Source organism: Lipophrys pholis (genome assembly GCF_963383615.2).
Source record: "Lipophrys pholis genome assembly, chromosome: 1".
NCBI lineage: Eukaryota > Metazoa > Chordata > Actinopteri > Blenniiformes > Blenniidae > Lipophrys > Lipophrys pholis.
This window is the reverse complement of record NC_137635.1, coordinates 48,699,908-48,819,024: the sequence shown is the minus strand read 5'-3', so window position 1 is coordinate 48,819,024 and position 119,117 is coordinate 48,699,908. Positions and strand designations below refer to the sequence as shown.

Here is a 119,117-nt window from a genome sequence, read left to right as displayed (position 1 = left end):
GTGTCCAAACCTTAATTACACACACATCTGCATACAGACACACACACACACACACACACACACACACACACACACACACGTACGTTGAAATACCTGCACAGAATATCACAACCGAATCACATTCCCAAACAGACATGTCTATCGCTCACACACACACACACACACACACACACACACACACACACACACACACACACACACACACACACACACACACACACACACACACACACACACACACACACACACACACACTTGTTGACATACCTGCACAGAATATCACAACCGAATCACATTCCCAAACAGACATGTCTATCGCACACACACACACACACACACACACACACACACACACACACACACACACACACACACACACACACACACACACACACACACACACACACACACACACACACACCCAGCACCTTATACAGTAGTGAAAAACACTGCATACACCAAGTAAGGATGAGAAGAAGTTTCAGTGCTAGACTGAACTGAGGTCGGAGACAGTTCATAAAGACGTGTCATGTTATTTATTACACACACTGCAAAATAGGATCACCTAAACAATTCAGTCTTTTATGGTCTTGTAATTTTGTATTTTGTGGGTAAAGTCTGTTACGAAGTGAGATTACTTCATTTTCTCCAAGACTTCTCCAAGGGCATTTTTGGTTGTTGTATTGTTTTTTTTTTGTGTGTTTTTTTTTTTCTTCTCCCTTTTAAGACAGTGATCTGCCAGTTTAATGTTATGATCATTTTGTTTTAGTTTTTTGTGTGTGCGTGTGTGTGTGTGCTGGGAAACACGTGGTGGAAAACAAAAAACAGGGGATGGCATAGCTCAAGACGACATGACTTGATTGTTTAAGGCGAGCCGTTCTGCAGTGGAGTGGCCATGTTTTATCTACGACTGCAAAAGACGTTAATCATGTTACCGCCAATAATCGAGAACCTGGCTGATGCTCTTTTCAGAGATTGTTTACACTCAAATAAAGACATGATGATGTACAAACCGGATGATATGTTTCTTGTGTTGCATTCATTATTTTTAATAACTTGATAAAGAATATCCACACAAAGAGATTAACGCTATGTAGTGAGTGTCGGACAAACCTGCAAAGGACACTGTTTATTTCTCACCTTTTCAATTCGCGCTGTGGAGAAAACTGATGATCTGAAGTAGAGAACGCTGAGAGATCAGCTGTGGTCTGGAGGTATGTCTTTCAAAGGCAGCCTGGAGAACTAATACACCTTACAAGTGGAGACTTATGATGCCACACCAACTGTGAGATAACAATTCAGGCGGCGTAGTTATTCTATTAGGTTTCTATTAGCCTCGATATTGTTATATATAGATATGCCTGTTTGTTGTGGCTATTTCTCTTTGTACATGTTGCATCTTATCTGCAGTTGTTGTGTCTGACTCCTCCGAAAGGAAAAGAGAAATATGCGGTTCTGGGCAAGGGAGAGCTGTCACCAACCCCGTTACTGTAAAACGTATTGGCTCGCTCGCAGCTATTGAACAGGCAGGCTGGAGAAAATAATCTAGGGAATAAAAAAAATAAAATAAAAAAAAAAGGGAGTAGGATCTAATAATATCGAGAATAGGACAATTCCCCCACAGATCGACTCCCAATCTCACAGACTAAAATGAACTAATATATTGTTTCATTGAAATGGCTCACAATTACTGTTGGAATGTTTGCTTTGTCTTTATAAAGGTGGTGGATTTATAGCAAACACGGATTTGTGGGATGAGCAGAAGAGCTGAGGTTGTGGCTTCCAGTCTTCCAGTCCCAACCGAACAGAATCAGACTCGGAGGTGGAGATTTTCTCCTGTTCTGGTTGGAGGTCAAGAGGATAGAAGAGGATAGAGCAGAGAGCAACAAGTAAACAAACCTAAATCCACTGGCTGCCGACGTGAAGAGGCTGGAGACTCAGACCACAAACTTCCAGTTTCACTAAATGTTAGTGACGTGCTGAAACATGGTGAGTGAGAAAACAAAGCAGCTCAGTGTCGGTCTTTAAACCGACAGCAGCTTCACTAGAAAATTGTCCAGGGTGGCCGGAAACCAGCGCGAACAGCTTTATTCAATTGAACATATTTAAATCCAACATTGACCCATTTCACCCTAAAGTGAAAATTCTGTGGAATATACCACAGACCAAGTGGACTATATGGAACACATTTCTGATGTTTTTAAATTCAATAATGCCTGTAAATGTCAAAGACCTCTGACGTTACATATAAGTTGGGCATTTATGGTAAATTTATTCCTCATTTGAAAATTACACATCTACTCAATAACACAGATTTACCTTTTTAGTTTCATTTTCACCGCATATGTCAAAATTAGGACTTTGATCATTTAGTTTGTCAATAAAATATATTTCAGATTTGCTTTATGCCACAAAATCGGTAAACTAATAAGTTAAATCTTAACTTAATGAGTTAAGGGAAAGCATAAAGCTGTATAAGGAACATTCGAGGGCATTTAAAGTGTGGGTTATGCTCATGTCACCATTGTTTTTTATGGGTTAAAAGCAGAGACCGTGCCAGATTCTCTCTCTGAAACTGGGAGAATGAAGTTTCTTGAGTCGTCTACAAAAACAGAAAATTCTCAAATTGACAACAATTTACAGTTAAAATGACCCTGAACTGGGAATCTTGCATGAAATTCACCAGACTGAATGCAGATTTCTGGCACCAGCCATATATATATATATATATATATATGTAAAACCCACATGTTAAGCTCTGCTGCTCATCCCACTAATGCACGCCTGTTATGAATTTGAAAAGGGAAGATAAGCATGGCACAGAAGCATTTGTACAACAAAGAAACAAACTCATTGACTTTAGATTATCCTTGGGTCACTAATTGCACCAGCTCCGAGGTATTTCTGAACGTAAGCCGCCCACTCTCACACAGACTTCAGGTACGCGTTGAGCAAACGGCTGCCTCCGAGAATAGGATCACAGATAATACTTGTAACCGAAGCCTGTGATTAAAACTGTCATCCTTTCTTATAATTATTGAGATAATTCCCACTAATGAAATTTTTCAAATCAAACCTTTTCACTGAAGCTGAAGGACTCTAATTTTAGTCGCCCCCCCATGTAAAGCTTTGCGTTGTTCTCTTTAGAGAAAAAGAAAAAGACAAGTTTGTTTTATCTTCTTTTCAAGAGATGGCTTTCTCTTTTAATTCCTTTCTAAACACTGGAAAGAGGCTCATCTTTTTTCTCACACGACTTGGCCCCTGTCGGCCTCTTGAGTTTCACGCGGATATATTTTTTGCCTGGACACAAAGAGATGGAGGGATTAAGGACACTGAGAAACCTTTCAGAAACCACAGCTCCCCGGAGAGGCGCACGAAGCAGGGAGGCTGAGGAGACCAGAGGAGGAGTGGGGGGGAGGGGGGTGCGGGGGACAGCAAAGAAGACAATTGGTCCCCATAACCTTTTGTTTTAAAGTGAGAGGGCATTAGCCTGCTTTCACCGTGTAACGCAACAACTCGGCCGCTTTCGCACATGAATGCGCACTCCCACTCAGAGCGCCTCAGGGCCATTTTCATTGTAATTTTATTGACTTAATTTTTCATTCATGAAATTATACTTCTCCCCCTCCTCGGGGACCGCCGCCATCCCCGCTCTGCACTTTTGTTCTCTCGTTGCCATCTTGATAGTTTTCCCCCGTGAGATACTTTCTGCCGCAATCTCACTGATGTGGGACTCGTAAAATGGAATAAGGCAGAAAGGAGGAGGGGAAATCTCGTGTGGTGTAAATCGTTGTTCCAGTCTGGGATTATGAAGGTCGCCACTGCTTTCAGTTTGCATTGTACGGCAGCCAAAGACCGTCCTGTAGAGCAATATGAATTTTTTATTACTGCAGACGGTCCTTTCTGCACACCACTTCGCAGCTACTTGGTAAATCTGTTATTTTACTCCCCCCCAAAAAAAGAAATGCTTATTCAAACCTTCCCTTACGGGCATTAGGCAATCCTCTTAAAATGTAGAAATATCTGTATTTGAATGTGACAGCTTTTTTTTTTCTTTTTTCGGCATCATCTCTCTTTTAGCCTCCATATTGCTCACATGTCAAACAAATACCGTACGTATGGAGATATATATGAATATTGCATGAAGGATATTTGACAAAGCTTATCCTATACGCCGTAAGAGCAACTGTGACATTTCACTTAAGGTAGAAGCAGAATCACACGGTGGAAATGCACCATTGCGAAGGAAGCACTCCAATAAAAATGTCAGTAAAGAGCAAGGAATCCTCGTCGCTAATGTACTTAAAGTGTAAAGTCTTAAATTGCACTTTACACAGCCGAATGGCCCCTGGCACGTGAAAACATATCGAGAAAGATCAAGCGGATTTGTACAGCAAAGCTTCGCTCACGTCTTTATCAGACAGCAAATCGCGGCAATTAGACCCCAAATTAACCCTGCTTGGATTATTTACATTGAGGAACGGTTTGAATGCAATCGGGCTGAGTCATATGACGTGTGTTCCATTTCTCCTGAAGCAATCTGAGCGTGTTGCAACCGAGGGTGGCGTATAAGTATTACTGTATGGTACACATACAGACTGGTTAGACGCTATTGCCATCGGATGAGCGTTTAATGAAAAAAAAAAATTGGTTTTAATCGATTTATCCATCAACATATCAGAAAATATCTGTTGCCCTTGAACTCAGAAGCTGGTATTGTTCACAATTTGTATTTGTAGTTTTTCTTCAATCCCTTTTCTTCATGCAAAATTCCACAAGTTAAAAGACGCCTCTACTCGCATATAAATCCTACTTTGAAGTGTGATTGAAATCTGGGATGTCTTTTTCTTAAGTAAACATCTCATAATCCCTCCTTTCTGATCTTTTAAAGAGTTCTTTGATGGATTTGTTTGTGTCCTTGGGATTACGATCCCCTTCAGATGTCCACTTTTGGTCTAACTTTCAGATAGAGGTCCCCTCGTCCTCTCTGTTCTTCTTTTTTGATGATTTGTTGAAATATTTCAAACCGAATAATCGACTGCATGTTGTTCAGTATGAGCTTCTTCTCCTGCCATTTGGTTTTACTGGAGCTAAATAACCTTGTGTTTCATCCGTCTGTCGAGGCCGCAGTAATTCAAATACTTGCTTTTTCGATGTACACTCAACGGCAAACCATGTTTTTTTTTTCTTGAACTTATTACACATGTACAATCCGTAGGCGATACTTCAGGCTTTTTTGCATCAAACGCGATGATCTGAGGCCAAATTCACAGTTGTAGAGAAGTCTGCTTAAAGCTTGTGCAACTTGCAGATAATTACTTACATAATTGATTTCAAATCAATCGGGGATCTTTTTCTTTTTTTTTTTTTTTTTTTTTAAATCTTTCGCCTGAGTCGTAGACGTCTACAACCTTTCCTCCGAAAGCCTCAGAGAGCTCTTCAGATCGTGCCGTGACGACAGTGCACACCTCATTATCAAGGAGAGGAGCAGAGCTGAAATGTCAGTGGTTTTTAATAGGACAGGGCCGACCTGTCACCCGCTAACGGCTTCTAATCAGTGGCACCGACACTGAACACCCTTTGTGCAAGTTTCAGAAACTTTTACGATGCGATAAAAGGTGAATGTGTTGTTTACACGTTGCTGGTAACCCGTATCTCTTTTATACGTTCAAAATCATCAACACGACCCCAAAAAAATGTGTGAAATGACACTTTAGTTGTTTCACAAAGTAACAGATGGTTAATATTTGAGCGGAAGTGTTTATTGGGGTGCACACGCAACAGCCTGAATGCACCGCAACTCCATGCTACAGTGGAGTTATAAGTAAAGTTACAGACGCACCAGGAACTACAGTAAGGCCCCAATTACACGACAGCGTTTCAAGTGAAAATGCATCATTTTTGTTTTTGTTTCAGAGAAGTTTTCTATTTACACGGCAACCTTTTGAAAATGGCAGAAACTCTGAAAACGATGTAGTTTTCACGTGGGGCCACCAATGGGTGCTGTTGTTACCTTCGCCAACAAAAGTTGGGCGACCAACGGAGTTGGCCGAGAAGGTAATGTTTTTGTCGGCAAGTATTTAGTTACCTGTATTTATTGGTTTGTTTGTATTCTAACAACTTCTTGCAGAAATTGCATGAAATCTTCAGGGATGATTTGTCATCATCCAAAAACCAACTGATTCGATTTTGGAATGTTAACGGCGATCCATTTCTGAATAAATTTCAAAAAACTGCGACAAACAAAGCGGATGAGAGAGGCAGCTCATGGAGGAGATCTGAGGAGATCAGTGTCTGTTGCCATGGAGATGCTCGGTGTTTCACGTGGTGATGTAGCTCCCCGACCTACCTGGTAAGCATCGATACGAGCTAACGTATATCGATGTTGGCGTGTTGGCGAAGGTCTGCTTCTCTGCCGAGGGCCCATTTTAGTTTGTCGTTGTGATGAAACAACACCGAGAACAATACACTAGAAACATTAATGATGGGAGTGCAGATGAAATATTCATTATGGCCGTGGTGTGCATGCGCAGCAGCAGTGACACTCTACCTGTTCCCTTCTCCCTCTTTGCCAAGTTGCTGGGACCATAATGCACTTTACATGAGCACTCTATATGAATATTTATTGTATTTATGATATTCATTATGTGGTTTGTGTGCACTTTTTCTATGCTATGTTTTTTTAAGTTCTTATGTCTGTGCTATGTCTGACTACTCAGCGTGGGCTGTTTTGAAGTACCCCTATATGGGATAAGTAAAGTATTTTGAATCTTGAATCTTATTAGGTGACCGGCCTGACACATATATATATATACAGGTATATATATATATATATATATTCGTGCACAAGCAGACGGGGTCTTTGTACCCTGCTTCCACTTAATAGTATACAACTGAAGACATATAATCCACCCAGGACCTGAAACAAAAGCTGCTCCATGCTGAGAGAGAAAATAAATAAAATAGTCTCAGACGGACAGGAATAATATGATTTTTATCCTGGAGGGGAAACAAGAGAGGAAACCCTGTTACAAGCTCTTTATCTGCTGATTCGTTCATCTCACCTGCACAATCTGTCATTTTCTTGCCCTGCTTACCTCTCTTAGATTTATTATGTGTAACTCAGCTCAACCAAATCAGACTAAGTGGTTTGAAGTTATTCCACACACACACACACACACACACACACACACACACACACACACACACACACACACACACACACACACACACACACACACACACACACACACACACACACACACACACACACACACACACACACTCTGCATACACCCGGGGAGCCCCTCTTGCACACTGTCAGTGAATATTGCAGCAGTAAGAAAACAGAAAAAGAAGCCGCGACTTGCTAAAGCCTTGATCCCTCTTACTTCTAACAGGATTTGACCCTTAAGACTCGGAGCATGACCCTCATCTGCTGCAATACCATCATCCTGTTTAACATACACTCTCGCTATTGTCCTCCCGTCAGATCACACACACACACACACACACACACACACACACACATACACACACACACACACACACACACACACACACACACACACACACACACACACACACACACACACACACACACACACACACACACACACACACACATTTCAGGGCCCCCGAACCATCGCCGCGCTCCCTCCCCGTCCTCCCACTCACACACATGCACGCACCCTGTGTGACTGTATGATGCAACGCCGCTTCATTTTACACGAAACGCGCAACCTGATGAATCCACTTAAACGTAAGTCGTGAACAACTGCTCCCGGCGCGGCGGAGAGAAGGAGGGGAGGGATGAAGGAGATGACATGCTGGCGATGGTGGGATGGAGAGGAGAGGATGACGGAGGGGAGGGGGGGGGGGGGGTTTAACTCGCTGTGAGAGGATGATACGATTGAATGAGTGAGGAAGACGGAGACGAGAGAGGATGAGGGGATGCGGGCAGATGAAGGAGAGGAGAGATTGAGCAGGCAGCTAAGCAGCAGATTAAACTCCGAGGTCATCAGCTGTAAAACAAACAGTCCTTTTAGCAGGGGATCAAATCCAGACTTAACCCCCCGTCCCCCCCCCCTCCCAAAACCCCACCACACAGCGATCTCTACCACTCCTCTCCATCCCTCATCCCCCTCATCCCCCTCATCCCCCTCATCCTCTCTCCACACACTTCGGCGCAGAGCAGATAATGACACTCGGTGAAGTAGAGAGGGAAAAAATAAAGAGGATGACAATCTTGGTGGAAAGCAAATTCCCGTCTCAGGGCCCGTTTTTGTGTGATGCTACCTAAATTGCCCCTCGGGGAATGTGAAGTCCTATTACACTCAGGCACAAGTCCTTCATTATATTTGTTCTTTTTATTTTCATCCGCCTTTCCTGCACAGCTTCTTTTGGTGATAAACTGGGCTAATATCATCGCACAGTCGCACTGGAAAGTAAGTAAAGCAAAGGAGATGGTTTTTTTTGCTCTCAGAGTTCTGTGTTTATATTACATCTTTACTGTAATATTCCCCCGACAACACCGCTTGCCTCAATATTCAGCCCGTTTGTTTAAATCTCTCTTTCTGTCATCTGGTTTCGGGATGCTGCCTGGGCGGCTCCATCAGTCCGAAGGCTCAATTTCCAAACTGTCAGCTTTTATACTTGCTGTGAGGCCTCTTCTTTTGTTGTGTGTGTGCATGTGCGTGTGTGTACAAATATATATCCGTTTAAATCCACAAGCGGCAGCAGCAACAGTGTTTTCCCTCTTTGTTCTTCCATCTTTGTTGGGGCCCATCTGAGTTCTCTGGTGGCTGAGAAAATGTTTGAAAAGTGAGGATATTTTTTTTTGTGGGGGTGGAGGGGGGGGGGGGGGGGGGGGCATCAATGGGTTGTTCAGGGTTTAAACACTTTAAAAATAGTTGGGGGAAAAAAATAACAACAACAAAAATCTCAGTTTCTGTGTTCAGGAGTATTCAGCAGTTTCACTCCATCTTTATCACCAGAGGAAAGTTTGCTATTGAACTGCAGAAAAATCACTCATTTTATCCAGTCTGGCCTGAATGTGGAGCTCGGAGAGGAACTAGGTTCACGACTTGGTGACTAATTATGAAGCTGAACGAGCAGAACAAGGAACGAGACGACAGTTTCCATCAGAAATTTCAATCGTGCTCTAAATGGTTCTTAGCTCTTCATATTGACTCAGTCGCTTAAAGGCACCAAATCTCCAATGGTGAGATGCAACAACTTTTGCTCTGATGACCAAAGTGTTTTTTTGGAAATGGGCAACAATTATTCTTGTAAGCCCTAATAAACACATTCCTTTATATATATTTTTTTAAAGAAATACAATAAGGAAAGATACAATAGAACTTTATTCCTTTACAGGGAAATGCTTTGTTTTCAACAGCTAAAAACACACTGACCTGGTCTGATGCTGGTTTATTTGGTCTCGGTGCTGGTTTAGATGGCATGTTGGTAACATAGATCATCATACAACTGATCAACATCGACCACTAAAGAAATTATGCTGCTCATGATTCTGTTCTTTTGTTTTTCTTTCAGTAGAAGCGTATAAGGCAATCATGGCGATTATGTACTGATCGTTAAGTTCTGGAGTCATGGACACAGTTTCTTTCTAGTTTTTAAAAACAGAACAAAACAGATTACCAGGTCACAGAAACAGTAAAATAACCCTTTGTTGTGCTTGAATTATTACCCCACAGTTCATATATGTGTTCACAACTCCCGGTTGCCCGGCAACACCTCTGCCAACATTTGGGAACTCGGTACACCAGACGACTGGTTGCTAAGAAACATTTACGGCCCATAACCAAATTGTCGTTTTCTTTCATTGGAGTCTGTGTTAATTAGTGAGGTTTTGGAGGTGTTGCTGGGAGTGTTAATGAACTGTGAAGAAAGCCACATTAGCTCCATGTATATCACATATAAGTTGCGTTTTATTGACTCTTATTCCAAGAAGAATGTATATAATTGAAGTACCCAAAACTAACTCCGACATGGTGTTTGTAACTTTAATGTCTCCAGGGTGAGGGTTAGAAATCACAACATCTTACTAAAGTTAGGTGCTTTATTGCAGCAAAAGTTTTCATTTTCAATAAAGTAATAAAATTCCATATTTATGAGCTGCGTGCGTTTCTGTCTGCAGGATTTCGGTTTATTGTCTTCTAACGAGGAAGCCTCTTTTTCAGCAGTAGAGCCTGTGTCTATGCACCACAGAGGACTTGTAATTTGACACCAGCCTCATCTTCTCACATTGATGAATTGGAGGAAATTACCCAGTGAAGAAAACCATTAGGCATTCCTGTCAGTGTAACTAGTGCTAAAAACCTCGTTATTTATTTATCTTTTTTAAATATATGTATTATAAGTAGGTTTACTCAATATTAGAACACATTATAGAAATCAATCAATCATGACCCAGGCAGCATTGAAACAAAGTTTATTATGTGTCGTGAATCGCTGAGGTTATGTTCCTTTAAGGCATAGGCTAAGCCTCGGGATAACAAACACATGACATCAGGGAAGGTCCTCACAAAAATATATTTATGTTCATGTGTGTCTCTGTGTGTGTGTGTGTATGTATGTGTTTGGTTTCAGGCTCTTTGCATGTGACCCATAGTCCCTGGGCTGCTAAAAGCACAACATTCAACTCAATTAGTGGCATGCATAATTGATAGCTGTCTGGGAGAGTATTTGTATTTACACTGGAATTAAAAGCCTCCGGTGTCAGCTATCACTTCTGAGGGACGATAAGTGTGTGTGTGTGTGTGTGCGTGTGTGTGTGTGTCTGTGTGTGTTTCTACGGGGGAATGTATAGGGATGCACGTATATGATAAGCCAAAGTGAATTGCTGCAGGGAGCTTCTTCTAATGTCTCCTTGCTGCTGCAGGGAGAACTAAATCGCAGCTAATCCACCTCCAAACACAACACTTTGTTTGGGTTAAGAACTGCGAGATTAACTCGTAAACCACTTCTCCACTCCGTAAAAGTTTTATTTGTGTACATACAAGTATACTTTTTTAGATTTTTCCGATATGTTGTGCATTTCTTCCTCGACAAACATCACAAATACCTATACATTAACATAATTATCCTATTACCGTGCTTGGTTTTATCTATACATCACTGAGTTGTTGCCGGGCAACAGACTGGAGAAGTCACATCCAGTTGGCCAAGGCCTGTAATCTACTGCATAATTTCCTCTAAAACCACAGCTTGTTTTTATTGTGTGTTTGCAGTAATTTGACAAATGTACCTTCCAAACATTGTTAATGTAAAGTATTTTTGGGTGAATCATCATATTTCAATATAGGAGACTGATACCTCTGTGGAAATAATAAGTAAATAAATAGACAAGCAGACTCAGAGTTAAGCTTCATAACAGGGGAAATAGCCATAATCCATAAAAACACTGACTATCTCCTTTGTTTTTTAACTGTGGGCCATCTGCATTGAATACACAATGTACAATATTTATTCTGTGCACATGTTGTATATTTTATGTTTTACTGAAATTTTGTTGCATTATTGTTTTTTTCTTTTCTTTTCTTTTCTTTTCTTTTCTTTTCTTTTCTTTTCTTTTCTTTTCTTTTCGCCTCATCTCATCTCATCTCATCTTGTCTCATCTCATCGTATCTTCATTTAAGTTGTAGGGCAGGTCACCATACATTCTATGGGCAATTAACAGTCAACGATTAACCTCATGCATGTTTTTGTACTGTGGGAGGAAACCTCGCTACCTGGAGGAAACCTTCACACACAGGAAGAGAACATGTAAACTCCATGCTGAAAGGACCAGCCGGTGTTTGAACCACTGCTCCACTGTGCGGCCCACCGCTCTCTCATAATTCCCAATCTTTCCCAGAAATATAAGAACAAGTTGTTAATGTGAAGCGGTCTAATTCTAAATGACTATAAACTACAATCCTGCTAATGAGCCTGCAGTGGTTTGATTCATTATTCTTTGTATTGAGCTGAATCGCCTAATGAAGCGGCAGGTGAGTATTTAGAGGACGACCACTACAAAAGGAGTGGAACAAATAATTACAATCATCAATTTGCTGTTTGGATTGAAGTGAGACAATAGCTTGAAGTGCATCAGCTGGAGGAAGTCATGTGGCCTCCTCCAGCGGCGCGCTGAACAGCCTGTTGACCTTGGCTAAAGTCCCTCCTGTCAGGTGAAAAGCAGCAGTGTGGTGGAGTAAAGTGTGGCTCTCGTATTGAGTTCATCACCAATTTGATTCAGCCGGGAGAAAAACCTGCAGTCACCTTCACATGGCTCAATCATATCTCTTCCTCTAATACGCTTCGGTCCTGACGTGGGAGGAAGGTGGGGGTGGGTGGGGGAGGCACCTTCAGCTTATTTCCTCTTCCCTTGTGCTCCTTTTAAAGCTCTGACCCTTTACACTCTCCCTGGTAATGACTGTCATTTAAGCTTATTTCACCATTGGCCTTTATCACTCTGAGAAGCAGCAGCTCACCTCTGAGTGCAACGCACAGAAGTTGCAGATGAATATCCTTGAGTGGTTTCTGTCAATTTTTTGTTTGACCTGGACAAATATCAGACAATTAAAACCTTTACTTGTCAATGTACTCACAATCTGAGACTGTGATTTAAGGATAATTTAAAGAATAAGAACTCTTATGTGCCATTTATATCAAATAGAATTTGTCCAAAAAAAAGAAAAAAAAGCATTGAACTTCCAATATCAACACATAATTCACTATTTATTGTGAAACATTTTGACTGGATGACTGTAAAGGATTGACTGCAGTCTATCCAACTAATGTACATGATGTATATTTGGCCAAGAAAGTACAACTGAAATATAACATTTTTGTATGAGAAAAGTTCACTCGCACAGTTTTCATATGCTCAAGCAGCACTGACCTCAAAGTTCAGCATAAATATCAAACCACTTCCATGAAAACAAAAAAGAAAATGAGAAGAAATATCAATCACATCTTGAACAGAGTCCTATTTGAAGCATTTTACCAGAAATACATTATCAAACAGAATCACACATTTGTTTAATGAAGCATTCAGCTTTTGGACAATATGCTATTTATCTCATTAATCCCTCCTGTAGGTGAGCATGCGACCTCTTGGCCTTGTTTACACAGGTGACAGTTTTTTTTAAGTGAAAATGCATAATTTTTACATTTTCATTCATCACAGAAACAATAGAGAGGCTTAAGTCATGTTTTGAATTTCCTTGGTGAAAGTTGGTTGGATAAAGCTGCAGACTTCAGTCTGAGTGGTTGTTAGAAATGCCAATCGAATCTGGAACACATCCCATTTGTTTCACTAGAAATGCATAAATAAACAAAATCATACATATAGTTAATGTTTCAAGGAGTTCTGGATCATGTTATCGGTTACTAAAGCGAAACGATTAAATATTTCATCATGTTTCCCATGACTTTCATCAATTTACAATAAATAATTTAGAAGAATCAGAAGAAATACCTTATTAACGGGTTCAAGCGCTCTCTTTGCCTGTTGAACAGTTTTTTGCAAATTTATTGATTTATCACATTATAGATTACATTCTCAGTTGCCTTTTACTCTGTTGATTACATAAAATTGATAAGATGTTTTAGTAATATATATTCATTTCAGCGTTTATCGGGGATGTCGAGACTAGTGAATGAATAACGATCAGTTTCCCCCCCTAGTCCAGAGATGTATAGTTGTTGTTAATTGGTGTGTGTGTGCGTGCGTGCGTGCGTGCGTGCGTGCGTGCGTGCGTGCGTGCGTGCGTGCGTGCGTGCGTGTGCGTGTGTGTGCGCGCATGTCTCTTTTTTCATCCTGTGGACTGGTGACCTTCAGTCAGCTGCTATCGGCTCCAGCACCCTTCGACCCTGAGTTGGATAAAGCAGAATAGAAGATGAATGAATGGATAACACACAATTAAATAGTTGATTCACACACTGAGACTGTGGTAGGTTAAAAAGGTTTCCCCGAGAATTTTCTGAAAATCATTATAACCAGTAACACTTTTTTGCTTTAAACTTTTCATAATCGCACGGACGCGGTTGAGTTTTGGCCTCTTGCTTCACCAATTACATCTTATGTGCTTTATTGTGGAAAATATTAACAAAATAGCTTATCAATCTATTTTTAACAATGCAGACGTCAACCAGGTACGTATTTTCCAAGCAAAACATTAAATTGTTGAGTTGGTGGATGGTGTGAAACTATATTGTCTTCTTCAATTTGTCAGATTAACCTCAGTTATAAAGGCCTAAAAAGTCACCAAAGTGAAGAAAAACTTAATCGTGCGTCCATAAAACCCGAGGTTTAACATTTTCTTTTTCAGTAAGCACCCTGTTCCAGATGTGGGGATTTGCTTCACTTTCTTGTCATGAAAAACAAGTAAATCGAATAATTTTTTTCTTTTTAGACCGCTGCCATGTCAAAACAAGTAATTTAGAGACTCTACTCTGCTTTTTTATCAACACGGCACTGACAGATTTCTAGTTGGAAAATAACTGTCCGTTGCACTTAAGCGAGCACATTATCAATTAAAATTCAAATCTCTCATAGTCTCGGCAAATCAGCCAGTGTTGTTTGTCTTGCGCGAATGTGGTTTGGTCTCTTGGTTTTGACTCGGTCCTCCTAATTCCGGGGTGTGTGAGGGAGGGAGGGAGGGAGGGAGGGAGGGAGAATTGTGGTGGGAGAGACAGAGGGGGAGGAGGTGGGAGTGTGGTTAGAGGGGTGAGATGAGATAGGGGGTTTAAGATCCATCCATCCATCCATCCGTCCCTCAGTCCTCTCAGATCTGAAGTGGGCCGGACGGACAAAGTTTTCCACTCCTGCTTCCCATCAAGGTAACACCACCCACTCAATTATTCCTATTACACTGGAAATAACATGATTATATGTGAATTATTAGACAAATTATACCGGGAAGTCACTGTTTCAAAAGAAGAAAAGAAAAAAAAAAAGCCTCTCTTTGCTGACATTTTACGTCTGAATGACATGATCATTTTAATGTGTTCTTGGGCTAGATCTGCACGTTTGGGCACTTATCCAGGAAAACAAGCTTTAATTTGTGGTTAACCACCAATATACAAGGAGGCAAAAACACCAGAGTCAAACTTTGCATAAAATTGCAGAGGAAAATAAATTGTATTAACTCCGTTTTGTCTGCAGAACGCTTTAGTTATTTTAATTTGCAGTTTTTAGGGTTTTTTTTTTATCTCTGTTTTGGAGCAAAGTGTCTTTGTCTGAGCCCTTAATAGAGTCCTGATAACGTCCCTGTGACCCTGTCGTGATCATGTGAGAAGGGAAAAGAGAATAAAAAAAGTGCTGAAGGCGGATGTAGTTTCTTTTTTTTTTTCCGCTCCAAGATAAGAGGATATTATATCTTGCGGAGGACTTATAGGAGAGGAGACATCATTCAGGAGGGGAGAAGGGTTATGTGAAGCACTTCTTGAAGAGATGAGTTTGGAGCCTTCCAGGGAGGATGGTGGGTGTTTTCTGCTGCTGTGAATCGCCTGGGAAGGTCATTGTGTTTGTGGGTGGACGATGTGTGTTTACAGGACGAAATTATAGGGGAATATAGACACCGCCAAACAGTCTCTGCAAGCAAACGCTTCAGAGCCGCAGCTCAAGTCTGATCTGCTCTAATCACAAAGCAGCTACTGAGTTCAAGTCATTTCAAGCATGATTATGATTAGTAAGCAATACCCCCCCCCCCCCCCCCCCCCCAAAAAAAACCCCTTTAATTCATTCGTAATTATATTGATATTGATATAATAGATACAGAAAAAGACCGGCTTTGTTCTGGTTCAGATCCCCTCATCAAATTAAAACGTGCGAAGATGATTCAATTTTTCAAGTGACACTGAAAGCAGAAGTTGTTGTAATCAGTTACGTCTGCGCCTTGTTGTGATGGCTAATTCAACACCACATGACAGATAATTAATACTTATTTTAAGCTGCTTTTCCCCTCTTTTCTCCTCATCCCGCCTCTGTGCGATGATGACGACGACGACGGCGGCGGGGATGCGGAGGCTGAATCTGTTTGTGTTTTTTTGGCAGATGCAGTGCAGCTGCAGCCCCCCAGTCGGACACCTTCCGTCACCTTACTGGAGCAGAAGTAAGGGTGTGTGTGTGTGTGTGTGTGTGTGTGTGTGTGTGTGTGTGTGTGTGTGTGTGTGTGTGTGTGTGTGTGTGTGTGTGTGTGTGTGTGTGTGTGTGTGTGTGTGTGTGTGTGACTGTGTAAGATCATCTCAGTTATTCTCGCGAGTGTGGGTTGCAAATTGTGTAGGACAGCATTCATTGGCTATTTATGTAAGAGTTATTATGTATTCATCCTCTGCAGAGTTGCAGTGTATAAATAGACAAAACTGTGAAACAGTGAAGCAATAAAGCACATCCCACAGGAATGATGAGCGGATAACTTTAGGACACAACACAGTAGTTTTAGTGGTGAACACTGACCTCATGGTGGAAATGTCCGTCAGGAGTCCTTCCTCCAAGTACTCTGATAACTGAAGCCCCAAAACATGCAATACTTTGTGACTCTGAAATACATTTAGGTGTGAGTGTGTGAGTGTGATCGTCCTGTGATGGTCAGGCAACCTGTCCAGAGCGAACACTGCCTTTGCTCATAGTCAGCTGAGATCGGCGCCAGAAAGCTGTTACTCCACATTGGACAAAATACTGCAGAAACAAAAATGTTTGCATTTACACGCTAATGTTTGAGAACGACCCCCGTTTACACGAAAACAATGTTGTTGTTTTTTATGTTGGGCCACTAGTGGGTGCTGTTGTCTCTTTGTGTAATGAAACTCGACAGACGACCAAGTTTTATTGTCATTACAGTGACTGTCAACTATAAAACTACCAAGTCTCAGGAGAATATGGGCTGGGAGTCATGACATTCTGGAGGAAACATTATCATTGTCCATCTACTGAGCATGTGCAGCAGAACTATTCACAACGGTTGAGTGCGCACGTGCCAAAGCAGATATTTGTGCAGTGGTTGTCCGGCCTTTCTGTTTGCATGTTCTTCCTGTCGCTGCTTGATTTCCTCTGGGTACTGGAGGTTACAGTGTCTATAGAAGGAGTTTATGTAAGTTTTTGTCCTGTGGCGGGCAGGCGACCTGCCTTCGCTCGTAGTCAGCTGGGATGTCCCCTGCAAACCTGAACTGGATAAAGCAGCACAGGAAGTAAATGAATGGAAGGAGAAAGAAAGAAAGGATAGACGTTTACTTTTGGATTTACAGATGACTTGAACACCAGTTTACACAGGAAAGATCGTGACCTTAATCCCATCCTCCAGAAGCTACAGTTCATACAGTCTTACTTTGATTTCTTTTGTTTGCTCACAGTTTCCTGGAGGCCACACTATCTGGAGAGGGCCGGGCCGGTAGAATAGTGCCGTTCTATCTTTTAAAGTTAAACTTTAAAGTTTTTTGTTGTTGTTGTTGTCGTGTCACAGAGTATATGTGATGAAAGTCTTGATGTTTTCACAAAACTAAACAATTACTACTGACAATGACTACAATCTCAACATTAACACCAATTTTAATGAAACCTTCTGCACAAATTGCAGTGAAATGTCCCAAAAAAAACCAACTTCTCCTAAAGCTGTTGCATTGTGGGTGTTTTTACAAACTCAAGGCTAATGCTTTATTTCACGACAGCATCAGTGATATCTCAGCTCTGGTCTCAGTGCTGTGGACGCAATACGAAATGTGTTTTCTCTGAATTATTTTCGCCACTTTCTTGGTGTTTCGGTCAGATTGTGAGCCTCTCACAGGCCCACGGGCCTTATGTTTGAACGCCCCTGATTCAGATCATGCTCTGAAAAACATTCCCCGTTCACTGCCCCACACCTCTTTGCTTCATATTCTTCTCAACATTAACAACAATGTTTTCTTCGCGGTGGCAACTCAGTTTTTTATGATTAGTTTGTTTACAGATCCGACGGAGATTCATGGTGATGATAAAAGCTAAATGCAGACACTATTTCTAAAGATTAACAAAATGTAATCAAACTGTAACGTCGATTAGCATTTTTGTTTCACGAGCGGCACTAAAGCGGCAGTATCCGAGGCACCATGACACCGTAAGACTTGTAAAGCCCCATTTTTTAAAGAACAATTTACGGACAGCTATTGTGCCGCGAGAAGCCATTGTGACAAATAATCACGGAGTGAATTCAGCATAATGAGCTGAGGTTGAATAAGCTTGAAATTGTTTTCTCGCGAGGGCGGAGAGATTAGTTTGTGCCCATACAAACAATCAGTGTAGAATAAAGAGGGAGAAATCCCTCCACATCAGCCCGTTTGATCTGATATAATTACAAGCAGCACAAACACGGTTCCGTCGGAAGGGTTTTCTTTTTTTCCAAGGTGCAGTAACTCAGTAGCTATTGTTTCAACAGACAGCCGATATCCTCCTCGGAGCAAACTTTACAGACGCTTTAAGAGATCTGCTCGCCGCTGGTTGTGTTGAGCAAAGCAATCATAGTTTATCTGCACATCAATACAAGGTCACTAGAACAAGAAAAAACAAAGTGTGTTACTCTAGAATTGTGAGGCTTAGATTACACCAGTTTCATCCACAATGGGGGATGATGCACATTAAAAACACTTTTGGTTCCAAAAGAGTTTCATGGGCTGTAATACTTCGCATTTCTGTTGGGTTTCACAAATATTTACAAAAAGTGCTGTAAGTGAATAACGGCCTATCTGAAATAGATTGGAGATGTCACACAGAAAACAAAGAAACAAAGAGCGGAGCGACTGTTTGAATTCTCATAACTACTATCAATATGTTTGCTTCATGATCAGTGAATGAACATAATCCAGTTTCAACTTTACGTCATACCGTCCCATAACTTCCCAAACTATCAAATGATTTCCTGAAAGTATAACAACCAACCTGTTTACTCCCCTAATATCACGTGGGGAAAATGTGTGTTGGAGTCATTAAAGTTAGCAGGAGTGAAAGTTAGTGTGAAAGTTAGGTAAAGTTAGGAGTAGAATTTGTGTGAGTTAATGTGCAATAAGTAAAGTCAGAGTTGATGTGAAGTAGTTGGAGTTGAATTCAGAGTTAGGGTTAGAGTCGGAGTTAGAAATAGAGTTTGTGTGAGTTGAATAGAGTTAAGGTTCATATAGATTAGAGTTACAGTTAAAGTTGGAGTTAGAGTTAGATTGAGTCAGAGTCAGAGTAAGTTAGGGCGAGTTAGAATTATCATGAGTTAGTTAGAGTTAGAGTGAGTTAGTTAAAGTTAGAGTGAGTTAGAGTATTTGTGGGTTAGAGTTACACTGAGTTAGTTAGGGTTGGAGTGAGTTAGAGTTAGAGTTAGTTAGGGTTGAATGAATTAGAGTTAGAGTTAGTTAGTTAGACTGAGGTGGATTTAGAGTGAGTTAGTTAGAGTTAGAGTGAGTTAGCTTTAGAGTTAGAGTGAGTTAGATTTAGAGTTAGAGTGAGTTAGATTTAGAGTCAGTTAGTTACGGTTGAATGAATTAGAGTTAGAGTTAGTTAGTTGGACTGAGGTACATTTAGAGTGAGTTAGAGTTAGAGTGAGTTAGTTAGTTAGACTGAGTTAGATTTAGAGTGAGTTAGTTAGAGTTAGAATTAGTGAGTGAGTGAGTGAGTGAGTGAGTGAGTGAGTGAGTGAGTGAGTGAGTGAGTGAGTGTAATTTGTAGCTTTAATAACTCGCGGGTGGCCTGGCGCCTTTAAATTGACATGTCTCTGTCCCCTGCAGCGGTGCTGTTCCCGGACTGGGCCTACAAGCCGGCCTGGTCGCCCGGATCCAGGCAGGTGCAGCTGTGGCACTTCCTGCTGGAGCTGCTGGGCCGAGGGGAAGGCGGCGCCATCGGCTGGGGGGGCGAGTGGGGCGAGTTTGTCATCAGGGACCCCGAGAGGCTGGCCCGGCTGTGGGGGGAAAGGAAAGGAAAACCGCACATGAACTACGACAAGCTCAGTCGGGCGCTCAGGTAATGCAAAATGCACGAGTGTAGACGTAGCGCTGGAAGCGAAGGCTGCACACGCACACTGCTATACATCAGCACTTTAACTGTGACTGTGAGTAATCTTCCCTCCACTGTGCGGCGGCCGCTGCCGCCGCCGCCTCGGGCGGACGCTGTAAATAAGCCGTGCCTCTCGACGACATGTGTTGTCAAATGAAATTTTCAAAACGTGAAAATGCCCACAGATGCAAGCACATGTCGCCTGGGAGGCCCGACATGTCTGAGGCGGCCCGAACAGGAAGTCGAGCGCGTTACCGTGGGCCGCTGTAGCATGACACAGAAAACCATTTTATTTGCAGATACTACTACAACAAACGCATCCTGCACAAGACCAAAGGGAAAAGGTTCACCTACAAGTTCAACTTCAGCAAACTCATCCTGGTCAACTATCCGGGATGCCCTCCGCCGCCCGGCCATCAGGTCATCACCACCGCTCGGCTTAAAGGACGCCACCGCGAGGGAAACTGGATCAGTGCTCACATTAAAGATGCAGCATGTACCGTTTAAATTATTCCACTTTTGCGAATAAGGTGGCAGTAGTGTGTCATCGCAGTGAGATAGTGGAGCCCTCTGGCCCAATCCAGCCGACACACAGGGGAAAAAAAAACTAACTCGAAAAAGAAGTACGGGAACCTGCCTTAAAATCAAGCTGATGACTCAGTTCAGATTTTTTTATTTAATTTCAGACATGTGAAAACACATCCAAAATACAAATACAGACGTAAAATATGCTATATATGTGTATATCTATCTATCTATCTATCTATCTATCTATCTATCTATGGGGCTATCTATCTAGATAGATAGATAGATAGATAGATAGATAGATAGATAGATAGATAGATAGATAGATATATGGATTTCTGTAAAACGTACTTTTTTTCATCTAGTCTATTTTTGTACATCTACTTTTACACAGTGGAACAATACAATGTGATATTTGAAACCAGGCAATCCACCTCAAATCTAATTTAATTCAATATTTCAGAAATGCACATCATTTATTCATGTCCTCAAAAATAATGTCAGCTTAAAAGAAACGGTGGGAAATGTTTCCAAATAGGATCAGCTGCGTTATAAAAGGTTAATCTGAGGGTTAATTTTCTTATTCCACTGTGACTGAATGGGCTACATTTACAACACATTTCAATGATTGCTGTTTTATTTATTATCATGTCCAAAATATTTCAAATATCTGACATACTGTACCTTCAAAGTACTTCAAACATCATTGACTCATCATATAAACTATCCAGTTTCCCAAAACTGAAGTGGGGTTCTTTAACAAGAGTTTCATTCCACAAACTCTGGGGGAAAAAAACAATTACCTTAAATGTATTAACCCTTATTGAAAAGTTCTCACAGAAACAATTACCACGGCTTTATCATTTAATATGAATTTGGCTGACTCCGTTTAATAATAATAATATAAGAAAAAAAAAAATCACCACTAACACTTTATCATTTAATGTAAAATCAGCCGTTTGAGTGAAATCACATTTGCGGGGAGAAGTGAGGGCTGAGGTTACCTCCCATCCTTCACAAGGAGCCCGACTTTGTTTAATTATATGATAAATTCAGTAAGAGTAGGGATTTGCAATGGCTGCTTTGTCCGTTAAACTTGTTCAAGCGCTGTATAATTGCAGTGTGTTTAAAAATGTACAGCTACTTTTGGGAAGAAAAAAAAAAAAAAAAAGGAAATCCCCTCGCTTGGAATTAAACTCTTAGCATCATATTTACTAATGAGATTTTTTTTTGCAATACGTGTGGAAAAGATCAAGAACACCTGCATTTATTTTAGCGCCGGGGAACTTTCTGCGTCTTTCTCAGCTGCGGGAATGATTTCCAGCAGGTGTTCATGATGTCTTTTCTGCACCGCTGTCCTGAAAGATTCATGTTTTCATCTCGTCCATCCATCCTGACTGTACGTCCCTCCATCCTAGATGGTTCCGAGCGCCCGTCCTCCTTTCCCCCCCCTCCTCCTCCCCGCTGGGAGTGGGCTCCCCCTGTGTGGAGGGGCCGGCCCGGTGATGGACAGAGGTAAGCTCAGTCCCTGGATCTCATGACCAGAAGGAGACACAGTGGCGATGTTAGACAAAGGACGTTGGAGACGAAGGTCAACCAGACAGAAGGAGTAGAGAAAGAATCAATTCAATTTAATTAAAAAAATATTTTTTTTACAGCACCAAATGCAACAACGGTCATTTCAAGACACTTTTAGTGAGGAAAAAAAACTAAACTTTATTCCACAAATAGGAGACAGTGGAAAGGGAAAACTCCAGGCTCAGAGGAGGAGACCTTTGCACATTGTTAGTTATTTACATAATCCAATTTGTAATTATAATATATACCTGTTGTGGAAAAAAATTACCAGTTTTACATAGTGCCTTCTCCATTTTACCTACAAAATAAAATCTTCTTCTCATATATAACATTAAAAAAGTGATTCACACTGTCTTTTTAGGGCAATTCCTAATCGTTTCCTCGGAGTGAATTTCCGATGGCAGGACAGTGAGCTTTACATCCTGATGATCAGGCGACGCGCCGCGGCCGCGATGCGTCTTCAGTTTATTTTTTTGTTTGTTTGGGTTTTTTTTGAACGCTGGGGCTTAATGTTGCAGAGAAATGGGACGCTGCACCGCCGCGCTGTGCAATCAGCCTCAGACGCACATTTAAAAGTTCCCGTCATCGTTAACGTTTGTGTGATGTCTTTCCAGTGATGACAAAATATATTCCACTTTTTCCCCCCGTTTCACTCACGTTGCAGGGCTCTCGGCAGGTACATTACACATTTATAAACACCTCAGGCTTCTTAAAGAAGACGATACGGAGAAAATACATTTTGATTCCGCACTTCAATGTATTTCAAGGTGAAGACAAGCTGACAGTGACGATCTTGACCTTGAAGACATTATTTCTTCTCGCAGTTCGAGTGTGTTTGAACATTTGAAGGAGGAAAAAAAAAGTAAATGTTTAAAAAAAAAAAAAAAAAAAAGAATCCCCTATAGGCGCTTTAAAAGTTGTGATGCTACAGGATCATTCAGGGTTCATCGCCTGGCACGAGAGAGGAGATGGGGATCAGATTAAAGCTTCGGAGGAACGTGAATAATTGACTTGTTTAACTTTTTATAGGGTATTCATTAAAATACAGTATGTCTTATCTTCATGTGGTGTAGAAGAAATAAACATTCACTGTCACAATCTCAGCAAACCCACACATTTTATTATTTATAGTTGTAAAAAAAATAAATAAATCTGAGTCCCCCTTAAAAACTGCCTATTATCATTATTGAATAATTGAACTATTGACTATAACTATTCTATTATAATATAATGTGTTCTTCACAAAAACAAACACAAAACAGGACTTACAGCATTTATTGGGTGTTTTCTTTCTCCCAGATTAGTGCATTAATCTGCTGCACAAACTGGTTTGAAGAGATGCTCCGCTAAAGCAATTGGACACAAACACTATGCTGTTAATCATATTATGATAATTACAATGAATATGGAGAACATTTCTCCTTTTGATTTGCACTTTTTAATTTGGAACAAATTTAAAAAAAAAAAAAAAAAAAGAAGACAAAATTACCCAATAACAGGGTTCAGATTTACTCTTTCCAAATCGGAAAAAAAAGTGAATTTTAACATTCTGGATGTTTTTGATGCGATAAACGTTTAATCGTTTCTGTTCAACATGATGCAATGTTAGCTGGAATCAGTTTTCATCTTGCTGCCGCACGTGTCGATGTACCGATACATTGATATGCATCGGAGCGCCTCGCATGTTTTCTGCCGGCCTGCTTGCAATTTGCGATTGATGCGACTCCCCCTCTGCTCCCTGACAGCCTCCCACCCTCCGCCCCACCCCTTCCTCCTGCCGTGCTGCCTCCCCAAGCCGCTCCCAGCGCCCCGGGCTCTCCACGGCCCCTTCCCGTTCATCCCCGCCCCGGCACGGCCAGGGGTCGGCCTCAGGGAGCCCAGCGGGGGGTCGGGCCTGTACGCCAACGGCTGGCCGTTCAAGAACCCCGCGGGCTGGGATCTGACCCATCACATCGGCCGGAGCCTGTTTGGAGGCGCCAAGCAGACGGAAATTCAAGCGGAGGAGAGGACAGTGGGGAGAGATGCACAGATCGGAGGGAGAGAGTGAAGGATCACAACAGATGGACTGCTTTCCCTCCTCAAAGCTCTCAAACTCGCACTGCTTGGGCAGTTTTTTTTTCTTTTTCTTTCTGTACAAAGTTTCATTATTTACTTCCTATAATTCAAAATTATATAAACTTTGTATTTATTGTTGGTCCTATCTTTTGTCAGCACTTCATCCCACAGTAGGGATTTGTTCTCGTAGACAATTTAAAACACGGCACTTGAGTAAATAAAGCGGTATACTCAGCTTTTATTATTCAGCTCTTTGTCTTGCCTCGCTCTCGTTCTTTAAGGGAGTTTTATGAATGATGCATTCGAGCTAAAAGTTTCATGACGGAGGACCTCATCATGTCCCTGCAGCATCAGGACCACTAAAACACCCGTCACCGCGTGCACTCTCTCCTCCGACACGGCAGGAGGCAGCAGCGCCACTTACGTCACCTTGAACTCTCCACGGCAGCCTTCCCGGGAGAAAACAGAGGGGAGAGCCATATATGAAGATGTACCACTCTGACAATATTTTCCAATACCGAGGACGGGAATCACATTTTAAGCTTTAGGTCATAAATGAATCTACTCACATGATTTAAAATAATGTTCTATCATCTAGACATGCCCGTGCATCTCATAAGTATAATGTAGTTGAACCATTCGAATCTCCGTGCCTTCATCTGAACGGCCCATATTTTAAGTTTGGAGTGGCTCACTTTATTAGTAAACGATCTTTGTCTTCGAGTCATTTTGGCGCCGAATATTCTGAGCGATTTCACCGTCTTGCAGCGCGGGAGTTGCTGTTGTTTTTTTTTTTTATGTGCGTGTGTTTGTGGATGAGAAACATCAACCCCGCTTTATTCACGACTGTTATAAACTCGGCACCAGGTGAAAAAGAAGGACTTTTCGAGACAACATGCAGCGGAGCATCGCGTAAGTAACATTACGACACGAGGAGAAAGTTTGTGTTTACCTTCCTGGATGGAGCTAGCTTGACAGTGTTTGTGTGTCTGCTAGCTTCTCCACTTTAACGGAATAAATGTGACTTAAACGAGGTTTTTAACCGCAAAGTGGGATGAAAACATAACGTTAGGATGAGTTGGTTTGGGTCGTGTGTTTTCGTGGGAGGCTGGGAAAGTCGTACATTGTGATCAGTGATTTTAGCTTCAGTGTAAAAGGCAGCGTGTCCTCAATGAGCTCTTCATGATCCACAGTTATACAAAACACGAGCTGCGCGTTTGTTTAAAACACCTTTTCTATCACATGATCAGATTGTGAAACAAAGAAAGTCATAAACTTAAACATGCATACATTTATCCAGCTGTCAAGTGGCACGATCCTCCCTATAATTTGTAAAATGTTTTATTGTGTTAAATGTCTTTTCTTTCTAGTCCACCTTTTTTCTTCTTGCCTTGCATTGAATACACATAGTTAATCCGTTGCATTGTTCTGATTGATTTTGCAAATTTTTACATCACATTTTATTGGCGCCTCTTCGCGATCGTTTGTGTTTTAATTGTTTTTATTCTCTTCAGCCGATTTTTGAGTGTCATTTCAAGTTTGGGGCCACTGTCTTAGATTAGTTAGAAACTTGTTTTGTATCTCATATTCATGTGAAACCAGGTTTTTCAGCGTCACTTTAAAATCATTACACCCTTAGAAAAACACATATGATGATATATCTAATGGTTTTGATAAGCTGATAGAGATCTAACCGTATGTAAACTACCAATTCATGAGATGATAGTAATTGTAAGTTGTTTTTTTTTCCCCCCACCAGATCATTTTTCCAGCCGAAGAGCAGCAAAGACATTCAGAAGAAGAAGTCGGATGAACTAGTGAAAAAGTAAGATTTTCTTCACCATGCATAGTTTCTTTCAGATATTCCACTGGAGCGTCCATTTTCAGTCAATTTGTTATAAAGCCTAGTAAACTGCAGCTTTTCTTTGTTGACTGAACGCTTGAATCCTCCAGTGAATGAGGCATCAGATTGTCGTATTCACATTAACAGACTGATTGACCTTGGATTCATGTTCACCTTGAATATCTTCCTATGAGCGCATAATAGTTTGCATGCTGACGTGTGGACATGATCACACATCCACATTGACCCAGAAGCCCTCCGGTGTCAATGGTGGACGTGTTACCTCGACTTATTGAACGTGTGTTTATCCAAAGTTGACATGCAAAAGTAAATATATGTATAACCTATATATGATGATGAATCTGATTTCCGGAGATCCTAAATGAAGATGCTAAATTGATTTCACTTTCAGTTTATCTGCTGAGGTTAACATTGTGAGTGAAGTCACTTCAAATTACAGACGTGAGCTCTCTGGTCCAATCCGATGTGCCGTTTACACGGACTGATCGGATCATGAACGGGGTTACACCTCCTACAACTCAATAGAATAGAATGAACTAAATGTCCATGCTAATCCACAGCTAATCTCGCCTCTCTTGCCTATAAAATTCTCGTATTTCTGAGTAATTCGACATAAACACACGCGAACCAGCTGAAGAAAAAAAAAATAGATAAAAAAAATGAGCCAGTCAAAGTGAAGCCCGAGCTCATTTTCAAGCATTTCTTCCTGATGAAAGCCTGCCGACACGCCGAGCCCTGGCAGGTTTTTTTTTTTTTCCCCCCTCATTCGCAGGTCTCCGTTACAAAGTGAAACTTTTTGTGTCCTGTCGTTAGAATCAAAAGATGCTGGCGTTTCTCATCTCTGCGCGGCTTTGATGATAAGTGTTCATTATCTCCGGACTCCATAAGCTTTAAAGTGCATCTTAAAGCTCGCTTTAATTGACTTGCCTTCATGTAATGACTCTCTCATTATTGCTTTGACCTCTCCTTTTAACGGCTCCCACTTCCGTTTTATAGGTTTTCATTATTTTATAGCTTTCCTCTGTTGTCTGTGTCCTTTTTCCTAAATGCCCCATTGAGCGCTTTTTGATCTGCGTTGTGTAAATTTAGTCGTGGCGCTTTTTGTTTTGCTTTAGGTCCGTGAAGAGTCCTCTAAAGGTGCAGAATGGCGCTCAGGAGGTGGACTCGCCCATCAAGAAGGTCGCCAAGCGCAGCCGTCAAATCCTGGACAGCGACGAGGACGAGGCTCCGGCAGTGAAGGAACAAGTGGCCCCCAAAGGACCAGTGGACAAGGGAGCCCCGGTTAAAGTGGACAAGGAAGCCCCGGTTAAAGCGGAGAAGGAAGCCCCGGTTAAAGTGGACAAGGAAGCCCCCGTTAAAGCGGACAAGGTACAACTCAGTTTCACATCTTAAATTTATATCTCATTGGAAACAATCAAACTAAATGCAACATTTTCTCAGTTTTCTTCTCATTCCTGCGTCATCATGTGCTCATACATCCTCCCTCTGTACCATTTTAATCCAACTGAGCACTGGAGACGACCACAGCTGACGAAAGGCCGGCCGCAAGTTCTTCACAAGCACAAACACAGACTGGTGCACATTTCGATGCTTCATAGTCGCTGTTTCGTGTGCGATGCATCAACCATGGAACTTTTTTTTTCGATAACCACTGCGCAATATATTGCCCATTCATAGAAACACACACAATGCTTGTCACAAAAGGCTGACTGAGCTGTGATGAATTGTGTTTCCATGCATTCGTGCGCTCAACTTCAATTTTGAACATGAAAGAAAATTCCTGATGATTCACGAAAATCAGACGATTACAGAATTTAAAAATTTTAAGCGAAAAGACAGGAGCACTATTGTATACAAGAACAAAACTCGAGGCATAACGACATTAAGATCATATGTTTTCATATTATCACAATTACTCAATATTATTGCATATGCCATGTTCACCTCATAACCACTACACAACTACCAGGGCCAAAATGTTGATTACTATTATATTCATCAATGGCGAAATTCCGACTATCAGTTACAATTATTCATTATGTTAAGGAAACCATATTTTCATTGCACTTTCTATTTTAAATAAACAATATGTGATCAATTCTTTCAGTTCAAAATAAAACTTAAAATAGAGATAAATCATGAATGATTGAAATAAAATGTACTCATCACTAAATGTGTCATTGCAGAGTGCAATCATAAAATGCAAGCAAATATATAGAAAAAAGAGAAACGTGTACAGAAAAGGCTACAGATATGGTAGCTTTGGCTTTCTCTTAGCATATGGTTTCTTTTTATTCCACATCACTTGCCCCGAATCTCCCAAAAAAAAAAAACCCCGCCTCCAGACAGCAGATGTTGGTCCCTTTGGAGGCTCTTGCTCCATCACCTCCAGATGCTGCCGTACGGTCACCTTCTGCTCCCGACATGACATTTCACTCCCTCATCAGGACGCTGTCCCAGTAACGCGTGGCTGCCGCTACAGGGTGCGCTCGCTTGTTGGTTCGGCAGCCGAAATCGTCAGCCCCACCTGTTGGTAAACATTTACTGCAAATATACAATTACATTGAATTAAAAAAAAAAATAAAATTAAGATTAGGTTTTCATTTAACTAACCACGATCAAAACATAACCGTGCTTTAATTTTCCACTCCCGACACTGAACTTCGCTCACAGCACCTGGAGAAGTTCCTTTAAGTTCCCGGCATACCGATCATGTACACAAAAACAAGAAGCCTCCATCTGATGCAGGAAACGGATGAGAATGTGCTTCTTGCCACGGTGGATGGAGAGTTTGAGTCTTTTTAATGGGAGAGTGACGAATATGTGGAAGGATAGATCGATGGATTAGATGATTGAATTGATCAAACTGACGAGCAGGACCTTGAACACAGTCTAACGTCGCAGGTCGGGTCTCAGTGTTGTTTTGTCGCTACTCTTGTTTTAAAAGAAAATTTTTTTTTTATTCTGTTTTCTTTAAAATTCTTAAAATTTGCCTGGTGGTTTGGCTGCATTGGAGCCTGTTGAGGGGCCGGTTTTATCCCACAGGCCTTATGTTTGACACCCTAATGTACAAGCATTACACAAGTGTCTCTTTTAGCCTCGGAAACGTTTCTTTAAGGCGACATTAACCAAATGGTCTCATTTGTGATTCAGCGGGACTTTCCCGTGAGTTTATTCAGTGTGGTTTTGAAAAGAGCTTAACAATGGCTCAGCTCCCTGATGGAAAGTGTTTCTGAATGCAGGTTAATGGAAGGAACGCCCTTCTTAATTACCTTAAGTCTTTTAGTGGTTCAAATCTGTATCACTGCTGGCTATCGTATCTAAAAAAAAATTAACTTTGCAAACGTCATCCACTGCGAGTGCTGCCTACACATATTGGAAAAAAATGTGGCTACGCTGGAAGGGAATGCAAAAGATTAGACGTTGTGGAAGCTGCTGTGTTGGAATTCAAAACTGAAGTCAAAGCTCCAGAACGGATTGAGAGTTCCCTGCGATGTCTGTCGTAAACGTCAACCTATCGGCTGTAATAACCATCCAGGACGAATTCTAAGTGGCCTTTCTTCCCCTCCCACACAACCCCAAAAAGTTATCAAGAAAGTGTGAAACCCATCAAATGTTCTAAATTTGCACGGTAACCCCTAATTAAGGCTAATTAAGTCTATTAGGGCTGCAGTAGGCGTATCGCTGCCTATTGTTTGTTTAGTGACAGGAGGAGCGCGGCCACACAAAGGCACACAGTAATTGTACGGTGAATCACGATGCTGAATGCATTTGTCAATAAGCCACATAATGAAAAAGACCTGATTATCGGCTTTGGCTGTCGTTCAACCACCTGTTGTTTGATAAACACTTCTCTTAACCGCGCTGCTCCCTTCAGCTTGTAATGTGTCAGCACTTATTCATTATTTCTTCATTGGGGGAAGAGATTATGATGGAGACACGGTGTGTTTGTCAGTGTGACCTCACCTTTCATCTTCATTGTCGAGTGCATGTTTGTGTAACTCGGTGCTAATAAACCCACCAATGGCAACAGGGACGCTCCTCCAGACGTGACTTGTCGGGCTGCGAAAATGATGATGATTGACATTGGCGTGACGTTTTCACTTTCTCTCTGTATTTATGTGGGTTTGCTTATTCTGGTTTCCAAAAGCATATGTTCTTTTGAAAGGCGCATCGTTTTTTTTTCGTTTTGTTTCCAGAAATATTTTGCATTTAACAGTATTGAAAAAGATCTGGAAACCACACACACACACACACGCAGTAGAGAATAATATGCTTTAAACATTAACAATGGAGGTACACCGACAGGCGATGAAGTTGTATTGTTACTACGGCGACTGTCCGCTATAAAACTCCCAAATCCCAGGAGAATCTGGACTGGGAGTCATGACACTCTGGAAGGAACATTGTTGTTATTGTCCTTCTACTCGCTCATGTGCAGAAGAACTATTTACTACGGCCGTCGTGTGAAGGAAAGGGGAGAAATTTGAAAACGCCGCCTCAGCTTTGAGGCGTGGACGGACAAGATGCACATTAGCTGAAATCGATGATGTCATCGCCCCAACTCCCGATCCGATAATTCCGCGACGCTCTGTGACGTCACTTAACAACAACAACAACAATGGCAGACGACACACTCCAGATCGAGCTGCAGAAGCTACTGATGCCTTTTTCTTTAATAAGGCGATATGTTGGATTTCTCAATACAAGGATTTTTGCGTGCTCTGTGGCAGAGTTATAGCGCCACCTATAAGCCTGGCATATGTACGGCATCATTCGGAGTCATTTTCATGGCGCCGTATAGACGGGAAACTGTCTGAGAACACCGGGGAGAAAAAAATAAGGTTTTGGCTCATGTGGGCTGGGCCGGAGTGTTCTCAAAATGTTGTGCTTTTGTCCGTTTTCAAAAATCTTTTTTATTTAATTTTTTTTGGTGAGACCGACACGGTCACTTCCAGGAGCTCTTGTTCTTCCTCAGTGAAGCCCGACTGTATGTTTAGTGTTTTTTTTGTTGTTTTTTTTTCTGCCGCTGCAGAATAAATCTGGATCCAACCAGCTGCTGGTGTTACATTATAGATGCGTGTCATTATAATAAACCGGCTCACAACCTTTGCACAGGGGTGAACAATTCCCCGCTTCCATTATCTGAATAATTTGTGGAGGATTCTGAACTCCGGCCCTGGTGGTGTGTGTCATTTTTCCAGGTTCCCGCCAGCTCTATTAATTAAAAGTCTGAAAGTGCAGGAATTTGAAGCAACCTTTAAACAAGTCTCTCAGGTCCACTTGTGCGTAACTCCTCATGCTTCTTGACAAGTGGGTTGATCCAAGCGTTCCCGGGGAGCTCACCAGAGTCCTTCAATGTATTTAAGACTCCCTTAAGTTGGCTGCTTCCTCGTGTAACACCATACCGACTCCACGAAGCAGAGACCATCTGTTGGATAGTGTCTTTCCTCTGCAAATCGGCAAAAAATCTTTTTGCACTCGTGTCATTCAGGCTTTCCTAAAACGCTGCCCGCTTTGTTGAGCTTTTATTTTTTATTTTTTTTTGATTATTATTTTAATTCTTCAGCTGTCCCGTGTTGACAGGTCATCCTACGACTTTATTTTACATTCAATAAACAAATTAGTTTCCTCTTTACGGCAAATCACAAAAGCAATTACTCCCATTTTCTCCGGCGGAACACACCAGCTCCAGACTGATAGAAACAGTCCACACTCGTCCAGATGAGATTATTGTTCTGGACAGCTGGTAAATTGTTGCCGTCACGTCCTGCATTTTCAGTATCATCTGTGGATTGGAACAGTCAATATGTACCTCCCCCCCCCAAAAAAAACAAACATCAAACCCACCTCAAAACAAATGGGAGTTATATGTCCCATTAAAGCTTCTCATGCTCATTACTCAGTTTGTGTCTTATTATATTGATCACAATAATCTGTCATTTTTAATTGTTAAGATTATTGTTATTGGGGAAAGCAGTGTTTTTTTTTAAACTTCTGACATCTCATCTATATCATTTTAATTCATTTCATTGCTGCACGCTCCAGATTCTCTCTATAAAACATCAGTATGAACTAAAGATATGAGTATTTCACTTAGTTTTTTTGGGGGGGGGGGTGTTCTGTCTAAATTCACATTTTGAGTGAACTCGCCATATAAAGTGGCACATTTGATTTCACTGTGTAATTTACAATAACAATAAAGCTCTCTTAATTATAGGATCATGTCATATTCACATCAACATAACAATTAGTCATCCTGTCGCACCATTTGCTTGTGTAATGCCTTCTGTCACGCATTTACAATCTAATTTGAGCCTTTTGAGTTTCACATGGAAGGAGCAAAATATGAGGGACGCCAACGAAAAGTTGACCAGTTAGGACGTTTATATTACGTATGGTTGACGGTGGCTTTAACGCCAACGCCACAACTGAAGCAGGAGACAAGTTTCTGAGAGTTCACAGCACATATCTGGGAACTTCTGCAACATCTAACCTTGGATTGTCAACACCATGTTATAATACAGTGACTCCCAAGCCGGGGGGCCCGAATGGCATGAAGGGGCATCATGAAGCGCTCTTGATTTTGGGATATATTTTCGGCCTTTAGCTTATTGTAGCTTTCCTCCATAGCGGAACACTGAAGCTGCGGCCACACTGCAGGTGTGATCAATGTTCATGTGTGCACAAATCCAATTTCATGTCCATAGCACTTAAGGCCTCTTCATACTCCATAAGAACAAGACGAAAGTTCGGCAGTGCGGGGTCCTGTCGAACAAAATGACGTCATTTCCTTCGGCCAGCTCATTCTGGCCGAACAAATTTGTTTCGGCTGTGCCAACCGCCCTGGCCGAACTATGTAGGAGCCGCACTGCCGAAACTTCTGCACTGCCGTGTGCTGCGCATGCGTGTTCTAGTTCGCTCATGACTATCGATAATATTTTAATCATATTTAGCTTGTAACAGCGCTACTGTACGAGCGCCGCAGCTCGTTAAAATGTCGGAGTGTAGGCTGACGTGATGCACCTGAACGCATCACGAACAGCTGTCAGCTCCTGTAGTTAAAACTGGACTAACATCGCGCTCGGACAAAAACTTTTATATAACTGAAAAAGTTCAGAGAAATGTATTTCTGAAAGCACTGGAGGACAGAAATAAACTGTGCAGTTGAAAAGTTTAAACGCCGCTTCACAGACTTGTGCCTGCTGCGAGGGGGCGTGGCCTGCGAGTTCGGCAGCTTCTTATCGGAGTATGAACAGTCCTGCCGAAAAAGCTTTTTTTTTCTGCTGCTGGCTGACGTCACTGCCGAATTTTCTTCTTGTTCTTATGGGTTCAAAAGGGAGTATGCAGGGGCCTTTAGCCTTAGTGTCTGATACTTCTTATCTTCAAGGAAAGTCAAGCATTGTCCTTGGTCTGTGACTGAATGGGATCCAGCTTCGTTTCGAATGATGTTAAGGGTGGTGGGGGAGCGGCTCTGCTCCCTCAGTAGATTGGACTTGGCTGCCATGTTCACTGCGATGATGGCGGCAGGAGCAGCGTCGTCGTCTCTCAAACTGTCTTTTTGGCTCATTATGATGTCATTTTGAAGTCTTGTCAATGAAATATTGCATAAAAGAGGAAATATATGTCGAGTTCACAACCTTATAGGTTGGATTGATGCTTCAAAGTTGGATTATGCTTGTAATTTAGCGGGAGCCTGTGAGACGCACATCAACTTCATTCGTTATCCAGAAGTCCAACTCATTTTTATTTTTATTTTTTTACATTTTATTGTTTTGAAAAGTAGGTGAGTCTATATTTCATTCGTCACAAAAATACTAAGGGAAAAATAATTGAAATCAATGATTATCAATCATTCAAATCATTTATTGAATGATATTTAAAAATAAAATTCTACTTTAAAGTGTCTGCAATCATCACAAAGTAAGCAGCGGGAGAGAAAGAAATGGCGGAGCGTCAGGTGAATCTGTCAGAAAGAAGAAGAATAAAGAGTCGACCAAGAGAGTAACATAGAATATGGCTTCATTCACTGCTGATGCAACGTACGGCTTTTTATTCAGGGATCTTTTCATTTTGAGTTGAACTTGCGCCTGTGCTTTCCACAGTTTCTTTTCATGTGCCCACCTTAAGAAAATCAATGGCTGAGATGTTTACAGTCCGTCTACCTGCAGAGGAGTGACGCAAGATTTCTGTAATAAACGTTTAAAACCAATTCAACCGCAGAAGAACCCCCGAGAGGTTTTTCGTAGGCCTTGTTGTTCGCCTCCCCGTCACTGATGACCTTCCTCGTGTCTTCCAGGATGATGATGTGTTTAAGGCCGTTCCCACCCCCTTGTCCCCGCCGCCGGCCCCGGCCACGCCGGTGACCCCCGCCACCCCGATGACCCCGGCGTCCTCGGCCTCACCAGGGACCCCCGGAACCCCCAACAGCTCCACCTCCCCCTCCGGCATCGTCAAACGTAAGACGGGTCAGTATCTGATCAGATTTCTAAACTAATCCAGCTTTGCTGGGCTCATCTTCATCTCCGAACATTTCGAACTTTGACACCACCGCACGATTGATGGCTTCATCGCCGCCAGCTATTTTACTTGATTACTTGTTAGCAGGAGCCTAATGGCTCCAAACACTCATTATTTTTCAATGAGGGGGGTGAAACAAGACATTTATCACCAAGCAAACGCGGGGAAGTTGGTTCACCAGCAGCAGCTCAAGCGCGAACCCCACCTTTTCTTTTGTTGTTATTTTTGTTTTGTTTTGTTTCATTCATCTCTCAGGTTTTGCAGATTGACAACCTCGAGACTGTGCCATGCTGCTCTGTTTGTCATTAATCTCATCTGGAAGCACAAGTGCACTCCCCTTGAGTCTGCAGCCGCATTATTTTCCTGCATGTATTTGCATGGTGATAATAATATTATTACTGCTGCATTGTCTTGCAATGTGCCGTTTCTGCTGACTGGGCACTAATGAAATCAACAGAGCGTGTTGTCCTATTATTGCAGCCGATTGTCGATGTTTGTTTTTTTTCCCCCCCTAGTTCCTTTTGCAGCCTTGCGTAACTTTCTTGAAAAGAAGCATAAACATATGTTGTCTCATGGCGGCCGTTGGTACACACTTCAATATCGCTGCTGCTTTCCTCACACGCGTGTTCTTTATTTCCAATAATCTGTGTGCAATGTCTGTGACATGCACAAAAAAAAGAAGAAAAGCCAAGTGGCTTTTATGTGCATGTATCTGCGTGTTTATGTTCGTTTTACATGTTGCATCAGAAAAGTAGGGCTTTAAAAGGAGAATTTAAGCTCCTTAGAGCTACCAAGTTTTTCTAGTGCTGCAGCTTTGTTTTCATTTGGGAGGCACCTCCTTTCTCACTTTGTTTCCTTCATCCTACTTCAGCAGCTCGTTCTCTTTTCATCATCCCATTCCCTTTGTGTTTGATGACTGCAGTGTTTGCTTTCAGCAGTGGTGCGTTGCCACAATAAAAAGCCCCGCCGCCATCGCAGCCGGAGAAAACAGCACATTAAAGTAACTCTAATTTCACCAGAAATTGCATTCCTAATGTCCCGGGTTAATGCTTTCATTATAATATCCAGGAGAAAACCAGCAGCAGCAGCGACCTATGCTATAGATCCCCAACAAGGACCAAAACAGGAGCCAGAACCAAAGTTGCCCTCAGCAACACTGCTGCATAAGATTACAAAGGAAATTAACCCAGAACTGTAAGGTGCTATGCTGCATAATTTCTTTCAGGGTGGAATTAATGTCTTCATCAGCAAAGAATGTATCTGCGATTCTCTTTTCTTTCCCCATTGCCCTACATCTGGCAGAGAGACGGCAGACTCGTTCCGTTTTCATCTCAATATTCTCTTTTCTGTTTGATCACGGCATGATTTCAGTTGGGATGCCTCTCTAACACTCTCTCTCTCCTTTTTTTTTTTTTCTGTTCTTCCTCCCCCTTCCTTCTCCCGACTCATTGGCTGTCCTCACGTGTTTGTGCAGCGAGGAAGATGTTTCCAAAGAGGAAGCTGAATGAGAGCAGGAGCGACGGCGAGAGTCCGAAGGAGGCGGCGGGAGCCGAGGCCGGGGAGGAGCGGGGTCAGCAAAACAAGCGTCCCCGTGTGGAGGAGAGCAGCCCAGGTACGCTCAACTCTGCTGGGATAAAGACAACAGACTCCTGTACAGGATGGGAACATCCTGGTGTTAATCATTTATAGTACAGGAAATGATCATTACGTCTTGCTCACAACTGTGTCCAGCAGGGACGCGCTGTGCTCGATCCCAGTTGACTATGTGTGAAAGACAAACACAGGAAAGGCTGCTCGGCTATTAACAGAAAGACAAACTCTTTATACACACTTATTGACAATTTCAAGTCACCAATCAACCTCAAATACATGTTTTTAGACTGAAGGCCTGTTTACACGACGTTTCAAGTGAAAACACATCGTATTTGTGTTTTCTTTTCAGAAAAGTTTTGCATTTATGCAAGAAAAATGTCAAAATTATGTCTGTTTACACACAAACGCAGAAAAATGTGTAGTTTTCATGTTGGGTCACTAGTGGGTGCTGTTGTTTGTTTTTGTAATGAACCCCCACACACATACGCGCAGAGAACAATACGCCATAAACATTAACAAAGGGAGTATTTGGATATTCGCATGGACAGACGACCAAGTTGAATTGTTGTTACAGTGACTCAACTATAAAACTACCAAGTCCCATGAGAATCTGGACCTGGAGATGGAGAATCGAACCTGCAACATTCCGATTGAGAGACTATACAGATCGATATACCAGGATCAGTTATATTCCTAAACTGAGAACAGTTAAGGAAGTTTCCCTTCAATGCACTCACAGTATCATCTCGTTTATATGCGAGAATGCACAAATACTCATCCATCACTTCTTTCTTCAAGAAAAAAATCCCGAACATTTTTGGTTGCTTTTTTTCCACATTTTTAATTGTCGAGAGCCAAATGAAGCTTTCGACACCATCCAATTATAGATGAATGCTTTGGATAGTGAGGTGGTTTCTGAGTTCAACCCTTCCCCGCTCTGGGATTGAGTCTGGGGCCACCTTGGTTATATAGATATAAAAAAATAAATAATCCAATGCAGATTTAAAAACCTGCTTCTTGATCGGGCGCAACAGTGCTAAGCACTTCACATCAGTGCCGCTCCACTTCTCAGTCATTGTTTGTGATTATGAAACAGTCTGTGTTAATATGCCCTGCGAGTGTGAGCCAAAGCCTTCAGTTATCGGCCTGTCGGAGCAGCTGCGGCGCCGCCGCTCTGCGATAAGGGTTCACTTTTGACTCGTGTTCATGTTGTTTGGAGACTTTTAGTCGCAACGACTCTGACAAACAGCGAACCATCTGTGAGACGCGAGCAGGGGAGTCGACACCAGTCACTCGTCCCACTTTGTTTTGCCACGACGTTTCTCTCGGAGCAAAATTAGAGTCTGCGAGTGTGAAAATAAGCGGTAACTGCAGTTTTCTCCACTCTCAACATCTGCGCCTGCTATTTTTCTTTAATCAGTCGGGGGCGGCGGTGGCGGCGGTGGCGGCGGCGGCGGCGTCTCCTTTTTCTCTAAAATGATCCGGCTAAGCATCACTCGTGCTGGTTGGATTCGCCACTTCACCACCAATTTTAACGTGACGACGTAAAAAATTAAAGTTTCGTGTCTGGCTCTTCACCGGCGAGGTGTCACGGCCCCGGCGAGACAAGTTTGTCAATAGTAATTTCTCTCCCACTTGGCTCTCGGTGGTGAAAAGGAAACCTCAGAAATATAACCTGCGGCATTTACTGAAGAAGGCTGTTATGTTGAAAACTATCTTCAAACACGGTCTCACAAAAAAAAAGAAGAAAAAAAAAGAAAAGGTGGCCTGCCCTCGGTAAACCTACTGGCATTTATCTCTTCAATGACTCCATTCCCTTTCTTTCTTAACTTGTGCAGGGAACGCCGACGAAGCCATGGAGGAGGGAGCAAAGGAGGAGAAGGTTGAAAAGGCAGTGACCAAGGCTAACAGCCCAGACGAGGAGGTGGAGAGCCTGAATAAAGGGGAGGGAAAGGAGGCCGCGGCGCAGGTGGCGAGAAAGAGCTCTGATGAGACAGAAAGGAAAGCTGAGGGGGCGGAAAAGAAAAATGAATCCACGGAGAAGACTGATGATGAGACGGGGCTCACCCGTGCCAAGAAGAAGAAGGAGGTGGTGGTTGAAAAGGACACGCGAGACGGTGAAGGGAGCCCAAAAAGTCAAACGGCGAAAAAGCAGCGAGAAGCAAAAGAGCAGAAAGATAAGGAGCCGTCCAAGAAAGCCCCCATCAGCAGTTTCTTTGGTGAGGAGGAATTTGCATAGTTCTGTACTTGCATAAAGGGGGGGAAAGAAGAAAACAGGTTCTGTAAATTGTGCTGTGCTTTTATCAGTTCATGAAGATGGAAAAATAATATTTCTGCGTCCCACCTTCACCTTTAGTCTTCAATTAATTCACTCATTGCTTTCATTAGCTCCCAGGAAAGCGACGGTGAAGACGGAGAAGCCGGAGAAGAGCGAAGGGGAGAAGAAAAGTACTGCGAGGAAGAAGCCCGAGGAGGAGAGCAAAGACACCAAAGGGTGAGGAGAGTTGAAGACGCCACGTCCTCCCGTGGGAGATCTCGTCTGACCGAGTTCGTGCCGCACAGATAACTCGGGATCATTTGAGTTATTATTCTTATCACAGTCACTGTCGCTGTGAAAGGACCGTCAATGAGTCCACGGTGAAACCTGACGAATTGATTAGTTACAAAAGAATGCGTGAAGCATACTTAATCCGACAATAAACCCTGTGTGGAGAGCGACAGTCGCAGGCTATGAGAGGCTAGAAATCCTCCATCTAAACATTTTTTAAACACAGCTGTGTACCAAATATGCAACCAAGGATTTTCATAATGAAGGCTTTAGTTCAATGCGAGACATGGAAGCTGGAGCTAATGCCAATCATCAAATAAACATGATTTGGTTGTGTAAAGATTTATCTGTTTGAATTATGTCATTCAATCAGGGATACACTGATTCCACTTTTTTAAAGGACGAGTTCAAGTACAAGTGCTAATCTTTAACTACTTGATGCGTGAGCCCTGAAAGTCTTTAGCGTGTAGCACGGCTCAGAGTATAATCGTCCTTGACCCACTGATGGCTAACGACCAACATCCAGTTAACTGCTGGATAGTCGCAAGAAGTCACTCAATTTGCTCTGAGAAACACAAAGTTTGCTAAAATTGTGACGGGAGTTTGCTGAATCAGCAGCACTGCTTCGTGGTCGCACTGTGGTTAGACTGGTTGGTTTTCTCTCTGGCGGTGCAGACACAACATCGAGATGCTGCCGCCTTTTCTCCAAATGTCGCTCTGAAGTTTGTGCCGACACTATGCTATGTTGACTCCTCTCCGTCGTACGCTCAGTTGAGGCCGTAGCACTGGCAGCTCCACGGCGCGCAAACCCTCAAAGTCCTTGATTTGATATTCAGCGAAACCTCTCAAACAAACAGACGAGTCGAGTTCATCCGAGCTCCTCTGCTGATGACGTCCGTGCATGGAAGCTGCTGACAGTCATCTAAATTCCCCCTTTTTCACTGATTACAATTTCAGTAATAATTCATTGAAGTATATATGCCATGTTGACAAAAAAACAAGGGAGGCACAGCAGCGCTCCTCCACAAGCAGAAGAGGAAACTATTATGCAGCTGCAGCTGAGCGAGCAGGCAGAATCATCATCATCTGTGTGTTTTGGAGCGAAGTTCAGTTTTAATTATCTCCGAGCAAACTCTCAGCCAAGACTTGAGTTGTAGCCAGAACAGGTGAACGTGCGCGCACACACACACACACACACACACACACACACACACACACACACACACACACACACACACACACACACACACACACACACACACACACACACACACACACACACACACACACACACACACACACACACACACACACACACACACACAAACAGAAGTCTGAATGAGCTCATGTCAGACTTGTAGCAAATCTTTTGACATTCAGTTCAGAAAAATCAGATTTCTGTGGAATTTCCAGGCCGACAGTCGTGACGATATCTGTAATAATCTGCTTATTGAGGCAGATACAAGAATGAAGCAAAGAAGAATATCCTGAATTTATATTTGGAGTGTGAACGCAAGGCCAGACCTTATTTTGTTTATGTCAAGAACTTGGTTTGCAACTTTTGAACAAGTTGTCCATATCTTGGTATAGAATTTCATTTCGAGGAAGGTAGCAGCCCTCAGCATTGAACAGGCTGACTAACATTACGTGCCTCTGTCTTCCTGCTGCTCAGACTTGGATGTAAAAAAACACTGTAGATGAAGTAGAAAGGGCTTAAAGGTCTGACTTCCCCAAATCTGTCAAAATGTCGACCTTTATTTTAGATGCGTGACTCATTTGGCAGAAGCTTTGGCTTCGTTCCCACAGCGTTTTCAAGTTAGATGTTAGGTGTCCGTTTACACGGCAACGGCGCTCGGAGCCACTGAAAAAAACAACTTTCTGAAATTGCTTGAGCTTCATCTCCGTGTAAATGCATGCGCACCACAGCCGTAGTAAATAGTAAATACATGCGTGAGTAGATGTACAATAACAGTAACGGCGGCCTCTTTTCCCACGGTTGTTTTCGTCCGTTGTAACATAAACTAACGTAAAGCAGCAAACATCACTGAATATCTTCTTTGAAAGGGAGGAATAATGAGACAACGGAAGGCTCCCAACCTCCCACCAAAAAACATGTTTACATGAAAATACCAAGAATTCTGCGTGAATTCGGACTATAACAACAACAGCAGCCTCCACAGTGGCGTGACTCCCAGTCGAACACACGACGAGCCTCAGCCATCCAAGTTGTACGCATTTAACCAAACCCGGAGACTCGGACCCGTCTGCATTGAACCAGCGACACTCGGATTCCAAATCCACGTCTTTAATCTCCAGGCCAACGCTGCCCAAGACCATTCTTGATTCATATTGTCTTCCCACAAGGAAATTTTAAAAGGTTTTACACGCATTTTATCAGCATCACAAACTAAACCCAGCAGGGATTTCTTCCCTCTGTGTCATGAAGAGTGACGCATCATTGTTCTTAAAAGAGCTTTTTCTTCTCTTCATACATCATGACTGTGGAGATAACCAGATGGTTTAAGGAAAATAAAGGCAGCTGTTGCAGCAGCTCCGGTGCTTTAAGCCAGTCGGTGTCTCTGCTCATTAATATTCCTATTACCTTCACGTTATCGCCGTCCCCGTTACGTAACGCTGTGCTTTTCATTACACTGTAAATAAACCAGCGTGTCACTTTGAGGTCACGCTCACTATTCCAGCCACCAACTATTTTTAGCCTCCGGACGGAAGGAAAAGGCTTTTTTTTTTTTTCATCCCTCTTTTTATTATTTCATCGCTGCCTCGTGTGCGACAGTGACGGAGTGACGGGCGCGCATACAAAAGGAAGTTCACAGCTGTACGTCTTCTCCCTGCAGTTCAGACCGGGGACTATTTCTCAAAGGCATGATACCTCAAAAACAAAAACCGTAAACTGTCCCAATCTGACTTTTCTCAGAAGCATAAATAATTCTAATGTCGCGGATGTGGGAAAGACTGTCTAATTAAAAGCACTGAGCTTTTTTGTCCCCCCCACAGTGGATTTCTCCTTTGCGGTGAACTTTGCAGCTTCTTCTTGTGTAAGAAATCCAGGAAAAGTTGCACGAAATCTCCCCAAACACTGATCATATTTCAAAGCGTCTCGTTGTTATGATAATAATGCGGGACGACTCTCGTGTCTACAAAGAAACCGGAGCCGGCGTCGTCGGTGACTGCAACAGCTGTCACCATCGTTTAATAAGACACTAATTCATTTTTCTTCCCTCTCGCAGCGAGTCCCCCTCGGGACAAACCGACTACAATCCATCCAGGAGCAAATACCATCCCGTGGACCACGCCTGCTGGAAGCACGGGCAGAAGTAAGTAAGCCTTTCATGTCCCTTTCTCATCATTGGGCCTTTTAAAATAGAAAGGGTGAGTCCTTGTGGCTTTCAGGGTGTTGTACTTTCTGAATCCCCCGACCAAAGATTCTCAACATTAGTTTGTTCGTCTAATAACTTTTCAAGGAAATCGCGTGTTAGCACCGACAAACTAATGAGGACCTTATGGAAGGAACCTGTTGTAGAGAGCGTTAGTCACTGTCATGTTGACTGTTCCTCCAACTCGGCAGGGGGCAATTATATGTCTTGAGGGGGCAACATAGAAAACAAACTCTCAAACTTTAATTATCATAGAGGAAAAATATACAACACAAAGTGTTTTACATGATAAAGATGTAACGTGATTCTTTTGTATTACGATCAGGATGTGTAATATGCAGCCAGAGAAGGGCTGAACAATAATTTCTACTCATTTCTGCCTAATATGGATTCCCTCAGTATATTATATAGTTTCATAGCTCTGTCGAATGCCTAAGTACACCATTTTGTGGCACAAACTTGTATTGCAATTGCTGGTATTGTGTTGCAACGTTTTCTAGTGAAAATGGGTGAACTTTCCTTGCGTTTTGGGTGTCTGTTTACACAACAACGGTGCGTGGAGCAACTGACTACACAACGTTTTGAAAACTTATCTCCATGGAAACGAGGGAAAATCGCAACTTTTCTGAAATGCTGCAGCTGCGCGGTCGCACCATGATCGGAATAAATGGATTTTCTGAACATGTGCCAGTAGATGGACAATAACAACATTGGTGGCCTCCAGAGTGGCCCGACCGATTAACTGATTAATCGGCTGATTATACCCATGAGAGAATTTGGAATTGGCCAAAACTTGGCCGATTGACGCCGATGTCCTTACTTGTTTTTCACTTGGAAATTGCAAGGATTATGTTGTTGTTCTTATGTCCTTGTGTTTCATATCCAGTAGATGACGCTCTGACTCCTTTCATGTCAAACTCCAGCAGAGTGAAGTAGTGAAGAGTGAAAAGAATGTAAAGTATCCGGTCGCAATATTGCAGCTTTGGCGCTTAGAAGCTAAAAACCTTCACTGGCAAGGAAAATAATTGCGACTGTTTACAGACTTAGAGGACAGTGAGTGAGCTTTGTTTTTTTTTTTTTTTTAAATCTGCTTTTTCTCCATCTGTGCTTTTATTACTGCTGCCACATTTCCGTCGGCGAGTTACCCCGGCATTAAAATCGACCAATAAATTGTAAACGCCATCGATCCCAAAAAAGTCCAGATTGTTCAGGCCCTCGTGGCAAAACTGCGTCCATATTCTCCTGGGATCATGGGACTCTTCTCTTCTCTTGTATTGTATAGCGTATGGTTTCATGAAAACTACTTTATTTTCAGTTATTCTGCCTTTTCCCGCGTAATCGGACATCGTTTTCAAAACAATTCACGTGAAAAGTTTCTGAAACAAAAATGCAAAAACGATGCGTTTTTTACTTGAAACTTTGTGTTACCAGAGCCGTAGTTATATTTGTATACCAGCAGCACGACCTCAAATGATTTTTGTACTGACATAAAGCCTGCGTTTACTTTATATTCAGCCACGCCAAAGGAAAATATAACAAATTGTACCTTATTAAAGCTTCAAACAGGAAATAGTAAGTCTCACAGTGTCTCATAATCCATCATATTCTTCATAGTTTCCTGTTCATATTGTTGTTGGCGTTATCGCTTTACTATCCGTTGGGGCCGTTCAGGTACTCAGCCTTCCTTTCACGACTAAAAACATGCTTGCTGGGCTATTTGCTGATTCTAAATTGCCCATGATTGTGTGTCTAAGCATGTCCGTGCATAAGTGAATGTGTAAACGTGCGAACTGGACCGATCGCAGAGCGGCTGCTGAGATGAGCTCCAGCTCCCATTTAGCCTGAACTGGACATCACAGGCAGAGAAGATGGATGGATGGCATATTGCTCCTGCCTTCCTAAATGTCTTTAAAATGATTTATATCCACATAACCCCCTTCTGCCCACCGTTTGAACAGACACGGGAGGAAAAGGAAGCAGTGAGGGAGAAAGTTCTTATGGTGATGAGCTATTCTCAGCATCTGGGTGAAATTGTGATCCGGAGGATTACCAAGATATATTAAGGTTTTTTTTTTTTTTTTTTTTCGTATTTTTTTTAAAGCCCTCCGAAGAGTGTGAGATTTTCTCAGCCCTGATACAATTCACATTTTTCAATAATGTATCATTGGATGAAAAGATCAGTGAAGTTTTTGGATTATGGGAACCGAACCGTTGCTTTAACCAGGCTTAGTGTATTTCTTTTCCATTTTTTTTTTCCTTCCTTCAAGCTGTCTGGTAGAATATAATCCCAAAGTAAATCTAAAAATCACCGCCTGCCCAGGCAGCGTTGACAGACTTCATCAGGATGCCCAGTGATTGATCATGATGGATTATTCCTGGCTGGGTAATTGCAAAGCTTGAGATTCCTGTGTGGACAGGAAGTGCAATCGAATGTCAAGCTTTTTCTTTTTTTTTCTTTCTTCTTCTTCTAACTTTCACCCCCACTTGAGGCTGTCACGCAAAGACAAAACTAGCCTACCCAGTAAACAGGGTAGATTGGAGATGTTGGGCTTCCACCAGCAGAGATGACAGTCGTCATTGTTTAAGTGAGTTTCGTTATTTCACCTTTGAGCCAAACTCGAGTCAACAGCGCCCTCCTCACTCCCCCCCCCCCCCCCCCCCCCCCCCCACACCCCACCCCCCCTCCCCTTCTTCGAGTTATACATTAACAAAACTCTGAAAGAATAAAACTTTCATGCCCGGGAAGTGCTCTGACTCGGTAATGGAAAATCATGGAAAAATCATGGATTTTTACATCAAAGCTTAAGCGAAGGCTTCCTGCTTATTACAGCTTGAGCTGAGGTCAAACACCTTGTGAAAATGCACAGTAAATATTGATAATTGTATTAATCTGACTCGCTCTGAGCTGCAAATGTGGGTGATTTGACTGCTTTGAGTTATCATTCAGCCATGTGTCGGTCCTTGGGTCCTTGGGTCCTTGGGGCCTTGGGGCCTTCCTTCGTTTATCTCAATTTATACTCTTGCACACATTTTCGAAATGACTGAATTCATATAGTTTAATATTTGCATAAAATGGTAAAAAAAACAAAAATGGCCTTTATTTTTTTAAATGGCTTGAACAATTGAATTTTCTAACATAGTTTAAACCACTAGAAGAGGTAAAAAGGAAAAATAACCACAATGTTAAAAAAAAGTTAAAATGGCTCTGAAAACAAAACAAAACCCGACAAGAATGAAAACGTTAAGGCCCCTGTTTATACAACGTGAGACAAAGTGAATACCGATAGTTTTTTTCATTTTCATTTCAGAAAAGTTTTTACGGCAATGTTTTGAAAACTTTGTCCATTTCCACAGAAACGGCAGAAATGCTGAAAAAGATGTAGTTGGCATGCTGGGCCACGAGTCGGCGCTGTTGGTTGTGTTTGAAACCACACACGTGCATAAACATTAACAATGGGAGTACATGGACATTCTCGTGGACACACAACCAAGTTGGAGAATATGGACTGGCAGTCATGACACTCAGGAAACATTGTTGTTATTGTCCATGGAACATGTACTTAAAGCATTTTACTGGACATTATACTATGTCTGATTGTTGTGTGGGATGAATAAAGGACTTGACTTGGCATCTACTGAACATGTGCAAAAGAACTATTTACTACAGCGGTGGTGTTCATGCGCAGTAGCAGCGTTTCAGAAAAGTAGCGTTTTTGCCCGTTTTCATGGAGATGGAGTTCAGAGCATTTTCGAAAAGTTCCACCTGGGAAGCCATTTTCAAAAAGTTGTGTTTTCAGTGGCTCTGAGCTCTTAAACGGTGTCGTGTAAACGGAGTCTAAAACATTAAGTGATGCACACAAAGTGAAGAGGTGGAATTTCACAAGTGTGTACTTCTTCCCACTGTCTCAGAGTTTGGAATCGAACAGGGGATCGTGAGGGCGGGGCTGCCTAACCACTACCCCCCCATCACTGCTTTAGTTTTCAGATATCATTGAATAAACATTTTCAGTGTACATTCTGAACAAAACCCATCTGAGATTGAAAAAAAATGTTTTTGGGATTTATTACCAAATCTGATATACGAGGCAGATTTTAAAATCCCACAGCCCCCCCCCCCCTCAAAGAAATCCCCTTCAGGATGCTTTTGTTCTCCGCTCACTAATCCGCTGCTTTTTCTTGTCCCGCCATATGGAGCGTAGTAGATTTACTATTTATTCCCTCGTGTGGGAAAAAAACTCGAGGAGAGTGCGCTCGCAACATGGCATCTGTAACCTCCGTCCTCCACGCCGCGAGCCTCCACGCGGCGTCGCTAACCCCGAATCAAAGCCGCTCCAACTGTTGCGCTAATTGCTCGTCGCTCCAAACGGCTGAGTCGGCTAAACGCCGTGAATTTTATAAATGTGTTGGCGCCGATTAATTCGCCCGTCTAACTGAACGCTCATCGCCCCTCCAGAGTGCCGTACTTGGCGGTGGCCCGCACCTTTGAGAAGATTGAAGAGGACTCTGGCAGGTAAGACCACCATATGGGCGGCGGCGGCGGCTCTTTTGAATCCCAGAAGGAGGTAAATGCTGTTCAGGAGGAAGTGATTGCAATACTTTCAAAAGGATTTATACACAGCCAGGCATTTTTACAAAAAGATTCCAACCCAGGCTACCTGCTGGGAATTTCTGGAATAAAATTAGAGGAGTGTGTTCCAGGCAAGCAAAGTGAGACAATTGGATTATTATTATTTTTCTTTTTTTTACGGGTAGTGCTGGAAACAAGAAGAATTTAAACGTACAGGAAACCTTCTAGGAACACTTGTGTTTTTTCACGATTTCCCCCATACTTAAGTTTTTAATTCTTTCCAACACATTTGGAAGCCTTGATGGGAAAAAAAAAAAGTCTGGAAGCCGAAGAGAAATGTACTTTTTTTGGTAAGAGAATGCATGTTGAGTGTTTGCTTTGGGGAATCCGAATCACACGTTTTAAATCACAACTTGTAACTCAAGTCTGCCAACATGCTTTTTTTTAATCTTTAAGGGAAATTATCCTTCAATTACCCATCATTGATTGATTGATTGATTGATCAATCAATCAATCAATTATCATTGATTATCATACCATCATTATCCAATGTATGGCAGTTTCAAAAACTGAGCTGCTTCATCCGCCTCTCCAGCTCCCGTTTCCGATTAAAACCTCCAGGCAGATCTCATTTGGCCTTTCCGTAGTATTTATTGGACGGCCTTAAAACTCGTTTAAGTCATCCTCCTTGTCTCAAAGCAATCCCGCTGTTATTTCCCAGGCTGAGGAACATCGAGACGCTGTCGAACCTGTTTCGCTCCGTGCTGCTGCTCTCTCCAGGTAAATGCTGTTTTATCTCTCCCATAATGCACGGCGATGCGGCGACGCGGGCCGCCGGCTGCCAGCCGCTCCGTCACGCACACGATGATGAAGCCAGGTTGCACATAAAAGTGGGAGGACGAGTCGCTTCGTTGATGTGTTTGTGTCTCTATACCTGTGGGACCGTGTGTGTGTGTGTGCGTGCGTGCGTGTGTGCGTGCGTGCGTGTGTGTGTGTGTGTCGTTCGGCTTGTGCTTTGTGTAGTCTTGGCAGTTTTTGTGTGTTTGCATTTTTACATGCCAACTTTTGTGTGCGTTTAGTCGTGCATTTCCACGTGAGCCTTTGTTTTTTAGTGTTTCGGTGTGTGTTTGTGTGTTTTATTGTTTCTGTACGTTTCAGGCCCCGTTTACACGACAACGAGTATCTGCAAAAGTTTCTTCACTTTTCGGGGGTCTGTTTACGCCGCTGTATCTGCAACGTTTTTATACCGGCACCCAAGGTGGAAAGATTTTTACACTGCCGCTATTCCCTCCAGAGACTGCCGGAGGCTATGGAGCGCTCTTACAGCGCATGCACATCTCTTTCCCCTCTCTCCCCTCCCTTCTGCTCAAACAAACATGGCGGACGCGTAGTGGTACGACTCGTGGTCTGTATTCTAGTTTTGTCGTCCACATCAGTAGTTTGATAGTTGAGACTCACCCCTGATAGCATCCGATGCGTCATCAGTCCATACGGATGGCGGGTTCTCTCCATTTTCTTCACGTTTATAGCGTATTCTTCTCTGCACACATGTCTGTGTGGTTTCATTACAAAATCGAGAAACGGCGCCCTCCCTTGGCCTGGCATACTAACTACATCATTGCCAGTGTGTCCGCTGCTACAGTGTAATCCCACTCTTGTCTTTAACAGATGAGGTGTTGTCACGTGAAACTTTGTCGTGTAAACAGGGCCTTACTGTTTTTTTGTTTGTTTCTGTGTTTGTGTTTCTTATTTGTGTATTTCCAATGTTGTGCTTTTTTGTGTGTGTGTTTTTGTATTTCATAGTGTTTCTATGACTGACTGTGATGCTCTGTTTATGTCTCAGTGTGCTTCCATTCACGATTGTGTCTTTATTCACTTTTGTGTGAATGTGCGTGCGTGCGTGTGCGCATGCACGTTGGACTCTGTCCATATTTACCTGTGTTTGGTTGTGTGTTTTATTTGCTGGACTTTGTGATTCCCTTTTTGAGTCCCTGAAAGTGTTTTTCAGTTTGTGTGTTTGGCTTTGCTTCTATTTGTGGGTGTGTGTGTCGGGGTTGTGCGAGTGTGACTAGGTGTTTGAGTGTGTATTTCCACTTGTATGCACTTATCTGAATGCTTGTTTTTTATTCCTTGGGTGTGTAAATCAATTGGCGTGCCCATGTCTGAATGTCTTACTTTACTATTGCGTGTGTGTTTGTGTGTGTGTGTGTGTAGTTTGCTGATAGTGTGATTCTGCTTTAGTCCATGTCTTTGTGTTATTCCCGTGTGTGTGTGTGTGTGTGTGTGTGTGTGTGTGTGTGAGTTTAGTTACCTGAAAATTTGTGTTTCAGTGCATATTTGTGTGTGATTGGCTGTGTATCTCTATTTATATACTGATGTCTGAGTGTGTTTGACTCGGTGTGTTGATTTCTGTGTGTGTGCGCTGCGTGTTTCCATTCCTGTGTGACATGTCAGTGTTTGCATTCTCGTGGATGTTTGGCTGTGTGTTTCTGTTTGTGTACTTGTTGTCTGAGTGCGTTTGAGTCCGTGTGTACTTCCATTTGTACGCGTGTGTCTCGAATGTTTCTGTGTTCGACTCGGTGTTTTATAGCTTGTGACGTTATTTTCGGCGGACGTGCCTGAACCAGCCTCTTTGTGTGTATGCGCGTGTTTGCCTGCTTTTCGTGTGTGTTTGAGGGTTCTTTTTTATTATTTTTTTTATTTGTGTGTGTGATTGTTTCTTTGTGTTCGTGTCATATTTCTCGGCTCCGTCAGTGTGCTTGCGTCTCCATCTATGCGTCTCTGAGCTCGTATGTATCATCTCTGTCGACTGCGTGTGTGTGAAGCGTTTCTCCGTGTGTTTGAAGCGTGACTGTAGCCGTCTCGGCGCGCGCAGCGCTGCGTGCGGCCGTGTCTGTTTTTATTTGCGCGCCTGTGCTTTTTCGTAGCCGGGCCTGTCTGTTTGGATCTGTTTGTGTGTTGTGGGTAATAAAAGGCCTTGGTGTGTGTGTGTGTGTGTGTGTGTGTGCTCCTGTTCCCAGACGACCTGCTGTGCTGTGTATACCTGTGTTTGAACCAGCTGGGCCCGGCGTACCTCGGCATGGAGCTCGGCGTCGGGGAGACGGTGCTGATGAAAGCCGTCGCTCAAGCAACCGGTAATGGACACGCACGTGTGTTGCACCCAAACACCGGCCCACGTGGCTCATGCCGCCTATCTACGTTCATCAGGCCGGCGCGGCGGCCGCTTATTTACCGTCTCGCTCTTGTTTCCAGGGCGACAATTGGACAAAATCAAAGCAGAGGCGCAGGAGAAGGGAGATCTGGGCCTCGTGGCCGAGAGCTCCCGTAGCAACCAGCGCATGATGTTTCAGCCCGCCAGCCTGACAGCAGGGGGCGTGTTCAGGAAATTGAAGGAAATTGCCAGCATGAGTGGGAACTCGGTGAGCCACGGAATAACGTTTTCATTGGGGGGCGGGGGCAGGAGCAGGGTTGGGGAAAATATTGTCTCCCTCGATTTGCCTGGCAGAATTGGGTTCAGCGGGGGAAAAGAAAAGAAATGTTAATGTAATTGTGTATCGAACAAGACGTTATTAGTTTGTTTGTGGACTTCAGTAGGAAGAGGTTAATTTTTTCAGCCTTGTAGTAACCCACCTTGAAACTCACGTGCAATTAGTTTCCCTTTCCTTCCCTGCTGCTGCAGAGGGTTGTTTTTCTTTCTTTCTTTCTTTTTTTTTTTTCTCTCTCTATCTTCATACATTCTGGATTGAACATGGAGTTTGTACTCGCTGGTGACCCCGGTCTTTTTTGCATTCTGTCTCTTCTCGCTCTTCTTCTGTGAATCTCAATTTCCTCCTGCCTGCCTCAGGCCATGAATAAGAAAATCGACATCATCAAAGGCCTCTTTGTGGCATGCCGCTTTTCAGAGGCCCGCTACATAGTCAGGTAAAATAAGGCTCTCTCTCTTACACGCACACGCACACGCACACACTGCTGTTTGTGTGACCACAGGCATCTACATGTTTATAGTCACGCTACACAATTTTCTGCAACTTCAAACCTCCTCATACATGTGTGTTGGAAGTGTGTGACGATCGTCGTACCGACTCGGTGTCGATCTGGTGCTTTTTGATTGACAGGTCTCTGGCCGGAAAGCTGAGGATTGGTCTCGCTGAGCAGAGCGTCCTCTCAGCGTTGAGCCAGGCCGTCTGCTTGACTCCACCCGGACAAGGTAATTTCGAAAACATAGGCGTGCTGTAATTATTCCCACTGTTCGCACTTGACATTAAAGTAGCCCTTCCTAATGGTCTTTCAGCGTGAGTGATGTGTCGGTCCAACGGTGTGACTTACAATTTTCTCCCCCATTGTTTGCGATCTCTTGTAAGGGGATTGTAACACAACGCCCTTTGACAAATTTACAGCAGGGAGGCTAAATATGCGAATCACTCTGAACACGACTGAATGTGTGGCAACACGGGTTTCCAGTGTAACGCCTTAGAGCTGGTTCTAATAAAATCTCGATTCCATATCAGATCGTACGAAATGAGTTGGAGGCATGTCGCATTGTGCAGCGAATGTGTGGTGAATAGTGGCACTCCAGTGCAAATAGTCACATCGTCAGCCCGTGTCATCCATCTGCGGCTTTTTGCATTATGAAACTGCAGCAAAGGATAAACAACATTAAGCACAAGATGAAAGGAGGAGTGTTGTAACTATTGGGGTGGAAAAAATGTGTTTTTTCTCATAGTCAAGTTTATTTCAAAATTGGACTTTGTGTATTCAGTGTCGTTTCAGTGTGCGCCGGTTGTTTTGCAGATTAATTTTAGGGACAGAGCGCCATTAAATCATTTGGAAATATGTGTCTTCTGGACACGGTGAGATTTTCTCTCCGAAAAGGCAATTGAAAATATGTCTTTGATTGTGTGATGCCGAACAGTATAATAGCTAAAATTCACTTCCATACTGACTTTTTGTGCCACCACATAAATGCTACACAAACAACTCATTTTCTTTTTTTGCTTTGTTTACTTATTTCCTCAAGCAGCAGCAGCAGTGTGTAGATGACTTAGATGCCCACACTTTTTTGTTGTTTGCAAGCTACTTAAATAATAACAATATTAAAGTTCTATAAATAGTCATATTCCTAGTTCCTGAATCCGAGAAGTTCTGTTCATTTATAAATCGTGCAAACAGAAACCCAACAGGTCTATTAGCTAATTAAAAATAGATTTACAGAGTGTTTAGCTATTTGCTCGCTGCTCATTTGAAACACTCTGTAGCCGTGTGGCTTTCAGGAGATTAAATATTCAAACAGAACTTCCGGAACCGTCGACTGTTAACATCCTAATAAACTCACGAGACAAGGATGGAAACGGGACGGCTTTCTGCAAGGACGACTGCGCTTTTATCATCTTCTGGAAGAAGCTGCAACAATAGATGGCGTTGCTTTGTGGCGAACAGTTACCATGGAAGCCATAACATCAAAACGACTTCAACACGATTCTATACCGTTTGCATTTGACGTTCACGCTCCACCATAAACCACACAACACATCGTTGACTCAAAGGCTTCTATAAAAGTGATTCTTTGGCCACGGTGTGGTAACATAACACACTGATACAGAAGAGAATGTAATGCAGTTTTGAGTGTGTTCACACGACAGTGGAGCACCATTTTTGAAAACCGCTCCGACTCCGTCTCCATAAACGGTTGAAAAAGCGACATATTTTTTCACAAGTTTCTCAGTTGTTTGATAAATTTACTCACACATATTTGAAATAAACCTCCAAACCTGGAAAGGCGTTAAAGTTGGTGATAGTTTGATTTATTTATAAATCACATGTTAAGTCGGTGTTAAAACATTCTTCGCTTTTATCAAGAGCACCGCTCTGACACTGGCAAGACTCGCATCGTTTAATGCGTTAAGAGAACCAATTTACGGCCACACGCTCCTTCAAAGGTATGAAAAAACATTTCGGAGTTGGTGGCTCCGAGGAGGAGGTTTTGACAGCTCGCATCTCGGCGCTTCCTCTCAGTTCCGATCTGACCTGATTCGCCAGCAGCACAGACACTGAATTAAATCCAAAGTTATTAATATGCGCTGCTTAGTCACGGCTGGAGGTGAGCTTTAATAAGAGTCAATTAGACCAGAGGCTCTGTGGGAAAATTTCCATTGATCTGTGTGGTGTGGTCAGGAAATGTTTTTCTTTGCAGGTTTTATATATATTTATTTAACCATTATTTAATCAGGCGGGTCAGCTCGGAGTATCTTTTTTAATACTTAAGTGTGTACATTGTAATGAATAATTGATGATAATCATTTATAATTAAGTCATATTTTAAATGCATCGTAATTATTAATGTTGGATGTGAAAAATGTTTTTTGGGGGGGAATTTTCAAGCATGGAGATGGTGAAATTACATCATCAGGTAAAGTGCCCATTTCAAAAAAAAAAAAAAAAAGAAAGAAAAAAAACACTGAAGTGGAGCTATACACAAGTAATTCCTGTAAGTCTTGTGTATTTCTCAGACTTTGAAGTGCCTGTGAACTTCCCATCCGGTGAATATTCAGCCATACAAATGTTCAAACACTTACACAGATCTGTTTGAAATGTATTTTTCTCCCCTCCTTCCTTATAGGTTTCCCTCCCGCTGAGATTGACGCAGGGAAGGGGATGAGCGCCGAGAGCAGGCGGGCCTGGATCGAAGAGAAGAGCCTAATTCTCAAACAGACTTACTGGTAACCGAAGCCTAAACAAACCCCCTGGTTCCTCCTGGAGTCTCTCCTCGGCTACGCGACAGTGCTTCACCCCCCCCCCCCTTTTTCTTTTTTGGCAGATATTGATTCCCTCTTTTTTTCTTTTCTTTTTTTTGTTCATCTCTTTTTGTTTTCCTTCCCAAACACCCTGTCTGCTTGCTCCTCTCCCCTCCCGTCCAGCGAGATGCCCAATTACGACATCCTCATCCCCGTCCTGCTAAAGGAGGGCATAGACCAGCTGCCCAATCACTGCAAGCTCACTCCAGGTAAGCACCTCATCAAGACTCGGGGGGGGTGAGAACACCCGAAACTGCGCGTCTATCGATCCGTCAGAGGAGGCGATTCAGCTATTTTAGTTTCGTCATTTATCACAGAGCGATAAAAGATCTGGCTAAACTTGGGATTATCTCCCAATTATGCTGTTGTCAGGCTATTTGTGATAAGAAGCCTTGGCACTCAGGTAGGAAAACTAATACCAGCCGCCATCTGAACGGACTAAATTGGGAAGCTAAATTGGCCGTAGCTGGTCAGATCGACAAATCTCCCTGCTTTTTTGGCAGGTAAACAGTCGTTACTCAGAGTCCCGCTCCGTTCCGGATGGTGAGGTAGTTAAAGAACTCGGTGAATTTTTTATTTTTATTTTTTCGTGATAGCCGTGGCCAATTCGGACAAAATGTATTAGTCCTCTGGAATGGGAGTTTTCTTTCTCTGTAAGCTTTAATTAAGGGAAATTGTTGGGTATATTTTCTTATATCTCTCCTCTGCTGCTTTTGAAGCTTAACTTAGCAGCGCAGCTCGAGGGGATGTGAATCAGACAACTTTAATATTAAGGCCAAATGAGAGAACAAACAAACAAATTTCAACTCCACTTTTGCTGCTGAAAACCGTTGTGGGTGTGATGCTGATGTGTCATGTAGGAATGTGTCATTGACGCTAATTTAGCAGCTTCTGAGGTGATGTTTTTAAATTCCTCTTTGCAAACTGATCTGAGATCTGCTCCCGTGAGCTTTCCGGGCCGGCCCACTTAGTTACTTTTCCATTTCCATGTTTCCTCCTCCTCCAGGTGTACCTCTGAGGCCGATGTTGGCTCATCCCACCAAGGGCGTCGGCGAGGTGATGAAGAGGTTCGACGAAGCCGCGTTCACCTGCGAGTACAAGTACGACGGCGAGCGCGCGCAGGTGCGTGAGTGTGTGCGTGTGTGCCGTTTGTTTTCCCAGCGAACATGTGCCTGCTGAATTTTGCATGCATATACCTTTCAGCTGTGTTCTCTGAGTTTGAAGTATTGCTCGCTCGTGCCTATTCTTTTAAGATAAACAGTAGTGCTGCTTCTAACCTGGGCCTGTGGGCACTACGAGCTCCTTCTGCCACTGTGGGCTGGTGGGGGTGTGGGGATGTGGAGAGAGGGAGACTGAGACACACAACAGGAGACGACGGCGGGAATAAGGAAATTCTGAGAGAGAGAGAGAGACATGAAGAGACACACAGCAAGCGAGAGATTGTAATGTAAACCCCTCCAGCTGTATTGTTAATTTTGGACAGTCATGCCAATAAAGTGCCTTTGAACTGAGTTGAATTGAAAAGAGAGAGGAGCCGGGGAGGGAGAGGCAGAGACAGAGAGAACGGGATGGATTCAGAGCGCGCGAGCCCTATGACGTCCTCCTCCTCTGTCTCTTTTCTCTCCCTGTGGCCTCACTGCAGTGGACTTTACCCCAAACAACCAGCAGAGGGACTCGCGATACACCACTCAATTAACCACCACCGCCCCCCGCCCCCCCACCACCACCACCACCACCACCACCACCGCAACCCCTCTCTCTTTGGGTGTGTGTGTGTGTGTGTTCAGATCTTGTGAGCAGTCACAGGAGAGTCAGAACCTGCCTGCGTGGCAGCTGAGGAATCGAGTTTGTGTGCTTTTTATTTATTTTTTTTAAATAGATCTTCGATAATTGATGAAGAAAGACAAAAAAAAAACCCATACGAGCAATTAATTCATCCCAGCCTGGCTTAAAGTCAAAAATACACCATCATTGTAGAGGAAAACACGTCTCGGGCAGATAATATGAGCGGCCAGGCAAACTGAAAGAGGACAAACTCGCACCGTAATGTTTGATTATTAATGAGCCCGAGCTCCAGCTGCTCAGTGGAAGATTGTTTATTGAGCTCCCCAACACCAAATACATGCTCCTCTGTAACCGTTACTCACAAATTAGCCTCAGAAGGGTTTATATTCCTCTCTCGACTTTCTATTAGCCGCCGTGTGGCAACAATACGGAGAATATTAATGTCTGCATTCTAGTGATGTATTGAGGAATCTGAATGTGGGAGGAGGATTCATGCAGAGACGGAGCAGAGGGAGAGATCTGCCTGATAATGGGCTGACCCAACGTGTTTTACCCCGAGTTATGTCATAACGGGAGCAGACAGAATCTGGGACGCCTCACAAGATCTTAGAAAAAAAAGAAAAAAGATGAGAGGATTGTCTGCTGCTCTCACCCACGCTGACTCCTCCTGAAATAATTCACACAGTCATTGATTAGCTGATGAAGGATGGTGATTTATTTTTTTTTTCCCATGAAAAATGCCCAAATTTTGTGGTTTGACCTTCAGAAATGTGAGTTTTCTTCTTTTGTGCGTTTTAACATCAAATGAAAACTAAATATTAAAAGTCTGCTGGCGAGAGAAGCGCCGCTCTGATGCTGCGTCGCCACAAGATTTTCTCTGCCATGGTATTGAACCGTAGGTCAGCGAGGGTTTCGAAAGCGCTCAGAGCCCCACACACAATCACTGCAGCTAATTATGTGCATAAAACAGAAAAATAGAGCTCGCGGGTGTATAGCGATGTGCGCAAGTAAATTGCGAGGCGTTGTGCTTGCCTGTGTGGACAGCTGGATTGATTAAAACTGAGCGTATCTGTTCCATCAGACTGAACCACTTTGTGTTGGCACAGCTTGAAACTCCAGAGGTTGACACTGAGGTGAAGGGAATCTTTTTTCACTATTTACCTGCTCATTTTGACATTTTGTTGACCCGTCAACTAATCTAGAAATCAACCGCAATATGAATTTTGAGTTGCAGCCTCTGCGTGCCGCTCGCCCACGCACCTGGAATACAAATCTTAAACCACCTCGTGACCATGAATGCTTCCAGCGTCTGTTAATTTTTTTTTTTTTTTAAGATATTTGTCAGGGAACCATGTTTACAGGCAGGAGCGGTTGCTACTGCCGTCGGTGTGCGACTTACCGATTACCAATACGCATCACACAAAGTCATGAAAGGAGGCGTGCTGCAGCTGGCTGGAGTCCAGCCTGTTGTCTGCTATCTCTCTCAGCCAAGTCGCACAAGGTATTTCAGCCCGTGTGATCACAGACGGACCCGGTGTCCACCTGAAGCCACACGTCGACTCTGATTCAGACTTTTCCACAGCACCCTGAAAGTTAACAGTGGGGATAATCGCCTAATTACGCCCGTGAACCGGTGATAGTTTGAAAGACAGAAGAGAAGTGTCGTCTGATCTTGACTTAACGTGCCCTGGAAATGTATTCCACCTGCACTCATGTACAATAATAAAAGGAAAACAATGTTTATTATGTACGCGTTTTTCAGAATTAATAACAAAAACCACTTTAAACCCACATTCAAAAGGCAAAGTTTCAAGTGAAAACGCATGGTTTTATTCCATAAAAGTTTCACATGGCAACGTTATGAAAACGATGTTCGTTTACATGGAAACGGCAGAAAGTCTGAAAACGATGTCGTCGACATGCCAGGCCGCGATTGGATGCTGTAGGGTATTTTACTAACTATTTCATTATACCGTGGTGCACTTGCGCAGTAGCAGCCTTTCAGGAAGAAAAAAAAGCGCTTTATGTCGTTTTCACGGAGACGGAGTCGCAGCATTTTCTCTCACAAACCTCGTTGTGTAAATGGGGCTTGAATTAGTGGGAATACTAAAAATCCTTTTTTTTTTCCACATTGGGATCTTTTGCAAACAGACCTGTGAGTGCGATCATTTCTCCCTGACCTATAGCTTGAATTTGTAAAAGTGTTTCCAAAATGTCTGTTTTGTAATAGCCACAGCCTCGTGAACCTGCTGCTTGAATTTCGGAAAATAGTGTTTTTTTGTCAGAAATTTCACCAACCCGCCTCATACCATCCACAGTTTAGCTTTTACAGACTGATGCGAGAAATGAACCTTCGGCGTGTCGTTCTGGTCCTCGTCCAACTCCATTTTGCTTTCAGTGCCATGTAAAATTCATGACTGAACTGGAGTGAAATCTGGTTGATCGTCTGGCAACTGTTGCACCAAACACAAGCAATTTATACAAAAGTGGAGACAAATGTTCAACAGTTTTGACCCAAGTTCATGCAACATAGTCTGAAGTATAGTATTGTTGTAAGTATGGGTATGAATATAAGCCGATTAGTTCTCGTTTCTGAAGCCTTGCGAACTCTGAGCTGAACGTTAGACTCTGACTATAAGACAATTTTAGGAAAAGAAGCAGAGTAATACCGTCATAATTCACTGTGATTCCAAGTTAAAATGTGTGTATTTTCACGCATTTGCGTGTGCAACGAGACTCCATTCAGAGGGTATTTAGCTGATTGTTTCTGCGACATAAGTGCCCGTCAAGTTGCCCTCGAGGTTTTTGACTTATGACTCGTTTAAATGAACAAGTCTCTGCCGCTCCAACATCAGAATATCCATCAGTCATGACTCTCGAAAGCAAATAATGAATCTGTCCGCTATAGCACAAAATCTCTTATTGAATTGACTGAGGTCAGAGAGGTCAAACTCTTTAGAGCCGAGGCGTCACATTTTAGTTCAGGGGAAACATGCGGCCCAATTTCATCACCGGTAAAAAAGTGCCACAGTAACCTTTAGATTTAAACTGTAAAGATTTTCTATGTTATGGCGCCGAGTTAATATATTGAAAAGGTCTATATTTTCACAAAACCAACAATTGGCACTGCAAATGACTATAATCTCAACAAAAAGCCATTTTTATAGAAACCTTTTGGTGCAAAATACAGCGAAACATCCTGAAGACTTCTATAGCTGTTGCATTATGGGTGTTTTTACAAATTCGCACTGACAGCCCGGCTTGTCGGAGCTAGTTTTATAGAAATGAGGCAGCTATCTTTCATCATAAAATCAAATCAGACTTTATTTATAAAGTACTTTTTGTTAAATAAGGTGTGGCACAAAGTGATTCATCCACCCACATCCACCATTGTACATGCATATCAAACAAAAGAAAGTGAATATATTTTTCAAAAGGGGACATTACTTAAAAGCCTTGTTAAAAAGCAAAGCCTTGAGCCTGCTTTTAAAAAAAATCGGAACATTCTCTACAGCCCGCCGTTTCTCCGGCATGCTGCTCCATAAACAGCGGTAGAAAAGCGGCCTCTCCGGAGGTTCTTGTATTAACGGTGGGGATGATTAAGAGGCCAGTACCAGAGGACCTGGGGGTCCGCGATGGTTCAAACGATAAAAGTAAATCTGTAAGATAAGAAAGCGCAATTAAGTCTTTTAAAAAAAAACATTAAAATCGATCCTAAAAGACACGTGGAGACAATGCAATCCCTTTTCGAACCGGTGCAATGTGATCCGGCTTTCTGGTCCTCGTCAACAAACGAGCAGCCGAGTTCTGTAGAAGCTCAAGTTGCGAGACCAGAAAGCATGGCTTATATTCATAGTAATGATTATAGTAATCTCTATGTTGAGAGAAACGGGCGGACCCTGGATATATTCTTAAGATGATAAAAAACTTGTTTGATTTGATTTGAAAAGTTTATTTCCGACATGTGGGAACAACTCCGGAAGAGTATTGAGGCTACTGATGGAAAAAAAAAACTAAAAACGAAGGTAAAAAAACAACAACCTCACGCACTTGAAAAAAAAGACAAAAATCAAAGTCGTGGAGACGTCTGTCCGTCCCTCATCATTTTCCCGTGGATGCCGAAATAATAACATTAAATCACATAATTCTGACTATATAGGCTTGCTTATTGATGATTGACATCTGATTTTACACAGGATTTCCTTCTTTAATAATAATACATTTTATAAGCACCCCGGGATCGGAGGCTATGTCCCTCGTACTCGACGGAGACCTGCAGGCTGCAACGTCTCTTCAACCTCCTATAATTGATGATGGCTGCACTGTGTTCATGAGCTACAGCCTGTTCTGAAGCATCATTTCACCAGTTCATTAAACCACCTGCAAAGCATTTTGTAGAAGTAGTCACATGCGCTGGCATGTGGATGGACCAGAGAAGGACATGTCCACCTTGTATTAAAAAAAAAAAAAAAAAAAAAATCTCGACTTTCATTTTTGACTTTTTTCTGAACTGCTTGGGTTTATTTTTTATTTTTTACTCCTTAAAAAAAAAAAAAAATCTTTTAAGTGCATGAGGTTTTTTTTTAACCTACGATTATTTTTAGTGGCCCTAATACCCTTCCGTAAACAACAAAACAAAAATGATGAAATGAAATAAAAACAACAGAGCAAAGCAAGCCAAAACAAGAGTAGATTTAAAAAAAAAAAGAAGAATGACCTGACATATCCAAATAGAAGTAGTTTTATCCTCATGCTTTACATATGGAATTAAATTGAGCTCAGATTTGAAAATGACACTCATGCTATCCCGCTACTTTTAGGAATTCTGTTTGGAAAAAAACAACAATGTTCTCTTTGACAGTTTGACCATTTGGTGGTTTGGTTGGATTGGAGCCTCTTGTGGGCTGGTTTTGCCCCGACGGGCCTCATGTTTGACACTCCTCCCTTGGAGTTTGAAACAGTCAAAGAAAAGGAACCCCCAAAAAAATATAAAAAAAATCCAAACCAAAACCTCAGTTTTTCTTGTTTTCTCCCACAGATTCACATTCTGGAGAGCGGCGAAGTTCGGATATTCAGCCGCAACCAGGAAGATAACACCAGCAAATACCCCGATATCATCTCTCGCATCCCCAAGGTAAAACACCCCGGGAGGGAGGACAGTGTGGCTCCGAGCCACCATTCTCAAATGGGGGATTTTTATGCACTTGTGTGTGAGAACAGCTGAGCAGATTCATTTTTCCTCCTCTTTCCTCCCATCTGTCACCGTTCCAAACCTCTACCTCACCTTTTGCCACAATTATTCAGAGCTACTCCTACTTCTACCTGAATGTCTAAACTTCCCCGACGCAGTTTTAACTTTAGATTGCCGCTGTGCGCGGGCCGTGCCAAATGAGCCGGGGTCTGCAGGCAACGGCGAGCTCCTTCAGGCTCGCCGCTGCCTGCAGCTCGGGCAGTTGGCTGGAGGGTATCGGAGCGCTCGCGCCGCCCGCGATCCTGCTGAGTGTGTTTTCTCCTGCTCAAGTCGGAGCGGCAGATAAATCTACATCAAGGCTGCTCGCTCCACTCCGTTTGCGAGACTTTTCGGGTACATAAGCCTTATTGAGACATCAATAACATTAAAGTAAACTCCCATCTGGCCCGCGCTAATCGGGGAAGATTATTGGATGAGATAAATTCCCAGAATTGTTGAGGAATATTACTAATGGGTTCCTTGGTGAGGATTTATGAGGACATGAGTTGGAGCTGGAGCTTGTCGGGGGGGACGCAGGTGCTCTGGTTTTTCCGAGGATGGAGAAAGGATCAACTCGTCTTATTCATCCATCTTTTCCACTTCTATAAACAGTAACTTCTGAGGTCAACTACAACCTGTCTCGAGCGGACATTGGGAATAAAGCATGTGAGGGGTCATACAGAGGCCAATACAGAGACGTTAATTCACTCGGTCCCGCCTAAAAAAAAAAATAAACAATTGATAGTTATGAGGTTTTTAAAAGAGTGTGTTTCTCAAATATTTCCTTTTTTCTAATTCAACATTTTGGATGAACAGTGTTAATAACATTAAATTTCGGCCATATTGAATGTAATTAAGCAAATAACATACCAATTATATTAAAAAAATTATTATTTTACCACCGTCATCCTCGGTGATCATCCATTATGGTGGTCAGTGCTAGAACAGATGGAATAAACAGAAAAAACAAAAATTGACCACTTACTGTTAAATCATTTTATGATAAGCTTTCACCCGTATGATCGCTATGCTGTGAAATGGTTCTTGTTGGAATCTAAAATTGACATTCCTGACGTAAATTAATTAGAATCAACATGTTAAAGTCCCAGCTTTAGCTATTTTTGTCCTTTAAGGTGCTTCATATTATTCAAATCTCACTTTCTAATGGTTTTCCAACGGTAAAAATCATTCCCATACCTAAATGACGCCCCAGAAGTGAAGGTTAGTCCTCTCTCTCCCTGGCTTGTTTGAATTTTAAAAAGTGTGTTTCTCCAACGAGCCAATCAGGAATCAAACCCAATATAGTGTCATCAGGGGTTTAGCCAATCCCAATCAAGGTAGACCCTCCCTTTGACCCTCCCACAATTAGGCAGCTCTGCTCTGGCACATGGCACCACGCGAGCAAGTACTTCCTCCTCTTCCCAAGATGGGCATGCGTGGGCGGAGCCAGTCCAGCTCACACAGACACAGCAGATTCTGAATGCAGCTCCTATGATCCAATATTCCACTGGAGGAAAATCAATAAACAGCTCGATCCGGGGCAATACATTTTGAATACAGTGTTTTTGGACCAACGAGACCCGCGTGAAAGTGAAAGCTGTATAATATGACCCCTTTTAAGGCCACGCTTTGTGATGCACTTTGTCAAGCTGTCACTAATTATACTCCCATTTTTCCGCGGTGGTAACCCGAAGGGGAGCACGTTTCCCACCGCTCGACACGCTCCCGGCTCTCCTCGGCGGCCCGGCGCTGACCCACCAGCACATTATTTTCTGCTCTCATCAGGGGAAAACCCTGCTGACTCTATCGACTGCAGGTGTCCGGTCCTCTCAAACCAATCGACACTTCGCCTTAAACTGATTGGCTCAACCTTGTGCGGTTTTTAAAACACCCTGACGTGTTCAGATTAATTTTGGGGTTTCGTGGTGATCAGAGTTCTCTTTGTTTTTGTGGTGTTTGTTTTTTTTTTTTGTTCTGTCGGCGCTGTTTATCCTGCAGCTTGTGCATTTACTGCTTTATGTTAAAAGGTGAGACTTCTCTTCAGACCTTTTCTCAGCCGACATTTCCACCCGCGATAGCAAGGAGACGCTTCTGGAACAATGTGGCCCGGGGACGCCTCTCCAGTCAACTCGCCCAGCTCGGCTAAATCAAAACAGCCAGCGCAAATGCTATTAATTATACCGCAGCTTTTTGTGCTTTCACATGTCAAAATGTCAGCTGTTGGGGGGAAAAAAGGTCTCGGTAAAAACAAACTCCCCTAAATTCATTTTCTGGAGAAAAGCCAGCAGGAGGCTCCTGGAAAAGGTTTTGAAGCAGTTCCCATTGTTCGGACATAAAAAGTAAAAAAAAAAAAAAAAAAAAGTACAGTTCCACACAACAACATATAGAATTTATTTGGGGCTCTTTGGAGAGCAGATTACTTTTTCAGGGGTTAGAGTTGCTCTTGCTGCACTTATGAAGCAGCACACCTCTAACAGGAGGTTAACAAAAAAAAAAAATCACCTTGCTTTTCACCGGCTGCTCCTCTCTCACCCTCTTGTTTCATCATTTCTCCCTCCTCACATCACTCTCACTCAGAAATTCATCTCTCTGTGTTTATACCCCCCCCCAACTTTAAAAGCTACACGGCTCTTTGTCTCTCACCTCGCCGTCCACTCTTAACAAGTCTTTCTTATTCATTACTTCTTCATGATGCCTGTTCGTTCATTCACCTCTTTTCACTCTTGTCGTCTTTTTTTTTTCTTTTCGCAAAGCTTTGATTCCACCTCTCTGTGATGTCACCTTTCCGCTCTGCACTCCTTACCCCCCCCCCCCCCCCCCCCCCCCCCCCCCCACACACAACACCGTACCTGCAGTGCTCCCAAACGCTCATCTTCCTTCCCGCATTTGTCTTTTAACACTCTCTCTGCACTCCTATTTGAAAACGTTTTCTTCATCTTTTTTCCCCTGCTTCACATGTCGTCTCTCAACACATTTTAACTTGAGACCACCACCACCACCACCACTCCATCTACATAATTTTCACGTGTTTATGCCTTGCTTATAATTAAGCCCTCGTTAATTTACTCGTGCTCTAAAGATAGACCGCATCAGTTCTTGAAACCAAGGTCTTTATCTCAAAAAAATCGATTACCGAGGGTTTTGTGATTTTCAGTCTCCTGTCTTGTGAGCTTGTGTCCACACACTTTGTGGAAGCCATAAATGAACGTCGGCTGAGGGAAGCTTCACTATAACACAGGTCGCCTGCATAGAGAAGTGTAGATTGCATTTCACACCACCTTCCTGCATTATTTTACATATTAATAAGTTATAAAAAAAAAAACCTAAACTATTTTCTCAATGCTGCCTCTGTGCTTTATTGCTCTAAATCTCTAATTATTATTAATACATGCATATTAAGACACATTCATTAATAGGTAGGTAATGAATTATTTAACCTGATTGCCTTATAAGGGTAACTGCTTGTGTTTTGGCACGTTGACCTTTTTTCCAAACAACCTATTTATCACCTTTTCTTTTTTTTTTTTTATCCTTTTCTGTCAAGTCCGACTGGACTTTTCTGATTAACAGTTTCTTCTAATCAACACTTAGTCTTTTGCAGGTTGTAAATTGAAATGGTTAAAGAAACCCAGATCAGATCATTCAAATGAAGCCTTGCATGCATGATTTAGTGGCTCAGACGCGTAACGGATGAACCTACTTTTAGGGCGGCAGAATCTTGAATATCACGTTTCACATTGCACTTTTCCCAAATTAAGTATTTAGCCCGCCTCCGCTCCTAATAAAAAAAATAAAAATACTACTTCTACTTCTACCTTTTCCCAGTGTTGAGAGTATTTTTTTATTTATTTCCTCCTCGATCATGGCCAGTATAATCGGCCCATGGGTTGAATACTTCAGGGTTTTTTTTTCCTCCTCTACAGTGGGAATAACTATGAGCTGCGAACGTCTTTCAGTTCAAGCGAGAAAGATAAGCAACAAACAAACTGCAAAACTGTTGCTGGTGAAGCTGTTTGGCTTTTGGCACGACGTGGGCATCGGCCCAAAAGAGGGGGTGTGCAGAACAGTTTAGCGGCAGGTTGAATAGAACAGAATCCAGCAGCAGAAACGACGACCCGACAGTGGCAATAAATGTAGAGGAGATTAAAAATAAAAAAAATGTTGATGCGTTGACTTCCAAAGAATTTGGCAACAAATTGGGGGCATCTGCAGGTCCTGAAACGGCATAAACATGTCTTGAAGTTGACTGCTTGTCGTCATGCTTTTTTTTTTTTTTTTTAAAGCTCCCAAGTTAAGTCTTATACCGAGTTAAAAGTTTGTTGGATTTACTTCAATGGGCTTTTTCTTCCCTGACAGTCTTGTGTTTGCCACAGCAGATGTTGCCGATACTAAGACAGGCTTTTTCATCCATAAAAGCCTTCCTCGATTCTCTCATCTCCCCTCCTGAGTATAATCTTTTATCTCTTTATTTCATTTATTCTTACTTGCATCATTTTTTTTCTTCTTTCCTCCTCTCCTCAGGTGAAGAAGGACTCGGTGGTGTCCTGTGTCCTGGACTCGGAGGCGGTGGCCTGGGATCACGAGAAGAAACAGATCCAACCCTTCCAAGTCCTCACCACTCGTAAGAGAAAGGTGTGTATTGAGTGGAAATATACTAAGATGTTTGGGGGCGGGGGGGATGCCTGTGGTGCCATGAAGTTAGAGAGTGGTAGATAATAAGAAGGAGTGAAAAGGTTGACGAGTGAAAACAAGACAGAGATAAAGACTTGGAAGGTGGAGGAGAGCGAGATAATGGAGTGAAATGATCCGGCAGACTGAGGGAGATGGACGGAGAAAGAGCAGTCGGAGAAGGGGGAGACTGATAAGTGGGAGACAGACGAGTCAAATGGATCGAGAAGAGAGGAGGAGAATGTCAGATTGCAAATGTCAGCAAGGTGTTTATTCAGTTTTGATCAGAATAACGGCCTCTTTCCACTACACCAATCACATCAGTGGTAAAGCGCTCCTTGTACCTTGTCTATTTGTATGCATGATGACACCCTTTTAAATTAGGGAAGGAAAAGCCAGAGTGCAAGTATGAGGAACACAATGATGAAAATGACTGAAAATGATTATCTTGATGATGTTTTTTTTGGGGGGTGGGTATTTAATTTTTTTGTGGGGCCTGATATTGTTGCTGCCACTATAAAATCATGATTATTTGTAATGATGCTTTGATGCACAAACTGATTGTGCGGCCCCTCTGGCATTTAGTAACATCTCAATTGTTGTCACTTCCACAAGCAGGCCCGCTGAAATGAAAGATTTCAGATGAGGAGATGAAACCCGATATGCGCTAATTAAACATCATTAATGAGCAGAGAGGGGGAGTAATGAGGGAACGAAGAGGAGAATGAAGGGGGGCGGCGGCATCGGGAGAGAAATGCTTTGTTTTCTACGTCTGTAAAGACGGCGGAGGGGTCATTGGAGGTGCTGCTATTTAAATTCCCTGCCCCGTGCTAATTACTTCTATAGTTCCTCCTGCTTCGTAAAAGGGAAATTGAAGTAACGTTAAATGCATCACTGATCTAAAACTGATTGCATCATGCAATACAATTCTGAAACGCAGATAAAAATCTTATCAATAAAATTAAGCACGCGAACAGAAATCATGAGTTTGGAGAGGATGAAATATTTAGCATTTTGTTTTTTGTTGTTGCGTTTTACAGATCTTCCGTATCTTTTTGGGTCTTGTAGTATATTTTCATATGATAAACAGAATTTTTTTTTGTCTTTAGCAAATTTTCAGATAAACATTTCGACACATGAAATGACAACAGCCACAGTATGCACGTACTGTAGAAACACAAAATAAAACAACCCGAAGAAAAGCGGTCACCATGAGCTGAATAGTACCGCATTAAAGACTGAAGTATTCTTTATGACGAGTCAACTCAAATGCATTTATTCAGCAACAAATACAGCCGTCATCTCAGGGCACTTTTACATAGAGAAACTTATCAATTCCACATTAGCAAGAGGAGGAGATGGTGGAAAAGGAAAAACTCCCTTTTAAGAGGAAGAAACCTGCAGAACCAGACTCAGAGATGGAGACTTTCTGTTGAACCAGAGGCTTAGCCAAAGGTCAATTGGTCAATGATGGATTGGCGTCATCCTCTGACATCTTATTATAAAATGGTAGTTTGAAAGTTTGAGTCACTTAAAGTGATGCTGGAAAGAAGTGCTTAGTTAACTGATGAATTCAAAGAAGTGCTACAAAAAAATAAATATTTAAAAACTGGAAAATAATCACCATTTGGTGTGACCATCCTTTGGCTTCAAAACGGCATGAATCCTCAGCGGCACTCCTACACACAAGTTACTTGGCAGGTAGACTGTTTAAAGCATTTTAGGAGAACTCGCCTCAGTTTTATTATTGGTCCCCCCCCCCCCACATACGTATATGCTGGTTCTGTAACTTCTGCCTCTTCATGGTTTCTAATGGTTTCCGCCTCGGCTCGAAGATGGTTTGATATCACTTCAGCAGGGATGTTCCCACTTTTGTTGTATGTTGTTGATGGGCTGAGTGCTTCATGTGGGCTAATCTGACGGCTTCCCGATGGCATTCAGAGGAAAACTGAGTTATAAACTCATTTAGTACCTGAAGCTTTCTCAGAATTAAGGCTTAACAAACGTTAAATGCGACCAAATCAACAAGACCTGAGCTATTAATGTAAACCTATGAGGTGTCCTAAACTTATCACATTATAGCCACCAGCCTAATGTTGTGCAGATCCACCATCCTGCTGCCACAGCAGCTCTAGACTGTAGAGGCCTGGGGCTTTCGAAGCTTTTCTGTGATATCTGGCAGTAAGATGTTAGCAGCCGATCCTTTAAGTCCTGTAAGTAGCCGTGTGAGACCTCCATGGATCAGAATTGTTTGTCCAGCACAACCGACGCAAGCTTAGGAGATGTGGAATTTACTTTGTGTCAGGGTGCGGCCCATAGCGATGGCAATGTGGACAGACAAGCGGAGGGCTTTCATCCCGCCCCTCCACTGAAATGTTTTCACCAGCCGAGGGATTTGAGACTTTGTCATGAGCTCAATTCTCTAAACCTGCAGTGATGGCCTGAGGAGATTCTTGTTTCTGTAAAAGTCTGCAACAGTGCTTAGGCAGATGGTAAAGATTTAACGTTTCCCAGCAAAACCTCTCCCTGCCTCTGCCTGAGCCTCCTGCTTCACCCCTGTGCTCCCTGGTGCCACGTCTTTCCAAGATAAGTGAGTCACACGCAGCCAGAAACTCACGCGATGCAAAAGGAAACATGATTCATCAGAACAGGCCATTTTCTTCAATCACTTTGTGCTGTTGTTCTGATGGCTCCGTGCCCGTTGTTGATGCTTTCTGCCGTAGCAGCAAAATGATGTTCTGGGTATCCGGACACCTTTTTATTAAACCCAGCGGTCTGAGACTCGGTCGTTTGTCTATTGGATCCACATTGGACAGCCTCAGCTCCTCACATACACCAGTGAACCTCAAAAATCAAGTTCTCAACTTGGGCCACATTCAATAGATACCGTTCGAGAACTTCCGTACAGAACCGCAGTTTTCGACCGATTGCTTTTTACACATCAAACTTTGAGGGCAGACTGTTCTCTTGTAGAATACATCCCGCCCACTAACGGGCGCCATAATTTCTCCCCAAAATTCTGTGTTTTTTTCCATTGGCTGTCAGTGGTCATAATGTTATGGCTGAATTGTGTACACTCCTCATGTCTCTCGTTTACATTCGGTGAGCTCAGAATGAATTGCTCTAATCATTTAGCCGCATCAGGACTAATTGCCGCCACTGTGATTGCTTTTGAGTTGAAAAGCTCTGCAAGTATTTACCACGAATTGAATTACAAATTAGTAAAGATTTTTACTGGCTAGACAGTTCTTCAAAGATACCCTGTGAAGTTCGTTCTTTTTTTTTTTGGTTTACATTCAGCGTTGGTCACGGGCACATAATGTGTGCATCCTCAAAGCTTCAAAAATGTGTTGAGTGCTTTTTTTCCCGTCCCCCCCTCTGACAAAACTTGTGCAAAACTACTAGTCAGCCTCTTGTTTTGAATCTGTCAGTTATGTCAGCGCTGCTCTTCATGGCACGTTGCTGCAGCCGGTCGATCAGCAGAAAGTGTGTGAAATTATCAAGAAAGAGTGCGCGCGGCGTTGGACTTGCAGGCCCACCAACGCTACGAGTTGGCTCTGAAAGCATTGATTCACTGTGGCCACACGCTCCGCAGGGGCCTTTTAAAATCTTAGCGGTGCAACCTGATTTACTAAAGTGCTACTCTGAAACAAGCTCAAAGCTGGAAAGAAAGGATCTCCCAAACAAAAATAATGGATTTGGAGAGAGTTGGTGCAGCTTGATTCCAGGAATTCAATATCGCCTGAGTGCTCGAGAAGGAGTCGTGAAACTTTGACACGGTGCAACAAGGCAGAGTCGAGGGTGTGGAGACCAACTGGAGGTAAACAAGAGCAGAATAAATAGGATGTGCTGCCAAAAGAGGAGCTGGAGAAGTCGAGGAGGTGAGTAAAGATAGTTGAGCAGCAGGAAGTAATACCCGGAGAGCCGGACGAGCGCACAAGGATGCGCGACGCCGTTAAAAGGTTCGGGGAGGACGGGTGGTTAACTTTCAAGATGAATGGGAGGCAAAATCAAAGCGTTCTTTGCAACAAGTCCCAAGGTTGTGTGTAGCGATTTGTGAATAAGATGTGCGTATTTGCATATTTTTGTCAAGGGAGAAATATTAAAATATCTCCCGTGTGCGTGTTGATGCTTCTCAACAGGATGTGGATGCCTCGGAGATCAAAGTCCAAGTGTGCGTCTACGCCTTCGACCTACTATATCTCAACGGCGAGGTAAGGCTCGGTGGCGGGTGAAACGCGTCCCGGGGATCCCTCTCTCAAAATGCTCCAGTTGTCACTTTAATTCCGGCGCGTGCATGTTTATCGTTTTGCGTGTGCTTGTCGTCCCGCTGAGACGTCGGCGCCGTCCCTGAATGCCAATGATGTGGTACGGAAGGCTGTAACTAGATAATGATTCTAACGCTCATTGTAATTCCGGTGAGTGTGTGTATACGTGTGCACAATGTGTGTGTCTGTCTTTACAGGACTGCTTGCACTTTTTGTTGTGTGTTTGCGACTGTTGACTGAACGCAGGATCAGGAGTGTATGTTTCTCCCAATATGAAGCGGCATCTTTTAAAGCAAACTGTTTTAAAGCCCACTAAACAAAATGCTAATTAGCGGTTGCTTTTTATTTATTTCTTTTTTATCAGCCTCCGCAAAGCCAGTCGTCCCAAGTGGACGGAAACAAAATTACATAATTAAAAGAGCATCAGTGACTCTTAAGGCTGAGCCATTTCGTCGCTGTTTCCCACTTAAATATGCCATTTATGTAAATGCTACAATTTAGTTTTCTGTTTGGCCGTCGCCTTTAGTTTCTGTTTGTCCCTCCTCTTTATAAATGGGGAACGTGAAGGCCCCGGCACCCTGCAGTCCTTGTTTTGTCCTGAGTGGGTCCGTTCACCTTCTATTCCCACCAGATGTCTCACTGTTGAGGCCGAACCAACCAGCAGGAGCTGCAGTAGCTACCGGAGGACTTCAAGGTTACGTCCTTGGCTTGGTCGTAGTTGTTTTTTTAGATTTTGCTCATTAAATGACCCGATGAGATGCATACGCGGCACTTTTTGTGTTTGTGAGGCTCACTTTTGCAGAAGTCTCTACAGATATAATTTCTTTTCATCTGAACAAAACAAAACAAAACACAGATCATACATGTCACCAGCCTTCAACACCGAACCTGATTAAATAGAATTAAAAAGTGAAATAAATACATTGACCTAAGTTAATGGATAAACAAGGAGTCTAAAAAGCAGAACATAATCATTACAAATCTTCTATCTTTGCCATCAAGGTATTTCCTATCCTCTATACAAATATCCGAACTCGCAATCAAGATGATTACGAATAAATATATGATAGACATAAAGAAACAATAACAGCTATAATAATAATAGGTTACCACCACTATATGCACATGTCTCCATTCATAAATCCACCTCTCCCATCTGACTGCAGACATATTCCCTCTGATCAGAGCCTTATAATGTAAAAATAATGGTCACAATGACATGTGACACTGATGATAATAATTTTCATAAACATGGTTTGCTTCACACATGCATGACGCAGATTTCGAACTGTCCAAATATGGAAACAAAGAACACATTTAAAAGAGAGTGGCGTGGGGAAAAAAAACCCATGTCGTTTCTAATCCATTGCTGAAGAAATAAAACAACTGGATTTCACAGCTGTGCATCGAGGCCTTTGATCCTTCTCGACCGCTAACGGCGGTACATCTGCTCGACATGTGTACCCGACGCCCTTTATGCAGAACGGCACACCGGCGCTGCCTGCGTGCATGTCACCGTGTCAAAACGCCCACGACAAGCAAAAAAACTCTCCAGTAAAGGTGCAATCGTTGACTTCTCGGATCTGGTCGGCTTGGCGACGCCACACGGTTGCAGTTGGAGTGTGTAGGTATTTATTCTGTGGCTGCTGCAGGCATCGTCTGACATGTGTCAAATTCTAATCTGTAGCGCTGACAGCGTGCTGTACTTTCCACTTGTGGTAGGAAAGAAAAAAATTGACATGAAAGTCTAATAATGTTGGAAATGAAATTCCAAGTCGGTCTCCACTCCGGGAATTTGTTTCCCGAACTTCAGGATTTTTATAATTGATGCTCAAGCAAGGATGCGATCTTTGTTTTGGAGACTTGTTTTTATGAAAGTAAGACAGGAGGAAGCACACAATGCCTTTAATATATGACAAAACCGTCTGTTGACCTTTAACGCCTTGTCCTTTCATCAGGTGCTTTTCTAACGTTTGGCATAGTTTGACACATTTTTACTATTTTCTTTCTTTCTTTTTTTCTAACTGCACAAATTCAAAATGGCCCCAAAACTACAGTAGGTGGGTAAAAAAATGTGTTCACTGAGATTGCAAACGGCTACGACTGCCTGTTCTTTGCAGGTTGGAGTTTGTGTGTGTGTGTGGGTGTTTGTATGTGTGCCCAAAGCCACCGTGACTGTGTGTTTGTGTGTGCGTGTGTGTTTGTGAGCGCACGCTCGGTGATCGTGTGTTTGTTTGTGTGCGTGTGGGTAGATAGTTGAGATGACATTTCATCCTTGTCATTGCAGGGCTCCAAGCTATGAGGGGGAAATGGTTGTAATGATGCAGTTTTGCCATTTGTAATGATGTGTGTCTCCGTGTGTGTGTGTGTGTGTGTGTGTGTGTGTGTGTGTGTGTGTGTGTGTGTGTGTGTGTGTGTGTGTGTGTGCGCGTGTGCGCCCGCAGTCCCTGGTGCGACAGCCGTTGTGTCGGCGTCGGGCTCTGCTGAGGGAAAGTTTCTCCGAGGTGGAGGGGGAGTTTGTGTTCGCCAGATACATCGACTCTAACAACACCGACGCCATCGCCGAGTTCCTGGAGCAGTCCGTCCGAGGTGTGTGTCTGTTGGAGTGTGTGTTTTAGGCGTGCACACACTTGCTTTCCTTCCCCGCCGTCTCTGCCTGTCTGAAACTTTTGGTGTGTATGCTTGTTTCCTCCCATCATATCCCTGTGCGCCTTGAACCTTTTAGTTTGTGTGTGTTGTGTGAGTGTTTCACTACATCCGTGCCTTTGTCTGCTGCGTAAATTGTGCTGTGTGTGTGTGTGTGTGTGTGTGTGTGTGTGTGTGTGTGTGTGTGTGTGTGTGTGTGTGTGTGTGTGTGTGTGTGTGTGTGTGTGTGTGTGTGTGTGTGTGTGTGTGTGTGTGTGTGTGTGTGTGTGTGTGTGTGTGTGTGTGTGTGTGTGTGTGTGTGTGTGTGTGTGTGTGTGTGTGTGTGTGTGTGTGTGCATGGTTCCCCGCATAATGTGTTTGCACGACAGAGACGGAACCTGTGCAATAAGTAATTGAATTTTGTATTTATTTTTTGCCCTGAGTGTGTCTGTTTATGAGGTAGATATGTGGCTATGAGCATTGTGTGTATTTGGTTTGTTCTCGTGTGTGTGTGTGTGTGTGTGTGCGTGTGCGTGCGTGTGTGTGTGTGAGACAGAGAAACAAAAAAAAAATTCCATGTATCGAATAAGATAATCTCTTCATTTCCTTTCTGCACAGCGAGAGCTGTTTTGGTGTATTAATGTACGTGTTGGTGTGTGTGTGTGTGTGTGTGTGTGTGTGTGTGTGTGTGTGTGTGTGTGTGTGTGTGTGTGTGTGTGTGTGTGTGTGTGTGTGTGTGTGTGTGTGTGTGTGTGTGTGTGTGTGTGTGTGTGTGTGTGTGTGTGTGTGTGTGTGTAGACTCCTGCGAGGGCCTTATGGTGAAGACTCTGGAGAAGGACGCCACATATGAAATCGCCAAACGCTCTCACAATTGGCTCAAGGTGCGTTCGTACGTGTGATGTTGGTGCTCAGGACTGTGACCATGATCATATTTTTTATTTACACCTGATGCTCACAAACCATGGACCGACACACTGTTCCCATGATATCCTACAAACACATGAATTCACAGTGTCACCTCTCGATAAGTCCAACTGTTTGTAGGCTCACAGAAGCATTTCCCGGCACACCATAGTTCTTCCCATCTTGTTGAAATATTTCCACTCCCGCTGATTTCGGATTTCTGGAGGACAAGAAACATTTTGTTGCATTTAGGCCTCGTTCACGCAACGTTTTCAAGTGAAAAAAGAAAAAAACTCTTTTTTTAGAACTGTATCTCAACTGATTTGCACCTTTGACGCATGATACAGCTGTAAAGAACATCTAAAATACTTCTTGTTTCTCATGGTGCTGTCCTCCATTCTTCAGTTGAAGAAGGACTACCTGGACGGAGTCGGAGACACGGTGGACCTGTGTGTCATCGGTGCCTATCTGGGGAAAGGAAAACGAACGGGGACGTACGGCGGCTTCCTGCTGGCCTGCTACGATGAGGAAAATGAGGAATTCCAGTCTGTCTGCAAGGTTTGTGTGCTCATATCTGTTGGGAAATGTGTGACTTTGCAGATTATGTGAATAGTTTATTCCTGCTGTCGGTATTCAATAGAGATAAATGTTTTCTTTCTTTCTATTTTATTATTTTTTTTTGGGGGGGGGGGGATTGAATAAACACTTAATAATTAACAAACCTATTAACATGTTTGTCTTCATGCAAATGAGCAGTTATTGTAGACAGGAAGCGCTAAATATAAGGTTTTCACATTTTCCATACTTAAATTAGATTAAAACGCAAAAGAACACACACACACACACACACACACACACGTCGGGGGTGTCCTGGGCCCTCCCGTTATGATTATTGTTTCTGAGGCCTCCGCACTGTTGGGGAGAACTCGCCTTAACACCAGGAGCTGGATTAAAACAAACAGCCCCTATTTCAGGCCTATTTCCAGGACATTCGGACATTCTTTGATTTCAAAATGTTAATTTCTTTAATTGCATTTTGTCCTGCAGCACTTGATGTACATGGAAGGGTTAAAAAAAGGTCAACCTCTCTGTCTCCCCTTGTAAAGCATGCAGCCAATTTTCAGCTCAAAGAAGATGTAGTGCATCATATTTATGCATTAGAAGGCCCTGAGGGTTTTGTGTGTGCGCTCTCTTGTTTCTCGTCGGCGCCGTATGTCTTTCAGATTGTTGTTTTTACGGCGCTCTCGGGGATTAATCGGGTGCAAAGGTTTCTGCAGTTATCCCTCCTGTGTGTTTGTGTGTCGTATGTGGACGCTGTGTGCGTGCGGGCGCTTCTAAACTGTCTTATTTGTCCTTAAAGTCTGAGTTGTGGCCAAATACGTGTCAACCGTGTCCACATACATGACTATAGGAAGAAGCATGTTTGAGATAAGGAGTGTGAATCTCCAACCCCACGCATTAAGTCTTCCATCTCCATTTTGTTTTGTTTTTTTGCTTCCCCTCTTACAACATTTATGTCTTAATCCATGGAAAAGGGGATTGAGTGAGCAGGGAGTTATCACACTTTCTCCCGAGTCTCCGCTGTCACATGCACAGACACACACACTCACACATTCACACCTGAGAGCTCATTGGTACACCCACAGCGTGAGGCTTTCTGCCACGGAGCTTCTCCAGTGGAGGTGAAATAACTACGGTAACTTTTCAGGCAGATGTTTTTGGCATATTCACACTTTTTCCCCTTTTGTAAATACGATTTTGAGAGGATATTTTCACTCAATAGAGTGACAGACATCATATCTACACACTATTCCTACTCTTGCTTCAATCTTACACAGGCTTTCGCTTTTAAGACTTTTTTTTTCTTTTTCCTTTCTCTCGCTCAAGTTTTATTTTGCTTCCATCAGCGTTTTCCAAACTTTCAAGTCTTCGCCTCTAAACCCGCCGGCCGCTGATTGAACCGCTGGGTCCCCTCAGCGTGGCCCTGCCTCAACCAATCACACCTGGTTTTATCAACACTTAAGTCACACTCTCGGGCTCGGGAGTTCGGACGCATTTTGGAGCGACTTTCCAACTCTTGATATCAAATGAAATCGAAGCCAGTACATCTCGGTTTATGTGCGAGCAAACTTGGCAGTGACACACTTTGCAAGTCGTGCCGCTGCGTCACCTCCCCCGTGCTCGCCAACTTTTTTTTCCCCAACAAAGATTTCCCAGAAAAGAAACGGCTTCCTTCAAACCAAGCCAAAATGAGTTTTTCTGTCACTTTTCAATTTGACATCGTCTGCCTGACACTTTTGTTAATCAAAGGTCAAAAGCAGCTTTGTTGCCCCCTCGGGGAGAATGGTTTGCAGCTATTACATACACACAGACAACAAAGACATAGTAGTTGTACTCAAATAACTAAGACAAAGAATGAAATCCATCTAAATATATCCATCTCTAAATGGACAAAGCCGTCCGTCTTCTCTGCAGCTGAATACCAGAGGCTGGACGTTGATCCCAGATTTTATTAATCCCCTTGGGGAAATTCCTTTTTCCACATTGACCCATCTGATTTCTAGAATGTGGTGCGCAGCCACATTGAGGCGTCTCGGGGAGATGATCAGGTTCACGGGTCATGATCAGACACACACAGTGGTGAAACTCCCGATCCCAAGTCGGCTTCTCCAACTCTGAGGCAACCACTCATTCACCCAACATTCCAAGTGAAAAAAGCATTGTTTTTGTTTTGGCTTTTTCTTTTCAGAAAAGTTTCGTGCTTGCACAACAGAATTTTGAAAACAATGTCCGCTTACACGAAAATGGTCAAAACGCTGGAAACAATGTAGTTTTCAGAGAACAATACACACACAAATATTAACAATGGGAGTACACAGACATTTGTGTGGACAGACGACCAAGTTGGATTGTTATTACAGTGACTGTCAACTATAAAACTGCCAAGTCCCAGGAGAATCTGGACAATCATGACACTCTGGAAGGAACATTGTTGTTAATGTCCATCCACTCGCACATTTGCAGAAAAACGATTTATTACGGCCGTGGTGCACATGCGCAGTCGCAGTGTTTCTGCCGTCTACAACAAGTCGAAGCCCTGAGGTTTTTCAGAAACATTGCGTTTCCCCCAGTTTGCACAAAGACAGATTCAGGGTATTTTTTCGAAAAGTTCCACCTTGGAAGCTGTTCTCAAAAACTGGCTCCGTACACCGTTGTTGTGTAAACAGACACTCAAAGCGCAACAGACGTTTTGGGTTTTCACTTGAGAATCTTCAGTGGCCCTGTTGTGTCTTTGGACTGTGTGGATTAACACACACACACACACACGCAACATGCAATCTCTGTATCGAAAAGCCCCCAAGCCCAAACTTAGACCTCTCTCCCCAAAATGATAAATCTGCTTTAAAAAAAAAAAAAAAAAGTCGATCTTAAACTATCGTTAATCCACCCAGTGGGATATTTCAAACTATCTTCTTAATATTCACACATCATATGTCAGGCGGAAACAAATCACAATATTGTGACACTTAACAGAGCGAATACATGATGTTATTGTGGTTTCTGAGTAAATGAAAGTCTGTGTTCCCACACACACCTCAACAACTCAAATTCTCAATAAATATTGACATCTGTGATGGTCGGATTTATTTTGCAGTCTCAACAGCTGATGAACAGCATCACATGTCTCCTCTTCAGTGCTCTCCGTCTGTTCAGCAGCCATTGGAGAACAATATGGCCTGTAGGTCGTCCGTGCACAATCACTGCAGCTGCAAAAAAAAACAACAGACTTCAAAACACGGTTCCAGCCATGTTCACTAAATCCTCACGTCTTGGTTTGTATTGATGTAAGTTATGGCGCACATGTTGCATCAGACGCGGGTGAGATGGACGACTAAAAGGAAACACATCCCAACTACCAAAAAGACATGCCATAAGCCTCCCGCAGCGTTTCACACGTTCCCTGCAGTTAAGAATGTACACCATGTCACTGCTGAACAACCCCCCCCCCCCCCCCCCTGCACCGTGTTTGATTTTCCTCTAACTCCTCAATGTCAGCCGTAAAACAAAGGCAAAGAAACCCCATAAAAATAATAATCTTGTTGTCCTTGACATTCTGCACTTAAGGAAACCCTCGGTTTGAGAGTCTCTGCAGGAGATTAAAGTAGAATTTAACCCACATCTCCAATGTCCCACGTGTAGTTTTAACTGTGCAACTTGCTGAAATGTCCTTGAGTGGGAGAAACCCCTCGCTGATTGAGGAGCAAAGCTGCTGCTGGATGGATGTCCGCACGGCTCATGAATAAAAGGACATATGGAATAAAACCGAAAAGGAAACGGCGTTATTGTGACAGTTCTCATGATTTAAGTCATTTCTACATGCATCTCTAAACTATGTACTAGGGAATTTATATTTGGGAGGCTTTGTCTCGGGCAAAAAAAACATTTTACTGTTGGAAAGGCGGATTATTCATTCAAATGAGTAAAGGGACATGCATTTGTGGGATGAGCAGCAGAACTTAAGCCCCATTTACAACGTTTCAAGTGAAAATGCATCGTTTTAATTAGTTCTTCTGTCACGTTGACACGGCACGGTTTTGAAAACGACAACCGCAGAAACACTGTAGGGCCACACACAGATGCAGAGAACAATACGCAATGAACATTAAAAATGGCGAGTGCATTCGTACGGACAGACGACCAAGTTGGACTGCTATTACATGTGACTCAACTGTAAAACTACGGAACGAAGTTGGAAAATATGGACTGGGAGTCATGACACTCTGGAGGCCGCCATTGTTGTTATTGTTGATCTTCTCGCACATGCGCAAAAGAACTATTTACCGCGGCCGTGGTCCTCGTGGAGTAGCAGCGTTTCAGCCATCTGCACGGAGACGGAGCCAGAGCGCTTTAAATAAAAAGTTGTGTTTTCATTGGCTCCGACTGTTGTGGTATAAACGCACACCTGAAATGCAACGAAGGTTTTCAGTTTTCACTTCATAGCCTTTAAATTGGGCTTCAGAAACGGACCTTTGGAAAAAATTGCCATATCTCCTCCTTGTTGATCCGGTTTTCAGGACTTTGGCCTCAAAAAAGAAAAGAAAAAAAAAATCTTCTTGTTGAGAATAAATGCTATTGATTTATAAATCATATAGTCTTTGCCACGTTTGACAAGGTTCATACCCACTTCAAAACTATGGGTTTGCATTTTTCTTGCCAACTTTTCCTGAGATGAGTATTGGCTTTTTTGTCAACACTCGTCTTGTTACACAATTTCTTTTTTCTTTTTTTTTCTTCCCCTGAATGGTCCATACAGTTTTCCTTCCAAATAAACCTCCAAAATTAGAGGGGGTTACAGCTTGATATGGCAGGAATGAGTCACAGCAGCAGCAGCAGCAGCAAGCTTGTTTGGGTGGTTTAGAGAGAAATAAAAGAAAGAAAATCAAGGATCCTATTCCAGAAAAGTGCTGAAGTGAAAGCTGCCAAACAAATGGGACTTGAGCCACATGACCTTCTCTCCACCTTGAAGAAATGGAAAGAAAATGGCCTACACAAATAACGAGATGAAAAATGCAAGCACATCACTTACATGGAGTGGAAATAACCGGCGAGAAACAGGCAGGAGGAAAGGAAAAGGAGGACCACAGGCACTGTTGACCTTCCCTTTTATCTCCTACCGAAGCAGAACTCTTGTTTTAAGATGACATTAATCACAAACGCTAATATACTTCAGAAACGGGGGTTTAATTTTGATAAATCCACACGGATCCTCACTGGCTTCTGTTTGAAATCTCCAAAGTTAGAAACTTCTAAAGTAAGATTAATAAACGGAGCTAAGAAAATGTAGGCTGCCGCCTGGTGACGTTAACACAGATTAGGACATTTGGAGAGGTCAGATTTATCAACCAGCCTTTAGTTTCTAGAGTGAATTGTTTGTCCGGTTCTTACATCCAATCTCTATACCACTTTATCCAAGTTGGACTTAGTACACTGGAGCGAATCCCAGCTGACTCGGGGCGAAGGCGGGTTACAACCTGGACGGGTCACCAGTCCGGCATGTCGATCCCAGACGGGCAGACAGAAAATCACCCGCCCATCGGGGGCAAATGAGGTTTGATAAGACATTTTCAGGTGCAAAATAACAGTGTCATGACTCCCAGTCCATATTCTCCCGGAATAGCATCACAACTTGGTGGTCTTCAGTTATCATTCTAAAAACAACCAACAGCACCCACTAGTGTCCCAACAGAAAAACTACATACTTTTCTGAAACGAAAACGCAAACACGATGCGTTTTTGTTGTTGTTTAAATGGAGCCTCTGAATCGCCACCTTCGAATGCATGTTGTTGGACCGTGGAGAACATGCAAACGCCACGCATATTTGCCCACACTGAACCTAAAATCCTCTTGCTACAAAGCTCGCCTGCTAACCGCTACATCTCTGCGCGGCCTGACTCGCGGATGACACAAAGATCCGCCAGTTAAATGAAACGCCTCCGAATCTCCATGAATGCCGTCTTTGACACGTTCTCTAAAGCCCCCCGTGGACACCTGCAGAACACGTCTGAGGACCGGGGCAAAAAAAATGCTATATTTGCATGATACACGAGTCTTTCTCTCCTCTCCCTTTCTGTGCACGTCAGCCCGTTAGGTGATCGCTGCGTCTCTGCGGGTTTTGGTCTTTTGAGAGGTGACATGACGCTTCAGGCGAAGCAGGCAGACAAGGCTCTCGAGGTGTAGCGAATAGCTCGCTGCTGTGTGCCGTGCTGCCAAACGTCTGCTGTCTCACCATCAGGGAATATGTGTATCTGAGTGCGTGTCTTTCTCATCTCCTTTTGTCTCCCCCAGATTGGGACGGGCTTCAAGGATGAAGATCTGGAGCAGCATTACAAGTTCTTAAAGGTAAAGCGGCACTGTGCTGCTGTCACTCTCACTTGCTCGTTAAAGAAAACACATCTCAACTTGTTCCTTAACATTCATGGCCTCATTTTTTATCTTTTTTTTTAACCTCCTTACCTCAGCTTTCAGCACTACAGCTACAGGTACTTCGTTTTTTTTTTTCACCCAATCTCGAAGGAGGAGGAACCTCAATGACTGGGATGAAGGCTTTGTGGGAATTTTCATACTATAAGCAGTCAGTCTTCCATTTAATTTGTGATTTATTATTAATTTCCACAACAAATCAGAAGTTTCGATATCAAAGTGGGATGGCAGCATGTAGTTAGACCGTGGCAACTCCTGACGGTACCTTCATTAACCTGAAATGAGCTCATCTACATTCAGAAAGTTTAACATTGCGACGCTCTCGCATATACCACCTTAAAGACTGAATCTAAAGTTCAAGACATGAATTCACTGAGCGTCTGTAGAACATTTGGCGGAAAACCGTTAAATGGGTTTGACTTGTCCGTTTTGTGCCGGCGTTCAGTAATGAATTGCTTTTTCAATTTACATTTGAAGAGGTTTGTTCCAGAGCAGCAGCAGCAGCAGCATTTGAAGAAATTGGCAACAGCTCTGAAAAATGATTGCTGTTGTGTGAGTGAGAATTCATTCCTGTACTCTGTTGACATTACCGGCTAAATTTAGACCTGCTTTTTACTGTAATAAGAACAGAAGCTTTTAAAAAAACACACGCGCGCGCACACACGCGCACGCGCGCGCGCACACACTTACACACGTGGCAAAGCTATTCTTAATATCCTTATCATTGTTGTATTTCATAAAGTCAAAGTACACAGCCACTGATACAAACTGCAGCACAGTGCAGAATCACCTCAGTGATTGAGAAGGTGGTATAACCATTTCTTTTTTCTTTTTTTTTTCGCCCCCACACACCAATACAGCCTGTAGTGTAGTGCTTTGTAATGAAAGTGATGGATGGAGAATTAAGGCGAGCCAGTGGTGTGGCGGCGCTGCTGTGGTTGCAGCACTGCTGCAGGCCGATGGGAATCTCGACAGGGAGACGATTGGCTGTGTTCACACTCCTCTGGGTGGTGAGGTGTTGTGCGGCGCTGTAACGAGGGGAGCTCTGATCCCTCTCTCGCCGTCTCTCTCTCTCTCTCTCTCTCTCTCTCTCTCTTGCCGCCTCTCTTGCTCTCTTTTTTTTTTTTTTTTTGTCTCTATTCAAAGAACAAAAGGGGAATGTGAGCACAGCGATTAATTCGCAGGGCTTTAATTGGAGGAAAAGGCTAACATTTCAGCTGGACTGTGTCTTCATCAAAGCTGCAGGACAAACAACGTATAGCGTTGACCCCGAGCAGGCGTACAAATGTCATCAGATAATGAGCTGAGGTGGATTTTCAAACCTCCTCAACTGGGAGTCCGGAGGTGTGAGCTGGCTGCCATCTTCTATCTCCTGCCGCCACATTTCAAACTCCCGGTCAGAAACAAAAGAACAGGGAAGAAGTGGTTGCGGTTACACGGCCGTGCTCCGCCTGTGTTTTCCGTTTGTTGCAGACTTGGGCTCCGTTCTCGCAACATTTAAAGTGAAAACGCTTCTTTTTTGCGTTTTTCGTTTCAGAAAAGATTTGCGTTTACACGCAGACGTTTTGAAGACGTGCATTGAGACAGAAGCGGGAGAAACACTTTTTTTTACGACTCCGATTCCATTTTTGATTCTGCTTAACGATTCGGTCCATTGTTGATTCTCATTCGGCAAAAAAGGATTTGAAGTTTCGTGGAGTTTTAACCGCAGAGGACGTGCCAACGTCGCCGCTGCTGCTGGGTTGAGATTCACTCCGGAGCGGATCGAAAACACGACATTCATTCAAAGTTAATGCTGCTGTGTGTGCACATGTTTCTGCGTGTTGGTGTCATTTCCTCCCTCTGACGAAATATCCACGTCGCAAGCTTTCCTGTTGTCATCCTTTCTCATTAAAATGAACCAAACTTAAGCGTTTGTGCCTCTTGGGCACCATGTTTCTTGCTGGCTGCACTGGTGAATTGAAGTCTCCACCCACATTGCGTAGCTTGTAACATGCGTGTGGAATAAACGAGGGACTGTGCCAACGATTCCAAGGAATTGAAGCACGGAACTGGTTCTCAACAAGAACGGAGAACAATATACTATAAACATTAGTCACGGAAAGTACAGAGACAAATTCAGGCTTTGTTTATATGACAGCGTTCTCAAGAGGCAAAGAAAGTTTTCCATTTTCACTTGAGAGTATGATGACAAAACAGTGCCACTCAATAAGCGCAAATTTCCTGCAACACTACTACTGCGCGTGCGCACTACGGCCGGCGTTAAAAAACGTTTTTCTGCACATGTGGACGTCGTTTTCAAAACGTTGCCGAGTAAACGCAAAACTTTTCTGAAACAAAAATGCTGAAGTTATGTTTTCACTTGAAACATTGTGTAACCAGGGCTTTAATTAGTAGAAAAATGGAGCTTTTTTTTTTTTTTTTTTTTTTAACTCTCTTTTATGAAATGCCACCAACCATAATCCATAGTGGACCAAGCCATTCAATCATAATTCTGTTATTTATTTATTTTTATTTATTTTTGTTCAAATGGGTTAAAACAGTTGAAGAACGTCTGCATTTCATGTGACTTCCGCTTTTGCACACTCAAAGTCATTCTCCTCAACTGAAATAATCAATCCTAAAATAACTCCGGCCAAAGAAACTGTGAGTAAAGTTAACATTAACCTGTATTTGTGCTAATAGCATCACTTTTTCTTTGTCATTTAGGGACAATTTAATTCACGTGTAAAGAACAGCATTTTCCACAACTTACTGGTTATTTTTAAATTGGTATTAACTCGGAAAAATACACCCTCAATCACTGGACTTCAGCACCATTCGTCCCCATTGATTCGTTCATTTCAAGCAGAACAAAAATGTTGAGCAGTGGACGCAAGCTGTGTACTTCTCCCAGCCACAACATATGCGCTGATTATAATTGCCGTTTCTTCGAACTCTTCGAGGAAACCGAATGCACCCAAATCAACCCGTATACCTGCATATAGATGAAAAATCATACACATTCATATGCGACCTGTATAGGCACAGTGTAATTACAATGCTCCGGGAGGCATATAAAACTGCCACCGGAAGGTTTTCCACCCAGCAATTTAGTCTTTGCAACAAGCAGCTTATTTGATATATAGTTATATGTGCGTTCTTAAGTGACACAGGGAGGCCAGGAGTTTGAGCCCTGACTGGAGTCGGGTCTATCAGCGGCTATATTTCATAAGACTCTACACGCCTACCAGCTCGCTCATTGTAATTCGCTCAGTTGTTTTGAGTGTCTCTTGAATGCCTACAGTATCGATAATGTGTGCGGGCCGAACGGCAGCGAGCTTCCTCTCCCCTGCGTTACTTAACTCGACTGCAGCGGCGTCCACAGAAGTGGGCCGTAGTTAACATGGCGCCGTTCCCGAGGCCCATTTGCTGTAATCGTCCTAATCTTTTTTCTTTTTTTTCTTTTTTTTTTGGGGGGGGGCACGGCACAGGAGAGTGGCGCCTACGCCGATGGGATGACAGTTCTTCCTCACTCTGCATGCAGAGCAGACTCTCCACATTCATGAATGTATTTATTTTTTTAATTAGAGGTGAATTCCAGATAATAAAACCGCGTATTAGGTTTTTCTCATGTAGGTGGACGATAATGTGGCTTTTGAAATGTAAAAGGAAGCGTTGCAATGTAAGACCGGTGCTGCCTCCTGGGATGTGATTGTACGGCAGCGGCAGGATCCTGCCGGCCGACCACAGCCACTCTGTCACTGTCTCTTTATCGGGTTCTCCGGGAATGCATCCCCCCCCCCCCCCACTTTCACACTCGTAATGCCTCCGTGTAAATATATGCTGTTTAAATTCTCAAACGTGCCTGTTTTCTATCAATTTAAACACTTTGGCGTTTCAGACCCGGCCTCAACCTCTCCTGTCGCACTTCCACCTGCTGTATTGATAAATGCCACTCCAAATTCCAAAAAGGTTGCGACTATGTCTAAAATATAAAGAATAAATAAAAAATCCCAAGCTCATTTTACTCGCAGCGAAAACATCTCTGATTGTTGGGACTGTTTTCCTTTTCGGGGGGGGGGGAATAGAATAGCTCATTTTGATTTTGACGATAGCAAAACGTCTTGGAAAAATTGGGCCAGGCTTGTTTACTGCTCTAAACGCCATCCTTTCGTATTGTAATCGTCCGTAAATCTGAGGCGCGAGAAAACCGTTTACCGGAGTTGTTTCATTCTTGTCTGAAGGATTTGAGCTGCTCAACAGTCCTGACTCAATCTCACTGCAGTTTTGGTTTGATGATATCCCAAAGTCAATTCAATTTTATTTGTATAGTGCCAATAACAACACAGTCATATCGAGGCACTTTTACAGAGAAAGCCTAACTATTCTACATGAAGAAGCAGAGGAGAGACGGTGGAGAGGAAGAACGGCCTTATAACAGGAACAAACCTACTTAAGTGTCAAGTAATGGAACGTGTCCAGTGCAGTGGAGTCTAAACCGACAGCAGCTTCACTAGAAAATGGTCCAGGATGTCCTGAAGCAACTGGAAAACTTTATTATATAGACAAGACTTAGGCCTAACTTTAAAAGTAGAGACTGTGTCAGCATCCCCAACTGAAACTGGGAGTTGGTTCTACAAGAGAGGAGCCTGAGAGCGGAAGGTTCGGCCTCCGATTCTACTTTTAGAAAATGTAGGAACCTCCAGTGAGCAGCTCTCTGAGAACCAAGTGTTGTTTTAGTAATGTGGGACTAACGGCTCTTTAAGATACATGAAGCCATTGCAGAAAAGCTAATATTCAAAACGCGTGACCTCTCCTCTCTCACACCCTGAATTACAACATGTTCATGATTTTAGAGACATTACAGGTGAAAGAGGGCAGCCCCGCAGACTCCTTTAATGCGGGAGTTGAAGGATAAGTCCTGGTTAAAAAGTAACTCCCAGGTTCCTCACAGTGGTACTGGAGGTCAAAGTAAAACCATCCAATGTCTCTGGATGTTTAGTAATTTTCTCTCCGATGTTTTGGGCCAAATGTTAAAAAGAAAATGAACAAAAAACAACAAGTTCAGAAACAGAAAATTCCAGCTCATCCAGGTTTTTATGTCTCCAAGACAAGCTTCTAATTTGATAAGTTGATCAGTATCATCTGGTTTTGTGGATTAATGGATTTGTGTATCAACTACATGACATTAGAAGCTTATGGATGCTGATAAAATCCAATCAGATACATACCTATAAAGCAACAAGGAACAAACCGGCAAACAAGTTGTTGGAGCCTGTAGGAACGATTCTATGGACTCCAATAGAATATAGAAGTAGGATTTTAGAAACCAAAGAAGGGGGTTTTATATCAGTCTTTAATATGCTAACACACCGGGATCAAGGATGAGCTTTTTAAGAAGCGGTTTCATAACAACAGTCTTAAAGGCCTGTCGTACACAGTTGGATACTGCAGCTAAATTAATCTGATCTGCTCTTGATGTGCTAATCAGAGGGAAAAACGTCTTTGAGCATTTTAGTCAGGATGGCATCCAACAGAAATTCTGTTCTGGGCTGTACGTCCAATTTCTAACCTGGACTCTTGTGACGCGGCGCTGTCGTTCTGGATGAAAGATGTTGTGTTCTCGCTTAAATAAGCGCGAGATTCCCTGACCGAGACACTGTCTGGATATCGCCGCATACGGTGTTCTGATGTCTGCATAGACTTTACAGCCGCCACTGACATGTAAGCTGCCAACATCATAAGAACTAATGCAACTAACTCCACACCAGCTTTTTTTTAACTGTGCTAGGAACACAAACGGCCCATCTTCTGGTCCAGAGGATATGGCAGAAATGAGCTTTGGCCCAGGAAACACTGCAGCTCTCATACGGCTCCTCGTACGCTTCTACTGAACCAGTGCAGTGGAATCCGGTACAGATCCACCTTTTAATGCAGCCTCAGGGATCCCATGCGCATCTCTTCTTGACTTTTAGCATCATACCTGTTCAGATACGAAGAATCGATTCTGTGTAATGGTGGGATCTCGAAGGCCTTTGCAGTTTTAACTTCAGGAGGGTTCTTTTTTTTAATGTATCTTTCGACACACACTGTAGTTTTGCACTGATTGAATGATTCTGCCTCTTGAAAATTTTCTTTTCACACAAGTCTTGTTACCAGCCCGCCGCCTTTAATTACAGAAGTGCTACTTTCTTTTATACAGACAAAATATGAGTACTTGCCCCCACTGAGTTTTTAAAAATGTAATTACTAGTCGTAGAATTACTAAAAAAAAAAAAAAGTATTTTTTCTCAGTTCGATGCTGTTTATTTACTGAATGTAACAAAACTGAAGCTTTTTTATTTAAAATGTTGTTGTGTAAACGTGGCATAAATATGTCATCCTGACTTCTGACCTGATGCCATCAGATTTGACGTTGCGTCCGCTAAGTAAACTAATATAATATCTTTTGACATTAGATATTTATTTCCGAGGGAAAAACAGATTGAATGTGCTTCTCCAAGTATAATTTGTTTGATTTTAATCAAGCGCAAAGTCCTTATTTTGAATATCTGTATATATTATTGGATATTAGTTCTTTTATTTTACTGTTGAATTTTGTTACGTAGAAGTTCAATCGCCTTGGATTACTTGATCTGGAGTGGTAAAATGTTTAAATACGGGCCAAGCAATAAAATGATACAGAGGAAAAAAAACTGACATTAAAGACTACCAATTTACTTTAAATCACTCTGATGCTATTGGATCGCCAAATGGCAGAAACTTGTGCCGTTTGCAGTTCTTAATCTGCACACATTGCTCTTCCCTCACTTCACTTCTAGGTTTGTCAGCTGAGGGGTTCATTTAGTTTTGTAAGTTGGTATTAATGAGATTTATACGAGTATTCAAGCACAGAATCGAACCAATATCGGTATCTGTTTCTCCCTGCCCTGCAAAGTTGCCAACTCTACGGTTCATTAGAGCTTTTGTTCCTTTGTATTGTTGCCATCAAATTCAAATTGCGCTAATAGATTTTGTGAAATGGTAATTATGTTATTATCAGCACCTGATAAGTTGACGGACTCTCCCCGCCTTCTGGAAACGGGAACGAATAATGAGTTCAGACAGTAATGAAGTTATTTTCTGTTCCCCAGGAGCACATCCTGCCCAAACCTCGAGCCTACTACCGCTTCGACCAGTCGGCGGAGCCGGATGTGTGGCTGGACGCCATGCAGGTCTGGGAGGTGAAGTGCGCCGACCTCTCGCTGTCCCCCGTCTACAAGGCCGCCATGGGACTGGTGAGTTTCGGTTTTGTGTTTCCACTGATAGATCCTGCCCGTTGCGCTCCGCTGCCTTCAATGAAAAGTCGTAATTAGAGCTTCTTAATTGAGTTATTAAAAAATGTTGTAAAAGATGCCGGATTTAATAGGACAGATACTCGCTCATTAGCCGCGGTTTGGCTGCCTGTTGGACTCGGGAGTCCCACGGTGTAAATAAAAACAGTCTGCCCGACATCAGCACTGTGCAAGCCTCATTTTAAAATAGACGTGGTGTACACACACACACACACACACACACACACACACACACACACACACACGCACTGCACAGAGAGCGACGCCATGAATTGGACTCTCTGCCTTTTATTTATGAAGCTTTTAAATGTTACACACGGGCGTCCTTTCAAAAAACATCATTTTAAAGGTAAATGGTTCCTCAGGTTTTCACACTCTCACAACGTATAAACTAAAAACAAATCTAACAAATTTTCAGAATTAAATCCTGAGATTTCTGTAATTATCATCTCGGGACTTCCTTGTATCTCATATAAGAAATAAGGAATCCTTAGGATTTTTTTTTCCCTTTTAAATATTCATGATTTATGTCTTCAAAAAGCAAAAAACATGAAAGTCTTGAAATATTTGCCAGTTTGTATTAAAAATATAAGAATGAATAACTTTTCTTTCCTGCTTGCACTTGTATATTATTGTCATACTAATAAAAAAATGAATAATAGTGAAACTAATAATATAATTTTTAAATAATTCGTCAAGCCTTTCTTTGGATAGTCCTGTATGTGGAAGAAAGCCGTCCTGCAGACTTTTTTTTCATGTGGGAGTTGAATGAGAAGTCCTGGTCAATAATAACTCCCTTGTTCCTCACAGTGCTACTGCAGGTCAAAGTAAAACCATCCAGTGTTACTTTATGTTTAAATATTTTCTCTCTCAGATGTTTTGGATCAAATATAACAACTTCTGTCTTATCTGAGTCGAGAAGGAGAAAATTACAGCTCATCCAGACTTTTTTGTCCTTAAGACAAGCTTCTAATGTGACAAGTTGATCAGTATCATCTGGTTTCATGGATAAATAGATTTGCGTATCATCTGCATAGCAACGGCTGTGAATGGAGTGTCTCCTCATAATAAAGGGATTCCTCCAGATGGCAATTATTTCATGGGCCGATCGGGTAGAATATGAGATTATGGGATTATACTATACTCAACTACAGTATTCTATGATACTACTAATGACATTACTACACAGATTATGAGCAGACCCCACTCAGTGTCAGACGTCAAGGTTTTTTTTAATCTCCCCCCCAGTTTTCTCATGGCGTTTCCCAGAATCTATCAATAAAATCACATCTGCCACTCACATTCCTGCTAACGATCATCTGGTCCCCGCTGTATGAAAAAAGCCTTGCAGGTGAATTGATTGGTTTCCTCCGCTGTCAGTCAACATTTGAATCTCCCAGGTCCTTGAGCAAAATGAGCCCGTGTCCTTGGTCGGGCTTCAATCCTTCAGCCGTGTGAGCAAACTTCACCGTCAGTTTATCACGTTGTGATTTTCTTCTCACCAGAGGAAACATTTAGATTAATTAGGAGGGGAAATGTAGATTTATCAAATCCAGGAATAAGCCCCCCCCCCCCCCCCAAAAAAAAAGATGATCCCTCATGTCTTTTGAATGTAAATCACTATTATTAAAAAAACCTGCAGTTATTGAAGAGGGAATTGAAATGGGATTAATATTGTAAAACCTTTTACCTCGTCAGGCTTTGTTATCGTCTAAAGATTAGTAGTGACAGAATGACCCGGGAAGGATTTGCCTCTCTGCTGCAGTACAAATAATAACCGAGTGCAAATGCACACACGTGCCAAAGGCTGTAGTTTATTGTAACGCCGGTTGTGACTCTGGTTATCTGTCTCGCTTCAGGTGGACCCGGTGAAGGGCATTTCTCTGAGGTTCCCACGCTTCCTTCGAATTAGAGACGACAAGAAGCCCGAGGACGCCACGACTGGAGCTCAGGTACAAATCAAATCCACAGAGCTTAAAAATATCACACACACACACACACACACACACACACACACACACACACACACACACACACACACACACACACACACACACACACACACACACACACACACACACACACACACACACACACAAAAAAAACCCTGCGGATGTCGAAGCAGCAGCGCAGTCGGTCATGTTCGATTCACCCTGTGAGGACTGGAACACCACGGGGTCGGACTGGTCGACATGCAGTAATGCAACATCGGCCGTGACCCAGTAAATATTCAATCATATGTTTGTTCGGCCATCTCACTCGGGTTGTCATCCAGACGGTGCATCATCATAATCGGGGTCACTTCACAGCAGCGTCCTGTAAAATTTCAAGGGTGAACAGCATCACAAGGGCAACCTTTCTTTTTTTTTTCTCTCTCTCTTAATGCAGTCACCGGTTTGTGCAGTTGTATCCGTTGCACGTCGAGGCAGAGCTATAAAGCAGTCAGCTGAAGCAGCACCTCCGGGGGTTTAGCCGAGGGGTCGCGGCGGTGCGCCGTGAGACAGCAGGCTCTGAATGATAATGTACAGTAGAGATGTGCAGGGCAGCCGTGCCTTCACCCAAACAACCACAGGATTTGAATATACAACGCAGCTGTGATTCAGCGCAGTACAAAGACATTAATGCTCTTATGCAGGCGACGCAGACGCCGGAATCATTTATTCGGAATTGGTGTTTGCTTGGCTCTGTCTGACCCGAGCGCTCACCCGTCAGCACGCTGTTGTTTACGGCCGATCCGGACTGACCCGAGTCATAATCGGCGCCTGCAGGTGAACCGTAGTCGGATATTCAGACATTTTCCATGAGACTGTGAAGGACTGGCTCTTCCAGGTTACTCAACTTATACCTGGGGGTAGATTTGGTTTAGAGTGTTTCAGACGACATGTGATGAGAGCACACTAGACTAGCTTTGCGCGGGTTTCCCCCAGGGGGCGCCAGAGAGACTTCAGGATGACTTTATGCGAAATTTAGATTATAGATTAAGCTTTATTGCAAAACCACAAGTTTAACAGGAAAACATTAAGATGCATCATCCCAAAAAAGATTCATCGTTTCGGCAAGCTGAGGCCCTTTTTCGTGACATTTTCAAGTGAAAATGCGTCGTTTTCACGGTAGTCTTACAGGAAAGTTTTACGTTTACATGGCAACATTTTAAAAACGATGTCTGTTTACATAGAAACAGTGAGGTGGGGGAAAGAAGTGCCTATCAGCATCAGACGGAGCTGACAGAGGATTATAATGTACAGTACATGGGGGAGGAAACAGTGTATAATGAACCGAGTCAACCTTAAAAGTTTTCCTCAAAACTAGCTCATTTTCTTACACAGGATGTTTTGCACCTTGCAGGAGACAGCTGAGGCACCAGGCAAGAGTCCATAAAGATAATTTGCTGCTCATCAAAATTAGAATAAGATGCAAATGTTTCACATAGTTTAGTGAAAGCTGCAGTGAGTCACTAGAAAAAGGGACAGAGGTGGAAGAAAAGGTCCATTTTTGTTTATTTCCTTAGAGGTACTGCTGGCGTAGGCAGATGAATGACTGGATGACGTTATTGTGGCGTATTAAAGTACCTTGTCTGGTTTAGCGACGAGCCGCATTGTGCTGCGAAACTTACTGTCGTACCCAATTTTCTGAAATGTGTGTTGCACAGTGCAGCAGCCATTAAACAGATGAGGCTGGTAAAAATCACAAAGTGTGCAGGAAGGACAGCTTCCAGTTAGGACGCGAGATGAGAAGCAGCAGCAACAAACAACTGACAAGTAACACCAACATGAAAAATGGTCGGTGAAACAACAGGTAAGATATCCAATTAAATGCTGTTTTTAATACAATAAGTAGTTAAAGCAGCTGTAATAAGTGTAGTTTGTCAGTTTATAGCTAATTCACATGTGAGCTGTATCCCCGATGTCGATCAGAACAAATAAAAGACGTCTCGGTGTTCTGCCTCCGCGCGTTGAAGACTTGACCAGAAGATGTAAACGACAGCACGTCGGCTGCGTCTGATGTGAATATAACACCACAGAACTTTCATAACTTCCACAACAGCGCTGCGCGTCGGACTAAATGCACCCGTGGGAGTACTGCGGTGGTATTTTTACCAGCCGAGAGACCATAAACCTGCGTCGAGCAGTCTGAAGAGCAGGAGGAATTTCTTCCTGTGTGCTCGCCGACAACAATCTGGCACAAGGTGATAACAATTTGGACGCCTGTCGCATCCTTCTTTTGGATCATTTAGACGTCTTTAGTGCAGTTAGACGCAGGACTGAATGAAGCGTGGCTCTCGGTGTGTGTGTGTGTGTGTGTGTGTGTGTGTGGTTGAAGTTTCGTATGAAGGCGTGTTTTTCTGCCATAACGTCACAATCTCAGGAGCGTTCTTTTACATTAGAACAAACTCCATAGCCTATAAACACTCCATTTTGGGGGTTTTGACGAAAGAATTTACAGGAAATGGAATGAAGGCCAGTTATGATATGTGTTCTGATACGACACAACGCGAGTTAAGTTGCAGGAAAAGGTAAAGTCGGTGTTTTAATAACTTGAATTGATCAGAAAAGTTTCTTGTTGAGACAGCAAAGTTCTGAAAACAATGTAGTTTTCCTGTAGGGCCACTAGTAGGTGCTGTTTTTGTGTAACGAGACCACCTATGTATGCAGGGAAGAGTACGCTATAAACTTCGAAGCTCTTTTAAATCGACTTCCTTCATCGTTTCGGCCCACTCAGTGTCGGTTGCTTGGAAGGAATAAAAAGTGCCTCCACATGCGATCCAGATTGATGGTTTAGTAAATGAGCACTTCATTAGAGAAGTGCCGTTAAACTCGAGAGTAAAGAGCACACACTGCATTCATTCAGTTCAGTTGAGTTTTATTTCTCGAACGCCGAATGCAACGCCGTCAAGGCACTTTTACACAGAAAACCCAACAAATCCGCGCAGAGAAAAACGCGGAATAAACCTTAACAGTGACGAGTGCACGCGAGTTGGATCGGCCTAGATACTCAGATTGATATGGACTTGGATGGATATGATTAGTTAACTATAGACTTGAGTAGGCGGGTAGGTATGTTGGAATGGGTTTATTTTAATTGTTTTCCTCTTGGAGAAAATAGACATTTTAATTTGCTCTCAATGACAAGAGAAACCGATGCCCAACAAGCTGAAACCTGCACATAAATACTCACAATTAAATGCAACGAAACACTCACCGCTCACTTCCCAATGCATAAAACAGTCTGCGATTGGCAGGCCAGACAATCCTCCTCCTCTGCCGCGCTCACCCCCTCAGGATCCGTTTGTCTTTTTGTTAACTGGAATATAGAGTCAGTCTATCAGCGAGGCGGTGGCGGCGGCATCGGCCAGACACAAATCTGATCAGGTTTGGCTCACTGCTTCTAAAAATGTGTTCACTGTTTACCGCTGCGACAGGCAACAAGCTGTCAGGCTCCCCGCTCAACTTTTTTTTTTTTTTTTTTTTTTTTTTTTAACGGCGCGCCCATCTGCATCCACAGTCTCTAAAAACTTGGACCATCATCCAGCGCCTTCCTCTGAAACCCAGGCTGGGATCGTTGCAGCGGCGTGACGGCACATGAGACCACGCCGAGGTTCGGTTTTTTAATGAAGCCCAAAGCCTGCTTTCTTTCCCACGTCTTCTTTTTCAACTTGGACCCAAACCCGTGTAGCATTTATGAGGCCTGCACCGTATTATAATGTGAATGTTTGCCGACTTGAATTAGCAGCCATCTGTTAGTCAGGGGCGAGATGTGCGCTCGTTACAGTGGGGCATCAAGTCGGAAACATCAGCCGCATGTAAATGGCGACGTTTCTCCGTAGCGATCTGTGGGGATGCGCTCATTAGCACGACACATGGTTTCCGCGTTGCCCGGCGTCGTGCACCATTTAAAATGAGACTTAACCTCGTTCCGAGTCAGAGGGAATTAAGAAAACATGAATGCGAGCCAGAAACATGTCGGCCGCGGTCGGTTTGAGGCAGACAATCAAAGTTTTTTTGTTTTTTTTATGTTTTTTGTTTTTAACTTTGATCCCAATTCGGGTGGAAATAACATCTCGTTGCTTCCATCCTCACTGTGCCACCCTGCTGCACTGCCACTGATGCCGCTGATTCTGGGCGGGCCTGAAGTTCACACAGCGTTCATTGTCCCCCTCCTCCCACACCCACCCCCACCCCCACCCTCACCCGCGGACGTCGATGAGCTCAAACAACCTCAGTTTCCCGCTCGGCAGCTGGGAGTCACCCACTTCAAAGCGCGGGATATGAATAATCAAACTGTTATTTTTAGCTTTTCCTCATGATGTTACTGACCTGACCACATGACCCCCCCCCCCCGTCTTCCTATCTCCCCCTGCAGATTGCCGATCTGTACAAGAAGCAGCAGCAGATTCAGAATCAGGGGGATAAGGCTGACCCCGAGGACTACTACTGATCCGTCCACAGCCGTCCGCCCGGAATAATAAGTGATGGGAATTTCAATTTAATTGTAAATAGCTTCTTTTCTATGTGCACTGGTGATTGAAAATAAAGGCTCTTGCCCCATTTTAAGCATCCTGTAATTTGTGTTATTGATTTATCGACGCCGCCCCCTTTTACGGACTATGATTTCCCTTTCAGAGGCAAAACTGCGTAAACATCTCGCGGCGCGGGGGCGCATACAAACTCCTCAGCCCCACATTGACTCAGCACTTATAGCGTACCTGCTGGAAATAGATCCCGATCAGAAATTCACTCTGCAAAAACACCAGCCGTATGGGCGGCATACAGATACTTCAAACTGGCCTGATTTCTTGCTCCGGCTCTCTCTCAGGCGGTCGAGTGCATTCAGCATGTGTGCGGTAACGAGAGGACGAGCCAAGGAGATTGCGGACTGCCTGAAATGTTATTAGACATTTAAAGAAAAATGCATCCGCTGACGTCGAAGCACTCAAAGCTTACATTAGATGATAGAAATCCAGTAAGTGTCCAGCCTGAATCAATCAGATGTGTGTGTGTGTGTGTGTGTGTGTGATGGGGGTGGGGATGGAGTGGGGGGGGGGGATTAGAGCCAAGGATGAGTGATTATGACGCGGTCAAGGAGGATTGTGTGGCTTCTCTGCCTCGTCATTCCAATAGAGAGGAAGTAAGTGCGCCTGCAACAGATTGAACCACTTAGTGTCTATGATGCATTTTTGCTTTTCTCTGTGCGAGCTGTGAGCGCCGCAGAATCTCATTTAGTGCCAAGAGGAGTGAATAGGCAGAAAATATTTTTGTTGACATTGACAGACACTCGCTGTTTAAGAGTTTTACTCTTGCCTACAGGTACACAGCAGCGTCATCAAACAAGGGCAACAGAGCCGCATTAACAACAGGCGAAATAAAATAGCGACTTTTTCTGCCAATAAATCACCGTGGAGTCCCGGGATGCTGTGTCACTGGCAAGAGTCCTTAAAAGCCTTCGATGGAGAAAGTGCCGGAGATTTCCACAACAATCTGGCATCAGTGGAGGAGTGTGATTCATATAAGATAACGACACACGACTGTGAGTCTGATTCAATCACTTTATGGAGAAGTTTTCTTATGAATGAGTTCAAGAAGTTAAACATTTCCTGCCTGTGTGATTTACAAGAGTTTTTCTCACTTTCGGAAATGCTGTTCGGCAGCTGGGGTGTCAAACTTTCTCGTTCGGCGGCCGCATGCAGCCCGATTTCATCTGGAGTCGGCGAGACTGGTAAGATAGTGCCATAGTAACATTTAAATTAAAAATGTTCTTTGTTGTGGTTCAGTACATGGCAAAAATGTCTATTTTCACAAAACCAAACAATGACTACAATCTCAACATAAAGCAAATTTAAATGATACATTCTGGTGCAAAATACAGTGAAATATTCAAAAACAACTTCTCCTGTCGCTGTTGCATTGTGGGTGTTTTTACAAACTCACCCTGACAGCATGGCTTTGAGGCCAATTTGAGGGCAATGGGGAAGTTTGCTTTCATAGCAGCATCACCGATATCTGATCTTACATTTTTACGATTTTCTTGGTGGTTTGGTGGCTGGATCAGAGTCTCTTGTTGGCCGGTTTTGGCCCACATGTTAGACATCCTTGAATTACACAATTAAGATAAATAAACATTTCAATCTGTTTTTTTTTTTTGTTTTTTTTATAAGTTCCCAACTCTGTATTTGGTGCGGGACTATATACACACAACTCAGCTCATTATACCCTTGAAATTGAAAGAAGGGTCTATGTGACTGTATGGTCAGTGGTTGTGTGAAACACTCGGTTAAATACTCGAAGATCTGGAGATTACGATTCGTCATGACTCGTTTTAATGTATTTCTTTCTATGTATTTATTGTATTAATATATTTCTTTGTTATCTGTAAAGCACTGTGAATTGCTCTGTTTGAATGGTGCTCTGTAAATAGATTTGCCTTTGCTTTCCTAACTTGTTGCACAAGACTAAAGTTTTTTTTTTTTCCACAAGATCTTCTTAAACAACTATTAAATGTTTGAAAAACATTAACCTTCAGTTTTGTCATGGAAAGTAGTTCACGGTACCTAATTCAAGTGAACCTTTAATTATTGGAATGAATTGTTTAGTCAATTATTTTCTACACTCGTCTTATTTCTCCCGCATCTACTGCTTCATCCAATTTATGGTCATGGTACAGTTGGTGCCAGAAGGCCACCCTTCACTCCAGACATGCAAAATACATAGTCACACACATTAATTCATCCCTATGGGGCAGTTCAGAGTCACAAATTCACTTCAAATGTGTATTTTCCTGTCTTGTCCCTGAAGGAAAACATGTAAACTCCACATAGAAAGACCCCTCAAATACAACCTGGTCTCAAACCTTGGATCCCATGATGAGGCTAGAGCAACCACTATACCTTTTTGTGCCAAATGGAAGTTTGACGTTGTGTACTCTAATGGTTTGAAATGCACTGCTGGAGCTACAGATGGAGCCCAGAGGATGAATCGTAGCATCTTTTCGCTCGGATGAAAGCTGGTTCAATCTCCCATGTTCTCCGCAGGGTGAACTTTAATCAGGCTGTTGATCCTGTGACTGTTTCTCTCAAATTCAACATCTGGAATTCATCCAGTCAGTTATTTCGACTAAATGCCCCTCTTGCTCGGGTTAAGTCTTGACCTTCAGCTTGGTGAACCCGGGCTTGAATCCCAGTTGCATCTGATATTAAAACCAGCCAAGTCTACAGTGAAATCTCTAAAGACTCCCATCATCCTCTGGTCTGCCATTACTTTTGCTCTAATCTTGTTTTGTGACGACAAACAAAAACATCTACATATGCGGATGAAGCCTTGCCGGCACCGGCACGACTGTAGATCTGGGGTGGGACGCTGTAGCAGGTGATCAGTAATGCATCGCTCCGTTGCATCAGCAGAAACTGGTGCTGAACACAATGAGATGAAGGAAATAAATTACAAGCGTTGGCTGTCTGGCGTTCTTCCTGTGGCTGCACGGAGGCATGCGTCAAGTTTTCACAACGCAGGCTCGCCTTCGGGTTATTTGCATGCAGAATTCTGCCCCTCCTGCATTGACTCACATGGTATGTGGCATACTGTTTGTCACCAGCGTCGCATGCAGAGCGGTTTGTATTTCCTATACTTAAAAGCTGGCGGGCACGGCTGTTTGTTCTGCTATCTTTGTATGCAAGTATGCACACTGCACGGCTGGTGGTTTGCCCGTTATTTGTGTGTGTGGGCTGAAGTCTGCTGAAGGGGAGTTTGTGAAGGACGCCATTGTGTTTGAACACTCACGGAATTTCGAAATCCAGATTGGCCCGCCTGCTTTGTCCACTGTTTTCTGTACCATATTCTTGTTTTCTTTTTGCCAGTCTTTTTTTCTTTTTTTTTTTTGGCTCCTCGTAAAACTCCTAAAATGTGTGTTTCTCCTCCTGTTTGCAGTTTGAAATGTGTTTCCTCTCCTGCACACCACTACGGGTACATCTGCCACTCATATTCAATATCATCACATCTCAACTGTGTGAGTGAGTGAGTGAGTGTGTGTGTGTGTGGGTGCGTGCGTGCGTGTGTGTTATTTATTCTTAAATGGAAGCAAGGTGCCTGCTGGTGTTACTAACATTTGAATTTCAAATAGCAGTCAGCTGTACTGTTGCTTTATAACTTGGCTTCAGACGGTGAGGAGAGAATGGAGAAGAGCCTAATGGAAATCAAGCTGCCAGTGGAGCATGAGATGTTGAGAGAGAACATTTGTAATTAATTTAATTTTGCATTGTGCGCTTGCCGCATGATGCCGTCCTTTTGTTGCGAGCGACTCTGATGTTTGACTGCGGCGAGTGTCTGCCTAATTTTTTTTGTCATTGTGTGAGTGGAGAGGAAGCGTCAAATTCTCCTTGAATCTCGCCGTTTGGTTTAAGTGCCTGCACACTGAGACATCTCTGTACTTGTTTTCTTTTGGGTGCATGTGTGAATAGGATTCTCTTTTTTTTTGTTTTTTTCTCCTCCATCATTCATCTCTATGTGAAAGCGTGTGTGTGTGTGTGTGTGTGTGTGTGTGTGTGTGTGTGTGTGTGTGTGCCTGGTTAACTGCCTGTGTGTCTGTGTCATTGATGTTTACCGAGGGGGGCAGCTGGCGAGCTGGATGCGCCTGTGGGGCATCGCACCGCAGCGGCCTCAATCCTTACCGGGGTCCTCGTCCGTGTTCAAACAGCTGTGCTGTTAGTTCACATCAAGTCACCCGTTCAGGCCGGTGCCCCCCCCCCCCCGGGGATTGTTGAATATTGGTGGAGACATGCCTGCTCGCCGGCTGTGTGAGTGTTTTTCTGTATGTTAAGAGGAGTCTGGAGGCTCTTCCACGAGTTAAGTGTGGAGCACGAGTGAGAAAAGCAATGGCTGGCCCCCCAAACCTGATCTCAAGGTGTTGATGCAGATGAAAGGCGAGGTGAAGATAGCACCTCCATCCTGAAAACGATTCCCGCTGTGCTCATCTTGGGAGTTTGAGGAATTGTCCCCAAAAGCAAGGTTATGGATGGAATCCAACTGCAAAGAAAAGAGGGGGCTCGGTAAAAAAAAAAGCCAGGTTTCACCTTCCTCCGTCCTTTTGTCTGTCTGTCTCTGTCTCTGTCTCTGTCTCTCTCTCTCTCTCTCTCTCTCTCTCTCTCTCTCTCTCTCTCTCTCTCTCTCTCTCTCTCTCTCTCTCTCTCTCTCTCTCTCCCCCGCCCCATTCTCCCACATAAGCTATCTGTCTTCCTCACAATACCCCTTTCTTCACCCCGAGAACAATGCGTTTGTTCTCCTCCACCTCCTCCCCATCCTTCCTTTCCTTTCTATCCCTCCATCCATTTGTTTGGTGCTCTCTGTGACATCTCGGCCATGCCAGGCCATGAGGGAGAGAGGGAGGGACAGGCTTTGCCATTGTCCCCCCCACCACCGCCGAACCCACAGAATATCAATAGTGTTTTTCTTGAGCGGGCGCTCCGAGCGTTGGCCAGTAACCTTTCGGATTTGATGATGTCAGGCCCCCCTCTTTTTCGGGCCCTTTATATTATTTCCCCTCACCCTCCAGTCCCCACTCTGACATGGTATTAGGTCTCCAGCTCGAGAGACAGTGCGGGATTGTGTTGGCAGTGTGACTCATCAGGGCACTTCATTAGCTCAGATTAACTAATACAAGATGCGTTTGATTGTTCCAGCCAGCGCTCCAAATTAAACTGCATATTATATCATTTGTAATGGCCCTCCACTGCAGCACACTGAAGTGTTTTCTCATCTGACATTGGCTGACAAAAATAAACCTGGAGAGCTGCGATGCAGTTAAATTTGGTCCCCAAAAAAAAGCTTGATGAGAATGTATGAGCGGTAACCGAAGGTCACATCTTAGCACCTCCTTCCTCTGTTAACATATCAGCCATAACATTATGATCACTGACCAACAGTTTTTGTTCTCCACATTTGATGTTTTCCGTGTGTGACAAGTTCAACCAGGACACAATTGTGATTGTGAGATGACTGGGTCAGAGCATCTCCAAAACTGCAGCTCTTGTGGGACATTTCCAGAGTGCAGAAGTCGGTATCTCTCAAACGCACTGAACCGGCGACAGGATCATGGGCATCCAAGTATCACTGATACACGCAGACAGCGACTGACAAGCTCCTGTAGCTCAAATTGCTGCAGAAGTCGATGCTCGTTCTGATAGGAAGGTGCCAGAAATATACATTTCTTTGCAGCTTTGTTGAAATTAGCCGAGCAGGCAGCGTTCCCATGCTGACCGCTGACCACTGAAGGATGCACTAACAATTGGCATGAAGGCAACAGAAGATGGCCAAGCCTGATGAACCAGGTTTTTCTTTTATTGATGACGGATCCACTGTGATCCTTTGGGGTGTCTTCTGCTAAGCAACCTCCCACTGTCTATCACTTTTTCAGCGACGCTTTGTTGTACACCAACTCCACCATGTTACGGAAACAGTAATTCCTCATGCCAGTGGCCTCTTTCAGCAAGATATTCCACTGTGCCACAAAGGAAAAAGTGATGCTTTGAACAACGCAGCAATGAGGTGTTGACCTCTGAATGCCCCCATATCTCGGTCTAATTGAGCTTCTCTGGGATGTGCTGGTCAAACAAGTCCGTCCATGGAGTGCTGCTAACATGCTTGTTATCGGATACCGCTTCAGAGGGCGAGTGGAGCCTGTGTCTTGACGGATCGGAGTCGTTTTGACAGGGAAAACGGGGGACCGATTCAATTTTAGTGAGGCGATCTTAGTGTAACGTACCAAAAAATCTCGACGGACGACACAATTTTCCACATCTGCTGAGTCCATAATGTGAAATTACACTGTTCATGAACAACTATGTTTTTTGTTTTTTTTTATGTACATCACTAGATGGTGAGCAGGTGGTCGTCTTCTGAATGATTGTTTTCCACATGTTGTCCAACTCGCCCTGTAACCTGCACCATGTAAAGGGGGAGCTCGAACTGTGGCTTGGCTGAAATCCAATATCACGCAACAGAGCCTGAACGTTTCACTTTTGAAGCCTCAACAATTGGTCTCCTCAGTTTTCACATGCTTAGAGAGTGAGGTTGAAAGAATAGGTAATGCAGAAAAGTGGCTCACTGTTCAAGCTACTGCTGCCCTCAAATGTAAAAAAATAAACATAAAACAAGACCATATATTTGTTCAAATTCCTAAATTTTGGCATTGCATGTTTGATTTTCCTATTCACTACTCAAGGTTATAAATAGAGTACTGGACAGGTCACCAGTCAGTCGAAAAATGACAAATTCACACAGGCTATGAATAAGCAACCTTCTTCCTGTAAGAAAACTACACAAGCCACTGCCTTTCCCTGCCATTGTTGTACTATTTAAATCATGCATCAAGGTATATACACAGTTTACCAACTTTTTGTGAGAGGAGGATGTAAAATAGCTTTATTTGACTTCGAACTTTATTTACATCGAAAATTGTCACAAAAAGTGCTTTAATTACAGAAAGACATAAAGTTAAAAAGCCTCCAACCCTCCTACCATCACTGCAGATTGTTATTTTTTACCAGGAAGTTGGACATGACTGACATAATGCTGTCTATTTTCCACTATGAGGAAAATTATAGGCTACATTTTCATTGATTTTACTGCCCCAGTGATACATTTCCACCTTGCTTGAAATCACATCCCCAAATGTGTGAGCTCATGAAGGAAACTTTGTAATTATACTTTTCGTCCTCCGCCATTTCCTCCTCTTGACCTTTCTTTTTAGTCCATGTGCTGTTAACCTGTGTCCTATTAGGAATCCTCAATAGCACAACAGTGGCGGTATTTATATTTAATCCTGCCTTCTGGCCTTAACTTTTGACAGTTTTCTAGCCAATTGCTCGGCATGCCTCATTTACCTTATTTGGTTATGGAAATGTCTCGCTTGATTATTCATGCCCTGCAGCAAAACTGTGAGCCGATCTCGTCGCTTACGAGACCACTTTATGATGGGTTTGTGATGGCAGTGGCTGTTGTTCCCCCACTCCAGACGTACTTTTGCTTTGGTCCACACAGAGAGGCTTGTGCTCAAGGGGGCACGATTGCAGTGCACTCCATTGGATCATTGTTGACGGTCATTAGTCTTATGACCTTCTTGCGAGCCACCCTCTGTGGTGTGTCTTTCCTCGTCTTTTCCCATCTCGACTGGAGAGAAACCCTCCAGCGGTGCAATCTGAAAGCCGGCTCTCCATTCACAGAAGCCCTCTGCATTTTCGAAAGAGACATTCCCCTTCTTGCACATCTGCAAGAAGGGGCCGCACTCAGCTGTGACGAACAGACTCAACATTGCAGAAAAATTAGACATGGATAGAGTTGACGAGATCCCAGAACATCTGCAGCACGGGATGCTTTCCCAGACACAGATCTTCCTGCTCTAGAAAGTACGCTTGGTATGTTTGTTTGTTTGTTTGTTTTTTTTCCCAACCCACTGGAAATAATTCTCATGTCAAGGAAAATTAGAAAATCACAGAGAAATATGCTCTGTGAATTTCTCCGGGTGTCAGATGACATGCCCGCACCGAACGCTACCGAGGCCAATGTCTTAACCCGTGAAAACAGGCTTTGATGAGTTACACAGGAAGACAGTTGAGGAGGTTTCATTCGCACCGGGGCTAAAGCTAGCGGTACTTTGAGCATTCAGTCATCTCTAATAACACCAATTGGTATGAAGCCTTGTCCACCTCAATATCACTAAAGTGCAGCCAAGGACTCATGTATAATTTCACTGAAGTTTCTAAATGGCTCTACACATGGAGTTTCCTCTGTCTGTTTCCCTCACCGGTACCTCTTTCCCCTCTCCTCCACCTCTCCTTTCTGTATAATTTAGCACCAGATAAGCCTTCCCTCTCCTACATTAGTGTGCTATATCACTGCCAGCTGAAGGAATGGGGGCCTTCGCTCTATATGTGATACAGTTTCTGCCTGCCAAGCACAGCCGCCGCCGCTGCCACTGCCACCATCGCTTGGTGCTGACGAGTTTGGGCGGATGCCACATTCTGCACCTGCCAGACTCATAAAGAATCCCCCTGTTTCTCCGGGGCCTGGAGGCAGGATCTGCCATAATTGTTAAGGATGTCGCGATTTAGACATTCAAGCCAAAGCTTAGACAGTTGATGGCGCCAACAAGTTGGCAGATGGTCCATTTTGTTCAGCTGATCCGTCAGCGGGGTATTTGAGGTGTTAAGATGAATGAGTGGTTGCGATTTGTCACAAGTGGCAAAAATTAATGCGGCGGTCCCAAACATGAGTAAAAGTCGATCCGTTGCTTAATGCTTTGCCACCGCCTCAGCCAGGAGCTACCTTGTGTGCAGGAGATGCTTGAATGTTTTAGCCCAGAAAAGTTGGATGAGTGGGCTCAATGAAATAACAAAGTGAAGTGGATATCCATGTCAAGTGCCTCCTCTTCTCACACCCATCATGTGCACATATGCATTCCTGAGAGAGGCACGAGTGTCAACTCGTGATTGATCTGATTTACACGTCGAGCGCAAGTGTATCCAGCTTCTTGTGTGTTTTTGCAGGAGCAGGAGGGAGAGCCGCAGACCATTAATTTGTGCATGTATTCACTATTACTATGCCAGCGGCTAAATGAATGCATATTTATGACGTGTGACAAAATGATGGAAGGAGGCCTCCAGAAATTAGGGCTTTTGCAGAAATTCCACTCAAGCATGTGCGCTCGTTCACGCCGCTGTTTCTCAATCTCAATCTCTTTCTCACCCCCCATTTGCATCTGTGTCTGCCGCCGATGTCTTGCGCTCGGATCTCTGCGTCTTCTCCTGTCCTCATATCAACCCATCTATATATAGCAGGTGGAGCAACCCCACTTGCTCGCCGTCTGCGTTACTGGAAAAGTGAGGAGTGGGCGCCGCACTTTGAATACACAGCTTTGTCAGGGCAGGCGGAGAAAAGGAGGCCTGGAGAAAGAAAGGGAGAGGAAGAAAGCGCCATTGACAGACGGGCAAACACCAGTCGGCCCCTGTCCCCCTCTCTCTCCATTGTATGCGAGTGCTCGACGTCAGCAGAAGACAGGAATCTGGAGAGAGGGAGGACAGAGAGCAAAAGAGAGGGCAAAGAGTCGAGGCTTTGTTTTGGCCCGTTGGCCTCAGACTCCGGTGAAAGTGCAACTGGAGGAGAGGGGTTAGACGCGGAGACGTAGGAGAAAGCACTGAGCTGACCCCGGTGGATCCCCCGTCCCAGCCGATCTGACTGTAAACTCCAACTACCACTGTTTTCTCATGTGATATTTACATATGAGCAGTCATCACACAGAGAGCGGCTGCAGATGGTCACGGCTCCCCGTCATACCATCTCATCTACACCTCATCGCGACGTGTTGATTAAAATTGTCTCTGAAATCGCTCACACCATCCTCATCCGACAGACTGTTTTCATAATGCTGCAAAAGAACTTGGAAGTTCGCTCTGTTCGGTCATTGTTTACCCAGTTAGTTCACCAACTATGGTTGTGGCACAGGTAGAGAACTCCTGGGTTTTTGTCTCCACCTTGGGAAGACAATGTGTGTTAATTTAGACAGCGTGAAATGGTGTGGATGCAGCAGGAGGAGGGTGGAGGAGAGGAGGAATGGGCCGGGCCGGGCCCTGGCCGAGGGGTGTGGTCGGGTATAAACCAGGGGACAGTGGGTTTTCTGTTGTTGTCCCGTTTTGAAGCCCTCTGTCCAGGCATCCTGCACCCCTGCACTCGCTTTCTCTTTCTCTCTCATCCTTCCACATCCAGCGCTCCCTCCAGAGAGGGACTCTCACTCTGCAGACTCCTGTCACGTCTTTGGCACCGGTCTTTTGGGAGCTCCACAAAGAAGCCAGAAACCATGCTGACGTTCTTGGCGCTGACGTCGGTCGTCCTCCTGGGAATAGGTAAAAAGAAAAAAACCCTGAGAAAATGACTTTTTTTGTACGATAATTTCACACTGATAAGCTCTCAAAGAATCTCAGAATGGATTTCATGTATTAGAAGTGAAGATGTACAAATGATCCTTCCTCTGTTTTGGGGGTTAAAGGTTAACTGAAGATATGTCTGATATGGTTTTGTGTTATTTTACTTGATTCCTCATCAAAAAACTAATGAATCTGATTGTTTTAAAAAAGGGTAATCCCCTTGGTTCTGTACAATGACATGGACACTTTATTTTATTTTTGATATTTACCCTCTTGATCACATCTAAAAAGGCAAACTGGCCTACTGTAATCTACAGTGTTTATAGCATGTTGTAAATGTCCATCTGCGCTGCCCTCATGAAGCAGGTGTTTCCAAGCTTTCAGAGTTAAACAGAACTCGGATTATGACTTTTGGACTGAGGTTTGCTTGAGATTTGGCTCTCGAAGCAGACGACTTTCGCTCATCCTTCCCTCTCTGATCCCAGCAGATTTTAGTGGGGATTTTAATTAAATATGTCAAGTGTGATTTCATTGACAAGTTCTGTTGGGGGCTGGCGATCGCTCGAGGATGCTCGCGGTGGAAGCTGTGAACTTTACTCTCCGGGCGTGGAGACAGACAGGGAACGCTTTGGGGGCATTAGTGTTGATGTAGCTGTGTGAGCAACTGTGACTCGTGGCGGCCCATTCACAAGTGGACGGGGAACAATGCAACAGTGACACTGTCAGGCTGAGCGGCTCCCGGGGGGGGGGGGGGATTCGTGTGCTCGTTTGAGATGCCGAGTGCATTTTGGAGGGAAGTAAAATATTGATCTTTTGCAGGCAGAACCAAATTAACATTGATCACTAAATATTATTCAAGCATAAACAGTGCACATGATTAGGCCAACATGATCCATATTAATAGAGAAAATGAGGTTCCCTTTTGACTTTTAGAGACTTACAAAAATATTGCGGTAACAACCCAAATATTTACGGAGCACACGCTTCAGTCGACGGCCGATTCGACGCCGCTAAATGTGCAATTTATTGACGTGTGTCTGCACGTGTGTTTAAGTATGTGGATTTAATTTGATGAATGTCAGGAGGACTCGCTCACTCTTGCAGAGCTCGACAAATATTTTCAGAAGCAGAAAGCTCACAAACAACCTGTATTATCCAATCCAATGTATATTTCCCATGAGGGTTTGTTTCTTCGCAAAATTTGCTTATGCCAGTAAGATCTGACCTTGTTTCAGTTTTCAGATCAGTGCCTTTCTGGGTCTTGAGTTTGCCAGTGAGCCACTTCTGTGTGCTTTGTGTCTCCCAGTGCCCGAGCCGTCCCAGGCCATCGTGATCTACACTGGCTGGGAGCGTCACGCCCTGGTGGGCTCCGACATCCGGCTGTCCTGTTCGTTCTTCTCCTGGCGTTGGACCTCGGAGGACGTCACCTTCTCCTGGACATACAGGCCTGACGGCTCGCGGGACAGCATTTCCGTAATACACACTCGACACAGCGACACACCAATAGGTTTACAGCTAGTAAATTAACCGAGAATTTCAATGCGGCCGCTGCCAGATGATGAGACCATTGTTGAATAAATTGAAAGCTCTGCAAAGAGTTTACGGCCCACGGCGTCGCTGTTTAAATTCACCCGCCCCCGCCCACCTTCATCAGGGTGGTTTTCAGCTGCAGCTGGCAACTGGTTGAATTTAATAAGAAAAACTCAGTTAACCTCACAACACAATACCTGTCAAGATCGAAGCAGCAGACAGGTAAAGACAGCAGGTTAGTTGCTGTATTTCGCTGCTAATCTTCCGTGTAAATCTGAGTGACGTTCTCCTGGACCCACTTGAAGTTCAACTTTTTTTCTTTTTTTTTGCATTCACTTATAAATATTGAAGGAGAAAAGAAAACACAAACAGCCTTTCTTTGCTCCAACAGAGATCGAGACCTGCCAACAATGACTATGTCTTCAGCCAGAAAACTAAACAAAAGTGTTTGTTTTTTTGGGGGGGGTTTTTTTTGCGTTTGCTCTCAAAAGCTCCACTGCCACCAGGCACGAGGAGGCGCAAAACTTTAGTCAGAGGAGGAGGCTGTGGGTTTTCCGATGCCACGTGATCTGAAGACAGGCGCTCTTTTGATGCGAACACGAGTAAACAGCTCTGAACTTAGCGGCAGATTTTTGGTTTGCTTGTCCATCCGTCTTCTCGTTGGCTTCATCCAGCTTCGTCGCCGATCACAGCTGACTGTTGACAAACTCGGGTTACATTCTGGACAAGAGATAATTCAGATAACTCTGAGTCACACCTACATGCAATCTAGAGGCTCTAATTAACCTCAAACACAGAGTTTCCATATTATGGGAGGATGAGCCACACGTTGTGTGAATAATGTTTTTCACATTATAAAGTATTATTCATTGTTTATAACCTTAATCCTGCTTTCATTTTGACCTTTGTGTGTGTGTGTGTGTGTATTTATAGTGTGCAACTGTCATAATCGTTAGATTGATTTTGCATGAAAGCTTATTTAAATTTTCCATTATGACATTACACCTAATAGTAAATGCAGTAATTATAAAAAGCAATCATGTCGATAAAAGGCATCACACCACCACATATTTCAGCCTGAAGCTTTTTGCCCCCCTCCTATGAGAGGCTTTACTAACCTGGAGAACCTGAAGAAAACTCATTCATGCAGAGGGAGAACATGCAAACTCCTCACAGAAAGGGCCACGAGCCTCAACTTAAATCATGAATCTTCCTCTGTATCTAAAAAAAAAGTAAAAAAATGTTCAAAATGCAGGACTGTGTCAACATCGCAAACGTCCTCTCAGGCTAATAATACTTTATTCCAACATGTGTATCAACTAAAAGAAACTTTCTCTCCTAATCTTGCAACTCCTCCGGCTGCCTCACCGGCCTCCTGCTCTTTAATTTCATTCCTTTTCGGCCTTATCGTCCTGCCATCTCTCTAATCTCTCTATCTCCCCATCCTGACTGTGCCTCCCTCTGTCCACCTCCTCTAATCTCCTCCTCTCAAGCCCTGCCTCCTTTGTCGTTCCCCTCCTCTCTCATTATGTCCTCCGCTCATCTCCTTCGCCTTCATCTGTCTCCCGCCGTGGCCTCACTTTGAAACTAGATTTCACTTCTTTTTTTCTTTCTTTTTTTTTCGGCTGCACTTATCTCCCGTCGCTCATTCCGTTCTCTGCCTGGACAGATTTACAGTTCTATACCTCGATCTGTTTTCACGGTGCACTTGTCCTTTTCAAATGTCTTTTCTGATTCCTCACATCTTCATATCGTGTGAAAGCTTCTCGATTCGCTTTCTTGCAATTACAGCTGTTTATATTCTGAGGTAAGCCGAAACACTAAACACCAATTTGACCTTGACCTTGCAGAGTTGTGAAAGATACACCTATTAAAGCTAAAGCTTCACCCAAAAATCTATAAGCATCATGTTTTTAAAGATCGATTCCTGGTGACGGCACTTTTATTAGCTGTCATCATTTTAGAAGTCCTGTCAGGTGGTCGGGGTATTTTTTTCGATACTGGTTTGATATTTATGAAGAACAACAATACTTGGTTTTTGGAAACATATTTAAACTTTTATAGATATCTCGCGTTGAGAAACTTGGATTGGACGCCAGGACTTCTCCCTCAGCAGAGATTGTGGAACAGTTTAAAACGAGGAGATGTCTTTAAAGAAAAAAAAACTAAACAACACAACCCCAGATGAATGCTAATGTCCCTCTGTATCACTGTGCGCTTCACATTTTTGTCAACATTATTGAGCATTTATAGCTTGCTTCCAAAGTCCCAATTGGCCCCCAAAAAGAAATGTTATTGCAGGTTTAAATCAAAAACTTAGAGAAATAACGACCTATGTTTGGCTAGTCCCTAAAACTTTTTGTCTGTTTCAATGAACTAAAAGTTACTGAACAATTTAAAGACTACATGAGTAGTGTGCGTTCATGTGGTTAGTAAACTACCGTTTGTCTGCTCTACCACTAATAAATTGATGGGATATTCATCGATAATAAGATCTGGCTCTGTGCTATATTTTCTGTGAGTGTTAACCAATAGACCACTACTAACGTTTTCATGACTACGGTGCTCGGACTCAATGAAAACGGAACATTTTGAAAATGGCTCCTAACGTGGAACGTTTCGAAATTCGCTCCAAGTCCGTCTCCATGTAGACGGCAGAGATGCTGCTCCCGCACATGGGCATCACGACCGTCGTAAATACTTCTTCTGCACTTGCTCAGTAGATGATCAAGAACTACAATGGCAGCCTGCATGTCATGACTCGCAGTCCATATTCTCCCCGGACTCTGCCCATATGAATGCCTATGTACTTGCCATTGTTGATGTTTATAGCATATTGTTCTCTGTGCACACGTGTGTGTGGTTCTTAGTGGCCCTGCATTAAACCGACTTCATCGACTTCTTTTCTGCCATTACCGTGGAAACAGACGTCATACCAGGAAGCATAAATCGTTACTTATATAGGTGCTTATGTATATTTCATAATAAGTAGAAGCATTGACTTATATGACAGTTAAATACTTTCATAGATACACAAATAGGTTCTTAAATACTTGTTATGCACGGAGATACATTTGTATTACATAGTTTTTTAGACCTGGACACTCAGATTGATTTGTACTTGGATGGTTCTTCAATAGATATGATTCTCACATAGTTAAATAGTTAACTATATGTGTTTTCACTTGAAATGTCATGTTAATGTGGCCCGAACCAAGTAAAACTGTCACTGTCGGGGGGGAAAAAAATGCAACCACTTTGCGATGTATTGAAAATTTTAGTAAATAGTAAATGATATTGCAATCTGTAGCACAAGAAGTCATTCTTATTTGTCCATGGCGCTTCTACAATTTCCCACAAGCAAATGCACTGCCCTTCTTTACAGATAACATTTACCTCAGCCACAGACGTAGGCAGACGCTCCTTGACGATACTAGTTAAGCCTTGCTATTATTACGCGGAGCCACCTATGGCCTTGAGGGGGGGGGGGGGGGGTTGACATTCCTTCTCACTGCGTTGCCTGCTTTTGTAGCGCTGTGTGACTCAGGGAAGTATTCGCAAGCATGCAGAGTGGATAAATGCATACAATTCAAGTTGTTTAATACATGCTTTTCACTGGAAGTAGTGGCGTTATTGCACAAGCATACAAGAAATAATGTTCCCTGAGCTGAGATTGTGACAAACGCAACTCGATATTTGTTCCTGCAGTGGAAATGTAGCAAGAGAAGCAGAGGTCTTCGAAATGTTCCCCTCGCTTCCTTGGGGAAATTTCTTGCCATGTGGCGTTTTTTTTTTTTTTTTAGTTTTTAGTTTGTTTTTTTAATCAAGAATACAAATACAACCACATTTTACTATTTGGTGTATTCAGTGCCTGAGAACATTTTACTTTTCCCCAAACATGAGATTTGAGGAAGGTTTATGGACTAGGTCATGTTATCTTATTGATCAAATAAATAAAACTGAAGCGCAGCTGAATCTTTAACTTTCTCACGAAAGCAAAAGAGGACAAATGTTTCCACATGCCAACATCAATGAAGTCAACTGCAGCAAGTACTTTTCAGAGGTAACTTGTCAAAGACGTTAGGATAACTCATGAAATAATTGTCATCGGGATATATCGAATAATGATTAAAAGAAACCAAAGGTGTTGAGCCCGAGGCTGCTCCGATAACTCACAAATCAGGAGATGCCACTCAACATTGATCCGGTGACTTCCCGAATATATTTTAAAATCAAAAGCCTTTGTTCTAAATTTACATAGTTTTCAAAATGTTGACCTGTAACTGTGAAACTTTTCTGAAACAAAAACACTAAAATCATCCCTTTTCACTTGAAGCATTCTTGCGTAAACGGGGCCTAAATTAAAGAAATCGGACATTTCTTCTTCGGCCCAGCTTTTTTTCTGTGACTTTGTGAATTTTGTTCATTAAAAAAATGATCATTTAAGACGGATGTATTTTTTTTTTTCTTTTACACTTTCCTTTGCTCGAATTGTACTGACAAAAAACTCAGCGATTTTAACCACCCTTAGAGAGAATTCAAGTGCATGTTGTGATAATGAGATCTCAGGAGAGCACAATGTCTTCTCTGTCCTGTATAGATCTTCCACTATACTGGCGGCATGGCCTACGTAGACAACAAGGGCCCCTTCAGGGACCGGCTGGAGTTCGTGGGAAACCCGGGCCGCCGTGACGGCTCCATCCTGCTCAAAAATCTGGAGTTCAGCGACAATGGCACCTTCACCTGCGACGCCAAGAACCCCCCTGACATAGTGGGCCGACCCTCCAACGTCCGTCTGCTGGTGTTTGAGAAAGGTGGGCGAGAGTAATGAATCCTGCACCAAAATCAAATCCCCTGCACTGTGTTACATCTGTGTGCAGCCATTAGCTTTCCACTGAGTCCGTGTAGCAGATTTTGACGATTGTTTTGGGTTTTTTTTCCTTATCAGAAGCCAACCGTTCTGAATTGTTGTTGTAGTCATTCTAAAGTCTGAAATTAATCTCAATTTTTGTCTTTGCATCAAACCAGAGCAAGTGCTCTGCTCAAACCAGCCGCACTGCCTCATTTGGAATTCCTCCCACCGCCTGTTAAATGAAATCAATTACAATTTTATCTCTTTCTCTATTTGAGATTGCTATCGCTGCCTCCTTTTCACTCCCCTCCATATTCTCTCCCCCCCCCCCCCCCCCCCCATTCCCATCGTCTTCCTTTTTGCCTCCAACCTTCTCCCTCCACGACTCCATCCCCAATCTCACCTTTCCTCTTCCTTATCTCTCCATCTTTTCATCTCCTTCTATAAAGCCACTGGGTGTGCATCCTTCATCTTTCTTTCAATCTTTACTTTACCTTTTTTACCTCTTCCTCCTGTTTTCACTTTCATCTCTTATTCTCTCTTCTGTTGTAGCTTTGTTTTCACCTTTCTCTCCCACCGAGTTTCTCCCTCCTATTGACAGTATTTTCTTCACAGCTCTTTTATTTTTTTCTCCCTTCCTCTTTCCTCCCTTGCACTGCCAACCTCTACCTGTCACTGTTTTGGAACTTATTACTTCTTTTCATCCTGAAATATCGCTGAATTGTTGATCCTTTGCCCTCACTTCTTTCCCCACTTCATCCGCCCACAGTACCCATCCAGGCTGGCGTGATCACTGGAGCCATCATCGGCGTGGTGCTGGGCCTGCTGGTGCTCATTGTGGTCATCTACTACCTGATGAGGTTCCTGGTGGCACGCCGGGTCTTCAGCCTCAGTGTCAGGTCAGTGCCGGCGGCTCTCTGCCAGTCTTGTCTCTGCCAGGGACTGGAGCTGAGGCCTGAGCCCATCCCTGGCACTGACACCTGCGTGGCCAAGCTGGCGTAGCTGCTGCGCCACGGTCTGATTTGGTCAGGTGTGTGAGGTTTAGGTTTGAAGGGAGCCAGCTGGAAAGAGACAGCTAATGATCTCTCACTCGCATTTAATTGACAAACAGTATAGGTCCAAAGCAACGTGGGTTAAAAGTGGTAGAAGGCAGGGCTCTCAGTGGATAATCCCCTCCATCATGAAGATGGAGCCGTCATCTGGCTTATACCTGTCCACGCTGATGAGACACACTTTGCACCTGAGGGTTGTGTTTGAGACAGAGCCAGTAGATTAGGTTGATGTTCCCTTTATAATAGCTGCCAGGCAATGCTGCCCTGTGACCACTGGAGGGAGAGATGGATTCGATATCCTGACATTGTCTTTCTTTTGTCCCCTCCAGCAAACATGGCAAGAAAAAGAAAGAGGGATCACAGCAGAGACAGGCAAGTTTACCCCTCTCCTTGCTGCTTCTTACACTCCCCCTCTCCTTCCTCCCTTTTCTTCCTCCTCCTTCTGTCCTCTTACGCCTCCTCACATATCCAGTCAACAACACCAAATGCAACAGATTGGTTTGCTGTCATGTTCCGGCGCTATTAGTAAAGTGATGTCCTTTTGGAGAGATTACAATAGCATTCAGTGTTTTGAATGTTTGGGCTCAGGAAGCGCGTTGTCAAAAGGAATATTCATCCATTCGTTTGCGGAGCAGCCGCACAAAAGCACACGTCCAACATGACAGCGCAGAACGGCACAGTTTCATAATCGCATTCCCACAATGCCAGTCCCAAGCAGCTCCGGCATGCCCTCGCACTCAGCCGACTCCTCCTCACAGCAACATATCAACAGCAAAATAACACGTCATTCAGACTCAGCCCAGCATAAACACTAATAACAGTCTTCATGCTCTTAAAATTCTTGTGTCGTCTCAGCATCCGAGGTGCTTTAAAGCTTCTCTCTCTCTTTCTTCGGTATGGTCGTCACCCCTTCAGCTACCTCAGCGGGGGTGGGGGGGGGGCGCAATAGTACGGAGCCAGCAAACAGCCACAGGGCAGAAATCAAACCAGCGACTGTGAAATGGTCGAGGCCATGTTACAGTGCTGATGCTATTGCTGTACTGAATGGGACTGTGATTTGCTCGCAGTAGGAAAATGGACAGGAGCTGCTGATTTTGCTCACTGGGAGTCAAATGAAAATCACTGGGCCTATTATGGTTTGAGCTGTTATCAGTGGTTTTACTCTGCTGCACGCTGAGGATTTAGGGTACATCCCCCCCCCATTCTCCTCATGGGAGTGTGATAGCCTCAAGTGGTGGATTAATCAGACATTTTGGTGGCTTGTATTCTTTTGTGAATACAAGGCACCAGGGCAAGTTCTGTTTGATTACTCCGTGGTAACGTGGGGGCTGGATGGTTGCGGGGGTGTATTGTAATCGACTGTATGCTTTGCATGCTGATAATGGAGGAGAAAAAAGGGAAAGTCAAGGGATTTGAGTTCAAGGCGTTTTCCACAATCAAACCACAGCTTTGAAACGAATCGCAGGTGAAGATATTCTCAGCGGCTCATCAAAGGTGTTATTGTGACAGTGATTCGTTTAGCCGCGGGTGGAAGCTCACGTGAAGACGAGGCAGCGAGGGTGGCAAGCTTCGAGGCGCACCATCTTGCCCCCGTGGCATAAACCTAGGGGGTGACACCAGCGAGGGCCAACACTTCCTCCTATCTCCGAGAAGTACACTCTTTTTCATCTCCCTGGAGCCGCGCTTCCTCCTTCTGTCTTCGTCTTTCCTTTCTACTGTTGTGTGATTGTCAGGTTATTCTTGAGCTGCAGTCAGTTGCTCTCAAGTGCCTGCGGCGGGTGACAGTGCATATATGAATAAATAACTCGCCGCCAATAGGACACTGAAATATTTGACAACGTTGTCATTTACAGTTACTCTCCTGCAAGTCTCTGCTCGGATGAAAAATACAAGGAGAAAACAGCTATTCCATCTGAGCTCGCACTTCTTCATTTTTTTATTTTCCTGTATTTTTTTTTTTTTATCTTCCTTCTCAGCTGATTTCTTTCTTGTAGCTGCGCCGCACACGAAGGACTCAGGGGATTTTTATAGCGTGCTCATAAGTGGTTGTTTGATCAAATAGCCCTTATTAGGAGGCTCTGCTGACACAACACAATTTTGTATCAGCCTCACCATCTTGGTTACTCTCTGTTTGCTGGGCTTGCACTACAAATCTCCAGAAGGCTGCGGGTGAGGAAGTGAACGAGGGAGTGAGTGAGACAGAGAGACAAAGGAACCCTGTGGTGTGTGCTACTCCCCATTAGGTGGAGTTGTGGACGAGGACTTTACCCGGCAGCCACACACATAAGAAAGCTCCCAGGAATGAGAGCACATAGACACACTGTACCGGAATGATAATTGAGTGCATTCGGTATCGATCTGAGCTCAAGCACACACACACTCACACAAACCACCTATTCTTCTCTCCATCCCCCAATTGCCTCCACCTTCGACTTCCCTCCACTTCTCTCCCTCCCTCCCTCTATCATTCAGATTCTTTTTATCCACTCCCCCCCCTTGCTTCCATCACATCGTCCACCTCTTCCTTTTCTCCTCCTGACCCTCCTGCCTTTCAACCCCCTTGCTGACCATGTGAAGCGCCCCTCCCTCTGTAATTCCTTTCCTTTCCTTTCCTTTCCAACGTTCTCATCAACGTCATTTCCTCCTCACACCCCTCCGCCTCACTCTCTCTCCAGCTTCTCTCCCTCCTCAGGTATTCTGGGTTCTGATCCGCTTTGGTTACGGACAGAAAATCACTACCTCTCGCTCTTCATCTACCTCTCAATCTCCCTCCTCACCTGTCACCTTCCCTCTTTAGTATGCAGCGGGGGATGTAGCCACTTACCCAGCTATCTACCTCCCCGCCAATTCGTCCCATTTTCGCCACTGTACCTACATTTCCTTTGAAGTGTAAGCAGCCCCTGTAAGTCGGGTGGTTCTGTATTCTAGTTAAGCAGGCTGGAAGCGTGTTTTTTCACGATGCACGCTCATCGTTAGCAGCAGAAACCCGGGCCTGTCGTGGGATGTATCGTGGTAAACAACACACTGATGTATAAAGGACTGTAAGTATGATGGAAGGTAATGACGCCGGATGGCCTGCACGTCTCTGCCGCCGAGCCGGGGGTCGTCTGCAGCGTCGGTGCGTGTGTGCTGCCTTCGCGTGGCGCATAATTAAAGATGATAAATTTTCAAATGCAATCAGAGGGGCATTATTAGTCGAAGCTTCAGTGGGTAGAAGCAGCCTCCAGTGGGTTTTCCACTGTTGAGTGAACCGATGTATTAGAAAGCGTTTGAGTCTCCAAGCCTCGGATGGAGCACTCTTTTCTGTTCAATCCGTTTGCCCCCCCCCCCCCCCCTGCAACGACAACAATGCACTGGCCCTGTGGTTCTACCGAGTATTAAAAATGCGCAGCATTGTGAAAACCATTACATGCCAGTGAAGTTTCATTAGGCTCCATCACAGCATTATCGTGCACTTGTGATACTTTTCAATAGGTTAACTCACAGGTTAATGCACTGGAGTACAGCTGTTGTAAAGTTAAGTGTTGCCTCGACCTTATCTCCACTTGGTCCAGTCCTTTCTGATGGATTTGTTGTGCTCAAGTGAAGTCTCCTTTTACTTCCTTTTACCTCCCTCCTCTTCTTCCTTTTATAGATTCCTTCACAGAGATGTTTTTCACGGCATCGCACAGACAATGTAAAGAATGAGTGGGAATGAATGGTTGAATTATATAAGTAGGAGTTCAATGAATTATTGAAGCTGACGTTAACCTGCTGAAAAAACTTAAAGTTAGCTGAACAGCCCTAGCCATGGCTGCAGTCAAACAATCCTGTAGATTCTAAACAAAGTGTTTTTTTCTTTTTGTTTCTTTAACCTTCACTTCAAATATTTATTCGAAGGCTCAGTTATCTTCCTCACGGATTTCAAGTTCCCCTGGATTTGCTCTCAATGTAATGCTGCCTCTGTTCCGAGTGTTTCTCTAAAGTCAGGGCGCATGGATTTGTTGATTTTCAGGTGAAATGATGTGTGTCCTGGTTAAAACAGGCATTAAATGAGATATTCTACAGTCAGAAAGTTAGTCCCAAAGAGATGCAGCTATTTTTACAGGGTCATGCTAAAACATGCATAAAAAAATACAAAGTGGGAAAAGAATAGGAGAATAAAACTGGATTTGAATAACAATAGTATAATCACTGGTATGACACTACGTCGGAGGTTAAAAAAAATATATTTGGCAGCAAAACAACTCTATTTCAAATCTGAAAAAGATGCGTTATGAATAATTCAAATGGATTTTTGTATGTGGTGCTAAGATGTTCTGGATACACATCGCCGTTGTTTTAGTCGTATTTAAATGGAATCATTTCACAAGTGGTAACAACACACTGGAAAATATCCACAGTGATTGTGCCAAGCCAAATATTCAAATGAAAAATAGTCACTTTTAACAAAATATTAAACATTTGTAAACAACTGGCTAATTATCAATCCAATCTGAAGAGTTTAGTTTTTTTTAATGTATGACAAGGATGACACTGAGAACCGATTTGTATTGGAACAGCCAAATATTTAAAAAGAAATTGGATATAATCTTGACAAATTTAACGCCATGATTTGGTCACCTGTCAATCGAAACTGTGTGTGCGGGTGTGTGTGGTATTGATCAATTGTCACTCGGTTGTCACAGGTGTTTGGAGCCAACCTGCCACTGTGTCCCATCCTAACGCACGGTTACCTGTTTTGTCACCTCCTTACAGCTCTGGACACCACCCCCTCTCACTTGTTACCCTCTCCCTTAAAAGTACTTCGTATCTACCTCCTCACCTCTCGCTGCCTCTCCTCCTCCTCCTCCTCCTCCTCTTCCTCCTAAATGTGTTTTTTTCTCTCCTCTTCACACACGGCTCCACCCATCCTGCTAACTCCCATCTCATCCTCTCATTAACACACCTGTCTCACCTCTCCTCCCCGCACTCCTCTCTCACCGTTCCTCTCTCGATCTCTCGCTCTCCCTGACGCTCCTTTCCTCCTGAAGTGACTCTCCTCCCCTGTTCTCCCCCCGTCCCCCTCTCCCTGCTCGCCCACAGGGCCCCGTGCCTGCCGCCGACCCCGCCAAGGTGAAGGCGGCTGCCTCGGAAAAGAAGAAGCAGGAGTCGCGCAAGGATAAGAAATAGGATACGGGGAGGGGCTGGGGCGGGCTCGTCGGCCGGCTGCTCCAGCCCGTGCGCCAGGCGGTGGCGAAGGCCCAGCCCAAGCAGCAGAAGCCGCAGCAGAGAGCAGTAGTCAGGAAGACAGAGAGGGCAGTGGGCGGAGGGGAGGACGGCTCGGGCCGGGTGCTGATGACCATCGAGTTGGAGCTGACGCGCGGGAACGGCGAGGAGGGGCCCAGCGGTGAGGGAGGGACGGGGAAGTCCAAACCGCTCGGCCTCTTCTCCCGCCTCGCAAATCAGCTCACCCTCAAATAACAGACCAACAGAGAAGCGTCGGAGGCCGGGGTGGGGTGGGGGTGGGGGGGTTATCCAGAAACAGAGGGTAGTAACACTCCTGAGGAGACAGCAAAGAGACTTAAATCACAAAACCAACTTCACGCCCACCACAACAACACCGACCTGCGTGCGTGATTAAATGAGTCAAATCATATCTGCTCCTGTCACAGGCTGATGACTGTACACGCGGCTTTATGGGGCTGAGATCTAAGATGTCGTGATAATCTCTTACACCAGCCGGCACCCCGAGTACTTTTGTCAGGTCATAAGATATGCCATTTGAAGCGAGACCCTAAGACGACTGAGTTTGATAACAAAATCTAAAAAGCCGCTCCCTGGGTTTTGCCTTTCTCACTCCTTTCATTGTGATCCTATCCACCGAAAAGCTTTCCTCCAAGTGCGTCCGATACGCATCACGAGTCCCCAGCTGTGGGGACAAGCCAATTTACTTTTCTTTTCTTTTTTTTTCTTTTTTTCTTTTTTCCAGAGACTTCATGTCAAACGTCAACTTTCTCCTCTCACGCTGATCCCTTTTCTCTACCCCCTGCTTTTTGCTATTTCTTCCTGCTTTCACTGTGAATTTCCTGACTTTCTTGTTCATTCAAATTACAGTGATTTGTATGCTAACTGCTCTATCCTGTTTCTCTCTCTCTCTCTCCTCTCCCTTCCCTCTTTTCTTCCTTCTGTAGATAAAGGTCTGACTTCTCCATGACTGCCTCATCTCCTCTAGTCTGCTCCCTCCTTTTCTGCCCAGCCTGACGCAGCCCCCATTATTTCCCATTATCTCTATTCTTTCACGACAGCACTGGCTGTAAGAATAGTCCCACTATATCAGTGGCAACAGTGTCAAATAATTTTTACGACGCCTCATCCGAGACCCTGTATGCACACATTGGGCAAACTGTAAAACTGTTTAAGGCCTAACTACGTACATAACTTCCTTAAGAGGAACCCCAAAGCCATCCCTCTGTGTTCAGAGTCCCCTGAATCTTCTCCCTTAATGTTTACGACTCAATCACACACTGAGCGGAGCTGTGAGAGCACTCTGGACTTCAGATAGAGAGAAAAAAAAAAAGAGAGACAGAGAGGGAGAGGAGAGTGATAGTGAGAGAGAAATATGATTCCTGCTCTCAGCCGGCGTAGATAGAGGTTCAAGCCCTCGAGCTCGGGGTGATTCAATCCTCTCACATTTGAGCTAATGGAGGTTGTCGCTGTGTCCCTGCCCTGGCTAAAGGGGGCTATTTCTGGCCCCTATAAGAGCGCACGGGCTTACTGTAACAGCTGCACATTTTTCAGCCGACAGCAGGGAGGGAAGGCGGGGTGGAAGAGAAAGAAGTGAGCAGTGGTGGTGGTGGTGGTGGTGGCGCCTACTACTATGCTGTTTGTGCCTGAGTGCATGGTGAGGATGTCCGCTCTTGACTTGTCGGCCAGCGACTGACAACCCCGAATGACGTCACGGCCCCCGAAGGCTGGCGGATGCTCTCCGGAGTCTGACAAAAGGGGCTTACCAGGAAGAGGTGCAGCTTCTGCGCTCGCAGAGTTATTTTAGGTTCAGTTAATCTGCTTGCACGTTTCTCCTCGCCAACCCAGGGCTAATTATTTTAGCGTGTGCTGGTAACGAGATATCTCGCTCTGCATCTCCCTCAATGGCTCCTCTGCTGCCTCCGCTCTTCTGTTATTCACTCTTCGTCAGGATTCCCGTCCTGGGAAGCGTCTTCTCTTTCCTTCTAGATCCCCTCCTGTTTGGTTCTCTCCGTCCTGACGTGTTTGGCTTCCTTTATCTCTCACTCTTCCTGCCGTTTTTAGTGACTCTGCACTGCATTATTCCCCCACAGAAAAGGTCTATACACAATCCACTCCTCTCTTTAAGCCTCTCCTTATCTGACTGCCAGGCCTAAAGCTCAATGCTCTGCTCTTCTCTTTTCTGTTCTTCCTCTCCTCCGTTTTCTTCCTCTTTCTCAAACTCGGTGACAGACATCTCTCTTTCTCTCTCTCTCTCTCTCTCTCGCTCCCCTCCGTCCGTCTTCGCCAATGATCGATGAACGCCCTCTCGTTTTGTCCTTCAAACGCCCCCCCCCCCCCCCCCCCCTCCC

At 43.5% G+C, this 119,117-nt stretch overlaps 3 protein-coding genes across 6 annotated transcripts; all 3 read left to right on the top strand.

Annotated features, from left to right (window-relative positions):
• Positions 1–16,063: 16,063 nt before the first annotated feature.
• On the top strand, positions 16,064–24,161 carry LOC308114167 (uncharacterized protein; the record flags this gene model as incomplete). Its single annotated transcript, XM_080470850.1, has 5 exons — positions 16,064–16,121; positions 19,747–19,978; positions 20,311–20,431; positions 21,955–22,051; positions 23,860–24,161. 5 exons carry the CDS (start codon positions 16,064–16,066, stop codon positions 24,159–24,161), a joined length of 810 nt encoding a protein of 269 aa, XP_080326976.1.
• Positions 24,162–24,890: 729 nt separating this feature from the next.
• lig1 (ligase I, DNA, ATP-dependent) lies at positions 24,891–93,784 on the top strand. 2 transcript variants are annotated; one of them, XM_080480898.1, is made up of 27 exons: positions 24,891–25,081; positions 25,929–25,994; positions 27,149–27,401; positions 34,333–34,492; positions 36,028–36,165; positions 37,985–38,365; positions 38,535–38,640; positions 41,943–42,029; positions 46,543–46,599; positions 47,378–47,436; positions 49,677–49,790; positions 49,909–50,075; positions 50,501–50,577; positions 50,772–50,863; positions 53,273–53,372; positions 53,571–53,656; positions 54,454–54,569; positions 60,271–60,366; positions 64,984–65,094; positions 69,273–69,344; positions 71,843–71,987; positions 72,822–72,904; positions 73,332–73,484; positions 79,774–79,827; positions 87,024–87,167; positions 89,084–89,176; positions 93,585–93,784. In XM_080480898.1, the coding sequence occupies exons 1-27, from the start codon at positions 25,065–25,067 to the stop codon at positions 93,657–93,659; spliced, it is 3,102 nt and encodes a 1,033-aa protein (XP_080337024.1). In that variant the 5' UTR covers positions 24,891–25,064; the 3' UTR covers positions 93,660–93,784. The 2 variants fall into 2 exon arrangements, with proteins under 2 accessions (XP_080337024.1, XP_080337023.1); XM_080480897.1 differs by having other exon boundaries at positions 34,333–34,501.
• A 10,087-nt stretch (positions 93,785–103,871) lies between these two features.
• mpz (myelin protein zero) lies at positions 103,872–118,088 on the top strand. Of its 3 annotated transcripts, none has more exons than XM_080466967.1 (6): positions 103,872–104,106; positions 105,434–105,600; positions 110,258–110,471; positions 111,279–111,408; positions 111,891–111,933; positions 116,626–118,088. In XM_080466967.1, exons 1-6 carry the CDS (start codon positions 104,061–104,063, stop codon positions 116,710–116,712), a joined length of 687 nt encoding a protein of 228 aa, XP_080323093.1. In that variant the 5' UTR covers positions 103,872–104,060; the 3' UTR covers positions 116,713–118,088. The 3 variants fall into 3 exon arrangements, with proteins under 3 accessions (XP_080323093.1, XP_080323092.1, XP_080323091.1); XM_080466966.1 differs by having other exon boundaries at positions 103,892–104,106; positions 117,714–118,088; XM_080466965.1 differs by having other exon boundaries at positions 103,915–104,106; positions 116,299–118,082.
• The last annotated feature ends 1,029 nt before the right edge of the window (positions 118,089–119,117 follow it).

What these genes read in the sequence shown, in the direction of transcription:
- lig1 (XM_080480897.1), top strand. An exon ending in CTTGACTCCACCCGGACAAG is followed by an intron (nt 50,864 to 53,272) that starts GTAATTTCGAAA and finishes CCTTCCTTATAG; the next exon opens with GTTTCCCTCCCGCTGAGATT. An exon ending in ACAAGGCCGCCATGGGACTG is followed by an intron (nt 87,168 to 89,083) that starts GTGAGTTTCGGT and finishes GTCTCGCTTCAG; the next exon opens with GTGGACCCGGTGAAGGGCAT.
- mpz (XM_080466967.1), top strand. Translation starts at nt 104,061, where the DNA reads ATGCTGACGTTCTTGGCGCTGACGTCGGTCGTCCTCCTGGGAATAG. An exon ending in GCTCGCGGGACAGCATTTCC is followed by an intron (nt 105,601 to 110,257) that starts GTAATACACACT and finishes TGTCCTGTATAG; the next exon opens with ATCTTCCACTATACTGGCGG. An exon ending in TCTGCTGGTGTTTGAGAAAG is followed by an intron (nt 110,472 to 111,278) that starts GTGGGCGAGAGT and finishes ATCCGCCCACAG; the next exon opens with TACCCATCCAGGCTGGCGTG.